The sequence below is a fragment of the Haliotis rufescens genome, unplaced genomic scaffold (assembly GCF_023055435.1).
Source record: "Haliotis rufescens isolate VD_foot unplaced genomic scaffold, xgHalRufe1.0.p SCAF_4, whole genome shotgun sequence".
Classification (NCBI taxonomy): domain Eukaryota; kingdom Metazoa; phylum Mollusca; class Gastropoda; order Lepetellida; family Haliotidae; genus Haliotis; species Haliotis rufescens.
In genome coordinates, this window is record NW_025964112.1 from 16,020,457 (window position 1) to 16,142,352 (window position 121,896).

At 41.0% G+C, this 121,896-nt stretch overlaps 6 protein-coding genes across 19 annotated transcripts; 4 read left to right on the forward strand and 2 right to left on the reverse strand.

Annotated features, from left to right (window-relative positions):
• The first annotated feature begins 25,421 nt into the window (after positions 1-25,421).
• Positions 25,422-34,616, forward strand: LOC124140520. 2 transcript variants are annotated; one of them, XM_048382326.1, is made up of 8 exons: positions 25,435-25,625; positions 26,877-28,372; positions 29,915-30,013; positions 30,434-30,499; positions 31,234-31,280; positions 31,901-32,030; positions 33,519-33,565; positions 34,185-34,616. In XM_048382326.1, the coding sequence occupies exons 2-8, from the start codon at positions 28,141-28,143 to the stop codon at positions 34,335-34,337; spliced, it is 774 nt and encodes a 257-aa protein (XP_048238283.1). In that variant the 5' UTR covers positions 25,435-25,625; positions 26,877-28,140; the 3' UTR covers positions 34,338-34,616. The 2 variants fall into 2 exon arrangements, with proteins under 2 accessions (XP_046364095.1, XP_048238283.1); XM_046508139.2 differs by lacking the exons at positions 29,915-30,013; positions 30,434-30,499; positions 31,234-31,280; ... (1 more) ...; positions 33,519-33,565; positions 34,185-34,616 and having other exon boundaries at positions 25,422-25,625; positions 26,877-28,145.
• Positions 34,617-41,186: 6,570 nt separating this feature from the next.
• LOC124140535 lies at positions 41,187-66,744 on the forward strand. 6 transcript variants are annotated; one of them, XM_048382020.1, is made up of 9 exons: positions 41,200-41,300; positions 47,115-47,179; positions 51,531-51,565; positions 52,111-53,511; positions 55,479-55,562; positions 56,264-56,769; positions 57,047-57,068; positions 59,479-59,564; positions 62,528-66,744. In XM_048382020.1, exons 4-9 carry the CDS (start codon positions 53,337-53,339, stop codon positions 62,639-62,641), a joined length of 987 nt encoding a protein of 328 aa, XP_048237977.1. In that variant the 5' UTR covers positions 41,200-41,300; positions 47,115-47,179; positions 51,531-51,565; positions 52,111-53,336; the 3' UTR covers positions 62,642-66,744. The 6 variants fall into 6 exon arrangements, with proteins under 6 accessions (XP_048237979.1, XP_048237974.1, XP_048237975.1 ...); XM_048382021.1 differs by lacking the exon at positions 62,528-66,744 and adding an exon at positions 61,757-62,068; XM_048382019.1 differs by lacking the exon at positions 62,528-66,744 and adding an exon at positions 59,838-59,972.
• Positions 66,745-69,350: 2,606 nt separating this feature from the next.
• On the forward strand, positions 69,351-79,295 carry LOC124140521. Of its 2 annotated transcripts, XM_048382656.1 has the most exons (7): positions 69,351-69,455; positions 73,056-73,196; positions 73,682-74,007; positions 74,501-74,605; positions 75,475-75,549; positions 77,954-78,027; positions 78,681-79,295. In XM_048382656.1, exons 3-7 carry the CDS (start codon positions 73,770-73,772, stop codon positions 78,795-78,797), a joined length of 609 nt encoding a protein of 202 aa, XP_048238613.1. In that variant the 5' UTR covers positions 69,351-69,455; positions 73,056-73,196; positions 73,682-73,769; the 3' UTR covers positions 78,798-79,295. The 2 variants fall into 2 exon arrangements, with proteins under 2 accessions (XP_048238613.1, XP_046364097.2); XM_046508141.2 differs by having other exon boundaries at positions 73,056-74,007.
• Positions 79,296-81,371: 2,076 nt separating this feature from the next.
• LOC124140523 lies at positions 81,372-89,768 on the reverse strand. 2 transcript variants are annotated; one of them, XR_006861930.2, is made up of 6 exons: positions 89,531-89,768; positions 85,489-86,961; positions 84,429-84,524; positions 83,444-83,518; positions 82,580-82,644; positions 81,372-82,254 (listed from the first exon to the last, which is right to left on the reverse strand). XR_006861930.2 is itself a non-coding variant. In XM_046508144.2 (6 exons), exons 2-6 carry the CDS (start codon positions 85,673-85,675, stop codon positions 82,141-82,143), a joined length of 537 nt encoding a protein of 178 aa, XP_046364100.2. In that variant the 5' UTR covers positions 85,676-86,961; positions 89,531-89,752; the 3' UTR covers positions 81,372-82,140. The 2 variants fall into 2 exon arrangements, 1 of the variants encoding a protein (XP_046364100.2); XM_046508144.2 differs by having other exon boundaries at positions 89,531-89,752.
• A 5,507-nt stretch (positions 89,769-95,275) lies between these two features.
• On the forward strand, positions 95,276-115,830 carry LOC124140522. Of its 6 annotated transcripts, none has more exons than XR_006861927.2 (6): positions 95,276-95,404; positions 99,184-100,700; positions 102,277-102,384; positions 102,729-102,803; positions 105,495-105,562; positions 115,672-115,810. XR_006861927.2 is itself a non-coding variant. In XM_046508142.2 (6 exons), exons 2-6 carry the CDS (start codon positions 100,475-100,477, stop codon positions 115,828-115,830), a joined length of 636 nt encoding a protein of 211 aa, XP_046364098.2. In that variant the 5' UTR covers positions 95,276-95,404; positions 99,184-100,474. The 6 variants fall into 6 exon arrangements, 3 of the variants coding, with proteins under 3 accessions (XP_046364098.2, XP_046364099.2, XP_048238091.1); XR_007218100.1 differs by lacking the exon at positions 115,672-115,810 and adding an exon at positions 106,647-107,603; XM_046508142.2 differs by having other exon boundaries at positions 115,672-115,830.
• On the reverse strand, positions 110,342-115,678 carry LOC124140524. Its single transcript, XM_046508145.2, has 5 exons — positions 114,433-115,678; positions 113,264-113,359; positions 111,742-111,816; positions 111,337-111,401; positions 110,342-110,801 (listed from the first exon to the last, which is right to left on the reverse strand). The coding sequence occupies exons 1-5, from the start codon at positions 114,659-114,661 to the stop codon at positions 110,688-110,690; spliced, it is 579 nt and encodes a 192-aa protein (XP_046364101.1). The 5' UTR covers positions 114,662-115,678; the 3' UTR covers positions 110,342-110,687.
• Positions 115,831-121,896: the final 6,066 nt, after the last annotated feature.

The following is a 121,896-nucleotide window of genomic DNA, read 5'->3' on the forward strand; positions in this document are numbered from 1 at the left end:
CATACATGTTTTTATGTCATAAGCTTATGTCATGGATAAATGCTTTAGTTAAATGATAAAACTAGGTATCCATTCCACAGTTGACAAGAAGAAAACGAAAAGTAGGTTGGAAAGACCTCGAATCGCCCTCTTATAAAGGTACAGTCAGTTTTCGCGAACTGTCCCATCCCAATCTCGGACGATCAAACTTTCAATGTTCATGTTTACAAGGGCGATAACTCAACATTTTTACTAGCAGTTCAGTCATTTTCTGTCACTGATACTAACTGCAAATATATTTTTTTAACAGATTCTACAACTATTCACATGTAACTGAATCGATGCAACTGCTGGTCGACTGAAGTCGAGGCCATCATAATCTCGGTGACCGCCTCCGTGGTCTAGTGGTAGAGCGTCCGCCCGGAGAGCGGAAGGTCCGGGGTTCGATCCCCGGCCACGTCATACCAAAAGACGTTAAAAGATGGTACTTGTTGTTACCCTGTCTGGCGCTCGGCATTATGAGGCTAAAACAAGAACTGGTCGGCTCGGAGTCATTATACTGTGTCTGAGTGGGATATTCATGTTAAACTGCGGCATGGTGTCTCAGTGAGCTAGCACTATAAATCGGCATCAGTCCGGACTAGTACAAGCAGCCACACACACACACACACACGTGCATGCACGTCGCTACATAAGTGCAATAATCTTGGACGCGACGTTAAACCCCATTTCACCTCACCTCACCTCACCTCATAATCTCGGTAGCATTTGTCAACAAATGCTGTGTCACCTGGAGAAATGTTTGAACCGAGACATTAAAACTGTACTATGTTGCAAAGCAAACATATTTCTTGAACATCTGCAAAATCTCTGCACTTGTGCTCATCAGACCAAGTTCCAAATTAACATATCGTTTCTAATTTTTTTTAAATCAGTAAATGGTTTTCGTGACATTGTATATTCCGGCCCATATCACTTGAATGTCAGCTTTGTTTACAGGCCCTTTGCGCATGACAGGAGTTCTGCTGTGTGGCCTTAGGTGACATGCAAACTGTTACCTTTTTATGCAAATTTTGTTGGTAGCGGGTGTATCCGGTAGGGCAGGACAAGCTCACCAACAGCTGTTGCCGTCATTGTGTTTCAGGGATCCATTCATATAATTTTTACCACCGTCGGTTGATATTTACACATAACACTATGATAATGGATATGAATAGAAATCAGCAATATTTTATTCATTAACCGGGATGCGTGATAAGCACGAAGACTAATTCGATTTGGTTCTTGTACACTGGTTTAAGTGAACATTTGATACATCTTCCTGAATAGAGTTCCGTACATGAATATATCTTTCACATAACTCAGACAAGGGTGCTCAAACGATTGTAGTTATCTCTACACTTCAGTGGAAGTTTAAAATGGCGTATTTTGAGACACTAATGTCACTGGCTTCTCGGAGTATTCTTTGCAGTTTTCTGGGATACTTTTTCACGATACCCATGCTGGGACGAGTATCAGGGATACGCCACCTCGGGATGTGGTTGCAGATGACATGATGGACACACAGTTTTTCATTGTCGTCGACATTCAATTAACTGTTGTTACCCAACTGTCCTCAAAATTACGGTAAACTACGGTTATAACGAACTCAAAGGGACCACTAATTTTAGTTCGTTATAACCGTAGTTCGTTATAAGCATATATACACTCAGTTAGCATATATACAAATGACCGGGACTAAAAATAAGTTCGTTATATCGGTCAGTTCGTTATAAGCGTGTTCGTCATAACCGCAGTTTACTGTGTATGATAATTATAAAGGAAACATATTTATAAATTGATGCCAAACTACAATCGTGATATTTCCAGGTAGGTCACGGGTTTCAGTTCAAGTGTGACCAGGCTAGATCTTAAGCTTATTTGTTCATGTGATTTATTTCATTAATAAAAACGGGGGCACGGGTGGCCCAGTCGTCTCAGGCGCCGCGTTTCGCTGTGCAGTTGCGTCCCTTGGGCACGCCAGAAACCTATGATTGTGGGTTCGAATCCCGGTTATGTTTCTAGGTTTGTCATCACTTCGGGCTTTCCTCCCACATTAAGCTGACATGCGGTGATATAACTGGAATACTGTTCAAAGCGGCGCTAAACCAAACTCACTCACTCACTCATTAATAAAAACGTGTGCCAAAAGTATAGTATACTCCTTGAATACACCTATAATATTCATCGGCACAATCAGTAAAATTTGCATAAATGTGTATGATACAATCCATCATTTTCTTCATCGCGCAGGGGCACGGGTGGCCCAGTCGTCTAAGGCGCCGCGATTCGCTGTGCAGAGTTGCGCCCCTTGGGCATGCCAGGAGCATATGATTGTGGCCTCGATTATGTTTCTAGGTTTGTCAGCACCATACCCGTGCTCGTGGGTTTCAACGAAGTGGGAAACGTCTGAGACCTGCATCACTTCGGGCCTTTCTCCAACATTAAGCTGACACGCCGCGATATAACTGGTATACTGTTAAAAGCGGCGTTAAACCATACTCACTCACTTCTTCATCGCGCTTACGGTAACATAGTCAATTAGGGATTAATACGTGAGGTTTAACGCATCAACACGATGAGCCTCATCAGCATCACATAGCAACCATTAGAATGAACCCGTTCTTCATTACCGGACCGTCTCCGTGGCCATACCAAAAGACAGTAAAGGATGGTACTTGTTGTTACCTTGCCTGGCGCTCGACACTAAGGGAATAAAACAATGACTGATGGACTCGATGTCAGTTTACTATGTCTGGGGTATCCATGTTAAACTGTGCCACGGTATCTCATAGGCTAGCACCATAAAAACGACATTAGTCCGTACGAGTATAAGTAGCCTCACACACAGATACACACACTGATCGACCCGTGAAGATTCCGGGCTAGAATAGGTCTTCAGCAACCCATGCTTGCCGTAAAAGGCGACTATGCTTGTCGTAAAAGGCGACTAACGGGATCGGGTGGTCAGGCTCGCTGATTTGGTTGATGCATGTCATCGATCCCAATTGCGTGGATCGATGCTCATGATATCAATCACTGGATTGTCTGGTCCAGACTTACAGACGCCGTCATATAGCTGGAATATTGCTGTGCGGCGTTAAACAACAAACAAACAAACAAAAGCAATAATCTTGAACGCGACGTTAACCCCATTTCACCTCAATGAAACCTTTAACGTTGGTGGAGTGCTGCTTGAAAGATCAACCAATCAACATGTCCTTTCACGAATAAGTAAGTGGGTTGGATTTAACGTCGTTTTAAACAATATTTATTTAAATCGTGTCAATCTAATATTTGGCGAAAGCTCTGGGTGATGAATAATCTCCGTTTTTATGAAAACCAAGAGTTCATAAATCACTGACAAATCACGAATCCTCATCAGCGTGAATCTGAAAATCGCGATATCAAATAATAATTCAGATCCAGTGTCATTCGCGTCTACAGGTAATAAAAAACTATGATATGATTCATAGCATTTTATTACTATACAACGTACCACGTACATAGTACGAGCTATAAGTGTAAATGTACCCACGAAAATAACTTATGATGAACGATTGCAATTCTACTGGTGAAAGTAGCCCGTTGGCCTTCACAACTGACTATAACCAAATATTTTTAGAGCGATAACAACAAACAAACGAGACACTAAGTAATATAGACGTTTCCTATGGCCCATTACATTATAATAAACAATTTTAAATCTTTAGGCTTGCGCGTTCCTCAGTAGTGTGTGAAGTGTATTAATGTGAGATGTTCACATATACGAGCGAATACCAACTGTAGATGGACTCGGCGAATATTTGTTTCACTGGTGATAATGCTTACAGTGTTTCGAAGCAGTTTAAATGTTTAAATTGGTATGTAGAGATAGAAGATTGGATGACAGTGTCTAATTCTGTCTATGTGAATATTTTAGTTAAGTGCGCTAAAATATATATAAAGTACTATTATTTCTAATAGTATAATTACCAATCTCATTAAAATCAGATCTTAGTTCTCGCTACCGCTAAACAAAGATCTGAGGACATTCCATTAGGGGTCACGTCAGAACGACCTTTCATCCGACCAATCAGAGCGTCGCTTACCAGATCCTGAAAGGGACAGTCGGAATGTGATTTCTAATCATGCAACCTCGAAAACTTTAACACGGGGTATTCCGAACGATAGTTACGGGTTTAACGACTGAATCCATACAATCTAGACCATATATTTGCCATTCCAGAATGTTCTTTTGTTCGGGTTTCAAATTTTTAATCGAGAATTTGTCAAAATATGTTTCGAAGCGTAGTCGCCAATTTGAAATTAGTGCCGTAAAGCACGAGAAAGCTGCCTTCTGATTGGCCAATGTCGACTTCTTGTCAGTTCTTTCATTGGTCGGTCATTGGTCGCGCAAGGTCGGTCTGACGTGACCCGTAATGGGATGTCCTCAGATCTTTGTTTAGCGATATCCAGAACTAAGATCTGATTTTAATGAGATTGAATAGTATACATTTATGATATTTTGGCACGAGAATTAATTTTAGTTTACACGTATGTAGATTATTGAAATATCCATGGTGATTTTATTACAACGATAATGTCGAGGTACACGTGTTGGTAGGATTAAAACAAATTTATGATTCCGTTTGATAAGTTAATATATATTAAAAGTGAACGCCGGGTCACAAAGGATAAGCATGTTCTGCCCTACCCGGGTAGGACCCGCCAGATTAATTAAGTATGTGTTTGTAGCCTGACGTATAGGACGGGTTACAGCAAAAGTGAAACCTAGGAATACACTGCGAAAATGCGGAACCGGAATTGAAATAGGCAGATGTTTTAAGGGTCGGCAGAAAACAAGATTCCTTATTATAGCGTAATAACCAATTCTGTCTGTGACGTCAGTCTGTTTCATTCGCTTTCTTACAAATCTATTCTGGCGTTATATTTAAAGATCTTAGGAATAAATAAAATATATATGATAAATACAAATAAAATATGATGTATGTAATGAACATGATTTAGATAAATAATGAGGGATGTGAAATGTGTTTTTGTGCCTGCCAGTATTTTATCGCAAATAATATGTTTGTGCTTGATTTTAACAAACTTTCTATCAATTACCACGATCTGAATCCTGCTGAAATAGCACACAAGTCGCAGAGGTAATGGAAAGGTGAAAGAAAGTATTCACTTGAAAATTCGCACTTCAATGCTCTTTACCGTACACTGTGAAATCGCGAACACCATTTTCCTTGAGACGTCATGTGCACGTGCCCTGTGGTGGGATGCTCATTGATATGATGCTGGTCATGGTTGCACACAACCAAATGTTTCCCCATAGACTTCTATAGTTACGTTATATATGGTTTTTTTTAATAACTAAGCATTCAACAGCTACTACCAGGACGTACGTGCATAATTTGGCCTTAGAGCAGAAATAAAAACAACGAAATGACTAGCTCATCCAGCTCCTTTTCCGAGTACAGGAAGCTAAACGGTATCTTCCCAAAACGTAGACCTGCCAAAACGCAGACCCGTTAAAACAACACTCGTTATGGCTGGTTGCATCAGTAATTAGTACCCTGTACCCTTGATTAAGTAAAATGGTACACCCATGTAACAAGAAAGAAAGCTGGGTAGATTTCACAATTTTTTATTCAAATGTTATTTCATTGTCATTTATGATTATCAGTCATTTGTTTATCATCAGTCGACCAACTGCATCCAGGTACTGAAGGGGTGTCTTTTCACGGCGATGAAGCTGTTCCTTGAGTCGGACAAGGCGACTGCTCATTGTCTCAATTGTCTCAACATATTGATAATCCCTCATAGCAGGGGAGTGGACCAGTCCATTCATTAATTAGGTGTGACCAGCATGGCCCAATTAATTAGTGAGCTAATTTTAACTGCTTTTTGGGAGGTCTGCATTTTGGAGGTCTACGTTATGGGAGGGAACCAGCTAAACACACCATCCCAGTTCCGCACCAATTTCACTAGCTTGAACACAGCTGTGGTCACATACAGCATAAGTCATTATTTTGAAAAGGACAGCATTAAATATAGAAAAAAACTAGTTTTATTACTGGATGGATGTACATTTCGAAAACATACAAATTTTACCCAATATCATCCCATCACAGTCGCCAGATGATTCCATCTACACTGAAGGCTTGTTGAACGACAGATTCTGAATTGGTGTAAATAGAACTAACATCGCCTATGTAAGAAATAAACAAGGGGTGTTGTTTATCTGTAATAAACTTTAGACAAGGATTGTTATATTGTACGATACACAACGAGCGCGAGTCGTGTATTTCTTATGTGAGATATCATTATTACTTACAACATCCGAAAGGATGTTAATGAAATTTACAAGCTTTAAAAATATTTTCCCGTATTGAAATAATCATGACTCTCTGAATACAATCCGATCTCGGCAATATCGGACAAGTTTGGTATTTCCTGAATATTCTCACAATTCTCATGGTGATTATCTGTACCTTTTCTCACAATACATTTTGCCATATCTCACCCAAGACATTGCCGAACCCGCATCGTATTCTGGTTGGCCATCATTTCCACAGATACGCGTAAATAGTTTCACAGCATGTACATTTTATTAACATCCTCAAAGAAGCTGTGCATAATGTTGTTCACGAGAAGTAAACGACTCATTTAATGATTTTTTTGTTTTAAGCATTATTGGTGCGGCAGTATGTGTACGCTTGTAGTCTAACCCCACGTTATGTCGACAGTTAATCGAGTCTGATTACTATTTGTTTAATATAATATAAAATAATAAAGTCCACGTTAGTCCAACATCTTCTATGATGTGAGACTAACGTGCACTTTATTATTTTATTATATTTATAATTTTATATTTTCATATATTTAATGCAGATATACGCACAATTAAAACAACTGTTTTAATTATTAAGCTGCTTATCGAAACTTTTGCGTAGTTAAGGGGGAACACATACATTTTGTTACACATTAACGTCTTTGTGAATCGACTAAATTAATATTTCACAAAGCAAACGTCGTCATTAGTGCATTCTAGGGGTCCTTTCATATAGCATATAGAATTTTCTCAAGCATGATGACGTCAGTTGCAGGAGTCAGGTTACAGAACAGGAACGGGTATTCGGTACAGAGAGTAGAGGCGACTATTGGTCTGTAAATCACTATTGCGATAACTATTGATATTGCAAGCAACTATTGCGATAAATGTCGATAGTTTTCAGTGTATCATTTTAGATGGATTTTAGAGTTGAATTAAACCTTGGAACAGAAGTTTTCTTTAAATGTGATAACCATAACAACAAATAAAAGATACCCTAATAATTTAAGAAAAAGAAACCTCCACATTAATATGTGTAAATTACAACAACTCATGATCAAAAGGACAACAATTTTGAAAAGCATTGCTTGATTTTATTGATATGGTAAATACAATCGAAACTATCGATATTCCTAACTGAAATCGATACGTTTGATCGGAAACTGATTTTAACAATCGATTTATTGACTTTACGTGCTTACCAATAGCAATATATCGATATTTCGATTTATCGGGACACCCCTAACAGAGAGTGTTTTAATGTGTTAGTTAAAATAGAGCTCTCCCGCTCACTAGTTAACATATAATTAATTAAGAAAGAAGCTCTAAAACCCTTCCATAATCATAAAAAAATCTCTACTAAATGCATACAACTGTTGACAGGAATTTCAGAAGATGGATACGTAAATATTGGCCTTCTGAAAACTTAGCTTACAGGGCTTCTTCACGTAATTTATTAAGTACGTAATTACATCATTACGACATGACGTAACTACGTCATACAGGACCCGTGAAGATCCTGGTCAGAATAGGCCTTCAGCAACCCTTGCTTGCGGTAAGAGGCGACTAACGGGATCGGGTGGCCAAGCTCTCTCACTTGATTCATGTGTGTTTTCGCATCCCAATTGCGTGGATCGACGCTCATGATATCAATCACTGGATCGACTGAGTGAGTTTGATTTAACGCCGCTTTGAACAGCTTGATGTGGGAGAAAAGCCCAAAATGACGCACGACCCCCGTTGGTGCAGACAAACCTTAAAATATAATTAGAGCGAATCTGGCATTCGAGCCAACGATCAAAGGAACGCAGCTCTGCACAGCTATATGCGTCGCCTAGGGCGACTGAAGCACCTGTACCCCCAGCAGCGCGTTATGACGTCAAACACTCGGCAGACTGAAGTAGATACTCTCAACTCCATATGAATAAAGAATTCAGACGTATCAAAGTAGTTTCCGGGTAAGATACATCACAACACAGCTGGATATTTAATGAGTCACTTATCTGTCTGGGAACGAAGATGGTATATACATATTAGTATACCTGAATAAATTATACACAGCAATCTTTTTTTTTTTTTCATATACCGGGAACGTCTTTATATCTACTTTAAAAAATAATTATTTACACAGTGATCCCAATTTGACAAATGCCCAAGACGCTAGCGATACCTCTTGGGCTGTTAGTACAAGAACACTGTATGTCTAAAGCGCCAAGTTGCGTCCCTTGGGCACGCCAGAAACCTATGATTGTGGTTTCGAATCCCGAGCGAACACGTAAGGGCGTAGGACGGTCGGGTAGCCTTGTAGTTAAAGCGTTCGCTCGTCACGCCGAAGACCCGGGTTCGATTCCCAACATGGGTACAAAGTGTGGAGCCCATTTCTGGTGTCCCCCGCGGTGATATTGCTAGCATTCATCCCGTTTTGAATAGCATTTCAGGTATAGCTCAGCGGGTCAGCGCATTTTGGACGTTAAGCCAAATGTGACGTTTTTGACACAGGCATTCAGCTACGCCGAGATACAAATGGACAGTAGCCACGGGTGGCACAGTGGTCGAAGGCGCCGCAATTCGTTGTGAAGAGTTACGTCTCTCGGGCACGCCCTAAACCTATGATTGTGGGTTCGAATCCCGGTTCGCCCCGATTATGTATCTAGGTTTGTCAGCACCATACCCGTTCTCTAGGGTTTCACCGAACTGGTAAACGTCTGAGACCTGCATCACTTCGGGCTTTCCTCTCACATTAAGCTGACACGCCGCGATATAACTGGAATACTGTTAAAAGCGTTAAACCCAACTCACTCACTCAAGAACTGGCTCATTAGAGAAGCAGAGTTAGTGAGTGAGTTTGATTTAGCAATATTTCAGCAAATCACGGTGGGGGACACCAGCAATTGGCTTTACGCATTTTACCCATGGACCCAAGCGAACAGAGAAGCAGAGGAGACGCTTGGAACAGTATTCAAGTAACAATAATAATAAAACAGTTACAAAACATGTCATTAGGTATTTGTTTTTGCTTTCTGTATTTCCACGTTTTACACGTATGCCACTTTAATGTGTTTTGTCATCAAATTATAGAAATATACGATTTAAAAAAATAACTATATTATTTTGAAATATATAGTAAGCGGTGCTTAACCTTTTTACAGGTGCATATATCACCCCGAATCGCATAAGCAAGACACAATGTGACTTGATATATACTTGATATAAACAGCTGGTAAAGTGTCGCAATTTGCTGTAGAGAGTTGCGTCCCTTTGGAATGGAAGGATTTGGTTATCGTGGGTTCGAATCCCATATTCACCCTGATCGTGATTCTTGTAAGCACCCGTAATAACGTAATACAACGGACAACGTGACATGCCGTACAAAGTGTCTTTTACACCCAATTCACGATCCCACTCACTCCCGACTCTGATTTTCATGGGTGTATGTGTACATGATTTAGCGTGTATTTGTTACTCAGAGATACAAGTGACCAAAAAATGAGGTAACACGGCTTAAAAAAACACATGTCAATCACATCTATGTTAGAATAGGTCTTCAGCGACCAATGCTTGTCGTAAGAGGCGACTATGCTTGTCGTAAGAGGCGACTAACGGGATCGGCTCGCTGACTTGGTTGATGCATGTCACCGTATCCAAATTGCGTGGATCGATGCCCATGATGTCGATCACTGGATTGTCTGGCCCAGACTCGATTATTTACGGACCGACGTCATATAGCTGGAATATTGCTGAGTGCAGCGTAAAACAACAAACAAACACAAAACACACAAACAAGAACCAACTTCTTGAATACTGTTCCTTCAAACGGTAATTAGGGCATGGACAAATATTTGGATGTGTCACCATGACGGGGGTTATTAAAATCATGCATTGTGAACGAAATATGCTACTCAAAAGAAGTTAAAGACAGATGAATTCTTATAGTGATATGAAAAATAACGTTTTTTGAGTAGTACATTACCAGGGCTTTCAAACATGTTGGTTTTGTCCGGATGTAGGATGACATGGCCATGGTTGTTGAAGAATTGTTGTGTATTTTCTGTCTACTGAACAAAAAAAACCCCCAAAAAACTGCATGATGACCAGGTTCTCTTAAAATATACACCTCTTAAGCCGCACCCATCTACAACGTCAGCTAGTGCGCATGCCCAAGCAGACACCATCTAAAGTATGTCGTCAAAGACGTTTGTTGACAGCCAGACTTCGATGTTGTTGTATATCACACTCCGGGCCATCAACACCATCACCCGCAGCTGTGAATTCAGTACAAATATTCGAAGTGTCCAATAGTCCATCTACGTCACGCGGACGTCCTTGAGCAAGGGTCATCATTGACGTCAATGACTTCCCATCAACCCCAACCTCAGGAAGGGCGTGTCCTCGTCAGTTTCTACCGTCAGAACCGCCTCTGTGGTCTAGTGGTAGAGCGTCCGCCCGGAGAGCGGAAGGTCCGGGGTTCGATCCCCGACCGCGTCATACCAAAAGACGTTAAAAGATGGTACTTGTTGTTACCCTGTCTGGCGCTCGACATTAAGGGGATCAAACAAGGACTGGTCGGCTCGGCGTCAGTATACTGTGTCTGAGTGGGGTATTCATGTTAAACTGCGGCATGGTATCTCAGTGAGCTAGCACTATAAATCGGCATCAGTCCGGACTAGTACAAGCAGCCACACAAACACACACACGCGTACATGCACGTCGCTATATAAGTGTAATAATCTTGGACGCGACGTTAAACCCCATTTCACCTCACCTTCTACCTTGAGCTAGTCTGACATAAGGGGACAATATATTGTCCCTCATAGCATCGACATGTGTATACCCCTCAGACACCCGAGCGAACACGTAAGGGTTTAGGGCGGTCGGGTAGGCTAGTAGTTAAAGCGTTCGCTCCTCACGCCGAAGACCCGGGTTCGATTCCCGACAGGGGTACAATGTGTGAAGCCCATTTCTGTACCCCGCAGTGATATTGCTTGAATATTGCAACAATCGGCTTTACATTCTACTCACTCACGTAAGGGTTTATATTGCTTAGGCCTAATACAAATCAGAATCCAATTCATCCGCTCGGTGGGTGAGTGAGTTGGGGTCGGTGTATCTTTGAACGGTACTCAAATATCAAAGTGAGTGAGTATGGTTTTACGCCGCTTTCAGCTATATTCCAGCAATAACACGGCGGGGGACACCAATCAAGGCCGGGCCTTCGGCGAGACGAGCTTTAACCACTAGGCTACCCCACCGCCCCTTAAATGTCAAAACGTGTCGGATAACATTGGAGTGTGCAACCATCCTCAAACGACGCGGGTTCGAACCCCGCTGGTGACACATGTTTTCGGAAAAAATGAAATTATTCACATATCAATGAAATTAATGTAAAAAATAGTTCCGTCTGTTCCAAGTGGAAATTAATTCAAATGTTGGTTCAAGATAATGTATAGTTGACAAACAACTCTCCATTCCTGAAAAGTAATGGAGCGTTCAAACAATAGAATGATGTGTTTTAATGCAACTGAAATATCGTTAAAGGGATGTTAAACCCAACTCACTCACCACTGAACATACATTGTATGCCCTTGAACACGGTTACGACGAAGAACGTACCAGCATCCTTATAATTACCAAATCAATATTCTGTCCAAATCATTACAGACGTGTTCTAAGCTGGGAGGACGGGTAGACTTCAAATCACGTTGCCGTTAGAGAAACGAAATCCGACTTTGCCCAAATATTTGACACAGGGGTTCGCTGATTTCTTTAAAGACATCATATCCTTGTGTCGTAACTATACACCCTGACGCATATATAAGTAAATCGAATAATATCAAGACGAATGTCAGTGAAAAACCTTTTGAGGCGTGGAGGGCAACAAATCGTCCTTTGAAAAAAATGGTTGTTTTGTATTAGTGTTGTATCATCTATGACGAGCAGCCGCCCATTGACGTCGGTCGCGAGACCCACGCGACATAAGACCCGCATTAAGCTCTCCGTGATTGACAGGTGCCTCGTCATGCAGAAATAATAACCACAGTCCACATCGAGATATGCCACACTCGGATATCGAGATCCATGATTGTTTTTATTAATTTGCAAATGATACGTACACTAAAAATATATATTTTTTATCGATGTCAATGTTTGAAATCTCAGGGAGAAGGCATTTTGATGCTTGAAATGTTTGTTTTTAACGTCAAACTACGTCAAACATATATTGGTATAGTATCAAATACAATCGCAAGTCTATTTTATCATAGTTTAAAATTTCAACGAGTAAGAAATTTAACACCAATAAAATAGCAAAAGTTGTACTGTACTGTATTAATTGTGTAAACCAGATCTTCAACGAAAGTAACACGACGCTCAAACACGATGCTCAACAACAGGTCGTAGATAGATAACTTTACTTTGCACTGCGCCTGGGTTTATAGATGGAAAAGACATTCTGTTGGTTTTTCTTTGAGAAAATATGATTTGTGTATTTGTTGCTTAACGCCACACTCAGGAATATTCCAGCTGTGCTGTCTGTAAATAATCGAGCCTGGAGCAGACAATCCAGTAAGTGATATCACGAGCATTGATCCAAGCAAGAGGATACGATGCCATACATCAACCAAGTCGGACCACCTGAGCCCGTTAGTCGGCTCTTACCACAAGCATGGGTTGCTGAAGTCCTAGTTTAACTTGAATGTTCACGGATCATGAGAACATATATATGAAGGATCATTCCAACCTGTATAACATCTGATTTTAATATGTATTTGTCTTTGCATGAGATAAACAAAATAAACGAATTGTGTGCACATTAAGGTTACAAGAATGGATCAACAATTGGTACACCCAGTGGTACAATCAATGGTTCACCCAGTGGTACAAACAATGGTACATCCAGTGGAACAAGCAATGGTACACCCAGTGGTACAATCAATGTTTCACCCAGTGGTGCACTTAATGGTATTCCACTGAGTGTACCATTGCTTGTTCCACTGGATGTACCATTGTTTGTACCACCGGGGATACCATTGAGTGTACCAACGTGTGTACCATTGAGTGTACCAATATGTGTACCATTGAGTAAACCACTGGGTGTACCATTGAGTGTACCAATATGTGTACCATTGAGTAAACCACTGGGTGTATCATTGCTTGTTCCACTGGGTGTACCATTGCTTGTTCCACTGGGTGTACCATTGCTACTTCCACTGGGTGTATCATTGCTTGTTCCACTGGGTGTACCATTGACTGTACCACTGGGTGTACCATTGCTTGTTCCACTGGGTGTATCATTGCTTGTTCCACTGGGTGTACCATTGCTTGTTTCACTGGGTGTACAATTGCTTGTTCCACTGGGTGTACCATTGACTGTACCACTGGGTGTACCATTGCTTGTTCCACTGGGTGTATCATTGCTTGTTCCACTGGGTGTACCATTGCTTGTTTCACTGGGTGTACATGTACCATTGCTTGTTCCTCTGGGTGTATCATTGCTTGTTCCTCTGGGTGTATCATTGCTTGTTCCACTGGGTGTACCATTGCTTGTTCCACTGGGTGTATCATTGCTTGTTCCTCTGGGTGTATCATTGCATGTTCCACTGGGTGAACCATTGCTTGTTCCACTGGGTGTACCATTGCCTGTTTCACTGGGTGTACCATTGAGTGTACCACTGGGTGTACCATTGACTGTACCACTGGGTGTATCATTGCTTGTTCCACTGGGTGTACCATTGCTTGTTTCACTGGGTGTACCATTGCTTGTTCCACTGGGTGTATCATTGCTTGTTACACTGGGTGTATCATTGCTTGTTCCACTGGGTGTATCATTGCTTGTTCCACTGGGTGTATCATTGCTACTTCCACTTGGTGTATCATTGCTTGTTCCACCGGGTGTACCATGTGGTGTACCACTTGGTGTACCATTGAGTGTACCCCTGGGTGTACCATTGCTTGTAACAATGTGTGTACTATTGAGTGTACCCCTGGGTGTACCATTGCTTGTAACAATGTGTGTACTATTGAGTGTACCCCTGGGTGTACCATTGCTTGTAACAATGTGTGTACTATTGAGTGTACAATCAATGGTTCTGCCGGTATTGCACTGATAAACACACTGGTACACTCAACGGTACATCTAGTCAAATACCAAACGCTACATAATGTACAACAGTTACTGGGTACACCCAGTGGTACACTCAATGGTACACCAAGTGGTACAATTAATGGTACACCCAGTGGTACAAGCAATGGAAAAACCAGTGGAACTCTGAAAGGTAGACCCAGGGGTACACTCATTGGTACACCCCGTGGTACAATCAATGGTACACTCAGTGGTATTCTCATTGGTACACCCCGTGGTACACTTAATGGTACGACAAGTGGTACACTCAATGGTACACCAAGGGGTACACGCAATGGTACACACATTGGTACACCCAGTATATATGCATCGGTACAGGCGATGGTACACTCAGTGGAATAGCAAATTGTTCACCCAGTGGATCAACGAATTTGTACACCCAATGCAATAGCGAGTAGTACGATTAATGGTACATCAAAAGGTACTTCCAATATTACCGACATTGGCACATCCAATGGTACATACATGGGTACAGACATTGCTAAATGCAAAGGTACATTTATCGGACCACCATATGTTACACTCAGTGATACAAACATCGGTACATGTAATGGTATATACATTGGTACGTCACGTGGTACACCCAATATGACATGAAATGTTACACCCAGTGGTACAGACATCGGTACATCCAATAGTACATACATTGGTACATCACGTGGTACACCCAATAGGACATCAGATGTTACACCCAATGGTACAGACATCGGTACATCCAATATGACATACATTGGTACATCACGTGGTACACCCAATATGACATCAAATGTTACACCCAGTGGTACAAACATCGGTACATCCAATAGTACATACATTGGTACATCACGTGGTACACCCAATAGGACATGAAATTTTACCCCCAGTGGTACAGACATCGGTACATCCAATGGTACATTTATCGGTCCACCCAAATGATACACCCAAAAGAATATCACGTGGTACATCCAAAAGGACATCAAATATTACCCAGTGGTATAGACATCGGTACATCCAGTGGTACACTCAATGGTACACCCAGTGGTACACTCATTGGTACACTCATTGGTACGCCCAGTGGTACAATCAACGGTACATCCAGTTGTACACTTAATGGTACACCCAGTGGTAGAGTCCATTGTTCACCCAGTGGTACAGTCAATGGTACACCCAGTGGTACAGTCAATGGTACACCCAGTGGAACACTCATTGGTACACCTAGTGGTACACTATTTGGTACATCCAGTGGTACACTCATTGGTACGCCCAGTGGTACAATCAATGGCACACCCAGTGGTACAGTCAATGGTACAACCATTGGTACAGTCAATGGTACACCCAGTGGTACAGTCAATGGTACACCCAGTGGTACAGTCAATTGCACACCCAGTGGTACAAGCAATGGTACAACCAGTGGAACAGTCCATGGTACGCCCAGTGGTACAGTCAATGGTACACCCAGTGGCACAGTCAATGGAACGCCCACGGGTACAATCAATGGTACATCCAGTGGTACAGTCAATGGCACACCCAGTGGTACAGTCAATGGTACACCCAGTGGTACAAGAATGGTACACCTAGGGATACAAGCAATGGTACACAAGCAAAGGCAACCAAATGGATGGGGTTGTCAGGCACAGTGATTTGCTTGAATGCCTGTCACTATAACCCGCTGGCGTGGATAGTTGCTCACAATATCAATCACTTGAATGTCTTGTCCAGACTCAATACAGGCCGCCGTCTTATAGCTGGAATATTGCTGATTACGGCGTTAAAAACACACAAACATACAAGGTTTCCAAACGAATAAGTGAATGAGTGAGTTGGGTTTTACGCCGCTTTTAACAGTATTCCAGTTATATCACGGCGTGTCAGCTTAATGTGGGAGGAAAGCCCGAATCGATTCAGGTCTCAGACGATTACCACTTCGGTGAAACCCACGAGCATGGGTATGGTGCTGACAAACCTAGAAACATAATCGGGGCGAACCGGGATTCGAACCCACAATCATAGGTTTCTGGCGTGCCCAAGGGACGCAACTCTGCACAGCGAATCGCGGCGCCTTAGACGACTGGGCCACCCGTGCCCCCCCCCCCCCCCCCCCCCCCCCCCCGAATAAGGAGTCATTGGAGTTGGAAGACTCTACTTAATGAGCCGCCGGGAGATTACTTAAATTCCCATTAGATATAACAATACCTATTTGAAATGTTGGTGTACCAGTAACGCATGATGCGGTTGACAAAACAAATATTGAGAAACGTACATGAAGATCCAGTCACAGCATGATCGTGTTTCCTGCGGTTTTCATTCGAAGGATAGGTTTTCAGTCAAAGGGGCGTAACTCTAGTCAGAATAATGACATCAGCTGTATTTACAGATGTGAGGCACTGCAATGACAGTCACAGCCAATACAGCTGTAAAGTGTTGCATTACATTTTGTGGTCACCCATATATAACAAACTGGACCACAGACAGGTTTAAACGGGTGATAAAACAAGACATTTATTCAGTATAGAAGCCAATCACCCAAAATGAAGACAGAAATAAGTTACATTTCTCAGCTCTTCAATACATATGCATAAGGGAGAAAGTACTTAGGGATGCAATTGGTTTGTTTGTTTGTTTGTTGTTTTACGTCACACTCAGCAACATTCCAGCTATATGACGGCGGTCTGTAAATAATCGAGTCTGGACCAGACAATCCAGTGATTGATATCATGAGCATAGATCCACGCAATTGGGATCGATGACATGCTTCAACCAAGTCAGCGAGCCTGACCACCCGATCCGTTTAGTCTCCTCCTACGACAAGAATAGTTGCCTTTTACGGCAAGCATGGGTTGCTGAAGACCTCTTCTACCCCGGATCTTCACGGGTCTGGGTGCAATTAGTAGTTTTCTTTGTATGACGTATTCAAATACATGCAGACATATACACACATATAACACAGACACACATATAATGTTTGTATTCTAGGAAAAAGAGATATAAAGTGGTATCAAACATATTTCTTATTTTTTGTACATTAAATACATGTACATGTAGGTATAAACAAAGATAATGTATTGTTTGTGTATGATGAGTGTTCATAATATTTATGAAGTTGTTTACTCATTTCTGATGTATTTACTGATATACTTTTTTTTCTAATAGAGGTACATGCATCACATGTACAAGCAAAACATGGATATCGTCTTCTATGTACATTTTATCATTTAGCCAACAGTGAGGATATAGTCGAAAATGCTATAGTATATTAGTGTATCTTCCTGTTTCTGTCATAAGTCTAAAATTGCCTCATCTAAATTGTGTGAAACAAATTCTCAAATGTAAAGGACTCGTAATGCACAGATGTTTCCACGTGTAAAAGTGTCTTGGTGGAGAATAACAGTTATATTTATTATTATTAAGAGGTCTGATATCAAATAATCTGATAAAAAAATGTTATTATTACCAGCACCCTGGATAATTTATACAAAACCAAACCAAAATTGAATATGTTTGATATGTGTAGCCCATGTGACTCTGCCAGCATCATCAAGAGACTTAAACATTAAAGAACACTGATGTGGTAGCCTATTTCTATCTAGAGTGATTATTCTACACCAATACGTAACTGCCGGTGACATGTACGTAATCTGAAGTGGAGGGCTACAACATTCACTCAGTACCATATTACCTTTACTAACTTTCAGGAAATGTTTGCACATTCTTATCTGAACATTTTAACCATTTTAACAATATGTTGCATCCTTGACCAGTACCAACATTACAATGGATGTAACTAGACAATTGATTGAAGTTCTTACACAGGGTGACAGCTGTGAATACATTGATGAAAGAATCTTGAAGGTTTTCACTTTTATACCTGAGTGGGTGAGTGAGAACTGAACATGTTTTTGTTCTTTTATAGAATACATCATATCAACTTATTAAAGGAACCAAATAGTGACTAGGGGGGAAAACCTACACTCACATATTTGGTGCCGACAGTCAGTTGTCACTGGATGCCGAATCTGGATAGGTTCGATGTGAAGAGAGTCTTATGGTAATACAGGTACAATATGAAGATGGGCAGAGAGAGTGGAAGCGTGATACAAGTACAATATGACTACGGATAGAGACTGGTAACGTGATACAGGTACAAAATGACCACGGATAAAGAGACTGGTTACGTGATACAGGTACAATATGACCACGGATAAAGAGACTGGTAACGTGATACAGGTACAATATGACCACGGATAGAGACTGGTAACGTGATACAGGTACAAAATGACCAGGGATAAAGAGACAGGTAATGTGATACGGGTACAATATGACAACGGATAAAGAGACTGGTAACGTAAAACAGGTACAATATAAAGATGGGAAGAGAGTGTGGAAGCGTTATACAGGTACAATATGACCAAGGAAAGAGAGAGAGAGAGAGAGAGAGAGAGAGAGCGAGAGAGAGAGAGAGAGAGAGAGAGAGAGAGAGAGAGAGAGAGAGAGAGAGAGAGAGAGAGAGAGTGGTAACGTGATACAGGTACAATATGAAGATGGGCAGATAGAGAGTGGAAGCGTGATACAGGTACAATATGACCAAGGATAGAGATAGAAAGAGAGTAGTAACGTGATAAGCTACAATATGCTCACGGATAGAGAGAGTGGTAACGTGGTACAGGTACAATATGACGATAAGGAGAGAGAGTGGTAACGTGATACAGGTACAATATGCCCACGTATAGAGAGAGTGGTAACGTGATACAGGTACAATATGACGATGAGGAGAGAGAGTGGTAACGTGATACAGGTACAATATGCCCACGTATAGAGAGAGTGGTAACGTGATACAGGTACAATATGACGATAAGGAGAGAGAGTGGTAACGTGATACAGGTACAATATGACGATAAGGAGAGAGAGTGGTAACGTGATACAGGTACAATATGCCCACGTATAGAGAGAGTGGTAACGTGATACAGGTACAATATGACGATAAGGAGAGAGAGTGGTAACGTGATACAGGTACAATATGCCCACGTATAGAGAGAGTGGTAACGTGATACAGGTACAATATGCCCACGTATAGAGAGAGTGGTAACGTGATACAGGTACAATATGCCCACGTATAGAGAGAGTGGTAACGTTATACAGGTACAATATGACGATAAGGAGAGAGAGTGGTAACGTGATACAGGTACAATATGCCCACGGATAGAGAGAGCGGTAACGTGATACAGGTACAATATGACTACTGATAGAGAGAGTGGCAACGTGATACAGGTACAATATGAGCACGGATAGAGAGAGTGGTAACGTGATAAGGGTACAATATGACCACGGATAGAGAGAGTGGTAACGTTATACAGGTACAATATGACGATAAGGAGAGAGAGAGTGGTAACGTGATACAGGTACAATATGACGATAAGGAGAGAGGGTGGTAACGTGATACAGGTACAATATGACGATAAGGAGAGAGAGTGGTAACGTGATACAGGTACAATATGAGCACGGATAGAGAGAGTGGTAACGTGATACGGGTACAATATGACCACGGATAGAGAGAGTGGTAACGTGATACAGGTACAATATGACGATAAGGAGAGAGGGTGGTAACGTGATACAGGTACAATATGACGATAAGGAGAGAGAGTGGTAACGTGATAAGCTACAATATGACCACGGATAGAGAGAGTGGTAACGTGATACAGGTACAATATGCCCACGGATAGAGAGAGTGGTATCGTTATAGAGGTACAATATGACGATAAGGAGAGAGAGTGGTAACGTGATACAGGTACAATATGACGATAAGGAGAGAGAGTGGTAACGTGATACAGGTACAATATGACCACGGATAGAGAGAGTGTTAACGTGATACAGGTACAATATGACGATAAGGAGAGCGAGTGGTAACGTGATATAGGTACAATATGAAGATGGGCAGAGAGAGCGGTAACGTGATACAGGTACAATATGACCACGGATAGAGAGAGTGTTAACGTGATACAGGTACAATATGACGATAAGGAGAGCGATATGAAGATGGGCAGAGAGAGCGGTAACGTGATACAGGTACAATATGCACACGGATAGAGAGAGTGGTAACGTGATACAGGTACAATATGACGATAAGGAGAGAGAGTGGTAACGTGATACAGGTACAATATGCCCACGGATAGAGAGAGTGGTAACGTGATACAGGTACAATATGACGATAAGGAGAGAGAGTGGTAACGTGATACAGGTACAATATGACGATGAGGAGAGAGAGTGGTAACGTGATACAGGTACAATATGACGATGAGGAGAGAGAGTGGTAACGTGATACAGGTACAATATGCCCACGGATAGAGAGAGTGGTAACGTGATACAGGTACAATATGACGATAAGGAGAGAGAGTGGTAACGTGATACAGGTACAATATGACCACGGATAGAGAGAGTGGTAACGTGATACAGGTACAATATGACCACGGATAGAGAGAGTGGGAGAGTCATACAGGTTCAATATTACCACGCATAGAGAGAGTTGTAGCGTGATACAGGTACAATATGACCACGGATAGAGAGAGTGGTAGAGTGATACAGGTACAATATGACCACGGATAGAGAGAGTGGTAGCGTGATACAGGTACAATTTAACGATTGGCAGAGTGAGAGTTGTAGCGTGGTATAGGAACAATATGACGATAGGTAGAGAGTGTGGTCGCCTGATACAGGTACCACGAAGAGAGATAGAGAGAGATAGATAGAGAGAGAGAGAGAGAGAGAGAGAGAGAGAGAGAGAGAGAGAGAGAGAGAGAGAGAGAGAGAGAGAGAGGAGGTAGAGAGAGTGGTACAGGTTCAATATGACCACGGCCAGAGAGAGTGGTAACGTGATACAGGTACAATATGACCACGGACAGAGAGAGTGATAGCGTGATACAGGTACAATATGACGATAAGGAGAGAGAGAGTGGTAACGTGATACAGGTACAATATGACGATAAGGAGAGAGAGTGGTAACGTGATACAGGTACAATATGACGATAAGGAGAGAGAGAGTGGTAACGTGATACAGGTACAATATGACGATAAGGAGAGAGAGAGTGGTAACGTGATACAGGTACAATATGACGATAAGGAGAGAGAGAGTGGTAACGTGATACAGGTACAAAATGACGATAAGGAGAGAGAGTGGTAACGTGATACAGGTACAATATGACGATAAGGAGAGAGAGTGGTAGCGTGATACAGGTACAATATGACGATAAGGAGAGAGAGAGTGGTAACGTGATACAGGTACAATATGACGATAAGGAGAGAGAGAGTGGTAACGTGATAAGCTACAATATTACCACGGATAGCTTGGAGGTAGAGAGAGTGGTACAGGTACATGGTCACGGGCAGTTTAGAAGTTGAGAGAGTAAGTACAATATAATTATGTTTTCATACAGCAAGTATACAAGTAAACATGAGTACAAACAAGCCAATATACCAGGAACACAAAGACTCCTGATTAAATCCCATTCAAGAACATGTCGAGAGAAGCAGCGTTGTCGATTCAAAGAAGCGGACGCACAATCATCGGATAGTTCGTGTTGAAGGCACGCTATAACTGTTGTAAAGCATTTGTTAAAGGTTTGGGGGGTACGGGTGGCTCAGACGTCTAAGGCGCCGCGATTCGCTGTGCAGAGTTGTGTCCCTTGAGCACGCCAGAAACCTATGATTGTGTCTAACATTGTATTCATATATAATAAAACATAAAGTTTGTAAAAATTAACCATTCCTTTGCCGTACTCGGAAAATGGGCTCGGCTCGATATCCATATTGCGAGTGAGTGAGTATGATTTTACGCCGCTTTTAGCAATATTCCAGCAATATCACGGCGGGGGACACCAGAAATGAGCTTCACACATTGTACCCATTTCGGGAATCGAACCCGGGTCTTCGGCGTGACGAGCGAACGCTTTAACCACTAGGCTACCCGACCGCCCCTCCATATTGTGATAAGGAATGTAGCTCTTGTATTATATATGCACAAGGTACTTCTTGTCCCTAGTTTAGAAGGATGACAGGGTTATACAAGACGATATATATGTACAAATGTACAAATGAAGTTAGATCAGATACAGATAATTAGTCTTTCTCCCAAGTGCATGGGTCATTTAAATTTAATTAATTCTACAATCAAAAGTATCATTTAACTTAACCTTTTGCTCATGTCACTACTTTGTTCTAACGCTCCTATAACAACTGTCATGCCCGTCAACTCCCTCTGAAATGTATACCAACTTTAATTCTGTCACAGCTGACTTCACATATATGAATCTACTTATAACGGGTTGTGTATGTATAATAAAGAGGTTATAATTTTCCTTGCCATTATTATATCCAACTTCTGAATGCTGTAAAGACTTTCATCCGAATCAATATTTATATTTAGCGAAACAAATAAATGGTCTCTTACAATGCTTGAAAAAATAGTTAGGCCACTAAAAATACGTTGTTGTAAGCTGTCTCTTCTTAAATAGGTAATATTCAGGCTAATAGTTTTAATTAAACAAAACCATATCTGGTCTTGCAGCTGTAGCCGAAAATCATACAAAATCCATACCCCCCCTCCACACACACACACACACACCACACACTCCCACTCCACCCTATCTCGTAAGACTGCTAAAGTATGGGAGTTCACCTTAGCGCTAAGATCGCTTTGTGGGACAGGACCCTGATTAACTGCTCTGACAATCATCACTAGTGTACATCAGGATGTGGATAAAGTGTGCTACGATGTCCAAGGCACAGCTTGGGTGCATCCACATCGAGTACGATCCAACATCAAGTACAGCCAGCATATAATTGAATGCGTTGGTTTAACGCATATCAGAGCGTCTGCTGAATGTGGTAGGGAAGCCCGAAGTGACGTAGTTTGACGAGGTTTGCAACGCTGTTGAAACCAACGAGTATGGCGCAACAATGTCCCGTTCAACATCCAATACATAGAGTATACGACAGTTGTTTATCAATACGAAGGTATCGGAAATCCATGAACCTTGTTTGACTCATTCCATAATTAACCGCTGTGTTAGAAAACGCTACAAATCCGTAATACTGAGCGATTTAAAATGTAACGCCGCATCGACATTTTTCAGCCATATAGCGTCGAGGAATACCGTAATAACCAATTAAGAATATCACCGAATGACTCCCAAATATGACCCACAAAGCAATCAGCGTTAAAATTGAAACTCCAATACTATGATATGAACTTACGACAATCGTAGCGCTAAAATCACTTTGAGGAACGAGGTCCTGACTGATAGAGTGTTATACCCCGACTTATGGCTCGTTGTACATGTTAAAAACTACTTAATGGTCTGTCCCAAAGTCCCTTGTTTATGGATTACATTGCTGTACATAATGTAGTTGACTGTGGATTAAACAACATTCAGTCATCATCATTTAACGCCGCTTTTAACAATGTTCCAGTTATATCCCAGTGCGTCAGCTTGGTGTGTCAGGAAAGCCCGAAGAGATGCAGGTTGTGGATACTTATAGTGAAACTGTTGATCACGAGTTTGGTGCTGACAAACCAAGAGTTATACTCAGGTCGAATCTGGGTTCGAACCTACAGCAGCGGATCGATGTACCATGTCTAAACAAAACACTTTTCGAAACCTTGGGGAAGCTTGTCTACCCGCGCTTCTCCGTACCGCCGAGAGGAATTGGAGGAGAGAGTGAGTTGGGGTAAACGCCGCTTTGAACAGTATGTTTTGTCCCAGCTTACCAGGTGAAGGTGGTGAAATGGGGTTTAAAGTCGCGTTGAAGATTGTTGCACGTATACTATTTATAGCGACTTCCCCATTGCGCCTGCTTGATATGACCTGAAAGCCAAGTGGCATTGTCAGGGTAAATTTGGGATTCGAACCCTCGACCAGCTCATCCATACACGGCAACAGAAGCACCAAATTTTGTGCCTTGACTTCTTGTCGTCCGATGCGACCGAGGGGTTCATGGATTTGTTATATCCTCCCTTTTCAGTGGGGGCGATCGGGTAGCCTAGTGGTTAAAGCGTTCGCTTGTCACGCCGAAGACCCGGGTTCGTCCCGACATGGGTACAATGTGTGAAGCCCATTTCTGGTGTCCCCCGCCGTGACATTGCTGGAATATTGCTAAAAGCGGCGCAAAACCATACTCACTCACTCACTTGTTATTGTTTCGTAGTAACTTAAACGTCAATGAATTGATTGTCATCGAAGACAAGTCGACAACGCATCATGTCATCAATGTCAAGGTTCATCGGTTTTTGTTCGAGCAACGCAACACCAACCCTTTTGTCCTCTACTGAATATTTGACATTTTCTCATCCTTATATACTACCCATAAGAAGTTAAAGAACATCCGTTTTCCTCATTTGAGTATGGTTAAGCTGCCGTGACCATGGCAGATTAACTATTGGCAAATTAAGTGGGTGTTTTTTTAACTTTTTTCGAGTAGTACATATCCTTTTAAAAGTCCGAAGTGAGCACACATAAAAATGAGTACTTAGCCATTTATGAAGAAAAGCATGATTACCGATATAAAACCGGATTTTATGTTTGGTAAAAATCAAGATATTGCTGATTAGCAATGCAGGTTTAAAGCAAGTTTGGTGTTTTAAGCTTGGTAGGCATTCAGTGATCGCTGATTTCCAGACAAAGATTTGAACCAGGAACTCCTTGAGGTAGTGGCTTTTGTTTCCGTGTACACCGCGTTCGGAAGTTTGACTCGTGAGATTTCTGTTCCCCCTCCTTCACACACACGCACACACTGAAAGCAAGTCGACAACGCATCATGTCATCAATGTCAAGGTTCATCGGTTTTTGTTCGAGCAACGCAACACCAACCCTTTTGTCCTCTACTGAATGTCAAGGCTGTTCATGCTATCGTCAGAAAACCACTTGAGAAACGACTCGTTCATGCACCCGGGGACGTAATGTAGGTCTGTGTCACGCTCTCATGAATAATGTAAATAGGCTAAGGGGGGTGTACAGACAGCGACAGTGGAAAGGCCGGGGCGGTTGGGAGGTTCGTTATCGTACAGGGATATGTCCTTTTTGCTAGACTCTTGTGCCTTATCTTGTGATCTGCCGCGGTGCATTATGGTGATACTGAAGGGTTCCGAAGGTACTTTGTTCTCCTGCTGTTTTACAGGTCGGTGTTTCACTTGTTGTCGATCCCTCGGGTCTATAATCTCTCTCCCCAATTCCCCTAGACTGTCTCACATTCCTGGAGCCATATTATTTTCCCTTCCACCCAGCCGTTACTGAAATAACCATAGCCCGAGTATCCCATGTCAGTGGGTTGTTTATTTCTATCAAAATTATATATTTTCAGAGACGTAGCGTTAGTCTAGAACTGTCCCTGTAGGTTTCTCAAACAGTCCTCTCTAACTTCCATTCACACACCAGCCCCACAGGGAGTGCCCTTTGCTTTCACATCAGGCAAAAGAAACCTCTGCTCGTATGACAATGGACCAGTCAAGAGGAGGGGGCACGGGTGGCCCAGTCGTCTAAGGCGCCGCGATTCGCTGTGCAGAGTTACGTTCCTTGGGCACGCCAGAAATCTATGATTGTGGGTTCGAATCCCGATTCGCCCCAATTATGTTTCTTGGTCTTGGGTTTCACCGAAGTAGTAAACGTCTGAGACCTGCATCACATCTGTCTTTCCTCCCACATTAAGCTGATACGCCGCGATATAACTGGAATACTGTTAAAAGTGGCGTTAAACCCAACTCACTCACTCACACTCACTGCGGCGGAGTTAGCTTTCCTGGGAGAGTGGGGAGCATATTTCCATAAATATTCAACCCCAATCTTTCAGGGGCACTTTCTGTACCATTTGCCTCTTCACCACGACCTGTCCGCAGTAATATATACCCATTTCACGCAGTAAGGTGGATATATCTTTTCCAGGAGGGCACAGGGATGAGGGATGCATATTTTCCCTTACCGTTGTACGTCATCTTTTCACTGACACGCATGAAAGCACAAGGAGATAACGTATGCTGAGTGCATACAATCGGTTACAATGACATACGGTCCCGGTACAGTATTACAGACATCTCCTTACTTACACTGTGTCCCAGGATTGTATATTACACAAACAGACCAATAACGAGCTCTTGTACTGAATGTAAGTAATAAATGGATAACATGAAGTCACCCTCCTCTAAATCAGCCTCTGAAACCAGGAACGTATTCATTTGGTTAAAGGCGGCCAGATGGATTGGTGGAGTGACTTCGTGCCATCGATTGCCCGACGGCGTGAATCGTTGATTATAATTTCAACCACCGGCTTGCCTTGCAAAGTAGCGATAATATATTTCTGTCATATTACGGCGTTACTTAACAAATACATAAACTAAATTTTTATTTCAATTTAATGAGTCCTTCCCTCTTTCAGATTAGTATGTCATGTGGCGCATGCAAAAAGGTTGGGAAACTGTACACAAGGACACAAGCAAGAGTACCGCATGTATTGATTCAACACCTGTGTTATTCTGACTTGAGGGGCAAACGAAAACACAACCCTAATGCGAAAACGGCACTCAGGACCATCCAAGTTTGCTTGTCAGCACTACGAAACACATCTGGTGGCAAACTGATAATTCATATCAGTGGACAAGCATGTAGTGATCGTTTCCTTGGCTATTTTGATGAGTTTCTTGAAGAAAGTCTGAACAATTTGATCTGTGATGGACAGTTATTTGTTGACGCATACGAGCGACACTGGTTATGGAAATTACCAACCTTTGAGAATTACAGAGATTTCATCGTTATATCTGTAACTGAAACCAAAGGTGTTGCCACGGTTGATTTCAAAACCAAAGTTTGTTCAGATCTTAAGGTTGAACGACCATCAGCACTAAATATTAGGTCCCTTTTGTGTGATTCGGTCTCACCACGAGTGAAAGCTGCAGAATTTAGAGGGATCGAACCAGTACCCTATGAAAGTCGACATGTACAACTAAAAACATTCAAACCAAAGGAAGACGACAGAAAGATTATAGACAACGATCCAGAGAGATTTGCAAACTATGTTTGGGATAAACTTCGTTTTCGAGAATATCTGAGTTGCATGACGAAAATCGAAGATGGTGGTTCTTATTATTTAGGCATTACCGAAAAGAAGAATACCTTCACGACACATGGTGAAGAAAAGTATGAAAGCCTTGTTCCACATATTGAAGGTTTTGAGCTACAGTTTGATGTGGAAGAGCTACAGAGACAACTCATTCGTGTTATAACATCTGGTGCTACCATATATTTTGCCAATAGTTCCTTTATGGACATTCCAAAAGAACTAGTAAAATTCAAATTCTACAATGTAGCAAGGGACAAATACGTTCTTGAAATTGCAGTTGGTAGTTTGGCGGGAGGAATTGTGTTCTTTGACAAGCAAGGCCCGGAAGCTTATCAAATAGTGTCGACAGGAAATGTTGAAAGATTGACCAAAGAGGATTGGTTACTGAGAATGAGGAGTACGTTAGATGACATTTGCATGTCAATACACATTGATTAAACAATGTCAGCACTTCAATAAGGAGAGTCAGAACTTATATATAAACGGACTGAACTCAGTTATCAAAGTGAAACATTCTACTCTGCGATCTCCATAAGGAAAGGATCAAGATTGGGACGGCACACATTGTTTTGAGTGCATTAAAATGGCTTCAAACTCAGATGGGACCGATTCTGACATACATACTGGCAACCTTCATGAGAGCATTCGCTGTGAATACACTAAGACATACTCGTCTACCTATGGCAGCAGTGATTCAGAGTCTCAAGCCCGCTGTAACTCTGATTGTGATGGGGTTTCTGGTCCTGGTGATGCAATTCTCCTTGGAGATATTAATGAACGGAGTAAGAGACGTGACGATAAAGATTCCGAATCAGGTAATTTTCATATTTTAGGATTTGAAATGTGATTTTAAGTGGAAGTCAGCAATTATCGAGCTATATCACTGCAGCATGTACATGTAAACTGCAAAAGAAAGTATACACCCATGTTTGATGGTGACTAAAAAAAACCAACAAGAAATGATTATTCGACGGGTATCATATTTGTGTTTTAGACCTTAAGTTTGTAGGTTTTCGGCGACTGTTTTCAGCGTTTTATAGCGTTTGTAATGTTTGAGTCAAAACCAATTTTCGAGCGTATACTTTCTTTTGCCCGGCAGTTTACATAAAATCGATACTGGACATCACGAGCAAGTATCCATGTCAATTAATCTTTATTTCAAGTACTGAAAAGGCCATAGGGCTATAGTACATATATACATACAGTAGCAATGGGTGCAATAGGAATTACTTATATCGTAACAAAATATCACATCTATAATGCAGAGGATCTGATGTTCATTGCATCATATATATACATTGAAAGATATTTTGTGACTGTTTCATTTTGAGATGACATGAGGATATAAAATTTGTCTATTCTAGGATTCAGATAAAAATATTTTTGTATGTATTCTTTTCTGATATTTGCATACAATGGACAGACTAGCAAAAATGGTATTCATCTTCTATATCTTGGCAAGTACAATACCCATACAGTACCCAAGTCATTGAGACACTTTAACGTTGACACGCAGTCAGTACGACCACACATTGTAACCACCTGATGCTAAGTAGTCGATTCTTACACAAGCATGGGATACTGTGACCTGATCTGTTCTGTAGATTCTGTAGGGTGGTCAGTTATATTTGACATTTTCTCATCCTTATATACTACCCATAAGAAGTTAAAGAACATCCGTTTTCCTCATTTGAGTATGGTTAAGCTGCCGTGACCATGGCAGATTAACTATTGGCAAATTAAGTGGGTGTTTTTTAACTTTTTTCGAGTAGTACATATCCTTTTAAAAGTCCGAAGTGAGCACACATAAAAATGAGTACTTAGCCATTTATGAAGAAAAGCATGATTACCGATATAAAACCGGATTTTATGTTTGGTAAAAATCAAGATATTGCTGATTAGCAATGCAGGTTTAAAGCAAGTTTGGTGTTTTAAGCTTGGTAGGCATTCAGTGATCGCTGATTTCCAGACAAAGATTTGAACCAGGAACTCCTTGAGGTAGTGGCTTTTGTTTCCGTGTACACCGCGTTCGGAAGTTTGACTCGTGAGATTTCTGTTCCCCCTCCTTCACACACACGCACACACTGAAAGCAAGTGACTTTGTTTGAGATTTGCCTCTGTGAAACCAGAGGTGAATGACTACCTAGCAGGATGAAATAGCAGGGTGACTGTTTACCTTCTACCGCCTCACAGGCAGTTTGGGTTGTATACTCCCCATGGAATTGAGACTGAAAATCCAGGTCACACTGATCCATTTACCAGGGTGGTAATAAAATAGCGACATGAGCATTCTGTTGGTAACATAAGTGTAAGTATGTAATGCAGTTTATTTCAATAAATCCACTTTCTCATACAAGATCACAAACCGATGCCTCAAATGGATTTTGATCAGAAGGACCTCCTTCCCATCCTCAAGGACTTGCAGCGCCAGATCTTGGATGTCAAGGCTTCCGTAGGTAAGAGGTTTTCTAACAAGGGTGTTCTTTAAGGAAAGGCAGCTGATGATTATGCATATGTTCAGCAACATTCCAGCTGTATAACTGTGGTCTGTAAATTATAGGGTCTGGGCCTGATAAACCAACCACTGATATTATTAACAATATCCCATGTTCCATACCGTCGGGGTTCGATGCCGCGAACCTCGTAGAGCCTGACAACCCGACCCTGTTGCCTAAGTCCGGGAATTTATCGAAAAAAGAATTGTCCCAGAAAATGCTTGAACAAAATAATAATGCTTCTGAAAGAAAGTGTCTGCCACAAAAAAATATGTTGTAGCAAGGTGTTTTAATTACAAAAAATATCTGGTTAAGCAGGTAAAACAGCATGCAAAATACACCCACGAAAAGCATTAATCTTGTCATCGTTAACATTTTCAGACTCGCTTCGAGAGGAGGGTCGAGTAAATCATGAGCAGATCATGAAGCAGTTGGTGAGGATTGAAGGTAAGCTGTGTAAATATTTTACCGTCAATGTGTAAAATGACTGAAATTTTTACTTAGTCAATTTACAGAACTTCAAAATGGTTCAGTCATTTAACAAATATTTTCCCGTCAGATTGACTAGATGTTGTTAAGAAGTTCTAAAGCAAATCGAACCCTTCATGTATTCTTTATTAGTTGTACATAGATCTACTACAGACACAATACATTCGAACTGTGTCCATCTGCCATGTCCGTGGTGAGATCGAAGTTTCTTGGTTTCACTTGCGATTTTCAATTATATACATCAACGCCAGAGCGTAATCAGTTTTGCTTATGTGCCGAAACAGATGCCAGAGGGGAAAGGCAAAGTGATGCAACTTATATGAATGGATCACTGAAAATAGATGACACATGTTCAGCGTTCAGGGTTTGTCACTGAATGAACACGAGTGCGAGATTAGATCACTCAAACTGATCATTCTAGATACAAAATTGTATGAAAGCAACTCAGAAACCTTCAGAAGCCCAAATAGCCACTATTTTGCCTTTGGAATCTCTTTCGGCAGATACATATTCGAGACTGATTATTCTCTGGTGCTGACGTTATGAATTTATTTAACTTGTGATATGTTTTAAGATTTATAATGCATGTGATTTGTTGGATGGTTGGTTGGCTGTTTAACACCGCGCATGTGATTTGTGATTATGTGACATGCGTTATAAGATATAATTATTAATTTTTTATTATTTTCCAGGCGGTAATGACGAAAGTGGCAAGAAACCTCGCAGTCGGCGACCAAGCGTAAGTAAACAATAAATGGATTCAAAATCCAAATTTGATTACCCGATATGACATTTCAGTTTAAGATCATACGAAAGTGGAAGGTGGAAGTTGCTTTTCATATCCATGTCGCATTTTGTTTGGCACATATAAGGGACTGTTGCGTTAGAAGAAGAAGTGTATTCAAAGGCCACAAGCTTTAGCTATAAATTGACATTAAGTACTGAATTATCAACAAGAAAACAAACCACGTTTAACCAGAATAATCAGAAAAGAAAAAGTAATATAAGAAAGTATTATTATTCAACTGATGTCCTTAAATTTCAGGGGGCACGGGTGTGCCAGTGGTTTAAGGTGCCGAAATTCGATGTGCACGCCCGAAACCGGTGATCGTGTCTTCGAATACCGGTATGCCCCGATTATGTTTCTGCGTTTGTCAGCGCAAACCCGTGCTCGTGGGTTTCACCAAAGTGGTCAACGTCTGAGACCTGCATCACTTCGGGCTTTCCTCCCACATTAAGCTGACACGCCGCGATATAACTGGAATACTGTTCAGGGTTGCGTTTAAACCAAACCCACGTCTTCACTCACTATTACTTATAGTGTAAAAAAGGGGTGATAACCTCAAATTACTTACTCAGTTACAGACCGCAAGGCACTCTTCATTGGACACGTCTTTGGGCAGCCAAGTACTTACACAGGTACACAGTCTACAGCTGCAGGCACCGCATTGCGGATATGCATTCGTGCACGACAAAGGAAGCTCTGGAGGTAATGGAACTGATGAAGATTAGATGGAGAGTGTTATGTCTTGCATAATATATATTCAGGTGAAGGCTGACTAAAACTAGGAAATTGTCACATTCTGACTCGCACTCTCACTCTCTCTCTCTCAACGGACAACGGACAAATGTATCAGAGAAGGTATTTTTTAATCATTCATGTCAAATAAAGGATTTTAATTAACGGTGGTAACCATAATTTGTTCCAAGCACCTACGGTATTCGGTAATAACATCAACAGTTTAAATCATAAGTCCCAAGCACAAGAATCTGATGGCACACAAGTTCAATAGCGTGTATGGCCACCATGTGCGTTGACAACTGCCACACAACGCCTCCGCATGGACCTTGTGATGCTTGTGAACATATGATTGGGAAGACGACGCCATTGTTGCTGCAAAATGGTGCCAAGATCTTGCAAATTCTGTGGTTGGTTCTGGAGAGTGCGCAGACTTCTGCCAAGAGCATCCCAGACGTGTTCGATGGGATTGAGGTCGGGAGACCTTGACGGCCAGTCCATGACGTTGACTCCCGCATTCTGAAGGAAATTCCTTGTCAGAACTGCTGTATGGGGTCTGGCATTGTCGTGTTGGAAGATCAAACCGGGTCCATGTGCTGCCATAAAAGGCAGAAGTTCTGGTGCCAGTACCTGGACGCGGTAAGCAGCAGCATTGAGGTTGCCACGGATGACAAGAAGCCTGGAACGTGCATTGCCACAGAAAGCACCCCACACCATGACACTTCCGCCTCGAAATCTGTCAACTTCCTGTACACAACACTGGGCGTAACGTTCATGACGGCGCCTCCACACCCTCGCCCTACCATCAGCAAATCGAAGATTAAATCGGGATTCATCACTGAAGACGACTTGATTCCAATTCCCCTGAGTCCATCGTTAGTGTCGCTGTGCCCACAATTGACGTTGACGTCTGTGTAATTAAGTCAGAATCGGCCCGCAGTATGGCCGTCGTGCTTGAAGGTGAGCAGTTCTCAGACGCTTTCGAACAGTTTGCGCACTCAGTCTACCCCTAAACAGTTCATTTCTGGTTGATGTAGCCGTCAAAAATTCCAGAGGGGAAAGGCAAACTAGTGATGCAACTTATATGAATGGATCACTGAAAACAGATGACACATGTTCAGCGTTCAGGGTTTTGTCACTGAATGAACACGAGTGCGAGATTAGATCACTCAAACTGAACATGCTAGATAAAAAATTATATGAAAGCAACTCAGAAACCTTCAGATACCCAAATAGCCACTATTTTGCCTTTGGAATCTGTTTCGGCAGATACATATTCGAGACTAATTATTCTCTGGTGCTGACGTTATGAATTTATTTAACTTGTGATATGTTTTAAGATTTATAATGCATGTGATTTGTTGGATGGTTGGTTGGCTGTTTAACACCGCGCATGTGATTTGTGATTATGTGACATGCGTTATAAGATATAATTATTAATTTTTTATTATTTTCCAGGCGGTAATGACGAAAGTGGCAAGAAACCTCGCAGTCGGCGACCAAGCGTAAGTGAAACAATAAATGGATCCGAAATCCAAATTTGATTACCCGATATGACATTTCAGTTTAAGATCATACGAAAGTGGAAGGTGGAAGTTACTTTTCATATCCATGTCGCATTTTGTTTGGCACATATAAGGGATTGTTGCGTTAGAAGAAGAAGTGTATTCAAAGGCCACAAGCTTTAGCTATAAATTTACAATAAGTACTGAATTATCAACAAGAAAACAAACCACGTTTAACCAGAATAATCAGAAAAGAAAAAGTAATATAAAAAAATTGATTATTCAACTGATGTCCTTAAGTTTCAGGGGGCACGGGTGTGCCAGTGGTTTAAGGTGCCGAAATTCGATGTGCACGCCCGAAACCGATGATCGTGTCTTCGAATACCGGTATGCCCCGATTATGTTTCTGCGTTTGTCAGCGCCATACCCGTGCCCGTGGGTTTCACCAAAGTGGTCAACGTCTGAGACCTGCATCACTTCGGGCTTTCCTCCCACATAAGGCCGACACGCCGCGATATAACTGGAATACTGTTCAGGGTTGCGTTTAAACCAAACCACGTCTTCACTCACTATTACTTATAGTGTTCAAAGGGGTGTTAACCTCAAATTACTTACTCAGTTACAGACCGCAAGGCACTCTTCATTGGACACGTATTTGGACAGCCAAGTACTTACACAGTTACACGGTCAACAGCTGCAGGTACCACATGACGGATATGCATTCGTGCACGACAAAGGAAGCTCTGGAGGTAATGGATCTGGTGAAGATTAGATGGAGAGTGTTATGTCTTGCATACAAAAGACAACGAGTTATATCATATATATACATATATATACATACATATACATACATACATACATACATACATACATACATATATATATATATATATATATTCAGGTGAAGGCTGACTAAAAGTAGGAAATTGTCACATTCTGACTCGCACTCTCACTCTCACTCTCTCTCTCTCTCAACGGACAACGGACAAATGTATCAGAGAATGTATTTTTTAATCATTAATGTCCAATAAAGGATTTTAATTAACGGTGGTAAACATAATTTGTTCCAAGCACCTACGGTATTCGGTAATAACATCAACAGTTTAAATCATAAGTCCCAAGCACAAGAATCTGATGGCACACAAGTTCAGTAGCGTGTATGGCCACCATGTGCGTTGACAACTGCCACACAACGCCTCCGCATGGACCTTGTGATGCTTGTGAACACATGTTTGGGAAGACGACGCCATTTTTGCTGCAAAATGGTGTCAAGATCTTGCAAATTCTGTGGTTGGTTCTGGAGAGTGCGCAGACTTCTGCCAAGAGCATCCCAGACGTGTTCGATGGGATTGAGGTCGGGAGACCTTGACGGCCAGTCCATGACGTTGACTCCCGCATTCTGGAGGAAATTCCTTGTCAAAATTGCTGTATGGGGTCTGGCATTGTCGTGTTGGAAGATCAAACCGGGTCCATGTGCTGCCATAAAAGGCAGAAGTTCTGGTGCCAGTACCTGGACGCGGTAAGCAGCAGCATTGAGGTTGCCACGGATGACAAGAAGCCTGGAACGTGCATTGCCACAGAAAGCACCCCACACCATGACACTTCCGCCTCGAAATCTGTCAACTTCCTGTACATAACACTGGGCGTAACGTTCATGACGGCGCCTCCACAACCTCGCCCTACCATCAGTAAATCGAAGATTAAATCGGGATTCATCACTGAAGACGACTTGATTCCAATTCCCCTGAGTGCATCGTTAGTGTCGCTGTGCCCACAATTGACGTTGACGTCTGTGTAATTGAGTCAGAATCGGCCCGCAGTATGGCCGTCGTGCTTGAAGGTGAGCAGTTCTCAGACGCTTTCGAACAGTTTGCGCACTCAGTCTACACCTAAACAGTTCATTTCTGGTTGATGTAGCCGTCAAAAATCGGTTACGGGGGTGACGTAAGACAATCTGACGATCCTCTGCATGTGACGTCACACGTGGTCGACCTGGCCGAGGGCGATCAGCGGTGGTACCCGTTTTCTGTAGACGCGTCTGTAAATCAAAAACAGTCCGTCGACTACAACCCATCGTCCTTGCGACTTCAGCTGCGGACGTTCCCGTCTGCAACATGCCGATAGCACGTTCACGTTGCACATTTGAAAGGCGTGGCATGACAAATGGCCGTAAAGACTTTTGTTTTCTTGTGTTTTTTCTTTTTTTTGTTAATGACTGCTAACAAGTATGGCTTAAAACACGTGCGGTATTATGGCTACGTGACCAGTTGCACGTGAAAAACAACTTTTGCCACAATAGTGCTGTGCACATGATTTTGATCGATTCACCTGCACAAAAACGGATGTTATCTGAAGACAATACGTGGCCATTACTGTTTAAATACACAATAAGGGCCAACAAAGATAACTGGTCAAAATGTTAAATTTTAGGATTGTGAAGTTTTTAATTTGGTTTAGTGTATATATATATATATATATATATATATATATATATATATATATATATATATATATATATATATATATATATATATATAATAAAATAATAAAGTCCACGTTAGTCCATCATCTTCTTTATTATCAGTTTCCATCATAGTACTTTCGCTGTCACTGAAGAGCTGTCATGAGACAGGGAGAGTACTATGATTCAAACTGATATAAAGAAGATGATGGACTAACGTGGACTTTATTATTTTATTATATATTACATGTACACCGAGTGAACATTTACCTCATTTTTGTGTGTGTATATATATATATATATATATATATATATATATATATATATATATATATATATATATATATATCTGTATGTATATATATATATATATATATACAGAGATAAGCCTTCTCTTGTCTATATTCAATGTTAAGCCTGTTCAGAGATACGCCCAGTACCACAAACCTAAATGTGTGATCGTGGCTTCGAATGACAAATTCACCCTTGTCAGCACTGTACCCGTGCTCGTGTGTTTGACCAAAGTGGAAAACGTCTGAGACCTGCATAAATTCGGGTTTTCCTCCCACATCAAGCTGACACGCCGTGAAATAACTGGAGTGAGTGAGTGAGTAAGTTGGGTTTAACGCCGCTTTTAACAGTATTCCAGTTACATCGCGGCGTGTCTGCTTAATGTGGGAGGAAAGCCTGCAGTGATGCAGGTCTGAGACGTTTACCACTTCGGTGAAATCCACGAGCACGGGTATGGTGCTGACAAACCTAGAAACATAATCGGGGCGAACCGGGATTCGAACCCACAATCATAGGTTTCTGGCGTGCCCAAGGGACGCAACTCTGCACAGCGAATCGCGGCGCCTTAGACGACTGGGCCACCCGTGCCCCCGAAATAACTGGAATATTGTTTAATGCATTACAGTACTGGTAAAATCATACCCCCTCTTCGTACCGCTATACGGAGGTGTATGATGACATGGGATTAATTGAAGCTTAGGGTAAATTTCCAAAGACATTTTTCTGCCATTAACATCTGGAAGCTCCTGTTTTTGTAAACAAAGGTATTTTGACCAGCTGTTTGGTTTTGAACGTCATGTACGACAAAAAGCTAACAACATAATTTATAATCATAGAATGAAACAAATGATTAATTTCAAAATATTTTATGGTTAGATTTGATTTAAAAATCTATCCCTCCGTGTGGAACATAGACAATTTGATTATTATGTGCGTGCACTGATGGATACTTACGAAGGGTTTTTGTACTGCAAAATCATATCTAAGACCAGAACTGTCACACACGTCACCGATTCGCTTGGGATGGACATTATAAGTGACAAGATTTTAATTAAACTTTGTTTGAGTGTTGCTTAACGCCGCACTCAGCAATATTCCAGCTCTGTGACGGCGTCCGTTTATTAATCGAGTCTGGACCAGACAATCCAGTGATTGACATCTAGAACATCGATATATGCAGATGGGATACGATGACATGTATCAACAAAGTCAGAGAGCCTGATCACCCAATCCCGTTGGTCGCCTCTTAGATTCAACATCAATGTACCATCTACATAAATGTTAAAGACATTATGTCCCGGGTAAGAGTAATGCTATTGGGTCCAATTTTTATTTGTTTTGCATACGGACAAAGTCATGACAATTTTACATGATCATGGCAGTATTATAGAAATAAATAGCGGAGGTAGTTTGGCAGATCCTTATGATATCAATATTATTGAAACTACATTTATATAATATATAATGTGGATATCACACATTGTACTACCCATGCACAAACCTGCATACTCATCACTTGGTGGATTATGATAACTTACAATATACTGCATTTTGTGTTGAATACGCATTTACCTAATCTTGTACATAGCATCTTTGTATTGCTTGCCTTTGCGAACTTTTACAAATATTATCTGTACCAGTGTGATTGTTAATCTGTTTGTTTGATGTTTTTTAATGCTGATGCTAAACGTAGATGGTGGCTTAACATTTTTAACAGAACACATTTTTCCGATGTTTTCTCGCATGTACACGTAAAAAATAAACATGTGTTCTATGAAAACGAATGTGAAGTGTTTATTGTTCTTTTAGTTGTCAACAGGACAACAGACAAAAGGATTTTCAGATTCGTGAATATATTAATATATTAAAGCTGAACTGGCTGTCATTTACTCGACCCAGAAAGAGAAATCTGTATGTTCAGTGAAGATGTGATAGTCGAAAATATTACATTTAAGCTGAGATGGGTATGTTAGTGTCCAAGAGCACACGTTGCCTTCGTTTGGTTGCTCAGTCGCGCGACAGGAGATGGTACACGTCATGGTGAGCACGTAACAGAACGCACACCAGGACCAAGTTATCAATGTTCCCGGTGCGGAGACACGCTCTGACCCTCCCACACAGACAGGGAGTCGTACAGCGATTCTTCATCGTCAGCATTTGTTGCTGGTGATTTGACATCCGTAGCCGATGACTAACCGTATAATCCGTCCGCTACTGTCGATGATCTGGGCCGGTCTCCCTGATTGACCATGATCTGGTTTTGTAGGTAGGGGTATGACAAGACGTGGTACAATGTCAGTGGCACAGTACACCAACATGTTCATACGTAAGATCCGTCCACGTAAGGAGGTGTTACTTGACATTAATAGATAGATAGCACTGAGGGATAAGGGTCCTCCACGGTGGGGGCTTATCATTAGAGGGGATACGCCCAATGTTTGCTGAATATATAGTACTGCTAACATGCATTACCCTTATAATACAGATCAAGGTTATTGATTGTGTTTTCAGGGGTTGACGGGAAAAAGAAACAATCAACGCAAAGTCAATGACATACCCGATATTCACATTTAATCCACGCCCCAAACCAAAAGGACCAGGTTTGAATTATACCCCTTTCACACATTGACGAGATCACATCATGACATTGATTATGAACTTATATGTATATAAAATAATGCGACAAAAACATTTCCATATCCATAAGAAATCTCCCCCCAAAACCATAAATCCATGGAGTCAATAGTGCGATTCCGAATATATTATAAGCATGTCACTATGACAAAGTGGTGACACCAGGTGTTCCGGAAAATGTGAACGTATCCACCGCTGTCGCCCATCACAAACACATGCAAAACCAAGTCAATTGTTCGATTGAAAACTGCATTACATATGGTTCAAGTTAAAAGAGGGAATTGCATCGGACATCATTTTGTATTGATACATCATAAACCTTTGTGACAGTTTCACTTACGCAATGATTGTTGTAACCTGGATCAAACAAATTATGAGCAAGAATCATGACTAAAAAGGTAAATGATATTCAAAAATAACAGATGACTGCAGAAATACAAAGAGGTATCGCGTGACCGTAATGGATGGATGACAAAGAGGAAGGACTAGGTGTAATATCCCAATCAACAGAACATAATGGCGGTGTAGGTTATCTCCCAAAACCCCTACATCCCATTTCCCCTACAACCCAGTTCCCCTACAATTAGTTAAAACAACACGCGGCATTTACCTGTCTGGCATTATGAACTCACCTAAAGGAGAGATTAAGGTCTGGAGTAGAGGTAGTAGAAATGAAAGGGGTAGAGCTTTAGGGGATTAGGGGACTTAAAGGAAAGTTTAAAAAAAAAGAATTAATGTAAGTGTAATGAAAGATGCCTGTATGATGAGAAGACAATTTTTAGAAATTACAAAAATAACAATAGGAAGAAACAATTATCACGGTACAACAGGTCCCAGGAGCTGTAGGGGAAATGGGATGTAGGGGTTTTGGGAGGTTACCGCGGTGTATGGTAAGGGTGCAAATAACCAAGAAAGGCGACAGGGGTGTGTAGTCAAAAACTGACAGTTTAAGATGATTTGATCAATAAAGGGTCAGGCCCCAACGATGGGTAAAATATTCGTTTATACGGCGCGGCATGGTCCGAATCAGTCTCCCAGTGTCTAATGGGGGTTATTGTCCACGTAGCGCCAATTTTGCTACCGTAGAGGGTGGTCATTGACGTCGGCGTACTTGATCATATCCCAGGCGTTTTCTATGGTGGGATTGTTAGGCTATGTGTTGCTGCTGGAGATAGTCAGCTACGAATCATGCGTGGTGGGCAAGAGAGTTATCGCCTTCCCAATCTGTACACAAATACTGCATTTTTATAGACTGAGCAAGATTGTAGATCTTACGTGTTGCTGTGAATAATGAATATCGGCAATACTAAGGTTCTAAAAGAGTTTAAGGCAGTGTCAAAATCAAGAATGACCTTCAACCAACGTGCACGGTCCACGTGCAATGTTTCGGGGGTGTGGGGGCATTAGGTTTTGGTTCCGGAACTGCTCAACTCTGGAAGTCATTTTTCAAAGCTGAAATTTCTTCTGACGACCGATCGTAACATGTTTATTTTACAATCCACTACTTTTCTTGAGTGTTTCCTGCGCATAAGGGTGAAAAGGCCGAATGTAACAACCTTCCTTCATATGCACATGTGCATGTTATACATTTGTTATGCTGATTGGTCTGCTGAAGCGATATATCGTCACATTGTTCCATTGTTGAGAACAATATGCTGCGAAGTCATCCATTGGTTAATGACGTCACAAATTTAAGACATTACGTCATCTGTAAAACAGATTGACGTCATGGCATTGTCCTCTAGGGTTTACATGCCATACGTTTTTTCTTCATTTTTTTCTTAACATGATAATGAGTGATATATAAAATAATCTACTTGAAACTTGGAATTTACGCATTATGTTTCCATCATGAAATGCCCGGGCTTTCATCATGAATTAACTCCTCTTTTCGTAGCTCGTTGGTTAGTATGAATTATCCTTTTGATTTTTTAGATCATATGTATTTACATGTCTTAATTAGTAGTATCTTAAGTACCCATCTTCAATTCTCTGTAACATATACCAAAATCAATGCACCTGACTTTAATATTAATACTGTTTTCATATCCGAATGATCGCAAAGACAAGATCACCTGGTGCTCATGAATGTTTGAATATTACAGCTATATATATTGTTGACACCGTTATCCTGCATAACACACTCCTTATAATAAATTACCAGTCACATGCTATACAAGGATGCGTTATCTTTATGTTTAGCAAGCAACCAGGAAGTAGGTTATTGCATTGGACCTTGTACACGGGGAGTAGTGAGTTACAACAGCATGTATTATTAGCTCTCGGTATATATCAACATGGAGGAGGGTAATAGAATCGACTGTTTGAAAAGAACCTACCTCTGACAAGGTAAGTTTACATTCTGTCCTCGACTGATTGGAGTTCTACTTTTAATACTAAAGACATTACGTAGAAAAAGTTACGATCCGGACGAAATTGCTAATTCGGAGCTATATTCGTCGAAACGCCAGACATCATTGTTACAATCAGCGAACAAGGCAAGCGGGACGCTATGACACAGCGCAATAAACAGAGACATAAACTGATAATCGACAACGGATTGTTTGTAATGCACACATAGGTGACGGAGTTGTAATCTAATGCTAGACATACAAGTGTAGTCTTATTATTAACTCTCGATACAACTCCCTCATCTTACATCTATACTGTATATTCATTTAGGTATGCCTTTATTTCTGTAAAAAGGCCCTTGGCCCAGTATACAATATGAAAACAACATCTTTGTACATTTCTCTTGGAGGCTTTCAACAGCTTTGTTATTTTTTTCAAAAACATTACTGCGTTTTTTAAACGCTAGACAGGTATATTTAGCCACGGCTTGAATAATATGAACATTACGAGATGTTAAAAGCTGGTCAAACTTTCTTTCTGTAGGATGTACAATGTAATAGTTGGGAAGATGGTGCTTAAAATCTTAATTGAATGGACAAATGCAACAAAAATGATATTCATTTTCTACAGTGGGAACAATGCATAATGCAACTTTCTACCTCTAGAAACCATTAAATCAAGAGATGAGCTACGAAGCCGAGATAAAGATAATTCTAAATGGTTTAACATTTACAACAGATATATAATCTTCAAACATATTTTCTGTCTTAATATTCTTGAAAAGATATAAACTGGAATATATATATAATTTCTCAAAATACAACTTATTTATCAACAACACCTTTGCTGAAACTCTTTCAAAAACTGTTGACTACAAATGTTATCTTGTTGGACCCAAACATTTCCAAAACCAAATCTAAATAGCATTTTCGTAACACTCAAAGCCCAACAGTCAATTCCCTTTTCGGTTAACCCATATTGGTAAAAATACATATGTTTAATAATAGGATTATTTTGCTGGAAAAGTTATCTTATCCAATATCTAATAGGATAAACTTGCTGATTTACCTTTTAAGAATATCGACCCAGTTCCCCCCTGGCCATAATATTTGGAATGGGTTGTCTCAAATTTAACATTAATTTACAAAATCTATCATGTACATTCTGAATATTGGTTGATGGGTGGAACCCCAATATTTCTGACCCATATGTTAAAACTGGCACAATTTTTACATAAAATATATGTAATACCGTTAAAGGTATTTCTTGAATTTATATACATGTAAGCAAGACTGTCACGTTACCTATTACTCGCATGAAAAGCACGCAGCACTCGACGAGTCAAACCAATTATCTCACTTCGGAAGATAACGACTACATTTTGGAGGCTTGCCAAAAAAAACCCGACTCATGCTTCGATAACACAGATAGAAGTACCATATGCTTTGTGTACATTACACAGTCCTTAAACAAATCTTTGGTATGTACCTGTACATATACCTGCGTTAGGCAAACAGGACGTAGGTTAATGCAGTGGACATTCAATACAGAGACCCACCTTGAGTATTGAGTTCAGAATGATACCAGTAGTCACATGCGTGATACCTCCCTGTGTCTTTCAACATGAAGGCGGATAACAGTATCGACTGTTTGAAATGAATTTCTACATGTGACAAGGAAAGTGAGTAAGATCTTTACGTTATATCCTTTGATGGATTGGAGCCATACGTTTAACATTCCTTTGCAAATTACTTTATCTGATACTGGATGACATCACGTAGAAAAGATAAATGATATGATCCGGACAAAATTGCCAATTCACTGTCATAAAATACAAGTCATTATCTTTAGCTGAACGTCGATTTGAACTGTATTTCAGTTATATCAAGACACTTTCATGTGGAGACTTAGTGCATACACAGGCTGAATCTGGGAAGCCAACCCATGGTAGTTGGTCTCTGGCACACCCAAACAATGCAACTTTGCACAGTAAACTGTAGCGCCTTATTAAACCCCGTAAACATGCACAACATTTACTCACATAAGTAATTTTAAACTTTTGTATGTATACATAAATGTGTATGTGTAAATTTACTATGCGTCCACATGAAAAATAACTATGGTGTGTAAACAGAGTATGTAAATGGTATAAGGCACACATTCATCAGTCTGTTCACGACTTTACACATGCAAATGTTGTTTTCCAATCAAAGTCGAATGAGATGAGAGATATCTTACAGAAATCTTCGCACGAAATAACATGTGTTTGATTTAATCTGTACACAAATGTCAGCACATAAAAGTTGGTATTGCTGTTTACTGAATAGCATCTACGTAAGAATACAGAACCGTTGCTAAATTGTTTGGTGTTGGCAAATCAACAGATATATTTAGACCATCCTTGGGCGATGGCATACACGTTCACGTATCAACATAATACAAATAGTGCAAAATTGCACTTGAGTCGCAACTTCACAAGACATTATCACTGTCTTGGAACGACACCAACGATAATAATATCACACACGTAGATGAAAGTATCTTCTTCGTAGATGAAGGTATCATATCCGTAGATATAAGTATCATCTACATGTATGAAAGTATCATGTACGTAGATATAAGTATCACCTACGTATATGACAGTATCATGTACGTAGATATAAGTATCATCTACGTATATGACAGTATCATGTACGTAGATATAAGTATCATCTACGTATATGACAGTATCATGTACTGAGATATAAGTATCACCTACGTATATGACAGTATCATGTACGTAGATATAAGTATCACCTACGTATATAAAAGTATCATGTCCGTAGATATAAGTATCACCTACGGATATGACAGTATCATGTACGTAGATATAAGTATCACCTACGTAGATGAAATTATCATCTACGAAGATGAAAGTATCATGTCCGTAGATGTAAGTATCATGTCCGAAGATATAAGTATCACCTACGTATATGACAATATCATGTACGTACATATAAGTATCATCTACGAGGATGAAAGTATCATGCCGTAGATGTAAGTGTCACCTACGTATATGACAGTTTCATGTACGTAGATATAAGTACCATCTACGTAGATGAAAGTATCATCAACGTAGTTGGAAGAATCTTCTACGTAGATGAAAGTATCATCTTCGTAGATGAAAGTATCATGTCCGTAGATGTAAGTATCATGTCCGCAGATATATGTATCACCTACGTATATGACAGTACCATGTACGTAGATATAAGTTTCATCTACGTAGATGAAAGTATCATGTCCGTAGATGTAAGGGTTACCTACGTATATGGCAGTATCATGTACGTTGATATAAGTACCATCTACGTAGATGAAAGTATCATCAACGTAGTTGAAAGAATCTTCTACGTAGATGAAAGTATCTTCTACGTAGATGAAAGTATCATCTACGTAGATATAAGTACCATCTACGTAGATGAAAGTATCATCAACGTAGTTGAAAGAATCTTCTACGTAGATGAAAGTATCTTCTACGTAGATGAAAGTATCATCTACGTAGATGAAAGTATCATCTACGTAGATGAAAGTATCATCTACGTAGATGACAGTATCATGTACGTAGATATAAGTACCATCTACGTAGATGAAAGTATCATCAACGTAGTTGAAAGAATCTTCTACGTAGATGAAAGTATCATCTACGTAGATAAAAGTATCTTCTACGTAGATGAAAGTATCATCTACGTAGATTAAAGTATCATCTACGTAGATGACAGTATCATGTACGTAGATATAAGTTTCACCTACGTAGATGGAAGTATGATCTACGTATATGACAGTATCATGTACGTAGATGACAGTATCATGTACGTAGATATGTTTCACCTACGTAGATGGAAGTATGATCTACGTATATGACAGTATCATGTACGTAGACATAAGTATCACCTACGTAGATGAAAGTATGATCTACGTAGATGACAGTATCATGTCCGTAGATGTAAGTTTCATCTATGTAGATAAAGTATAAAGGGCTGTGTACAGACTGTGGCACTTATAACATTCCCTATATAAATGCTCTGAACACAATCGCGAAAGTTTCTTTGGCTGCCACTTGGGTCATTTTTACCAAACGAACTTGGCCCATTTATCTCCGAAGGACAGACAAGACAAAACCTATGAAAGCAAACATTACTGTATCTTAGAGTTCGAGCTACACACGTGTTCACCATTTCAACAAGATAATCGTACGAAATCAACAATCCGCATAAAACAAAACGGATGAATAGCTGTTACACAGAGAGAAGGGAAGAGTCACACTTAGCCATTTAAGTTAATAATACATGATTGGAACATAACGATGTAAACACAAAGCCAAGCCTTGTACGAAATCACTAAAAATACCACTTAAGTATTGAAGTTGTATTTGTTGACGTTCATCAGCTGATGAAGACAGTGCTTCGCGCATCATGGAATTTGCTCAAGTGAAGCACTGTCTTCATCAACAGATGAACGTCAACAAATACCACTTCAATCCTTATATTGACAGATTCATAAATCATAACAAAACAATCCATTAGACATCAAACTTTCATTATTGAAAGCGAACTATATCAACGCGGAGAGTCGTGACGTCTTGACGTCACCCGTCCCAAACATTTCCATTTGGAGTGACATCCCATGGTTTTACAAACGGCAGAAAATGGCGGCTACCACAATGCCATTCGCTTGAAATACAAGTTGCACCTAGTAATGTTAGCATTGGAAAGAAATACAGACCCGGCTCATGCTGAAAATGGATACATAATAACGTTCTGTGAACTTCTGGTGTGTGTTTGAGTCATACTTTGGCTGCCGATGACGGGGATTACCGCTTGAGGCGGCGTGGTTGGATTTACTGAGACACGATAGTGTGGAGCTCGGTGATTTCTTTTGGTAAGTCGAGCATTCTCTGTTATAGCTTCGAATGGACGCTTCATTTCGGGGACCCGACATATACATGATAGCCTAAATCGATGTCGCTCTCAGTTTTCCCTAATTATTTTTAATGTTATTTTTTGACATTGAGGAATTCCCCGAAAGTAGTTATGTATGTCTCCGCGCGATTGACAACGTAATCACGTGACATACTGACGTTCATCGGGAAATGAACGACAGTCAGCTTGGTAGTGTTCACCTAGGCGAAGTCACCCGCTACTGTCAATACAGTAAAGTACGGTTATAACGAACTCAAGGGGACTACTAATTTTAGTTCGTTATAACCGTAGTTCGTTATAAGTATATATACAGCATTACTACAGCAAATAGTCGGGACCAAATAAGTAAGTTCGTTATATCCGTCAGTTCGTTATAAGCGTGTTCGTTATAACCGTAGTTTACTGTATATATATATATTAAACGTGATAAAAACAACATCAGGCATATAAACCACATACGACATATCATATTGAAGATTTACGTTTATATATCGAGTGACGAGTGTCGGCTTGGGTTTTGAAATTAGATAATTTATCATCAGATAGGAAAGTTCAATCGACATCAAGATCCTGTATTGATATTACATAGTAGATAAAGGCTGCTGCAAAGACTAGGCCACTGCGCCGATGACTTCAGATGACCACCCCAAATAGGTTTCTGAAGCCGATTACGAAGCGTGTGATTTCAGCACATTCAATTGGACATTTGAATACTTTCTACGACATCATATCGTGACCACCAAATAAAATGAGGTGGACTTCCCATTCCAAAACATGACCATGAGTTCATCCTTCATCCTTTGAACTATATGTATAATTGTTCGCCTGTTGTTTCATATTCCGTTTCCTTTTTCAGGATTAATATTTTTCATCTACAAACATGGCACTCCAACACTTGAACCAAAATGGCCGAGAAAAAAGGTAATAGTCTCATAAATATATACGCATGCAAAGGTGACCACCTGTATGGGCTAATAGATAGAACGCCTGCCCGGAGAGCAGAAAGTCGTTGGTTCGATCCCCGTCCGCCACATACCAAAAGAGGTTTAAAGATGGTACTTGTTGTTTTGTTATATAAGTGCAATAATCCTGAAAGTGACGTTAAACCCAATTTCACCTCACCACCACCACATGCAAAGGCAAGTCAAATGTTTACCTGTAAAAAACACACACGGCAAAATATGTCATCCACATGTCCATAAAAACTATCTGGAAGATTTACTGAGGCCGTGGTTGTTGTAATCCTGCTAAGACATCTTTAACAAATTAAAGAGATAGATCTATGGTCACCTAGGTTTTAACCTAGGTAAAAATACCCCATGGTTCAAGGAATGAGGAGGCGTTTCCTTATATACCGTGGAATAGTGGTAGACAAAGTTGGAAAATCAAATGTTTTCACACAACTGAAGTTGGTTAAATGAAAAATGTTAACGAACTTTCTTACAAACACTCTCTTTGTAAGTGTCAATATCTGGTGTAAGGACCATGTGTTCTGAAAACACCCGTTTACAACAGGCCTACCCATAGGGGTCACTAAATGCTGAATTCGTAACATGGGGATGTTGTTTCGGTCCTCAAGAAGGTCGCATTCAAGTTCCTGTAAAGTATGTAGAAGTGGGTCACACGACGTTCCCACAAGTGCCCAATTGTTTGGGCATCTGGATATCTTGCCGGCAAAGGTAAAGTGGTGAACGCATTCCAACGCAAATGGTTCAACATTGCGCGTCGTTCATCTATGAATACAGTTCATGAACGAAGAGGGGCGATTGTGAAAATGTGGGATCACACTGTTCCCAAGGATTTCGTTGAGGTAACGTTCCCATTTAGGTTTCCTCGAAAATATATCGATTCCAGTTTGCAGACATAAGACAACATATATAACCCCAAACCATGAGAACCATCACCATTTGCGGGGCAAATGTTATGTTCATCATAGAATGTGTATTGACGTCTTCATACACGTTATATCAGTCATGTGTAGAAGGTAGCGACTTTCGTCAGACAAATGGATCCGTTAATTCTCCTGGCGATGTCTTGGCGATATTCTCTGCAAAGTCTTATCACGTACACGTTGTGAGACGTATCCCTGCATTCAAGTGGCGCCTGAGAATGGTGCTGTTCCATGTCGAAGTGATATGAATTATGACCCTGTTACTCGTTGTGTTGTCTTCCTTGGCGTTCCTGACCTTGGGCTGTCCTTGACCTCCACTATTTGGCCATTTTTCTGGAACAGACGATTTATACTGCTAAAGCTGACGTTGAGATCCCTGGCGATGGCACGACATGACATTCCAATCATGTGCCAACCCAAGGCTGCCATCTTAATTTTCTGTAAGATGACGTTTCACTATGACAGTACCTTTTGTTTTAAGACTGTTAATGACTTGAGATGAAATTTCCGTTTGACCCTTTTACACAACGGTATAAATCGACCACGTGTAGATTCGCGTGCACCACGATACAGCTTACAATGTGTCATTTACACGTGCAAACGTGTATGAAGGTGCAAAACAATGCTCGGACGGTTGCTGAGGACATTTTCTAAGTATCAGTGTTTTAATCCGGTGGTGCTTAACATTGTCCTCCACATGTCTGCCATAAAACCTTTTGAAAGCTTTACTGAGGACTTGTAACCTTTATCAAACATCTTCTGAGAAAGAGTCGTTTGTCGCTCTTTGAAATCTTTGAAAGAGCTTGCTGGATTGTACCTCAAAAGTTGTGAAACGTTGACACCAAGGGCTGGAGCCCTGTCATACAGACTTGTGGAGAATGTTTTGGCACTCTGAATATTTACGCAGAGATTTGAATATGAAACAGATGAGGCCGTCTCTCTGATCTCCTTAATTTCTAGTTCAGTTGGGTAAGTCAGTGGAAGGGAATTGGATATTTGATGGTTATTGAATGATATCAGATCGTCGATATACCTGAAGCTTAAGTTGGTCTTATTTTGATTTTACCAATCCGAGCAGAAATTCTGATTTATATGCGTAAAGAAACAGAACTACAAGTGGCGCCCATGGGATGCCAACTTCTTGCCAAAATGTCTTACCCTCTAAATTGACATAGATGTTATGAGGAAATCCAGCATTTCACATAGTGTTTGCTCAGTAAACTTCAGATGGCATTTGTTTTCATTTTTGACAAATTGACCTGAACCTCTGAAGATAGATACGAGCGCCATTCAATATATAACCAGCCTAAGCTATTTATCAGATCTTAACGGTTGCATGCCTGTCACGTGCTGTGCACAAATGTATGTCACGTGCATAGACATATTTCACTGAGGAAATTGTATTTGAAGTCACACACGTGATCTATAAAGAAATTTTCGTCAAAGGTTGAATACAGGGCTGTTATAAGGTACCTCTACTTAAAAGGGAAACCGGGAAATGAGATAAATGATGAATTGTCAGATGTTTATGGTGACAGTGCACCTTCGTATGCAGAGGTCAAATTCTGGGTTGCAGAATTTAAGAGGGGTCGGGTGAACCTGGAAGATGAGCCACGCCCTGGCAGGCCTGTAGAGGTGACCAATGACCAAACCAGTGAAGCTGTGAGACAACTGGTTGTCAATGACAGGCGAACGAATGTGTCAGAAATGGCCAAGGCCTTGGACATTTCAGAGGGAAGTGTCCATACCATTTTGCATGATCGTCTGGGTATGAGGAAGCTGTCTGCCCGATGGTTCCCGAAATGTCTGAGTGATGATCAGAAGGCTGTGCGTGCGTCAATGTGTCAGGCACTTTTGACGCAATGCAGTCGGGATGCAGACAACTTTATGGAGAGAATTGTTACTGGTGATGAAACCTGGGTACACCACTATGACCAAGAAACCAAAGAACAGAGTAAGCAGTGGACTGGCTTTGCTTCACCCAGTCCCAAAAAGTTTAAGACTCAAACATCGCCTGGCAAAGTCATGGCAACCATCTTTTTGGATACCAAAGGGGTCTTGCTCATTGACTACTTGCCACGTGGCCAGACTATTACTTGAGAGAACTACTCCGATCTCCTGGACCGTTTGCGGACTGCTATTCTTGCCAAACGTCGTGGAAAGATCACAAAAGGTGTGCTGCTCAAACATGATAATGCCACAGTGCACACCTGTCGACTTGCGGTTGCCGCAATGAAGCGGAACGGGTTCAAAGTATTGCCTCATACACCTTACTCACCAGACCTGGCACCAAGCGACTACTTTCTCTTCCCAAACTTGAAGAAAGAACTGCGTGGACGTCATTTCCGGTCCGATGATGAACTCACGACAGCAGTGGAGGGGTGGTTACACGAACAACCCCATGGTTTCTATCACAACGGGCTTTTAGCTCTCACACATCGCTGGACAAAGTGCATAGACCTCAATGGTGGTTATGTGGAAAAAGAAGAAGTGAGGAGCAGTAGCAAATAGGTTAGGCTGGTTATATATTGAATGGCCCTAGTATGTAACTATATCTATGGTCACCGCGTTTTGTACAAAAAGCCCAACTGATCAAGGACTGAAGTTTTTACTCAATTTGTTTTGACAGAATTAAACCTGGTTCTTTTCTATATTGTAAAAAGTCCTTTGAGCAAATCCAAATCCAAGTTTTTGAGTTTCCACATGGTATTAATTCCACTTGTCTCAAAAGATTTCTGTGACTATAAAGAAAGCACTTCCTTGATTGCATAAAGGATTAGGGGTAATCTGTGAGAAGGAGATTTGGTGGTACATTTATGGGACCCAGCAATATGTCTCTCTTTATACGGATTACTATGGAGCTTTGAAATCCAGTACAAAAGAGGAATGGACATGTCAAGCCTAAAGTTGATAGTACTGATGCATGGTTTTGGCAGATGTCTTAATCGGTTATCATACTGACCTAATATGTGGCATTATTTGATATGTCTGACTCACTTATATCAAGTTCTTGGATCAAACAATTAATGAAGTGATGCTTCCACATAATGATTATACTATTTGAGGCCTTGTCAGTGGGAACAACTACAAACTTTTCATGTAAGGCAGCCAGACTGTGGATGACAGCTGGCTGGGATAAAATGGTTTTATTCCAATTGTGGTTCCTCTTTTCAGTTTTTGCATACTACCAATGACGACATCACGCAATGACTTAACCCACCCTGAAACACATTCAACAGGTTTTCTTTTTTGGCTTCTAAAAATGGAAAAGATTGTGGCACATTTTGGAAATCTGATATTTGTCTGACAACATTACAGAAATACCATATGTATTTTGTAGTAATTACATTACACATAATGTCCATTATTTTGTCGTTACAGATAGAAAGTCATCTGAGGAAAAAATAACTGAAAACGTGAGTTCTACTGTGAATGTAAGTGTTAATGTTGTTTTGTCAACCATTTATGAGTGAACATGTCAGTGTGTATGTGGGTTTTGGTTTAATGCCGTTATTCCATTTATTGCATGTTAATTTGTAGAAGTGTCATAGTCCACTCAGTGCCGACCCAAGTTCGAGCAAGTGAGTTAGGCTTAACGCCGTTTTAACAGTATCTCAGTCATATCGATCACTTGAACATAATCAAGGAGAATTTCGGATTCGAACCCAAGATCATAGGTTTTGAGGCACGTCAAAAGAAACGCAACCCCACACAGTTAATTGCTGAGCCTTAGACGACTGGGCAATCCAGGTTAGATAGGACATTTGTTGTCATCAATAGGGCTATATCTGACAATGTTTGTCATTAGTTGGTCACTAAGACAAATAATACATTTTTATCAACGCAAAATATAATTATCTTGCAGGCGACTATAATGGGCATGACAATTTTATATAAGTTTAGCATAAATCCTCCTTCAACGGAAATAGCCAGAACTGAACATGTTTATCCTATCTTTCAGACACAGTGCAAACGTTGCAAGAGAGCTCTGAAAATATTTCGGTCATCTTCATTAACTGAACCGAATGCCCTTCTGACTCATATAGATATATGTGATGACATAACAGGAAAGAAAAAATCAAACACCAAGAAACAGGAGAAAATAAAGGAAATTGAAATAATATTGTCAGCACTTCGGAACACCCAAGGTGGAATATTGCTGGTGCATCTCAGTGGATTAGCAGATGAAGACAGATTTCTTGGCACCTTTGACGAATTCATTGAAGATAGTTTGAAAAAGCTAATCTGTGATGGAAAACTATTTACTGACACCTACACAAGAAGCTGGTTCCATAAAATAGAAGGTGCTGAGAACTTTAAAGACTTCCTTGTGATAACTGTCGTCAAAACAACGGGTGTTGCGACTGTTGACTTCAAAACTAGAATCGGTTCGGATTTGCAAATTGAGAAACCGTCCAGCTTCAATATATTTGAACTGTTAATAAAGAGGTCGAAAGCAGTGAAACCAGTTTTGAAAGGAATAGCAGAAATACCATTTGAGAGCAGAAGCATTCAACTGAAAACATGTGATCCACAACTGGATAAAAAAGCTCCCCCAAATCTTCTTACAGATGCAGAGGTGCTCGCTAGATACATTTGGGCAAAATTGAGATTTAGAGAGTATTTAAGTTCTATTTCAAAAATTGCAACGGGCGGTTCTTACTATGTAGGGATAACTGAAGAAAAATGCCAATATTCTCTACAAACATCTGAAACACGTTCTGAATACAACAGCCGTGTTCCACATATATGCGGATTTACTCTTCAAGTGGATCGTTCCCTTGTCAAAAAGAGTTTGCACTCAATCATTCGGGAAGAGGTTGTGCTTATTGAAGACAAAGGCATCATAAACTGTCACCCTTCAGTACCAGATCTGATTGAGGTTGAGTTCTATGACATCAAGGACAACAAAGTCGTGCTGGAAATAGCCATTGGACATGTGAATGGTATTTTATTCTATGATAAACTTGGTCCAGAAACATATGAAATGACAGAAAATGGATCACCACGCAGGATGTCGCTTGTTGACTGGCTATGTAAGATGACTCAACACACAAAACAATCCATGTAGAAGTATGTCTGCTGCATCGTGAAAGGAGTGAAGCTGACATTGTACTTGGAAGCTTTAAGTTACAGACGAATACTTGAATACAGACGAAGAAAACGTTTTACATATTTTCTACAAAAATGACCGCTTTGGAGGAGAATGATTTTGAAGGGTCTTCCGACGCATCAGACATTGATGTTGATGGAATATGTGCTGGAATAAAATGTATTTATTCAATAGAGAGTTCTGACTCGGATGAATCGCTGTGTGACAGAAACACAACAATGAATTGTCAAGAGGCATTTGGTCATCAAAGTATGTTTGTTTATGTTGCATTGCATTTATTTACCTTATTCCTGTTTTGGCGTGGTTAAACCTCTGATTTCAGCTTGTTTGGGGATGACCAGTGTTGATGTTGAATATATAATACATAGTGATATTAACAACATTCATCAGACTGATCGGTTCATTCAATGTGACTAATTTTCAAAATAAGATAATGCATTGATATTGAGTTAACTGTTTGTAACCTCGATATATGGTATGTATGGCCATGAAGTATATAATTTCGGAAAATCATATTTGTGCTCGTTTTATTATATACTTTATTGTAAAAGACAGAGTTTTCTTAAGTTGAGAAAAGTGGTATTTCCATTGCAGTGAACATAACACTTGCTATTTCACTGCAGTGAACATAACACTTGATATTTCACTGCAGTGAACATAACACTTCACATTTCGCTGCAGTGAACATAACACTTGATATTTCACTGCAGTGAACATAACACTTTGACAAAACTATTGTCATACAAGAGTTGCCTCCCCTTAAATTATCTCCCTTTATCCTAAGTGTCAAGCCTGTACACAAACTGTTGACGCCCTTTTTACTTTAGTTCCACATTGACAAGGCAAAATAATGTCAGATGGTCATTTTTGGAGTTCATATAACTTCTTGTCGTCTGTTCTTCTCTCTAAAATGTTTCGTTTTAAACTGTAAATTTTTCATTTAACTCGTCAATCGAGACTGTTCATTTCGCAAAGCCCCATTTTAGTTACTTGACGAGTGTGTATTCTTTCGCTTCCAACAACGGTCTGCTAGTTTTCAAGAATATTTTTTGTTAAAGTTGATTTTGTATTTATTCATATCTAAATGTATGATCAAGAATTTTCGTGACCCTAAATATTTTTTGATACTTTTGTTTATATTGTTTAAGATTTTGCAAACACCAAACTACTTTTGAAATCGCAAATACTAGGGGTGGTGAACCGTCCCTGTCCCTGTGTAGGGAGAAATTACGTTTCAAGGTTTTACGTTTTTAATGAAATGACTTGATTTTCCGGTAGACATCTTCACAAAAAGTATATAATAAATAGGATATTTCATATGTCTCGAGAAATATCACATTTCTCTCCTCTAGTGACCGTGGGAGAAGATATTTTCACTCGTGGCCACGTCACTCGTCATAATATCTCCTTTCCCCCGTCACTCGATGAGAGAAACATGATATTTCACTCGACACATGAAATATCCTTTATATCTTAACGACAACGCAGGATGATATGACGAAATGGGTTGAGACAATACACATTCAATTGAAATTAAAAGATATGCTGCAATTTCGTAAAAAAAATCGTATCTGATCATGGTTTATTAAAATCTATGCAAATGATCATATATAGTTTTCGTCAAAGCTGAATGATACTCATTACTTTAATTGTTATAAACGAGAGTGAACGGCGTCTGACGTGATGGTCAGTCATATTAACCCACCCTGTCGTATTCATGAATCACCGCAGCTGAAGTAATATAAGTACTGAGAGCAAGACCCGTGAAGATTCCGGGGTAGAATAGGGCTTCAGCAACCCATGCTTACCGTACAAGGTGGCTATGCTTGTCGTAAAAGGCGACTAACGGGATCGGGTGGTCAGGCTCGCTGACTTGGTTGATGCATGTCATCGATCCCAAATGCGCGGATTGATGCTCATGCTATCAATCACTGGATTGTCTGGTTAGACTCGATTATTTACAGACCGCCGTCATATAGCTGGAATATTGCTGAGTGCGGCGTTAAACAACAAACCAACCAACCAACTGAGAGCAAGAACCAGACCGATCAGAGATTGATAGTCTCACCAGAAATCGACCCCATGAACAACATTGAGTTGACTTTTACACCGAACTTGTATCAAGGTTTTTTCCTGTCTGTCCGGGATAAAATATGCAAATAACGAGGAAAAGATCATAATCATGCACTTTGAATAGATTTCTCTTTACATTTCAGATGTGGCAACTGGAAGCCATAGTTCATATTGTACACATGCGGATGACCCTTATGATGCTCCAAAAACAACTGTGGATATAAGAGGTACAATTATTTAAGAATCTGGAATGTCAATAATACGTTTGTATGAAAGCAGAGCAAACTTTGTGTTTGTTTGTTTGTTTTTAACGCTGCACTCAGCAATATTCTAGCTTGTGTCCATTAGTATCTTCAACACGAGGTAAGCATGTAGGTAGGTATTATAGTTGTTGTTTGGAGACAAAGACAGTACAAGTAAATCAGGTTTAACAAGGGATTGTAACTGCAATAGTTTACAATATTCATCTTGAAAGGGACTAAAGAAATTAGAAGATGCTTTGTATGGAACACTGACTACTTGTGTTAAATGTCTATGGCTCGAAGCATCAAAATATTAATGAAAAATAATGGATACTTTCACTCTTTTCGAGGAATATTTGTTGTCAATGAATCTTTGTGCCATTTTAAGAATTTTTTGCCAAAATGAAAACTGATTATGGTTCACGGTTCAAAAGGCTGACTGAGTTCAATGTTTCAAAGATTAAGTATGGAAAATATAAATAACTACACATAACTGCAACGCCAACAAAGATGAGGATTTTCGAAATCCTTCAGTTTTGAGGTGAGTTAATGTTAAATATACATAGTCATGCCCTTTTACAAGCTACATGAAAGCATGATATGTGTACCTTCCATTCGCCCTACAGGAATCCTTAGCAATGTCAAAATCAATTTCTAGTTTTACACATACCTTTGCTTTCTTCCAGGAGGCCTGTACGTTTACCCAGCCAACTTTGAACCGCAAAAAAGTTGCCCAGGGATATGGAAGGAAGTTAAAGGAATTTTCTCACCTAAATCTTGTGAGTCGCTGATTTACTTTGGAGTGTCATTAATGGCCACAGTGGGTGCTTCACTGAAGAGTATTCGTCTCGACAATATCATTTGCGATCTCATAGTATTTTCACCAAGCCGAATTCCGTTGGTGTTGACAATCGTGCGAGATGAAATGACCAAACAAGATAAAGTTTACAATAACCTCGTTACAAGAACAGTCACGTCTATTGTCAGAGAACATTCCACTCCAAATTTCGTCGCAAGCCACGGGGTATTAGAGGAGAGACAAAGCAATCTAATGGAGCGCAGACTTGAAGAGTTTGAAGCTGATGCCAAAATGTTTGCAATACCAGATTCACTTTACATGGACACGAAAAAGTACGAAGCAGTCATTGGAAGTTTCTTAAACAGCGTGGGAACCTTCAGATTCACAGAAGAGGTCAGTTATGTACATACATACCTGATGCAACTGTGCAAAAATGATTTTATTTCTTAAATTTGATGGATGGTTCTGTGTAAATAATAACTATTAACTGCATTCTCGTGTTATTAGCTTTTATGATAAAAGACTGATTTCTTTATATATTTCTTCGTCACGATATTGCTGAAATATTGCCGATGTGATGTTAAATCTAAACTCACTCATTCACTATTATATATTGAATAAGTTTGCAACTGGAACGTTTTATTGAATAAGCAACATGTTTTTATTTCAGGTACATCATGATCAAGGAAAAGGTGAGAGAGATAGTTCATCAATAATTGTTGTATTCTAAACTGGGAAACTGATTGCCTGAAACGATTTTGCGGGTATGACATGAAACGTTTCCTTAATATATCACTATGAACAGTAACAACAATAATATGGAGGATTGCATTCTCTCCATTTTGAATTTCCTAAAGCGTTTGATGTTAATTATAGAAACTTAATGATAAAACATTCTACTTTGACTCGTGAGGAAACTTTTATTCTGGTTGTTTAATGATAAATAGTACATAAATAAATAAAAAGCGAATGGGGTTCCCCATCTTCCCGAGGCAAGAGAGTTAACTGACTTTAAAACTACAGTTTCCACCCTTGCCGAACTAGGCTGGAATTCTTGGGCTCGATCGTAGCGTCACAAGTGGCTATTACGAGTTATGCCCCTTCTATGGCTCTGCCATGGATCAATCAGATTCGAACTCTCGTATCACATGCATTTGCTTCAAACAAAATGGCGGAGCCCAGTCAAGACCATATGATCGATAATCAAGATCTATATTGTGATAAAACGAGTCTTACATCGCGAAGTGCATCAGATCACGTGAGCACCTTGATTAAAAACATTAAAGATTTAGAAAGAAATATCTGTTGACGACGAGTAAGGAGTGCACATGCTTTGCAAATCCTGCAATCGACCGAAATCTGCATGTCAGTTTACGAACCGGATTTCGTTTTTAATTGGACTATGCATGGACTCGCTAGTCCAGCGAAAATGTAAGTCCATAATACCAGCCTAGTTCGGCAAGGGTGGAAACTGGAATTTTACTGGCTTTTACACGTGGCTTGCAGCCAATTGCCTGCTTTCATTGAGTTGCTTTCCATAAGTTGGATAAACACTGTCAAAGACACGAAATTTGACTTTCTATGATTTCATGTATTGACCTTTGAGGAGTATTTGATTGTTAGCGGTCTGTGGCACCTCAGTTCCCTGTGCAGACTTGCCTCCCTTCTTGATTTACCAGAATCAGATGATCGTGGTACCGTGAAGATCCGGATTAGAATAGGTCTTCAGCAACACATGTTTGCCGTTAAAGGCAACTATGCTTGTCGTAAGAGGCGACTTATGGGATTGAGTGGTCAGGCCCACTGACTTGGTTGGTCCATGTCATTGTATTCAACTATTTACGCAGTCATATAGATGGAATATTGCGGCGTTAAACAACAAACAAACAAACAAACAAACAAACACTCGTGGTTCGCAAGTAAACGTCTTCGACTCACATCATTTTACACTTTTCTCACACATTAAGCTGAATATTTAGCTTCCCAAAAGACACTCACGTGATTACCTCTGTATGTCCTGTTGACACGAAATAACATGTCATCAGTAATTAATGTGTCATATATTGATAAATCTTGAAGACCAAAGTCCATCAGAAGCATTTATAATATTTGATAATATTATGCCTGATCGACGACCAATAGGACACGTCACATAGCCAATACCGTATCTCATGAGGGAGTTAAGAACATTCTGAGGAATGAACTGGGCATGACGAAGGTTTCATCACGCTGGGGTCTAAAACCCTCTAACGCCTGATCAGAAACGACCCAGGTTCATCATTTCTCGTGAGAATTTCTCGCGAAGCAGACAAAGCGGATTTGTTCAGCTGTTTGTTACTACGGAACAAACAGTCTTGGGTTCACCACTATCAGCAGGTGACTTAAACAGTCAAAGATGTGGAAACATCCTTCGTCTCCTCAGACGAAAGAGGTAAAGTCTGTTCCATCAGCTGGCAAGGTGGCAATCTGCGTTTGAATGGCATAAACTCATTGAACATCACACGTATTCCCCAGAAGTGGGGGCGGTCGGGTAGCCTAGTGGTAAAAGCGTTCGCTCGTCACGCAGAATACCCTGGTTCGATTCCCGACATGGGTGCAATATGTGAAGCCTATTTCTGGTGTCCCCCGCCGTGATATTGCTGGAATATTGCTAAAAGTGGCGTAAAACGACACTCACTCACTCACCAGAAGTGGCACCATAACATTTCCATCGCTTCCAAAAATTGAGTACAAAAAATGTAATTGTCAGGCAAGGATTATTACGTCATATCTGCCGTGTACATCTTCCCGAAGCAAGCGAGTTAACTGACTTTAAAAGTCCAGTTTCCACACCTGCCGAACTAGGCTGGTATTATGGAAATACATTTTGGCTGGACTCACGAGTCTATGCATAGTCCAAACAAAATCGCGCACCAAAATCGAAATCCGGTTAATAAACAGCTGTGGGATCTGGACACGCCAGCATAGTGGTAGAAGTGTGTGGACTTCGGATGGGATTTCGTTGAAAAATAACTATCAACCCAACTCCATCGACGCAGTTCATTATTGTTAGTATCAGATATGTTTGATCACTCCTCGTTAAGCATTTTTTTCTGCTTTTAGAAGTCCAATTACGACGACATTCAGCTACAAATTCCAACGCAAGGGCTCAATCCAATAGGCGTCAGGGTACTTTCATATCCATGACGGTAGGTGTATTAAATATTCCAATTTGTTTTCAAAATCGATATATACTAGCGGGAAAAAGTAAACGTGATTCATATAAAAGTGTACAAATGTTATGTGATTATATCAAAACATAAAATACTGAACACCAAAAGAAACGCGAAATCTTCAAGTTCCTATTTAATATGGAAAATGGTTGTGAAAACGGTTGGCTGCTATGGTTCCATTGTAATGGGCTTTAATTGTTTCAAAATGACCCTAACCAGAGTTAAGGGCAGTGAATTCTTAATCCACAGCGCTCAAACGCACCGACGTTGAAGTCAGTGTGGGATGGATACGCACGTAATGCACGTGCTGCTTATGCCGCAAAAACTTTCCGTGAAGATGCTGTCTTTAAAAGATATGAAAGTGTCACTGTGAATCATCTTTAACTCATCAACGTCAGTGACAATGCCACGACTGTCACAGATCGATCGAGAGAAAGCTATTGGGCAACTTCAAGCTGGTGAGAGTGTTCAGAGAGTTGCAAACACCTTTAACGTCCACGTTTCCACCATCTACCGTCTGCAGGAAAGATTCCAGACAACCATCAGCACCAGAGACAGGCATCGTACCGGCAGACCACGTGTGACAACACAACGTCAGGACCGTCACGTTCACAGGTCACATCTGCAAGAACGTTTCCTGTCGGCCAGTGAAACTGCTAGGAACGTCGTTCGAAACCACGGGAGGGCTGTAAGTTCCAACGCAGTAAGATGGCGACTTCGTGACAGAGGGCTTCAGTGTAGGCGACCATCACAAGGTCCTGTTCTCACTCAACGTCACCGTCTCCTGAGACTACAGTGGGCCCAAGCACGCTTGAATTGGCGTCATCAGCAGTGGAGAAGAGTTCTGTTCTCTGATGAAAGTCGGTATTGTATTGATCGTGCCGATGGACGTGTTAGAGTATGGCGACGTCGCGGTGAGCGCTACCATGACCAGTGTGTCCTTGAACGGAACTCGTGGGGTGGTCCTAGTGTCATGGTTTTGGGTGGAATATGGTTAAATCAGAGAACTGACCTTGTAATCCTTCAGAACGTTGGATCTGGTAGGGGCAATGGTGTCACTGCTCAGTGTTACATCGATCAGGTGTTGAGGCCCCAGGTTGTATCGTTTTTTGCAAGACATGGCAACTTCCAATTTCAACAGGATAACGCTCGTCCCCACACCGCTAGGATTACTCAAGCTTTCTTGCAACAGCACAATATCAACACCATGCCCTGGCCGGCTCTTAGTCCTGATCTCAACCCTATTGAACGCTTGTGGGATAGAGTGCAGAGACGTTTGAACATGGCGCATCCGTGGCCAAGGATAGCTGCACAGCTCAAGGTGACCATCTTGCAGGTGTGGCGTCACATCCCCATGAACACTATCAACCGTCTTATTCACTCCATGCACAGACGGTGTGTCGCGCTTGTGAATGCAAATGGGGGCCATACCAGGTATTGAGGTGTACCCATACTTCAGTTGACTTCAGCATGGTCACGTGATGTTGTGTTGATGGATACAGAAGATGTCTGATGTCCAGAGAACTGACTCTTATTGCTAATGAATTGTGTTGTATCCATTATTATTATGTTTATACCAGCTGAAACAAAATACATCCTATACCTTCTCGATTCGCGTTTCTTTTGGTGTTCAGTATATTTGGTCATTCGTCTGATCAATGTTTTATCATAACAAGTTCACGTACAATACAGTAAAGAGGAGACAGAGTGAGGGGTGAGGAGAAGAGGGGTGGCATAACAACTCTATTAACCATGTTAATATCGGGTGTGACCACCATTGTATTGAAGACACCAGATGATTGAAAATATCCTGGGGGATGATTTCCCAAATGCCAACCAAAGACACGCCCAACTGAGCCAGCATTTCCGGCTGGTTCTGGTCCTGTTGAAGGCTTCGTTTCCTCTCATTCCAGGTATGTTCTGAACGAACATGCCTCAAAACGTCTGTTACAACAGGTGCAACATGTCGGCTGGCATTATCCTGCTTCAAGAGTAGAACAAGATCTCGAACGATGTCTTCCCAGTAGCGCACGCCATTTAAATTGCAATGATGAGTTGTATTGCCTCAAGAGTTGTGATGCCACCCCACACCATTACACTTCCACCTCCAAACTGACGGCGTTGAGTAATGCAAGCGTCGCTATAAACGTTCTCCTGGATGTTTGTAGACCCTTGCACCGCCCTCAGATTTGCATCAAGCTGGGCATGCCTTGGCGTCGGGACCTGTAGCTCAAGTTGCAAAGTTGGAACCACGACCTGAAAGTTGAGGAGATGTGTTCATGATTATGCATTGGAAGAAACCTTATTTCAGTATAGATTTATTTGTATTGAGCTCTGTATGAAGCAGTTACTTTTTTCCGTTATATATTATCGCATGTGTGCATGCGTACGTGCGTGCATGCGTATATGGAACCATAGTTCTCTGTGCAGAAATGCGTCCTTTTGATCGTGGTACCGTGAAGATTCGGGTTAGAAAAGGCCGTCAGCAACCTATGCTTGCTGTAAAAGGCGACTTTGTTTGTCGTAAGAGGCGACTAATGGGATCGGGTGGTCAGGCTCGCTGACTTGGTTGATGCATGTCATCGTATCCCAATTGCGATACTCATGACATCAATCACTGGATTGTCTGGTCCAGACTCGATTTTTTACAGACCGCCGTCATAGATGGAATATTGCTGAATGCGGCGTTAAACAACAAAACAACAAGCAGAACTGTCTGAAGCTGCATCACTTCGGGCTTTCCTCCCAAGTTAACTATAAGCTGGTACGTCGTGATATAAGTTGAATACTGTTTAAAGTGGTGTTAAACCAAACCGACCCACTTACTCAGATGCAACGTGGTTAAAATACATAACAAGAAACTGACGATTATCAAATAAACATAATGCGAACTAATGATGTGCCATTCCAATGCCAAATTGAATTCTATTCTGTGACAGGAACATCCCGACGGAGGAAAAGCCGGGAAAGCAGAAAGTAGAAGGGAAGTTGAAAGTGGATACCTGACGTCAGACGATCTCAACGAGGGATGTCACGGCGATGCACGCTCATGATAAAGTCGGAAACATACAATGGATTCTGCTCTTTGCATATATTTCTTGTGATTATGGAAAGGTTCTGTTGTTTTTATTTAATACACCCGTGGTATTGTTCATCAGTAATATTGATGTCACACTGGACAACATCATCATTACAATCCATACTTTTCATATACAATGTACAGAATGCATTATGTTTGCATACGAGGTGCACAGGGTATTATCACATTTAAAACTGTTTTTCATAGGACGGGGTATTATAAGGGCCTTTTTAGCACATTTGAAATAAAAAAATGGTGTCCTCATGCAAAGCATCAGACTCCGAGGTAGTTGTGGAAGTCGTTCTGGATACAAATCGGAACCTCACCTGCCTATGTATTGTGTAATAAAAAAATGTTATGTGATGATAACTGCAGCAAAACTGCTGGCAAACGCACCGTAAACATGACTTCGCTGTCTGGTAAAATTAAACTCTTTATTTCCACGGTATTCAGAATTTTGGATAATATGCACAGTCACGGCCATTAAGAAGATAAATATTACTTAATTTTAATCACATGTGCACGCACTTACACCTAAGTTTACACTGAATTGCAGCATTGGTATACGAAACAACACAAAACAACTCATAACGTGATTTATTGCCAGGCTGAGCTGGTTATCGACTAAGTAAGGATAAGACATGTGGATAAAACAACTTATTTATTGCAATTACTTCTTGTAATAAAGAAGTTGTTAATCCATATCTTATCCTTACTTAGTACTCCAACTTCTAAATGCCTCTCAAAGTGGTTATCGACTGTTTTGATTACACTCTGTGGAATGTTGTGTGTGTGCATAATACAATACACATTTCCAAAAATAAATAAAAAATTCTAGAAACAACCAAGTGCATAGTTCAGCAATTATTTATGTGCGATATAGCAAACAACAAGGATCAACTCGACGGTGATCCCAGTTTCGAAATGTTCATGAATTCCACGAAAACTGCTGAGTGTCTATTAGTTTTCTATTCACTTTAACCAAATTTGAAGAAGACTTGTATCTCATTGGTTGCTTACACAAACATACGACGATAGACTCATGTTTTTTTTTTAAAGACAATGATACCAGTTTTGAAATGTTCATGAATTCCACGAAAATTGTTGATTGGCGTGAGTTTCTATTAGTTTTCTATTCACTTTAACCAAATTTCAAGAATACTTGAATCTGATTGGTTGCTTACACAAACACGCGTCTGTAGACACGGTTTTCGGAAGGCGTTTCTCGTTGATGCGATAATCTACTGGTCTATTTCCGAAGTGGGGCGTATCATCAGTTTTCAAAATATGAAGTTTCCGATATTTATCATAAAAATGCAACGATGTTTCAAAGGTGGACTAACTAGTTTGGGATATGTTAGGACATTATATGAGATCGGTTCGCCCCGATTATGTTTCTAGGTTTGTCAGCACCATACCCGTGCTCGTGGGTTTCACCGAAGTGGTAAACGTCTGAGACCTGCATCACTTCGGGCTTTCCTCCCACATTAAGCTGACACGCCGTGATATAACTGGACTACTGTTAAAAGCGGCGTTAAACCCAACTCACTCCAGTTTCATACATCGCTCTTTCAGCCATTGCAGCGCCACGTGTCGAAATTCCTAAATGTTCTGAGGAAATAATACTGCAGGTTTTGTCGAAATGGTTTAATAAAATATATTCAAGTGACCGTTTCACTAATATGTGGTCGAAATCTATCATTGTATCTCTCTATAGAAAGGGGGCACTAATAATCAAGATACCTATACAGGAATCCCCCTGAATAGTATACTTAGTAAAGACTTTACATGTATTTTAAATAAAAGACTTACGCTTTGGGCAAATATGAGCGACAGAATTCCTGAAACTTAAGATGGTTTTCCAAAACATTACTCCACAACTGACCACATTTTTACACTTTGTCATTGATCAGAAATATCTGTTTTATGTAGCATTCGTTGACTTTAAGAAAGCGTTTGATTCTTTTAATCGGCATAAAGTATGGCTCTGTTTACAAAATATTGGCCTGAAGGGTAAAATGCTACAAATCTACAAATGTGAAACTTGTATAGAGGATGAATTTCATATACTGCTTGTTTGTACTGTTTTTATGATTTAAGGGAAGCATATATTCCACAGAATACCTGCGTTTACCAAATTTGTATTGATGTAAATATCTAGGTATCACTAAAAAAAGAAGTTGTTATCCATTAATTATCTCTACTTTGTCATCCGTCAAGTTCAAAGTCATGCATATCAAACAATTCATTTAAATCTTTGTTGATCACTAATGATGGAAAAACCATGTTTAGGTAATCACTATTTGTTCACCGTGCACTTTGTCGGCACAAGAATTTTATAGTATCGTGACGTCACTTCGTAAAATATTTATGTACACCCACTTTGTAACATTATCTGCACAGATGGTTTGTAAGCAGCGCATTTCTGCAGCTGTGTTGTTCTCACTGTTATAATCTATTTGTTCTCTTGTTTTATATATGGGCCGGAGGCCTTGAGTACAATATTAAACATCCTGATCTTGATCACGCGCCAATACACACGGTGTACAGCATATATTAATAGATCCCTCAATTCCTTAGAATAAGGAAATTTGTTACTACATTATATTAAAGATAGACCCGTGAATATCCGGGGTAGAATATGTCTTCAGCAACCCATGCTTGCCGAAAAAAGCGAATATGCTTGTTTTAAGAGGCGACTATAGGGATCGGGTGGTCAGGCGCGCTGACATGGTTAATGCATGTCATCGATCCCAACTGCTCATGATATTAATCACTGGATTGGCTGGTCCAGACTCGATTATTTAGACCGCCGTCACATAGCTGGAATATTGCTGAATGCGGCTTTAAACAACAAACAAACAAAACAAACAAACTATATAAGTAAAGATAACCTACATGATGACGTCATTGACGGTATCACATTACAAACGTAACAGTATTCAACATATGTATGAAATTGAGAAAAAGTTTAAAAGCATATTACCCGAAAGATCGCCCAGTACACAAAGATGTACATGTTGTAAGCGTCTATAATTATAATCGAAGCTGTTTTAGAAGTAATTCTGGATTGGATAAATTGGATTGAGTGGTGACTTTTCGGCGGTATGGTTGATTGTGTGTCAACATGGGGACTTCCTGGTGTCTAAGGTAGGTAAACCATTGAAACGTGTTGATTGGTAATGAAATAGAGTAGTGTAGGGGCCATCTCACAGGCCCAAGTGAGCGAAGTTAATGATACTCCAACTTGAAAACGGTGTACGTCGTTACGTCGGTAAATGCAATAAGCAAGAATTTGTTATAAGTTGTACGTTTTCTAAATTTAAGCTAACGTTAAAGATAGTGAACTAAGTTCACCTGAGTTTTAACAGACAAGTGAACTAAATTCAATTTAATTGATGATATTCATTCAATTGTTGTATATAAGCTTGACGTGCAAGATATGCGAAATCGTTTCTTCCTGATACAGTCAAACTATGGAATTCCTTGACTACTGCATATACTGAAGTCAGAACACTGAAAGACTTTAAAAGAATGATAAAAGGGGATGAAAAGCTTTGCAACAAACAAGATTTAAACCATAGCTCTAGGTTTAACCAAATTGTGCAATGTCGCCTGAGACTTGACTATAGTGACCTCTTTGCTGACAGGTTTAAAATGTTTATATCAGCACATCCAAACTGTTCTTGTGGCTACCACCATGAAGATGCACTTGACTGTTTCTTTACCTGTACCAACTGCACCGGCATAAGAAAACACTTGTATTTTTACTCCAAAGTTTATAATCTAAACTCTACATCTAAAGATTAATTTACAAATACTAAAATTTGTTAATAATTTCATATCAGCCTCTGGCAGATTTCAAAACTGTATCTAAATGCAAACTATCGTTTAATCTCTTATGTTACCGATTTTGCTTACAGCGTCGTTATTCAAAATAATTACATTATTACTTAACCTTGACTGTACATTATAATTGACGACATTTGTATGGTAGCTGGAGCGGTATTGACATGAGTCCTTACCTGTTTACCAATCCAGTTTCACACATTCTGTGAAATAAATTTGTTAAAACAAGCTGGACGTTTAGAGTTCGTCTTGACGCTATCGGGGTTAATGTTCAGGTTAATGAACGTGTGTTATTCGAACAGTCGCGGTCGCATCAAGTATCGTATCAAGGTTAAGAGCGGCCAGACACACATGTGTGTAAATGTGCTCATTTAAAAACATGTACATTTATAATGCCATGTTTAATACACTATTTCATGAATTATATTGCTTTTGTCCGTACTAAATTGAGTATCTTGATTGGTAAAATTTGAATATATGAAACTGTAATTAATAAATGAAAAAAGATCCTGTCTACCCTTGTTAAGTTCTTACTTGAAATATCGCTTCGGGACCATCGCTTATATGTCCTTGACCTGGTCACATTGCTTGTAACAACTGTGGCATGGTTAAGCTACTGTTACTTGCGGTCAGTTAGTCAGTTCTTATGAATCGATAATTCAACAATAATAATTTCACATTATTCACGTCATTTCATGTTTATTCACCTATTTCCTTGTAGACAACTATACGAAATCAAATCTAACGGTAGAGCGTCCGCCCGGAGAGCGGAAGGTCCTGGGTTTGATCCCCGACCGCGTCATACCAAAAGACGTTAAGAGATGGTACTTGTTGTTACCCTGTCTGGCGCTCGGCATTAAGGGGCTAAAACAAGGACTGGTCGGCTCGGAGTCAGTATACTGTGTCTGAGTGGGGTATTCATGTTAAACTGCGGCATGGTATCTCAGTGAGCTAGCACTATAAATTGGCATTAGTCCGGACTAGTACAAGCAGCCACACAAACACACACACGTGCATGCACGTCGCTATATAAGTGCCATAATCTTGGACGCGACGTTAAACCCTATTTCACCTCACCTCACTATACGAAATCAATGACATCGTTCAGCGCAAATATGCAACAATCTTCGAAAGTACTCCGCTACTCGGCCGGTCAATTTGTTTAGGCTTATGGAAACTTACGCGCAAAAGATTTCTCCCTTAGCCAATCAAATACCACGGAATCACTTGAATTACAAATGTATTTATTATCAGGTAAGCTGGCACTGATAATATTCCACTTCTCTGACCTACTGACTTCAATATTGTGAGACAGAACGAGTTGTCAGGCAGAAGGTTGGAAGCCCCCACATGAAGAAAGTCGTGGTCAAATTTAAACTCGAACGAAAGAGTGAGTATGGTTTTTTAGCAATATTCCAGCAATATCACGACGGGGGACACCAGAAATGGGCTTCACACATTTTACCCATGTCGGGAATCGAACCCGGGTCTTCGCTGTGACGAGCGAACGCTTTAACCACTAGGCTACCCGACCGCAAACGAAAGATCCGTCCAACCATTTTGCAAGGGTGAACGAACAAGTGCCAATGTCAAAGAAGGCGAAGGAAGAGACAAGGAATTGTGCAAACAATAAAGATAAAGAATCGGGTTGTTGAAAAACTACATTATGGGTGGGAAACTCTTCTAAGTAACTATGACTAATTAAATGAATGGATCACCGAAAATCAGTGATGACACTAGGTGTTCGCGAAAAATGAAAGCATGTCTTGCCTTACCGGAATTACACAGAAAATAAAAGTATTCGAGTGATTGATAGTTGCATTTTAACGCCGCACTCGTCTATATGGCGGCGGTCTGTAAGTAATCAAGAGTGGACCTGACAATCCAGTGATTGACACGATGAGTACCGATCTTTAGTGAGTATGGTATTACGCCGCTTTTAGCAATATTACAGCAATATCACGGCGGGGACACCAGAAATGGGCTTCACACATTTTACCAATGTGGGGATTCGAACCCGGGTCTTAAGCGTGACGAGCGAACGCTTTAACCAAGAGGCTACCCCACAGCCCCTCTACGCAATTGAGAATTGCATTTCGCATTTTGGTCACCAAATTTTGTAAAAGACCTAAAATAGACCAAGACATATATTCAGGGTGAATATCGGATTCGAAACCTATAGGTTTCTTGTACACCTATGGGAAATAGATCTGAACTGGAAATTGCGGCACCTAAGTGTGAGTGAGTGAGTGAGTGAGTTGGGTTTAACGCCGCTTTTAACAGTATTCCAGTTATATCGCGGCGCGTCAGCTTAATGTGGGAGGAAAGCCCGAAGTGATGCAGGTCTCAAGACGTTTACCACTTCGGTGAAACCCTCGAGCACGGGTATGGTGCTGACAAACCTAGAAACATAATCGGGGCGAACCGGGATTCGAACCCACAATCATAGGTTTCTGGCGTGTCCAAGGGACGCAACTCTGCACAGCGAATCGCGGCGCCTTAGACGACTGGGCCACCCGTGCCCCCGCGGCACCTCAGACGAGTAGGTCATATGTGCCCTCTGTGAGTGTCTCAGAGAACCAAATACATGTGTGTTCTCCTTTATCATCTAGACTGGTGCAGGGCACATCAAATAAAATGTTGGCAAACGTATAGGTCACCGTTACACAAAGCGACAACAGTCGAAGGGTTAAAATCGCACATTGATGTTTAGATCACCGTCACACAGCTGGGATAATTGCCGCGTTAAACAACAAACAAGGACACACTTCCTTGTGTCGAATGCACGTTTGACAGATGTAGGCAGTCATACAAGGAAAGATTGTAATTATAAAATGTTATTTCCTTTTCACAGTTTTTCTTCACTTACATAGGGCAGTCAAATTAGTTGCCGGGACCCTAGTGTATGTATGCACGATGCTAAAAGTTCCGGTGTAGAGGTAAGTACTTATACTATGACATTTAAAGTGAGTTTCCATCTGCTGAGACACTGACGCTGACATAAATGGATCGGATGGTCAGATGATTGACTTGGTTGACAACGTGGCGTCGTACTCCGACGACGTGGAGCTGCTCATGATACTGATCATTGCATTATCCATACTTGATTGTTTACAGGCCGCAACAAACACTAATTGTTTGTGAAAATAGTGAGTGGTGGGTTCTACGGTCGAGTGGGACATTTTTATCTTTTCGCGAATACCTGTCAGTGATCCATTCATGTAATTATTACTATTTTGATTTTAGCCCTATTTGATTTATTAAGGCAGATAGCGGAATATTATCTGGCGTTAAATCACATTAACTATTAATCATTACAACTAAATATCGTGGTGTGGCAACATAATTGGACTATAATGGTGGTCAAAGTAACATAGTGCTAGGGCCACGTTCCATAAAGCCATCTTAGCGCTATGGTGATCGTATGTCCCATACTTTAAACACTGGCTTACGGTAGTCGTAGTGTTAAGATCGCTTTGTGGAACGGGGCCCTGAACTATAAGATGTCGAGCCTGATACAGAGGAAGGTAAAAATACTTCCCGCTACATCTTATACATGTTGGATCAGTATTACCCTTTCGTTGGTGGATTAAGGCTACTCTCAGCAATATTCCGGATATACGAGTCTAGACCAGACAAATATGTATCGATCCACCCCGTCGGCGTGCGATGGCACGAAATCAATCAAGTAACCGAGTCTTGACTATCGATGCATTTGGTCGCCTCTTACGACCAGTATAGGATGGTTCGGGGCCTATTCTAACCCCGAATCCCCACGTGGTATATTACACAGAAATATCACGCGTTGCACGCCGAGAACTCTAAATATCACGCGTTGCACGCCGAGAACTCTGCCCTGCATATACATTCCCAACAACATACGATGTTCCTAATAGGCGACTATAAAGATCGGGTGGTCGGGTGGCGACTTGGATGTGTGCATGTCATCGTACCTCAGTTGCATGGATTGATGCTCATGATGTCAATAACTGAATTTTCTGGACCAGCCAAGATTATTTTCAGGCCACCGTGATAAAGATGTAATATGTAAGAACAAATTAACAAACAATAAAATAAACATTGTATCCATGACAACTTGGTGTAGTATTTACACGTCATTAACGTAACTTTTTCAAAAATAGTCAGACGATTACACCTTCATGACGAAAAGAAAGTTTTTACCGGAAACTTTTATAAAAAACGTCCGTGTTTATCTTAAAAAAGGGTGTTTCAGATTAGAAGTAGCTATATTGGCGCCAGTGTCAACATCTATGAGTGAGTGAGTGAGTTGCGTTTAACGCCACTTTTAACAGTATTCCAGTTATATCACGGCGTGTCAGCTTTATGTAGGAGCAAAGCCCGAAGTGATGCAGGTCTCAGACGTTTACCACTTCGGTGAAACCCTCGAGCATGGGTATGGTGCTGACTAACCTAGAAACATAATTGGGGCGAACCGGGATTCGAACCAACAACCATAGGTTTCTGGCGTGCCCATAGGACGCAACTCTGCACAGCGAATCGCGGCGCCTGAGACGACTGGGCCACCCCGTCCCGTGCCCCCTGTTAACGTCTATGAACCATGACTTTCATTACAATATGACTATCGACAATTTGTACCCGGATCTTTGTTTACGCGTGACAATAATACATGATATGAAGTTTCATTTCCAGATTAGAATCGTGATGTTCGTTCTTCGCCCTGTTATAAGGAAGTGTTAAATAGATCAACCCCGGAATACATAATTCATTTGAACAGTTTATTTGAGATTGGGATATGTTGATAATTCCACCAGACGGTCGTTTGATAGTCACAAATATGATAATTAGTTGTCGGTTTAGTATTATATGGTTACTTGATAGGACGGTGGTATAACTTTATTAAGAATTTAATTGAACGTGTGGGGGAAGGTTGGAGATCGTGGAAATGTATTTTAACGTTTTAGAAGCAATACAAACAGATGTTTGCTATTTGATATGACATTTATATACTGTGTACCCCTCAACTTCGTCCATTCGTCACATCGTGCAATTTTTGAGCAAGGTATTAGGGATTCTTTTGAGCCTTTATAGGTAGACTGCATACATGAACACACGCCTGTAGACTCACGGTGGTTTGGTGGACGTTTCTCGTTGATGCGATAATATACTGGTCTATTTCCGAAGATTTTCTCCTTTTTAGGTAGACTGCTTCCAAAATCTTTTCCTCTGAACATAAACATTTGGACAAATTGTCTCCACACATTGCACATCCAAACGTTCATCATTTACGAATTTGGCTCATGCTTTGTCACTCACCTTTGATACACAATAGGTACTGTGTGACTACTGGACCCTTGGCCCCCTCAGTAGTAGTCTCGGCGATCCTTCATTGCTGTTCCTTAAACCTTTGTTTTACCAGACAAATTCAAGCATTCTCTCGAACGAACGATTTGGTTGGTTGGTTTGTTGTTTAACGCCGCACTCAGCAATATTACAGCTTTATGACGGCGGTCTGTAAATAATCGAGTCTGGACCAGGCAATCCAGCGAATGATATCATGAGCATCGATCCACGCAATTAGGATCGATGACATGCATCAACCAAGTCAGCGAGCCTGACCACCCGATCCCGTTAGTCGCCTTTTACGACAAGCATAGTCGCCTTTTACGGCAAGAATAGGTTGCTGAAGACCTATTCTACCCCGGAATCTTCACGGGTCCTCGAACGAACGAACGACCGAACAAAACTTTATCCTTTGTATAGTTTTGAAAAAACTGACTACTCTATTAGATGTAAACGTTGAAAAAAAACCCATTTTAAATCAAAACTTTATCCTTTGTATAGTTTTGAAAAAAACTAACTACTTTATTAGATGTAAACGTGGAAAAAGTCCATTTTAAATCGACCTTATAATTCAACTTTTATTATATCTTTACGTTCAGCTGGTCAACCGTGAACGTATGGCTTTGGGAATCTAAATAGCCAATTGTTCGCTCAGACAAGCATGTAATGTGGAGGAAGTGCAAGAAGGTTGTTGGCGTGTACTTAAAATCACAGGAAAACGTGCCGAATCTATTGTTTGATCACATTGACATGGACGATTTAAGAGGCAAAGGGAACCATAAAGATAAAAATAAAAATAAAATAAAACTGAGAGGAATCGAGGTCAATCTGGCCGCACTGCGAAATACAGCAGGTGGCAAGATTACTCTTCATGTCAGCGGGACATCATGTGATGGACAGTTTCTTGTGATGCGTTGATGAGTTTCTGGAAGTATGTTTGAACAATTTCATATGTGCGGGAGCCTTGCTTGTAGATACATACAAACGGAAGTGTGTGTGTGTGTTTGTGTGTGTGTGTGTGTGTGTGTGTGTGTGTGTGTGTGTGTGTGTGTGTGTGTGTGAGTGAAATAATCACGTTTATGACATTCACAGATTGCATCCTGATATCGGTAGAGAAAAATAAAGGCGTTGCTACTGTTGATTTCAAAAAACGTTTGTTCGGATTTAAAGGTCGAAAGACCATTAACTCTTACCATCGTGTCTCTCTTGTGTCACAGGAAAAGATCCTCCGAAAAAGAAGCTGAATTAAGAGGCTTGCAACCAACTCCATACGAAAGTTGGAACATCCAACTCAAAGCATATAGACCCAAAGAACAAGACAAAAGCAGCACTGAAAGTCACCAAGATACATTTGCCAAGTATATTTGTGGAAAACTTCGATTCCGAGAATATCTCAGTTGTATGACAAATAATGAAGAAGGAGGCTCCTATTTACTAATTGCTGAAACAAATAGATAGTACAAGACATCAAAGGACGGTTCACGCATTTACAGTAGTTTGGTTCCAGAAATAGAAGGATTTGAGTTAAAATGTGGAAAACATGAACTTGAGAACAGTCTAAAATTTGTAATTATATCTCATATAACAAAACTAAGTTTTGATAAATCTTTTGGAGATATATCTCCAGACCTTGTAAAACTACAGTTTTATCCATTGAAGACAGAAAGCAGCAAGGTGCGTCCTTGAGATTGTAGCTGACTACACGGAAGAGATAGTGACCTATAACAAACAAGGCTCTTTATCTTACAGATAGGGGGGCCGTTGAAACAATAGCTCGTGAAGATTGGTTGTGCTCAATAACAGAAAGCTTTAATGATCTGAATTGATCCCTGTTTCTATCCAGGACCCTAACACAGGTGCAGTGTCCCTTTCCCCATCTTGGGAATACATTAAGGACAACAGCTTCAGTTTTGGCCATTTTGTCTATCAAAATGACGTCCAGTTCAGAGACGAATCGTTCGAGTTATTCAGATGATGCGTTGGACAACCTTTATAAGGGTCCTGGTATGCGTTGTTCATACACAATATGCTCATCTACATGTGAAGACAGCAGCGAGTCACCAGGTGAAACGTTCGAATACACAATAAACGAGGCTGAGAGTGAAGTAACCGACATATGTGGTGAAGACACGTCACCCATAGAGACGAACAGATCTGATCCTAAAACAGGTGGGTGTTTCCTTTCATTGCATTCGTTAAATGTGGATTGCTGCATAACTATTTGATAACTTTTGAATCCTTATTTCCGCATTTGATACATACATTCCATTCCATAATGGTTTCCCCTAATGAGGTAAATGTTTCCGGTCTTCAATGCCTCACTATCGAGGTAATATCGCAACACTTTCGACATACTTTCAAGACAAAGTGTTTAGAGGATCGCCACACAACTCGCTGACTTGGTTGATGCATGTCATCGATCCCGATTGCGTTGGTCGATGCTCATGATATCAATCTCTGGAATGTCTGGTACAGACTCGATTATTTACAGACCGCCGTCATATAGCTGGAATATTGCTGCGTGCGGCGTTAAACAACCAACAAAAAAACCAAAGAAACAAACTACTGCTACTACTAATAATAATGGTTAAGGCTTATGACAATTCAAGTTCATATGTCTCGTTTGACAAAGCACTTCATGGTCTTCTTTTCTGTTGGCAAGATGAGGACATTGGTGAACAAGCGATGCTACCCCCAGATGGTAATCAGAAATATTTGTTGGAGCAAATCAGGATCCAGATGCAAACACAATTCGATGGAGTCAAGGGTGAGGCAGAAATCAGATACATTAGTGAAGTGATGATGGTCAACAGGAGATACTCCTCTTTGGAAAACAGTTATGAAATTGTAACTTTGTAGTGGTTGTAGGCTTACTACTAGTCAGTACGTAACACGTAATACGTTGGAATACAACCGAGAGAGTCGATTTGAGTGTTTCAACACAACACTGTATTCACATGGCTATTGTCGTTTATTGCCTCAATAATTATCCGTTTTTTTAGAGAAATAATTCTTTAAATACGGGAATTAGAGTTTGAGCTTTCAGAATTTGGTTTAACACTGCTTTGAGCGGTATTTCTGTTATATCGTCATGTTGTGTGAGGACAGCGCAATGTAGGTGCATATGATATTGATTAATGAAGATTTGAACACATCCTAGAAATACAATTTATTGTATCCAAGATTACACAAGTGGGACTACTACACATGAATTAACATCTTTTGTTTGTTTGTTTGTTTGTTTGTTTGTTTGTTTGTTTGTTGTTTAACGCCGCACTCAGCAATATGCCAGCTATATGACGGCGGTCTGTAAATAACCGAGTCCGGTACAGACAAACCAGTGATTGACATCATGAGCATCGATCCACGCAATTAGGAATGACATGCATCAACCAAGTGAGGACATGAAAGATGGAAGGAAGAGAGAAGATGCATTTTCCATTAATGTTTATACATGTACGGCACCTCTATGTATGTTAACATGTGGTAACTAATTGCCATTGATTTATAAACTCACGCTAATGACCTAGCTGGAATCGTACAACGGACTCTTGATTTCTTGTGATTATGGAATATATTATCGCTTTTATTTTAAAAATATGTTTTGTTACCGTGATGTTTTTTGTGTCTCGACAGACACACTGCTGAAGGAGATAAGGGGTATCAGAGACACGCAGAGGGAGATTCAACGAGATTTGGTGAGATTGAAAGGTACAGTTTTGTCCGATTAAGGCATTGTCGTCGAATGACCACCATCTCATCACTTGTAAGACTTGTAAAGTAATTTTCCTTTGCACAAACAGTATATTTGTGTCATTCTGATCGATCGGATTTCAAGGTAGGTGCGATGCGCAGATCGTGGTTTCGAATCCCAGATTCGTTCCGATTATGATCCTTACAGAAAGCACTGAACTGCGTCAGTTTTGTCTTTTCTCATTGAAGTTGACATACTGGTCAAACACTCATTCTTCTTCGTTGTCTGTTTCGTGTTGAACGTCGCAATCAGCAATGTTCCCGCAAAACGACGGCGGTCTTTCAATATTCGTGTCTGGACCAGACAATCCAGTGATTGATGTAACGAGCAACCACCCACGCCGTTGGATTGCTATCAACCATGTCTGACCACCTGTATAAATACTGACAGGGGTAAAGCTACCTGGGCCAGTATAGGCTACTGGCTACTGACATATTAAGCTGCCTGGCTCAGTATAAGATACGGGCAGAGATTAGGCCACCTGGGTTAGTATATTCTACAGACAGAGATTAGGGTACCTGGGTGAGTATATGTAACTGGCAGGGATAAGGGTGCCTGGGTCAGGTTAGGTTGCTGGCAGTGATAAGGGTGCCTGGGTCAGTTAAGGTTGCTGGCAGGGCTTAGGCTGCCTGGGTCAGTTTAGGTTACTGGCAGGGCTTAGGCTGCCTGGGTCAGGTTAGGTTACTGGCAGGGCTTAGGCTGCCTGGGTCAGTTTAGGTTACTTGTTGGGCTTAGGCTGCCTGGGTCAGGTTAGGTTACTGGCAGGGCTTAGGCTGCCTGGGTCAGGTTAGGTTACTGGCAGTGATTAGGCTGCCTGGGTCAGTTTAGGTAACTGGCAGGGCTTAGGCTGCCTGGGTCAGTTTAGGTTACTGGCAGTGATTAGGCTGCCTTGGTCAGGTTAGGTTACTGGCAGTGATTAGGCTTCCTTGGTCAGGTTAGGTTACTGGCAGGGCTTAGGCTGCCTGGGTCACTTTAGGTTACTAGCAGTGATTAGGCTGCCTGGGTCAGGTTAGGTTACTGGCAGGGCTTAGGCTGCCTTGGTCAGGTTAGGTTACTGGCAGGGCTTAGGCTGCCTGGGTCAGTTTAGGTTACTTGTTGGGCTTAGGCTTCCTTGGTCAGGTTAGGTTACTGGCAGGGCTTAGGCTGCCTGGGTCAGGTTAGGTTACTGGCAGTGATTAGGCTGCCTGGGTCAGTTTAGGTAACTGGCAGGGCTTAGGCTGCCTTGGTCAGTTTAGGTTACTGGCAGTGATTAGGCTGCCTGGGTCAGGTTAGGTTACTGGCAGTGATTAGGCTTCCTTGGTCAGGTTAGGTTACTGGCAGGGCTTAGGCTGCCTGGGTCACTTTAGGTTACTAGCAGTGATTAGGCTGCCTGGGTCAGGTTAGGTTACTGGCAGGGCTTAGGCTGCCTTGGTCAGGTTAGGTTACTGGCAGGGCTTAGACTGCCTGGGTCAGGTTAGGTTACTGGCAGTGATTAGGCTGCCTTGGTCAGTTTAGGTTACTGGCAGTGATTAGGGTTCCTAGGTCAGTTTAGGTTATTGGCAGGGATATAGGGTGCCTTGGTCAGTTTAGGTTATTGGCAGGGATATAGGGTGCCTGGGTCAGATTAGGTTACTGGCTGGGCTTAGGCTGCCTGGGTCAGTTCAGGTAACTGGCAGGGCTTAGGCTGCCTGGGTCAGTTTAGGTTACTGGCAGGGCTTAGGCTGCCTGGGTCAGTTTAGGTAACTGGCAGGGCTTAGGCTGCCTGGGTCAGTTTAGGTTACTGGCAGTGATTAGGGTGCCTGGGTCAGTTTAGGTTAATGGCAGGGCTTAGGCTGCCTGGGTCACGTTACTGGCAGGGCTTAGGCTGCCTGGGTCACGTTACTGGCAGTGCTTAGGCTGACTGGGTCAGTTATAGGCTACTAGCAGGGATTACGGTGCCTAGGTTAGTTATAGGCTACAAGCAGCGATTATGGTGGCTGGGTCAGGTTAGGTTACTGGCAGTGATATAGGGTGCCTGCGTCAGTTTAGGCTACTGGCAGTGATTACTGTGAGTGGGTCAGTTTAGGCTACTAGTGGGGGTTAGGGTGCCTGGCCCAGTTATAGGCTTCTAGCAGGGATTAGGGTGCCTAGGTCAGTTATAGGCTACTGACAGGGCTTAGGCTGCCTGGGTAAGGTTAGGTTACTGGCAGTGATATAGGGTTCCTGCGTCAGTTTGGGCTTCTGGTGGGGATTAGGGTTCCTGGGTCAGTTTAGGCTACTGGTGAGGACTAGGGTGCCTAGGCAGTATAATTATATTGGCTGTCAGAATATATCTTTGCACCCCATTAGTTTGTGTGCGCAATATATTACGTCCAGTAAAACCCTGTATTGTGATCTTTGCAGCTTCAGGTAACGATGGTGATGGTAGTGTAACGGCTTTGCACTATGAACCGCACCAGAGACGTGCCCAATATGCGGTGAGTGTGATTCCATAATTTATATGTTCACGGAAAGTAGGATATTCCCCATTATTACGAACAAGGCACTCCCTCAGGCCGTATGGACCTTTGTGTCACTTTCAGGGAGCTTTTCTGTATCCATGTTGTAAATTAGTGCGTGGATTTGGTTAATAACGTTCTAATGGGACCTGTAAATGATCGAATCTGGACCACACAAACCAATATTCAGTGGAAATTAGATAGTAACAGCAACGATGCACGGTTGGCGGTTTGTGTCACACTATCAGACAGCTCATTACTTATCATTGTCAGTTTCACATTTTATGTGGCTTGTAAAGAAATATTGGTTACAGCGAAGCTATTCTTTCATGCCAATGAGTGATATGCCCCTTCTCATAATGATTCTAGTTTGGAGCATCACTTTTAAACTTATACGGGTTATGTTTATTATATACTCCTCACCTTTTGATAGGGATATTTTCTGTTATTTTCTCATTTATTATCACCCCATTTATTATGTCATTCATAACGTCACCTAAAAACCTATTTGGAAAGAAAATGAAAAAACAACCCATCATTTTTGGTCAAATATGGACATAGGACCATCTAGGTACATGTAGTAGAATGAATTATCCTCGTCAAAGATTGAGTGGTATACTCCACTGTTGCAGGTTCGTCCTTTGAGTACAGCTGGTACACAAACCAACTTATCAGTGGAAACTCAAACGCCAAACTCGGAATCGTGGGTTGTTAAACCAGATGCAGACATTTTGATCACATGCCTTTAACTGACGTCGAGAGGACCGTTAGGGGTTTTAATACTGCATTCTACAATGCCTGAAGCAACTATCTGACTCTGATTGGTCATTCAGAGGTTTCAAATCGAAATAATGTTTCTGATTAACATTGATGACTTAAGTGAGTGAGTGAGAATGGTTTTACGCCGCTTTTTGCAATATTCCAGTAATATCATGGCGGTGGACACCAGAAATTGGCTTCACTCGTTGTACTCATGTCGGGAATCGAACCCGGGTCTTAGGCGTGACGCTTTAACCGCTAGGCTACCCGACCGCCCCTGATGATTTAAGGACCACTTCACTGTGTATGACCATGTAGTGACATTTCTTTTGTCAATCACATCTCTGATATGAACTTGAAGAGGTCAGCTACCTGGTGACACAGACCTGCAAGTTCATCATAGACGGGGGGCACGGGTGGCCCAGTCGTCTAAGGCGCCGCGATTCGCTGTGCAGAGTTGCGTCCCTTGGGCACGCCAAAAACCTATGATTGTGGGCTCGAATCCCGGCTCGCCCTGATTATGTTTCTAGGTTTGTCAGCACCATATCCGTGCTCATGGGTTTCACCGAAGTGGTAAACGTTTGAGACCTGCATCACTTCGGGCTTTCCTCCCACATTAAGTTGACACGCCGCGATATAACTGGAAAACTGTTAAAAGCGGCGTTAAACCAAACTCACTCACTCACTTATCATAGACGATTCTGTCAATCAGATACGTCAGTAAATCATGATTTTACTAGCGCTTCATGTGTATGAACGCCTTCTTTCAGCTTTAGTTGCCCCATCATCAATCCTTGACGTGTTTGTATGCACTACACTCCCCCATCATCCGTAAATAAAGGGCCGCTTTACTATGTTGTCGCTTTTTTTAATCAACGAATCAACGAAGGCCTTGTTCCAGCGAGAGGGAAACGAGGGAGGGCCAATGAGCGATCAGTTTACAGCACTCAAACCTCAATGATTCTCGCTTGACATCGTGTGCAATATGTGCAATAGCCTTGTGGTATCTGATCTACATATCCTTCAATGTCAGGCAATCGGACGGGAAGCAGAAAAGTAATGCACGGAGCAGGGCTCATTTGACATCCGTGAGTTATACACGTCCTCGTGTCATTAACTGACAAACAATACACACCCATCAACGATATACATCTGCCAGTTGTATTCACGGGTGATAGAGGAACGTCGTGTGTATAAACCCGTGAAATACTGTCGATGCTACTGAAATTGTCTTGTCAATCATAAATATCAACAAAGTGTATTAATCAGCACAGTTACACTGGGTTGATGTTATGAAATTAGTGTAAGAAAGAAAACAAATGCGTGCTCTCCACTGTAATAACGAAGGACATGACATTCACTATTACAGCAGGCGTTTTGGTGATGTCAGTGCACTTCCATCGCTCTATTATTCATACATAAATTACAGGTATGCATATTTTAGGTATGGTTTCTCGATTGAACCCGTAAGGCGCCGCAATTCTATGTGCAGAGTTGCGTCACTAAGGCGTGTCAGAAACTTATTATCCTGAGTTCGAATCCCCGATTCGCCAATGATCATATTTGCAGGTTTGTCAGCACCATATCCGTGCTCCAGGGTTTCACCGAAGTGGTAAACGTCTATGGGCGACATAATTTCATGCCATAAGACACGCCGAGATTTTATAACTGAAATACTGTTGAAAGAGTCATTCAACAAACCTCACTCGATAGGTGAGGTGAGGTGAGGTGAGGTGAGGTGAGGTGAGGTGAGGTGAGGTGATCATGACGTGCTAGTGCTTGTCCCACGCAGGCACATTGCACTTAAGAGTCGACTAGTCCATGTTCTGTCCCCGTAATGTCCAATAGTAATGTTAAACAGTGTTCGATAGATGTTGAAACATGATTCAGAACCACTTTGATATTTAATTTAAGACAACCAGAATCAAGTGTTCATACCAACCACATGAAGCATGTCAAAGAAACACTTTGGCAAAGAAAATGAATATTTTATTTCCAATTGAACTTCAAAATAGTATAACATATAGCTTCTGTGTGTGTATATTTGGAAATAATCCCAAAGCCGGGTAGCGAATAGGTGTACCATACACGCGAAAGAACGTGTAGATAATTCTCTATGGGGATGGGGATTTTTTCCCCACGAAATTATGCATGTCGTAAGAGGCGATTTTATGTATCCTGTGGTCAGGTTCGGTGATCTTTTGATAGCGTGTCAATGTTCCCCCAACCGCGTGGATCATAAATATCAATCAGTTTACAGGACGTCGTCTTATAACCTGGAATATTGCTGAGTACATTTATCTTCAAACAACAAACAAACACCAAATAAACGCAGGAATATAAATATACATGAATAGCAACATACACACTCAGATTAGAATCAGAAGGGGTACTCCTTTCTGCGGGTACATTGAGTGAAACGATTTGGATTTCTTGTACAATCTCCTTCTTGTGCTGAACTGCTGACGTTATACATCGATCGTTGTCTTTGGATCAGGTTAGTACCATATGCAACAGCAATTTACATGGAAAGGAAACAACACCGACGTGTTCAGTTTCGATCATTAAAATATACTCGCGTGGGTATGAAATATCATGTTTAAAATGAGAAATATAGAAATTGTGAAAGCATACATGTTATATAATACTGAAGGTATTAGATTAACCGTTAGTCTCCGAAATTGAAATATTTAAGATTTTGTTTTAGAATCCCTTAATTTCATTGGAGTAGAATAAATATATCTTGCAAAACTATTTAAAATCCAGACTTGCTTTGGATTGTTTGGATATTGTCTCAGGGTCTGTTTGAGAGACTGATCAGAAGGTGTAAGAAACAAATTGCTTGGTAAACTGTGCAGTGCATAGATTATGTATGAGACAAGTTGGGCATTATAAAATTCTGGAGCAATTTATATAAAGTCCAGAAAAAAAAGGTATGGGGGTGAACTGCTGTGGACAATTGACACTAAATTCATACTTAAGAAGCATATAGGGAAATAACGCATCCAGTTTAAGTTTCACAAATGATATAATTAATGATACTTAAATTTGTCTTTAGCAAATCGTTAAAAAATTGTGATGAACGTTCCGTATTTCCCTTAGTTTCTGCGCGCAGCGACTATTGTCGTAAGCAATTCACACACGTTCAAAAGCAGGAATTAATTCACTTTTCGTTAGATATTAAACGCCGTACCCTTTGATGATTTGACGTTTTGTCTTATTGTCAACTGCACAGCTTCATATCGGCGATAAACTGACTTAACATGTGTCGCTAGGACACTATAACTGTATATGACAGTTCGTGCTGCGAGTGATTACACAATCATGACATTCTTAAAGTTTGGTAATGAAAACATCTTCATTTGTTTCTTCTGACGATGATCCCGAAAATGGTGCTTCTTGAATTTCAGTTGTCGTTTGTGTACATACTGTGCTCAGAGGACGGATCTGCAACAGATGTTTGCCAATATAAGATCTACGTGGAACTTCATCTTCGAAATAGTGCTTGTTTATCCGCGGTCTTTCGCCAGATGCCTACTTGGTATTTGTATCGAACAAAATATACATGTAAGTTCATGACATGAATAACATATAAAATATGTGCACACGAATGTACTAATATGGTCTGAATGATGAATTCGATTACATCACAAATATCTAAGTGAGACAGAGTTCTTTTACTTGAGGCGTATTCGGCTTGGCTTAGTCAACGTTATTTTCTGAATCATGGTGAGAATCATACTCTATGGGAAATATATTGGATCATACTCACTGAATATCGGGCACGTCTTTCGTAGTTAAGACCCGTTACACTGCTGTCACCATAACTACTGCGGCCTGAAATGAAGACAGATAGCCAAACTTCCTATCATGTCCATCACTGAATGTTGTGCTTTATACATTTACGTAAAGAAAACCTGCTTGAAGAACATGATGAGACCATGTTGACATGGTACGGTACCTTGACCAAGGATAATAATCGGAGCGCATGTGGGATTCGAAGCCACGACAAGCAGATCGCAACTATCTGTACTTGTAATTCCAGTACCTCAGACCACCGTGTCACACTGTTTGAACAAAATACAAGCACGAAACATGATGAGACTGTATGGTCATGGTACAGCCCTTTTAGGTTTACTACGTTGGTGCAACCAATGAGAACATTATCGTAGCAAATATGGGATTTGGTTGGTTGGTTGTGTAACTCCGCACTAAGCAATTGTCCAGCTATATGATGGCGGTCTTTAAATAATCGAGTCTGGGCCAGACAATCCAGTGATTGATATCATGAGCATGGATCCACGCAACTGGGATCGATGACATGAATCAACCAAGGCAGCGAGCCTGACCACCCGATCCCGTTAGTCGTCTCTTACGACAAGCGTAGTCGCCTTTTACGGCAAGCATGGGTTGCTGAAGACCTATTCTACCCCGGATCTTCACGGGTCATGCGGGATGGGGGATTTGAAACCACGACCCGAGGATAGCAACTATTTGCACAGAGAATCCCGGTACCCCAGACCACCGTTTCATACTGTCCGCACAAAGTACAACCACTCGATATGCTATGGATGTGCTGTGTATTGGGGAGTAACATGGGCATTAGATGACAAGACTTTAACGAGACTCCCTTTACCTTTCAATCTCACCAAATCTCGTTGAATCTCCTTCTGTGTGTCTTTGATCTCCCTTATCTCCTTCAGTATTGTGTCTGTCAAACAGGCAATGACACCATGGTAACAATACTTATTTGCAAAATAAACCACATGACATATTTATCAACACATGTTAACATACATTGAATGAACAGTGCATGCTCTCTCTTTCTATGCTTTCATTCATCTCGTTGAATGTCCGTAAGAAGAATGTCATGTTAACTAAAAGGAAATCAATGAATATGACGACGATGACATGGATAAAACCATATTTTGCCTATATTAACACATATACTCTGAAACTGTCTATTTACAGGTGTATGGGTGTTCAATGATCACATTCATTCATCATGCGCAACGTATGGTCATTGATGTTGAACACAACTTTACCTGGCAGCACCAACACATATATTTAATTTTGCGTGGATCGATGCTCCATCACAAGATTGTCTGATCCAGATTCGATTTTTTTTACTGACCTCCGTCATGTTGCTGGAATATTGCTGAGTGCAACGTTAAACAAACAAACAAACAAACAAACCTTCTGCCAACTGAATAGAAATAATTCGTTTCTCTTCGCCACTTAACATAATAATAATATGACTACTTCAAACATGTGCCACAATAACACTACTAAGTCAGTCTCGCGCTATAACGCCGCCGCTCTTCTTTTCACACATGTACGTCATCTTCAATAATTATTATATTCGACAATAAACTTGGCTTTGGTTCACTTTTCAAGCAATGAAAACAATGGACTACGCGTAATTTGAGCAATCAGGGGGAAAATAATATTCTCAGCGAAATATTCAACATAATCCCAATATCCTTTATGCGCATCCTTAATGTTTTACACTCAGCAAAACTTACTATTTCAACCACTCTGATATTCATTTCCTTGTCAAACAAATTTTCTTATTATTTCAACCTTTATCATGTTTTTATTTTCTCCTCATTTTGTCTCACCTTGTTGTTTTTGAATGTTCATCATAATGTCTATTGACAATTCCTTCTGGTAATTACTGGAAGGTAGCGGCTGATGCTCATCCTCAGGTACTTCATCTGGGTAACAGAGATTAGCGTTGGAGTATTTTTGTAAATGAAAATAATCAACACATAGTCTACAGCGACCAATGCACACTTATACATGACACACCAACACAGAATCTACCCCATTTACCCTCACATTTACCCTGAATCTTGATGTTGGGAACATATACTTTATTGAAATAATATCATATTTGTGCCATAAGAATCATGTTTTATGGATGTCAACGTCTGTAGGGGCGGTCGGGTAGCCTAGTGGTTAAAGCGTTCGCTCGCCACGCCGACGACCCGGGTTCGATTCCCGACATGGGCGCAATGTGTGAAGCCCATTGCTGATGTCCCCCGCCGTGATATTGCTGGAATGTTGCTAAAAACGTCTGTAGTGTGGAAGGGCATGATGAAGGGATAAGTAACTACTCTGAAGCGTTGTGTGCACATACTGCTATAAAGTAATGAGGACCTACTCTGAAACGTTGTGTAAATATACATAAAAATATAAAGTAATGAGAAGCTATCCTGAAACCTTGTGTATATACATATTAATATAAAGTAGAATAGATCTTCAGTCACCGTAACAACCAAACAAACGAATACAAAGGAGCTGACTTCAATAGAACTCTTTGTAAACATCTATGTCCTTGTAAAGGTTTTGACTTGAAACGTCAATAATTAATGTGAAACGTTGATAACAAATGCTGACGTATGACAAGCACAGTTTCGACTCATCTGGTCCATTGGAGTCACCTTGTTTGAACTGATAATACAGGATGGTGTCTTGAGTGTTTAATCACACACAGTACTCTCGTACTGGCGTTAACATTAGACATTAACATTAAACGTCACATGGACACAATGTTATTCTACTGACCAATACAGGCTAAATGCAAAGGTGGCTGTTACATGTAAGTATCCAGTTTTGAAGTGATCGCGAAATATTTACGGCAATATTTATCACAAGCAATGAAAGGAGGCATCTCACCTGGGACTTGATCTGTTCTGCTTATGCGTACGTATACGGTGGACGATTCTGCGTTGTCAGATGCTTCAGCATGGCTATCACTGCTGGCGTCATTTTGCTTATGATAAGCACAAGACATTCCTATATGAAGGTTGTCTAAAGTGCCATCTGAAACACTCGAACGATTCGCATCGGAACTGGATGTCATTTTGATATTATTTCTGATCAAAACAGGTACGTAAGGTTAGATAATGCAGTAATGAGGCGACGTCCATAGACATTAAGCTACCTAATGTTTTCACGTAGAGGAAACGGGGCACTGATACGTGTTAATAGGATTCTTGCTTAATGTGGAGATGAATCACATTTAAGATCATCAAATGTTTTTGTTACTCTGCACAACCAATCTTTTTGGGTGATTCTTTCAACTGTCCCTCCTTTAACGTGATACGCCAGGGGACCTTCTTTGTCATAGAACACTATCCCGCCCGTATAACCAACTGCAATCTCAAGGACAAACCTGTTGCCTTCAAGAGTACTATTTTCCAAACTATAAAACTGAAATTTTACAAGATCGGGTGAAATGTCTTTAAAAGCTGCATCCACATCTACGTGTAGTATCGTGACATCAGATTGAATCAAACACATGAGACTTTTCTTTAAGTCATCTTCGCTAAAGTTCAATACAAATCCTTCAATATCTGGAACACAACTACTGTAAGTGCATAAGCTGTCCGGTGATGTGTTTGTATATTTGATTTCTTTTTCGGTAATTCCTAGATAAAAGGATCCCCCTTCTTCATTTTTTGTCATGCAACTGAGATATTCTCGGAAGCGAAGTTTTTCCCAAATATATTTGGCAAAGGTATCTGGGTGACTCTCAATGTTGCTTTTGTCTTGCTCGTTGGGTCTATATGCTTTGAGCTGGATGTTCCGACTTTCGTGTGGAGTTGATTGCAAGCCTCTCAATTCCGCACCTTTTTCGGAGGACCTTTTCCCGTGAGACAAGAGAGACACGATGTTAAGTGTTGATGGTCTTTCGACTTTTAAATCCGAGCAAACTTTAGTTTTGAAATCTACAGTAGCAACACCTTTGGTTTTCTCAACCGATATTAGGATGCAATCTGTGAATTTCTCAAACGTACTTATTTCACACAGCCATTTCCTTTGGTATGTATCTACAAACAAGGTTCCATCACATATGAAATTGTTCAAACTTTCTTCCAGAAACTCATCCACGCATCCCAAATAACGGTCACCACATGCCGTCCCGTTGACATGAAGAATGATGTTGCCACCTGCTGTATTTCGCAGTGCGGACAACTTGATCTCGATTAGTCTCAGTTTTATTTTCTTTTTATCTTTATGTTTCCTTTTCCCCTTTAAATCGTCTATGTCAATGTGTTCAACGAACAAATTTGGCACTTTTTTCTGTGATTCTATGTAAAGGTCTTTAACCTCCTTGCAGGTACTGCATTCGCATGACATTCTTTTCTGAAAGAAAAAAGTGTTTTTTTGTTCAAATTGTGAACACAGGTATCTTTGTGAATATAGTTCATGTCTTTCAGATTTGATGCTACTTGATACACAATGTAAAACTTTTGGAATTTGAGTACCATGGAAGTAGAAAAGAAATATTAAGTAAAACGTACACTGTTTTAACGTTTCATTCCATGCATGTATGTGAGCATATGTCCTCACAAAACGCATTCTATATAAACCAATGGTTGTTTACATAAGAAGTAAAGAAGTAAACCCTGATCAACGGGTTCTGATACTTTCCTTATCACATTACGACACTATAGACGACTAGGCCACCCGTTACCCATGAGTCGTCACACACTAAGGGTAATCAATAATGTTGTTAGTTTCAAGTGGGTCAACCAGTTTCTTCACAACACCTGTCTATACACTAAGATTGCCATCTACAATATTATTTACTTCCGCTTTCCCTTGACAGAGCATGCCTTACGTTGATTTCGTTTAGATGATCAAAGTACAATACATATTTCACAAGCAAAAGTCTAAAGATCACGACGTTGTTTTACAATATAAACATGTAAGTAGTTTGTAAAACAAGTATAGCCTTGATAACTACGTGTATCTACACATACATGCACACACATATATACACACATACAGACACCTATCTATGTGCCTACCCCACATACATAAACATATACACAAACACATAAACACATGCGTACACAAGCATACAGACATATATACACATACACCTACCTTCCGACCAATCTACACACATACATGTACATGTACACACACCTACAGTGTATACAAACATGCGTACACAAACATACACACATATATGCACAGACATACATATACTGAACCGCAAAAGAAACGTCACCATGGATAGATATATGAGAAACCTTATTTGTCCAAACACTGTGAACATACTTTGAGACATATCAAAAAGATGAAACTTGGCAAAACTGATCAAGGTTTAAATCAAAGTGTCAAATGTTCTTAAAGTGAAACACAACACTAGTCGCTGAGAAAATGGTATCACAAGTCAGTATCTCGTGTGTGCGCCATGTGCATTGATGACTGCCGTGCAACGTCGATATATGGAATGGATGAGGCGGTTGATGAAGGACATAGGCACTTGAGCCCACACTCTGAGGAACGCCTGACGCAGTTCAGCTGCAGTTGTCGGTCTTGGTCGGATGTCATTCAGCCGTCTTTGAATCTCGTCCCACGGGTGCTCAATGGGATTCGAATCGGGACTGAGGGCAGGCCACTGCATGGTTCTGATGCCATTCTGCTGGAGGAATTCTCTTGTTGCTCTCACAGTGGGGGCACGGGCGTTATCATGTTGAAACTCGTGGTTGCGGCGACGTGCCAAATGAGGTATGGCCTGTGGTCTTAAGACTTGATCAATGTACCGAGCTGCTGTGACACCATTGCCTCTCCCAGGACCGATGTTCTGTAAGACCACAGGACAGACCCTCTGTACAAGACCAATTCCACCCCACACCATGATGCTCGGACCACCCCACGAGTCTCCCTCAACAACGCAAGCATCCGGATAACATTTCCCACGGCGTCGCCAGACTCTCTCTCTGCCATCTGCTGTTGAGATGCAGTAACGGCTCTCGTCTGAGAAGAGGACTCTTCTACACTGCTGGTGGCGCCAATGCTTGTGCTTTGTTGCCCACTGAAGACGGTCCCGGCGATGACGTGGTGTCAGAATGGGTCCTCGGTGTGGCCTGTGCCAGTAGAGGTGTCTGCTCGTCAATCGTCGACGTACGGTGTCCGCACTAATGTGTCGCTGGTGTTTCCCAATGGTCTGTCGAACAGTTTCAGCAGCAGTAACAAAGCGATCTTGAAGATGCTGTCGCACAATCTGACGATCCTGACGTCGGGTGGTGAACCTTGGTCTTCCAACATGTGGTCGGGCTTCTGTAGTGTTGGTTGTCTGATACCGTTGCTGGAGCCTGTATATGGTCCTTACGTGGACTCGAAATGCATTGGCTACTTGCCGGGCGGTTTGTCCAGCTTGTAATCGTCAAAGGGCTTGGCATGTGGTAGCAATTCAATAACGAATGAATGTTATCCGAACTGGGTTGATTTTTATAGGGCAAGAACTGGGGGAACGCATGTGTATTTCAATTTGCACGGAACTCACGTGCATCGGGGTACCATGGCCGTTGCCATGATGCGTTTGGGCGATCGGTTTTATTCTCATCTGCTTTGTTTTTTTATCATTAAATTTAATGGTTCCGGAAAAGGTAATGTTAAATTTTAGAAACTTTTACAAAATTACGCAGATATTTAAATGACAACTTTTCATGCAATGTTACTTGGGGTGGCGTTTCTTTTTCGGTTCAGTATATATAAACAAACATACGTATACATACATACATACATACATACATACATACATACATACATACATACATACATACAGGAATATGGATGAACGTTATAACGACTTGTTTACCTTTCAAGATATAGACACTTGTATAACATATGAACAATATGCTATTTGGTTCAATATTCTTTGCTATGTAAACTATGTATCGTTGACAAGCATACTCACGTTTGCATCGTGTGTGTTGAAGTAAGTATTGGTGTCACAAAAGACACTGTTGGCCAACTTGTAAATCACTCAGATGATATCATGTTTCCCTTGTCTCACTGACCAAATAAGAGCTGTCATGTCTACCAGCCGCGGGAAGATCACTCAGCTTATCTCCCAAGTTACAGGTGTACATGCTATTTGAAACAAGGAAGTAAATTTGCACCCTTTGTATTACAGCGAGTCAGGCAGGAACTGGTTCGCAGTGTTACACAACACGACAGCGGGTATGCGTTACGGGTTGTTGTACTAGGCTGTTTTATTTATAGGTCAAAATAGCGTACGTGTGTAGCATGTTGATGTATTGAACCAGGGTGGTATTTGACGGTCTTTCTCTTCTCCGTCTCGCATACACGAGTTTAGTGCATGGCGAGTGATTGAATGTATTACAGCCTATTGAGAAACCTCCAATATTGATGCATGAATATTCAATGTATAGACTGATGCAAGCTGATTCAATGCATGGACTGATGCATTCAGATTCAGTGTATTGGCTGGTACATGAAGATTCTGTGCATGGACAGATGAATGCAGATTCAGTGCATGGACTGATGCATGCAAATTCAATGTATTGACTGATGCGTGCAGATTCAATGCATGGAATGATGCATGCAGACTCAGTGCATGGACTGATGCATGCAGATTCAATGTATTGACTGATGCGTGCAGATTCAATGCATGGACTGATGCATGTTGATTCAATGTATTGACTGATGGATGCTGATTCAGTGTATGGACTGATGCATGCAGATTTAATGTATTGACTGATGCGTGCAGATTCAATGTATTGACTGGCACATGCATATTCAATGTATGGACTGGTGGATGCTGATTCAATGTATGGACTGATGCATACAGATTCAATGTTTTGACTGGCACATGCATATTCAGTGCATGAGCTGATGCATTCAGATTAAATATATGGACTGATGCAAGCAGATTCAGTGTATAGACTGATGGATGCTGATTCGATGTATGGACTGATGCATATAGATTCAATGTATAGACTGATGCAAGCAGATTAAATGTATGGATTGATGCATGCAGATTCAGTGTATGGACTGATTCATGCAAATTCAATGTATTGACTGATGCATGCAGATTCAATGTATTGACTGGTAGATGAAGATTCAGTGCATGGACTGATGCATCCAGATTCAATGTATTGACTGATGCATACAGATTCAGTGTATTGACTGATGCATACAGATTCAATGTATTGACTGATGCATACAGATTCAATGTATTGACTGGCACATGCATGCAGATTTAATGTATTGACTGATGCGTGCAGATTCAATGTATTGACTGGCACATGCATATTCAGTGTATGGACTGGTGGATGCTGATTCAATGTATGGACTGATGCATCCAGATTCAATGTATTGACTGATGCATACAGATTCAGTGTATTGACTGATGCATACAGATTCAATGTATTGACTGATGCATACAGATTCAATGTATTGACTGGCACATGCATATTCAGTGCATGAGCTTATGCATTCAGATTAAATATATGGACTGATGCAAGCAGATTCAGTGTATAGACTGATGGATGCTGATTCGATGTATGGACTGATGCATATAGATTCAATGTATAGACTGATGCAAGCAGATTAAATGTATGGATTGATGCATGCAGATTCAGTGTATGGACTGATTCATGCAAATTCAATGTATTGACTGATGCATGCAGATTCAATGTATTGACTGGTAGATGAAGATTCAGTGCATGGACTGATGCATCCAGATTCAATGTATTGACTGATGCATACAGATTCAGTGTATTGACTGATGCATACAGATTCAATGTATTGACTGATGCATACAGATTCAATGTATTGACTGGCACATGCATATTCAGTGCATGAGCTTATGCATTCAGATTAAATATATGGACTGATGCAAGCAGATTCAGTGTATAGACTGATGGATGCTGATTCGATGTATGGACTGATGCATATAGATTCAATGTATAGACTGATGCAAGCAGATTAAATGATGTATGTAGATTCAGTGTATTGACTGGTACATACATGAACTGATGCAAAAAACAAATGGAATATAAAAGGTAAGATCTCATGGTTCAATGACGTAAACTAGCATTTGATCACTGTCGTTAGTCTGCACATTCAATGTTAAGTGCAATGTTATTATTAATAGGCTCACCTTAAACCCTTCATTATTTCACCTCACTTCTGCCCAAGACAACATGTCACCACCTTTTTCTGAGTGGGTGTGTTATGTACTCTGACCTTTTTAATAAGTTGCACATTTGTCTCAGACAGAAGTGTAGGTATTCTTGCAAACTTTCAAACTGCTTGCAGTTGTGGTTATAGTTCCGGTTATTGTTGCGGTAACTCGCGTTATTCATCGCATTCACGCTTGGGCTGTACAGTCGTGAAAGAAACTCATGTTAAACCTTTCACAGAATACCGTTCCATTCATTTCTGTGTTAGTCACAGGCTACTTCACAGCCGTCTATTAGACGTTTAGTACGAGTCCCAGCGTGCAAGATGATGATTCGCTTCCCTTTGTCAGATGGCAGAACGGGGCCGGGTACCTGTTGGCCGTCACTCACGTTTCATCACGGGACACTTACTGAAAATCTGTTTCCTAATCTTTGGACAGTACCTTTATTGATAATATAATCTGGACAGTACCTTATTTTCTAATTTAATCTGTCATACACAAGGGTCCAACTTTGTGCTTTTGCTTGTGTACATTGCAGGTGGGTTGCTCCTAAGAGTGAACATAATTGTTCGGTAATGTATGGATACTCACAAAAGTAACTGTCCTCCATAAAATATATTCCGGAATTAAATAATGCATCTTTCAATACATATTCATGAAGACGTCTCCTCAACATTAAGGTCTTGATTCACAATTTGCATGTTAATGCACAGCGCACAATTTGAGTGTTTGCGTTTGTGTTGGGAGCATACTCATACACGTAGTTTTAAAAGTGAACAGCACACAATTATTGTTTTGGAATCAGGTGCTCATATAAACACCGTTGTTTGACCGTAAATAACGCTTACTCAAAGCCACAGCTTGCTGAAAATCAACGTGTACGTGACGTGGGTATGCTGCAAACAGGAAAGGCGCAAAACGAAGTTGCCAGACATTTCCACGGGCTGCTCCTCCACTTGTGACGTCACGCTAACAAGACAACCATGTCAACGGAATCAACACCAATCTGGCACATTAACAGCCCGGACAATTCCTGGGTTGAGACCAAATAGTGGAAGACTGCATGCAGCTAGTTGAGAGAACACAACATCTGGCCTTGACATCCACCGATGCGTTCAATTTGCTTCCACGTCACCGTCAGGCACGCCTAGCTTGATGGAGACGCATCTGAGGTTCAGAAGACAAGACTGGGAGAATATACTGTTCACAGATGAGTACAGGTTTGATCTGGACAGTTCTGATGTACGTGCAAGGGACAATGCTTTAGAGACGCTTGTGTACTCCCCGTCGTCAGTTTAGGGATGGAAGTTGATGGTATGGGTGGCATCACAACTCATCATTGTTCATGGCAATTTGAATGGCGTACGGTATCGGGGCACATCGTCCGATATCATGTTCTATCCTTTGTGTAAACGCAGGGACGTAACGTCATGATGCAGCAGGAAAATGCCCGCCCACATATTGCACATGTTGTAACAGATTTAGTAGGCAGTATAACATTGCTGCATTGTTATGGACGACTGTTGCTCCAGAACTTCATGTCCGGGATGAAATAAAACGACGCCTATGACAGGACCAGAACCAGGCGCTAACGGTAGCTCCAATGGGCAAATGTTTAGTTGACATTTGAAACAACATCCATCAGGCTTTTTTCAATCATCTGGTGTCTTCAATGCACCGCCGCTACCTCGCCTATACCAACGCAATTGGTGGTTACATCCATATTGACATTGTTATTGAGTTGTTACACCACCCCTCTGTTACCAGGTATGGGTTTTGCCAATGAATTTGTTATGATAAACATTGATCAGACGAATGACCAAATATTATTATTTCACTTTGTCACCGGGTCGTTATTTTGCACGTGTCACGGTCTAGTGACCTCTCCGCTCCCGGCTTAATTCCGACACTGCTCGGCAAAGTCCGGCGGTCGTCGTTGTGCGGTGTCATTACTTTGTGTTAGGGAATTAGTGGCTCAACTATTTCATTCTCTTGTGATCTAGTGGCACTCTCATTTCATGTATTGACTTGACGTATGTTATTCCCTACGTGTTCATTACTATTCTTGTATTGAAAATGTTTTTGTTGCTATCATTTTCAAAAATATGGCGAATTTGTATGTACACTCAGATATTTCTCATGAATTTATGATCATGTTTGCCTCCTCAAGAATTGTACATAGCTTGTTGTATGCCCTTAATGATACCGCTGGATAGCTTTATTTGTTTACTTACATCGTCAGTATAGATACAGTAGTTAGAGGTGCTATTCGTGTTTTCCCAGTTTGGCGAAGCGCCTCAGACTATTGTATTCCCCGGCTATCCAGAAGAGATTAACCTCTCTGAGGTCCGCGTGCAGTATATTTGTACATCTGTCAGGTTCTTGGGTCTTTACCCCCAGGATTCATTTGGCCGGTTACGGGACACTGTTCGATCTAAGTTCTGACTTACTCCAGTTGATTGGAATAAACGTAGTAGCTAAGGTGTGTCATACGCCGTTTTTCTAGTAATCCGTGGATAACCAACCTTCCCGTGATTGTCTAACCATTTGGGAATTTTAGTATTTCCTTGTTCACTCAAAGTGATATTCAGACGTACTCGTCTATTTTGTAGTCTAAGTGACTTATATTAGGGAAAGGCCCCCTGTGTGTATTTCCTGTCATTCAACCATGCCGATGTTATTCATTCATTTGAGTGTTGAGTAAATTGACTCAGGTGATAATTGGTCGCAGTCGACTTAAATGGCTGTAAGGCATCTGGTTGGTATCTTGTCAAAGTGTTGCTACTCTCCTTTTATTACTGTAATACAGTTGCGTAGCTAAGCCGCTTGTGCATTTGCTCTGATGTAATTACTCAGTGATCTTTGTCAGCGCAGATTGGGTTTATCTGGTCCTTTATTGTCATCTATAATGCAATTAGCTGTTATTAATATACATGTGAACCTATTACCACGTTTTCGTTATTAATGTTTTCGTATACGCTGTACCTCTGATCATTGGAGCACAGCTCCGTGACATATTTTCAATGACCTAACATTTACTCTATTTAATATGAAGCAAACTTACTTTCTTCCGCTGGTATCAGGTTAATCAATGTAAGTTAACATATGTTAACAAATTGATTATAAGAGTTGTTTGAGGAAGGCTGTAATCTACGCCGCTGCAAAGGCAAATCAAGTGTTCATCTGTACAAACACGGGATTATATGGTGCAAATCAAAATTGGAAATTGCATTGATAAAACATCATTGTCGTGGAAATTTTGGAAATGACCAAGAAACAGACCTAAAAATATACTGAGAACGAATATGCATTTCCAACCCACAATCATGTCTTTCAAAGGGACGTGGATCTCAAGAGGAAATTGTGGCTTCTCAGACGACTGTGTCACCCGTGCCCTCGCAAGCCGTCGTACCGCTGGAATATTTGCCGCGTTAAACAACAAACAAGGATAAACCTATACTTCCTTGTATATCGACTATTCGTTTGACACACGTAGGCATGTCAGTCCAGGAAGGTTTGTGTCGATAAAGTTATCAATTTGATATGAACAGTTTGTCACGTTCACTAGCCGTGTGCAGCCTGATTCGTTGCCGGGACCCTAGTGTGTGCATGCACAATACTCAAGAATCCGATGACGAGGTATGTACCCATGCTAGAATCTTTTCAGGGAGTTCTCCACTGTACACAACACATTTCTCACTGGCACTTACTTTTATAGATCGGTTGTTCAGGTGTGATGACTTGACTGACAGTATAGCGTCGTACCACGATGACGTGGGTCATTGTTCATGATACTGATCACTGGATTGTCTTGTCCATACTGGAATGTTTGAGGTCATAGTCGTATGGCAACAACCTACGTTTGTATAAAAAAGAATGTATGAGTTACGGGTGCTCTCGGTACAGGACATGCATGTATACTTACCATACCCTTTTCGCGAAAATGTCTGTCATCTTTGACTTTTTAAGTGATCCATTGAACTTATTTGTATCACTATTTTGCTTTTTATTCCCCACGGAATGTTTTTCGGCAGAAGTAATCAAGACTGACGTTGACGTTTTGAATAAAACTGTGTTTCGTGGTGATGTGGCAATAATTTGCACTAGAACGTTTGACCCAATTTCACCCGTAACCACAGTGAGTGAGTGAGTGAGTGAGTGAGTTTGGTTTAACGCCGCTTTTAACAATATTCCAGTTACATCGCGGCGTGTCAGCTTAATGTGGGAGGAAAGCCCGAAGTGATGCAGGTCTCAGACGTTTACCACTTCGGTGAAACCCACGAGCACGGGTATGGTGCTGAAAAACCTAGAAACATAATCGGGGCGAACCGGGATTCGAACCCACAATCATAGGTTTCTGGCGTGCCCAAGGGACGCAATTCTGCACAGCCAATCGCGGCGCCTAAAACGACTGGGCCACCCGTGCCCCCCGTAGCCACAGTGCTAGAATACGGTTAAATTACCTCCTGAACTGTAAGGTGTTGAGCCTGTTTCAGTTTTGCCAGTTTTATAAGGCCACTCTCAGCAATATTCCGACCACATGACGGCGGATGTAAATAAAAGATTTACTAAAAGATGGTTTACTAAAGGATTTTATGAGTAAGGTGAGGTGAGGTGAGGTGAAATGGTGTTTAACGTCGCATCCATGATTATTGCACTTATATAGCGACGTGCATGTATGTATGTGTGTGTTTGTGTGGCTGCTTGTACTAGTCCGGATTGATGCCGATTTATAGTGCTAGCTCACTGAGATACCATGCCGCAGTTTAACATGTTAATATAACAGTTTAACTCAGACACAGTATACTGACTCCGAGCCGACCAGTCCTTGTTTTAGCCCCTTAATGCCGAGCGCCAGACAGGGTAACAACAAGTACCATCTTTTAACGTCTTTTGGTATGACGCGGTCGGGGATGAAACCCCGGACCTTCCGCTCTCCGGGCGGACGCTCTACCACTAGACCACGGAGGCGGTCTCCGGGCGGACGCTCTACCACTAGACCACGGAGGCGGTCTCCGGGCGGACGCTCTATCACTAGACCACGGAGGCGGTCTCCGGGCGGACGCTCTACCACTAGACCACGGAGGCGGTCTCCGGGCGGACGCTCTATCACTAGACCACGGAGGCGGTCTCCGGGCGGACGCTCTATCACTAGACCACGGAGGCGGTCTCCGGGCGGACGCTCTACCACTAGACCACGGAGGCGGTCTCCGGGCGGACGCTCTATCACTAGACCACGGAGGCGGTCTCCGGGCGGACGCTCTATCACTAGACCACGGAGGCGGTCTCCGGGCGGACGCTCTACCACTAGACCACGGAGGCGGTCTTATTATCAGTAAGGATCCACACAGTTAGGGTGAGATGGCGCGCAATCTATCAAGTCACCGAGTCTGACCACCGTCACAGTGCGTAACCTCGTACGACCAGCATAAGTTATTGGGGGCCTGTTCTAACCCGGAACCCCACGTGGTATATTATACAGCAATATCACGCGTTGGACATCGGGAATTGACCCCACACATTGTATCTTTGTAGGAGTCGATGTGCGAACGCTACAATCGTGTTTCACCGCCTCCCTGCACAAATTAGATACGTCCTCAACAACATGCGTTGTCAAAAGGCAACTATATAGATCGGGGGTCAAGCTTGTAGACATTGCTGATGATCGTATCTCATTTGCTTGGATCGATGCCAGTTATTTCAATCACTGAATTGTCTGGTCGAGACCGCCGTCATATAGCTGGAATATTGCGGCGTTAGACAACAAATTACCAAACAATTAAACAAACAAGCATACTGTGCATGTATGATAACGTATAGTATTAACACGTTATTTACGTCACCTTTCGTTGCTGAAAACTTTTATTACACGTCCGTGTTTATCTTATAAACCTTGGCCCACTTGCACAAAGCGATCTTGGAGCGAAGATGATCGTAACTCCCATACTTTAACAAAGGCTTACGATAATCTTAGCGCTAAGATGGCTTTGTGCAATTGGGTCCTGAATGGTTAGAATTAGTTACATTGGCAGCTGTGTCATCATCAATACACTGGACAAGTGAAGATCGGGGTAAGAATAGGTCTTCAGCAACCCACGCTTGCCATAAAAAGCGACTTTGCTTGTCGTAACAGGCGACTAACGGGATCGGGTGGTCAGGCTCGCTGACTTGGTTGATGCATGTCATCGTATCCCAATTGCGTGGATCGATGCTCATGATGCCAATCACTGGATTGTCTGGATTGATTCAAATATTTACAGACCGCCGTCATATAGCTGGAATAGAGTTGGAGTGCGGCGTTAAACAACAAACAACATCTATACACTAAGAGTTCCATTATATTATACCTGTCGACCCGTTGTACCTTGATCTTTGTTTACGAGGTTCTATAGAACATGTTATCAAGTTTTTGAAGATTAGATTACACAATGTGTCGCCCGCTCTTCATATTGATATGAGGTAGTGTTAAATGTGTCATGTCCTGCATATATAATTCATTTAAAACATGTTACTGAGTTGGGTATGTTGTCATAATTTCACCAGAGGGTCGTTTGAAAGTCACGCATATAATAATTAGTTGCGGATATCATTAGAAGACAGATGGCTGCTATTTGGGATGATTTATTGTTGACTCAGCAATATTCTAGCCATATGAATGCAGTTTGTAAATAAACGAGTCTGGACTTGGCGATCCAGGGATTGACATCATGAGCATCGATCTACGCAATTGGGATACGATGACAAACATCAACCAAGTAAGCAAGATTGTCTGGTCAAGACTCGATTATTTACAGACCGCCGTCATAAAGCTGGAATATTGCTGAGTGCGACGTTAAACAACAAACAAACAAACAGACCGCCGTCATATAGCTGGAATATTGCTGAGTGCGACGTTAAACAACAACAAAAAACAAACCCCATTTGATTCAACTACGTGCACATTGAAAGCAAGTGTTCGGGACATATTGTACCCTTTCCTAGGGTAGAAATGTTTTAAATTATTTTCCCATGAACATAAACATGTGGACAAATTGTCTCCGAACATTTAAAACCTTCAGCAATTTATCATTTGTCTCATTGTTTTTCCCTCACTTTGGTGACATTAAATGTACCGCGTAGCCACTGTAACCTTTGTCCCCCTCAGTCGGAGTCTTGGCAATTCTCCATCGCTCTCCTTTAAACCCGTCACTGACAATGAAACTCTCGTTCTTGACCGTCAAAACGAAAACCAACGAACAGAAACTTTATCACTTGTATAGTTTCGGGGAAACAACTTAAATAGATGTACACGTGAAAATACATTTGGAATCCGGCTTATAATTCACTTTTGTATTTTATCTTATATCTAGTATATCTATGTTTAGCTGGTAACTGTAGGACGTGTGGCTTTGGAACTCTAAATAACTTTTGTGTTTCAGACAGGAATGTCATGGCATTGTAGTACCTGCAAGAAGGTTGTTGGCCTGTACAAAAAATCACAGAAAAAGGTGCCAAATCTATTCGATGTTCACATTGACATTCGCGATTTAAAAGGCAAATTAAAGAAACATCAGGAGCAAAGGAAAACAAAATTGAGAGAAATCGAGATCAAGGTGTCTGCACTCAGAAACACAGCAGGTGGCATCATCATTCTTCATGTCAGCGGGACAGCATGTGGTGACCGTTTCTTGGGATGCGTGGATGAGTTTCTGGAAAAAAGTTTGAACAATTTCATATGTGATGGAACCTTGTTTGTAGATACATACAAACGGAAATGGCTCTGTGAAATAAGTACGTTTGAGAAATTCACAGATTGCATCCTAATATCGGTTGAGAAAACCAAAGGTGTTGCTACTGTAGATTTCAAAACTAAGGTCTGCTCGGATTTACAGGTCGAAAGACCATCAACGCTTAACATCGTGTCTCTCTTGTCTCACAGAAAAGCGTCCTCCGAAAAAGCTGCGGAATTAAGAGGCTTGCAATCAACTCCACACAAAAGTCGAAACATCCAGCTCAAAGCATATAGACCCGAAAAAAAAGACAAAAGCGCCATTGAAAGTCACCCAGATACCTTTGCCAAATATATTTGGGAAAAACTTCGATTCCGAGAATATCTCAGTTGTATGACAAATAATGACGAAGGGGGCTCCTTCTATTTAGGAATTGCTGTAACAAAAAGAGAGTACAAGACATCAACGGACGGCCCACGCACTTCCAATAGTTGGGTTCCAAATATTGAAGGATTTGAGTTGAAATGTGGAAAACGTGAACTTGAGAACAGTCTCAAATGTCTAATTAAATCTCATGTAACCAAACTAGATTCCGATAAATCTTTTGGAGATATTTCTTCAGACCTTGTAAAATTCCACTTTTATCCAGTGAAGACAGAGAGCAGCAGATGCGTCCTTGAGATTGCAGTTGGCTACACGGAAGGGATAGTGTTCTATCACAAACAAGGCCCATTAGCTTATCATATTACAGAAAATGGGGACGTTGAAAGAATAACCCGTGAAGATTGGTTGTGCAAAGTGACAGAAATTTATTGATCTCATTTGAGATTCATCTCCGTCGCTATCAAGGATCTTGAAACAGGTGTCACTGTCCCTTTCCTCATCCTGGGAATACACTAAGGGGGCATTTTAGCCTCATCAATACACGCCCTTCATACTGGAACATATTAACGCATTCTTGTATTGGTAAGGTGTTTGTGCACTAACCTTGTCTATCAAAATGACGTCCAGTTCAGAGGGAAATCTTTCGAGTTATTCAGATGATGCGTTGGACAACCTTCATCGGGGTCCCGGTATGCGTTGTGCATACAGTAGAAGATACTCATCTACATGTGAAGAGAGCAGCGACTCGCGCACTGAATCATTCGACAACAGAATATACGAGGCTGAAAATGCCGTAGACGACGAATGTGTTGAAGTAACGAACAGATCGGACCCTAAAGCAGGTGGGGTTGGTTCCTTTCATTACATTCGGTATACCGGTATGTTGATTGATACATGACTATTTGGTTTCAAAGGCAATACTATCATTTGAAACTTTCATTACAGAACTTCCCTAATGTCGCACAAGTTTCTCGCCTTTAATGCGTCACTATCGCGGTATTTATCGCGACACTTTCGAGAAACTATCCCCGACATTTCCGGAACAAAATATTTAAAGGATCGCCATACTTTCGAACCACTATCGCACCACCATTGCGCCACTTTCGCATCAGAATTGCGTTTGGGGAATTAACTTATGACATCTAGTGAAGATGCAATATTCATGATTTTGTTCACGTTCACCCTTATCCATGTCAAAATGATCAGAGAATTGAAAGTTTAGCCCAGCCAGGTTTTGCTACCAATTCTTTGATGTCAGCTGTTCACAGAAACTGCTTGACGAATTATTGTTACAATTATGCATGAAGATATTAAATCATTTTGAGGACAAAATATTATTATTATTATTAATAATAATCATTATAATAGCTTGTGGCTTTTCAAGGAGAGGCTATCTAAACGACCACTGCATCGAGTGTATGTGTTGAGATGGTCAGCAACCATACAGAGTCCTTCGCTTGGATGAGGTCGACTGGCCTGAAAAGTCAAACAGAAGGCCAGTCACTTCCCACTCGAAACTGTCAATGTGTGATTTTGCTTCAAAATGTAAACATGAAATGTAGATTATGTAATGAATTTAATGAGACTGTCCAAAACATTGTCAGTGGATGTCCAGCTTTGGCACAAACACAGTATCTTAAGCGACATGATGGAGTGACTCGATCCTTTTATGACCGTCTTCGCCATGCTTGTGGTTTTGACACAGAGGTCCATCAATGGTACGACACAGAATATGTAGAGGGCGTCATGGAAAAGGATAAATACAAATTTCTTTGGAATAGGCCCATATACAGCCTCAGACATATCCAGGCCAACAAACCTGATCTTGTCCTTTTTGATAAATCAAATGAAATCATTTATATTTTTGAATTTTCTGTCCCTTTCGACATCAATGTGATTGACAAGATTCATGAAAAACATGGCAAATATGCGGACCTCACGCTTGCATCCCAAGTACCAAGTTGTCCGACTCCCAGTTGTTCTCAGTGCCTTAGGTTTGGTACCTCCCAATCTGTTGACTGACATTTGAAGAGTACCCGGGTTTGCTACCAGGAGTACAGCCAATCTGGGTAATGCAGAAGGCTGCACTGTTGGTGAGTCGTCACATTCTCCGCAAAGTTCTGGGTGGGTCTGACTAGGCAGCGCTTCCTGGGAGAAGTCCCATTCACTGTCTGGGTTGCGTGTAGAGGAGGCAAGGACCCTGAGCTGATGATGAGCCTAACCAGTCTGACTGTGCCAGGATCACCCAAATCCTCTTTGTTGCATTTCTTATTTTAATCTGCACATAATAATAATAGTAAGAAGAAGAAAGAAGAAGAAATACAGGCTACTACTGTAAGAATTGATAATGTATAACGCTTATGACAATTCAAGTTCCCATTTCTCGTTTTACACTTGGTTTTATTTTCTGTTGGCAAGATGAGGACATTATTTGTGAGCGACCGATGCTACCCCAGGATGGTAATCAGAAATATTTGTTGGAGCAAATCAAGATCCAAATGCAAACACAATTCGATGGACTTAAAGGTTAGGCGGAAATCAGTGACATTAGTAAATGTTAACAAGACACACTGCATTTTGGAAATAATTTATGAAATGGTGATCTTATAATGGTTGTAGGCCAACTACAAGGCAATTATTTTTCAGACAGCCGTCATGTAGCTTGAATATTGCTGAGTGCGGCGTTAAACAACAAACTAATGCATAAAGGTGCTCCTCTATGTATGTTAACTTATGTTAACTAACAGATATTGATTTATGAACACACGCTTATGATATAGTTGGAATCTTACAACGGACTGATAACCATGTCATAAGGTTTACTTTGAAATGAGTGTTATTACTATGGTGTTATTTCTTTCTTTCAACAGACACACTCTTGAAGGAGTTAGGGGAGATCAAAGACACACAGAGGACGCTTCAACAAGATTTGATGAGATTGAAAGGTACCTACAGTCTCGTGAAAATCTTATCACTTGAGCTTCCTAATTCACATGATAGCCATCCCTTATTAGATCAGGGCCAACTTGCACAAAGCAATCTTAGCACAAAGATGATCTTAACTCCCATACTTTAACATAGGCTTACGATAGTCTTAGCACTAAGATCGCTTTGTGCAAGTTGGCAGAGGTGATTTTCATTTGTGCGGACACGATGTGCCACGGTGGTCCGAGGTACCGCAATTCGCTGTTCAAACAGTTGCGATCCGCAGTTCGTGGTTTCGAATCCCACTGTCGCTCCGACTATGACCCTTAGTCCCTTGGTCACTAAAATGGTTTCCCCGTGAACATTCCGGGGTAGAGTAGGTCTTCAGCAACCCATGCTTGCCATAAAAGGTGACTATGCTTGTCGTAAAAGGCGACCAACGGCATCGGGTGGTCAGGCTCGCTGACTTGGTTGATGCATGTCATCGATCCCAAATGCGTGGATCGATTCTCATGATATCAATCACACTGGATTGTCTGGTCCAGGCTCGATTATTTACAGACCGCCGTCATATAGCTGGAATATTGCTGAGTGCAGCGTTAAACAACAAACCAACCAACCAACCAACCAACTAAAGTGGTAAACTGTGTCACTTTGGGGGTTCGCCATTCAGTTCACACTGGTCGAAGTCTCTCTTTTTTGTAGTGTGTTTGTTGTTTAACGCCGCAGTGAACAATGTGCCGTTAGTATGTAAATATTGGTCCAGACAAGCCAGACAAGCCACCAACGCCATGTAAGTGTGATGACATGCAGTCACCGAGTAACTAGTCCACCTGATCGAGGATGTGCTACTGGCAGACGGTATTAAGCTGCCTGGGTCAGTATAGGCTACTGACAGGGATTAAGCTGGCTGGGTCAGTATAGGTAACTGACAGGGATTAAACTGCCTGGGTCTGTATAGGCTACTGACAGGGATTAAACTGCCTGGGTCAGTATAGGCAACTGACAGGGATTAAACTGCCTGGGTCAGTATAGGCTACTGACAGGGATTAAACTGCCTGGGTCAGTATAGGCTACTGACAGGGATTAAACTGCCTGGGTCAGTATAGGCTACTGACAGGGATTAAACTGCCTGGGTCAGTATAGGCTACTGACAGGGATTAAGCTGCCTGGGTCAGTATAGGCTACTGACAGGGATTAAACTGCCTGGGTCAGTATAGGCTACTGACAGGGATTAAACTGCCTGGGTCAGTATAGGCTACTGACAGGGATTAAACTGCCTGGGTAAGTATAGGCTACTGACAGGGATTAAGCTGCCTGGGTCAGTATAGGCTACTGACAGGGATTAAACTGCCTGGGTCAGTATAGGCTACTGACAGGGATTAAGTTGGCTGGGTCAGTATAGGCTACTGACAGGGATTAAGCTGGCTGGGTCAGTATAGGTAACTGACAGGGATTAAACTGCCTGGGTCATTATAGGCTACTGACAGGGATTAAACTGCCTGGGTCAGTATTGGCTACTGACAGGGATTAAGTTGACTGGGTTAGTATAGGCAACTGACAGGGATTAAACTGACTGGGTAAGTATAGGCTACTGACAGGGATTAAGCTGCCTGGGTCAGTATAGGCTACTGACAGGGATTAAACTGCCTTGGTCAGTATTGGCTACTGACAGGGATTAAACTGCCTGGGTCAGTATAGGCTACTGACAGGGATTAAGCTGCCTGCGTCAGTATAGGCTACTGACAGGGATTAAACTGCCTGGGTCAGTATAGGCTACTGACAGGGATTAAGTTGGCTGGATTAGTATAGGCAACTGACAGGGATTAAACTGACTGGGTCAATATAGGCTTCTGACGGAATTAAACCTGGGCGAGTATATGCTACGGTGAGGGATTAGGCTATCTACGTCATTAGAAGCTACTGGTGGGGATTAAACCTGGGCGAGTACATGCTACGGACAGGGATTAGGCTATTAACGTCAGTATAGGCCACAAACGGGGTTAAGGCGGCATGAGACTGTATGAATAGCAATAGAATACGTAATCAAATTTGATTTGGCTTTCAGACAATATCATTAAATTCAGAATTTAGTTCTCGCTACCGCTAAACAAAGATCTGAGGACATCCCATTGCGGGTCATGTCAGAACGACCTTTCATCTGACCAATCACAGCATCGCCTATCAGATCATGAAAGTGACATTTGGAACATGATTTTTTATCGCGCAACCTCGAAAAATACCACACAGTGTATTCCGGTCGACAGTTATGGGCTTTATGTCTGTATTCAGACAATCTAGACCATCTATTAGCCATTCCTTAATGTTCTTTTTTCTTCTTATTTTCATTTTGTAATCGAGTATATGTCAAAATATGTTTCGAAGCGTAGTCGCCAGTTTGAAATTAGTCCCTTAAAGCTCGATTAAGCTGCCTTCTGATTGACTATTGTTAGTCATTCCATTGGTCGGTCAAAGTTCGTGCAAGGTCGGTCTGACGTGACCCGTAATGGGGTGTCCTCAGATCTTTGTTTGGCGGTAACGAGAACTAAGATCTGATTTAAATGAGATTCGCTTTCAGAAAAGATCTTTGCATCCTATTGGACTCGCAGTACAATTTTCTTTGGTGTGTGTATGTGTGTATACACATTGCGGCTGGTAAACTCCAGTATTGTGGACCTAGTCTTAACACCCCTTGGGGATATTCTGTGTAGGTAGCGGTGGTGATGGTGACGTAATGGCGCTGAACTACGAACCGTTCCAGAGACGTGCCCAGTATGCAGTGAGTATGATTCCATGGTTGTAGTTGTCAGTGAGTGAGGGAGTGTTTTTTCCACGCTGCCGTTAACTACAGATCTATGCTTACAATGGGACCTGTAAATGTTTTATTTTTGTTGTCGTGGTTTAACGCCGCACTCAGCAATATTCCAGCTATGTGACGGCGTTCTGTAAATATTCGAGTCTGGACCAGACAATCAAGTGATTGACAACATAAGCATCGATCCACGCAATTGGGATCGATGACATGCATCAACCAAGTCGGCGAGCATGACCACCCGATCCCGTTAGTCGCCTCTTACGACAAGCATAGTCGCCTTTTAGGGCAAGCATGGGATGCTGAAGACCTTTCACCCGGCCAATCAAAGCGTCGCTTACTAGATCATGAAAGTGACAGTCTGAATGTGTTTTCTAATCATGCAACCTCGAAAACGTTAACACGGGGTATTCCGAACGACAGTTTCGGCCCGTACGACTGATTCCGTCAAAATTATCTCCCGCTTCCGTGGCATAAACATTTGAACGGAGGAGGCGATGCACAGTATGTGGGAAGCATTGTCATTCAATCAACCATATATTAGATATTCTGGAATGTTCGTTTGTTCAATTTTCAAAATTTTAATCGAGAACTGTGTCAACATATTTTTCAAGCGTAGTCTGAAATGGAAGTCGCCAGGTTGAAACGAGTGCCGTAAAGCTCGAGAAAGCTGCTTTCTAATTGGCTGATGTCGACTTCTTGTTAGTCGTTTCAGTGGGCGGTCAAAGTTCGCGAAAGGTCGTTCTGACGTGACCCGTAATTGGATGTCCGAAATGGGATGTCCTCAGATCTTTGTTTAGCGGCATCGAGACCTTAGATTTGATTTTAATGAGATTGTGTTTGAAGCATCTAATTGTAAAGAAAACACAGTCAGGATAGAGCTAGCCAGGTTTTGTTTATATTATACTACTCACCTTTTGATAGGGATATTTTCTATTATTTTCTTGATTTACCCCACTTATTATTTCATTACTCATTATATGTACTACAGTAGAATAAAGTATCCCAGTATCCTTATCAAAAGTTGAGTAGTTTACTTCCACTGTTGCAGGTTCGTCCTCTGAGTACAGCTGGTACACAAACCAACTTTTCAGTGGAAACTCAAACACCCAATTCGGAATCATGGGTAGTTAAACCAGATGCAGACATTGTGATCACAAGCCTTTAACTGGCGCCGAGCGGATCGTTAGAGGAGATGCTACTGCATTTTACAAGGACTGCAGAGCATACATGATTCGGATGGGTTATTCAGAGGTTTCAAATCGAAATAATGTCTCTGATTAATATTGATGATTTAAAAACCACTTCACTGTGTAGTGACATGTCTTTTGGCAATCATCACTCTGATAAAGGACTTGAAGAGATTAACTATCTTGTCACAAAGACCGACAAACATCATACACGATTCTTTCAATCAATCAGTAACGTTTGTTAAAGCATGATTTTACTAGCGCTTCATATTGTGTGTCGGCAAGCCTTTTTTCAGCTTTTGCTGCCGCATCGTGAACACTTTACGGGTTTGTATAAGTTAAGCTCTTCCATCGCCTGTGAATACACAGGGCCGCTTTGCGGTGTTGTCGCAAACGAATCAAGCAAGGCCTTGATCCAGCGAGAAGGAAACGAGGGAGGGCCAATGAGCGATCAGTTTACATCACTCAAACGGCAATGATTCTCGCTTGACATCGTGTGCAATATGTGCAATAGCCTTGTGGTATCTGATCTACAAATCCTTCAATGTCAGGCAATCGGACGGGAAGCAGAAAGTTCATGCACGGAGCAGGGCTCATTTGACAGTTATACACGGTCTTTAGTTGACAAACAAAAGCCACACACAACCGATATAATGCGTGTCTGATTGAGGAAGCTAGGGTATACAAACCCGTGAACTATTGCAATACTGAATACTGAAATGTTGCTTTTTCTATTGCATCAGTTCCATAAACTTTAAGGTGACAATGCTTGTCGTAAAAGGCGACTAACGGGATCGGATGGTCAGGCTCGCTGACTTGGTTGATGCATATCATCGATCCCAATTGCGTGGATCGATGCTCATGATATTAATCACTTGATTGTCTGGTCCAGACTCGAGTATTTACAGACCGCCGTCATATAGCTGGAATATTGCTGAGTGCGGCGTTAAACAACCAACCAACCAACCAACCATCAACTTTAACCTGAAGAAATGTCCATTTCTCTTTGAACTGGATTCCTCAACTCCATAAAAATCTGTACAAAGACTTTTGGTTTGGTTTGGTTTGTTGTTTAACGCAGCACTCAGCAATATTCCAGCTATATGACGGCGGTTTGTAAATAATCGTGTCTGGACCAGACATTCCAGTGATTGACACCATGAGCATTGATCCACGCAATTGGGATCGATGACATGCATCAGCGAGCATAACCACCCGATCCCGTTAGGCGTTTCTTACGACAAGCATAGTCGCCTTTTACGGCAAGCGTGGGTGCTGAAGACCTATAATAATTCTATCCCGGAATCTTCACAGGTCCTGTATAAAGACAAAGAGAGAGATAAGGAAGAGAATATATGGGTGTCGAATTCTTTATTATGAGAGAGATGTTGCTTGGTCTTGCAACCATAATCGATTAACCATAATCCTCAATACAATAAATGAAGGACTTTCTTTATAGTCACAGAAAGTATTTGAGAAAAGTGGAATTAATACATGATTCTCAAAATCGCAATGGACTCTTTACAATCTTAAAAAAGAACCAGGTTTTGTCAATACATTTGATATGTGGCTTTTCTTACAAAACATGGTGACCATAGATATAGTTACATATATATCTTCAGAGGTACAGGTCAATTTGTCAAAACTCAAAGCAAATGCTATCTTAAGTTTAGTGCTAAAACTTTAATGAAATGCTTGACTACCTCATTGATAAGATAACGCTTACATTTGCACTGCCACAATGTATGATTTCATTTTGGAGGATTAATCAACACGGTTACACCTGGTGAACACCTGGAGTCATCACGCCTTATGGAATCTGTTTCGGCGGATACTCCAGAATGGTTATTCTATTGCATTGACAATTTATTTTAATTTTATGTACATATAGTCATTAAGAAAACACGCCGCTTTTATCAATATTCCAGCCATATCATGGCGGGGTACACCAGAAATGGGCTTCACACATGGTACCCATGTCGGGAATCGAACCCGGGTGTTCGGCGTGACGTACGAACGCTTTAACCACTAGGCTACCCGACCGCCCCACTCTATAATTACGAAGACGGACATGGCGCCCACTGTTTCAGCGTATTGGTGATGTCAATTTCAACTGCAAATTTATTCATACAGAAATTACAGTGATGCATATTTTAAGCATGGTTTCTCGATTTTACCCTGGTTACCAGTCTTAGGCGTAGCAATTCCCTGTGGCCGAAACTGATGATAGTGGGTTCGAATCTCCGATTCGCCATGATCATGTTTCCAGGTTTGTGCGCACCATATCCATGCTCCGCGATTATGTCAATGTGGTTAAATGCTATGGCCGACAAGCGTCACGCCGAAGACCCGGGTTCGATTCCCGACATGGGTACAATGTGTGAAGCCCATTTCTGGTGTCCCCCGCCGTGATATTGCTGGAATATTGCTAAAAGCGGCGTAAAACCATACTCACTCACTCACTATGGCCGACAAAATCTTATAAACTTAATCACGCGGTGATGTCATTACTGAAATGAGGTTAGGTACAAAGAGGCGTTCAAGCAAGCTAACTTACCAAAAAATTGTTAGTATAATCTAGAATGTTCACACTTCCATGAATGTACGATATGAAAATGAAAAAAATACAGAATTTTAATCATTTTAAGGCTATTTGTTTGTGCTTTAATAAAATATAATAAAATTTGTTGTATTGATATCAAGTTATTTGTATAATTGCAAGATAAATTGTTGCATCGTGGACATTGATGTGAGATGAGGTGATCACTATCACGTGCTAGTGCAGGTTCACAGACAATAGCAATAACATAAATGCCCGACTCGGGCACAATGCATTTGTTTGATTGTTTGTTTGTTGTTCAACGGCGCACTCAGCGATATAGAGGCTTATAAGGAAATAACTCATCCTGTTAAAGTTTCACAAAACGATATAATTAATGGTACGTAAATTTGTCTATATGTTAGTGTGCTTATACGTAGCAAAACGTTAAACACTTGTGATGAACATTCCATTGATGGTATCTGTAATGGAGAAACCATGACACCGAAGGAATGGTATGATTGTATAACCGGGTAGGCACAGAAAAGCCGAGGACGCGTATCCGTTATACAATCATACCATTCCTTCGTTGGAATGGTTTGTCAAACTTATAAACCGCTATCCATTAATCTATGTCATTTTTGGAGCTTATATTTACGCGGTATACGGGTCGCAAATAAGCGCGGTATAACGAGACACGCTTTATAACAGTTGTTATCGCGGGCCGCTGCGCGGACTGCACGTCCAGAAGAGGGCTGTACGTGCAGAAAGAACCGCGTGCGTCGTACCACATGGCATTGTGTCGTTGACTGTTCACAAGAGAGGATGTCTGACGATGACGATATTTTCCTAACTCAAAGTAAGTTAATTGATGAAAATTCTGCAGAAAAGGATGAGGATGACTTTTGTTTCCGTTTTGGTGACCCTTTGTCAGATGATAAAGTTGCTAAAAATTGCTCCCCAGGTTTTACAATTGCTCCCCAGGTTTTGCAATTGTAAAACCTGGGGAGCAATTGTAAAACCTGAGGAGCAATTGTAAAACTTGCTGAGTGGTCTTACTACAAAAGAAAGGTCGTCTGGGAGATGGTTACAACACCATGATAGGTTTATAAGTGCTGTTAACTTCACTGCATTGCAACTTCGTTGTCGTAAAGACCGTTGCCGTGCTACGCTCATTGACTATTGTCGTAAGCACTTCACAAACTTCCGAAAGCAATAATGATTTGACTTTCCGTCTAATTGTCAACTGCACAGCTTCATATCGGCGATGAACTTACTTAACATGTGTCGCTTGGACACTAATACATGACTGTATATATATAGACAGTTCGTGCTACGCAGTGCTCACACAATCATGACATTCTTAAAGTTTGGTATTGAAAACATCTTCGTTTGTTTCTTCTGACGATGATCCCGAAAAAGGTGTTTCTTGAATTTCAGTGAACGTTTGTGTACATATTGTGCTCAGAGGACGGATCTGCAACATATTTTAGCTCATATGAGACCTACTTAATCGTTGAAATATTTCTTGTACATAAAAGGTCTTTTGCTTCTTGGTATATATATCGCTCTGCAATATTCCAGCTATATGACGGCGGTTTGTAAATAATCAAGTCTGGACCAGACAATCCAGTGATTAACATCATGAGCATCGATCCAGGCAATTGGGATCGATGACATGCATTAACCAAGTCAGCGAGCCTGACCATCCGATCCCGTTAGTCGCCTTTTACGACAAGCATAGTGGCCTTTTACGGGGAGTATGGGTTGCTGAAGACCTATTCTAACCCGGATCTTCACGGGCAAAATATACACGAATAACATATATAATATGCGCATACAAATGTCCTTAAATGGTCTGAATGATGAAAAATTCCCTATTTGATTACAAATATCTAAGTGACACTGTTCTTTTAAATGAGCCATATTCGGCTTGACTTACAAACATCCATTGTTTTTCTTTGTATTGGGCAGAATCATACTCTATGGGAAATATATTGGATCATACTCACTGAATATCGGGCACGTCTTTCATAGTTAAGACCCGTCACACTGTTGTCACCATGACTACTGCCGCCTAAAATGGAAACAGATAACCAAACTTCGTATCATGTCATCATTGAATGTTGCGCTTTATACATTTACGTAAAGAAAACCTGCTTAAAGAACATGATGAGACTATGTTGACATGGTACGGTACTTTGACCAAGGATAATAATCGGAGCGCATGTGGGATTCGAAGCCACGACCGACAAGCAGATCGCAACTATCTGTACTTATTATTCCAGTACCTCAGACCACCGTGTCACACTGTTTGCACAAAATACAAGCACTTGGTATAACGAGTGATTGCTGTGATGTGAATTAGGAAGTAGCATGGGCATTAGATGATAAAATTTTAATGAGGCAACATTTACCTTTCAATCTCACTAAATCTCGTTGAATCTCCTTCTGTGTGTCTTTGATCTCCCTTATCTCCTTCAGTAGTGTGTCTGTCGAAAGAGAAAAATGACATTATGGTAACAATACTTTTTTTCAGAATAAACTACATGACATATTTATTACCACATGTTAACGTACATAGGTGGGTGAAATTGGGTTTAACGTCGCGTCCAAGATTATTGCACTTATATAGCGACGTGCATGTACGTGTGTGTGTGTTTGTATGGCTGCTTGTACTAGTCCGGAATGATGCCGATTTATAGTGCTAGCTCACTGAGATACCATGCCGCAGTTTAACATGAAAACCCAACTCAGACACAGTATACTGACTCCGAGCCGACCAGTCCTTGTTTTAGCCCCTAAATGCCGAGCGCAAGACAGGGAAACAACAAGTACCATCTTTTAACGTCTTTTGGTATGACGCGGCCGGGGATTGAACCCCGGACCTTCCGCTCTCCGGGCGGACGCTCTACCACTAGACCACGGAGGCGGTCTTAACGTACATTCATCTCGTTAAATGTCCGTAAAAAGAATGTCGACGAAATAAAATGAAAATGACGATGATGACACGGATAAAACAACGTGGCGTATTTTGCCTACATTAACACATAAACTCGCGATCTGTATATGTACAGGTGTATGAATGCACAATGATCTTATTCATTCATCATGCGCAAGGTACGAGCGTATGGTCAAACATGTTGAATAGAATGTTACCTGGCAGCACCAACACATATATTTAATACTTTCTGCCAACTGAGTGAGTGAGTTGGGTTTAACGCCGCTTTTAACAGTATTACAGTTATATCGTGGCGTGTCAGCTTAATGTGGGAAGAAAGCCCGAAGTGATGCAGGTCTCAGACGTTTACCACTTCGGTGAAACCTACGAGCACGGGTATGGTGCTGACAAACATAGAAACATAATCGTGGCGAAGCGGGATTCGAACCCACAATCATAGGTCTCTGGCGTGCCGAAGGGACGCAACTCGGCACAGCGAATCGCGGCGTCTTAGACGACTGGGCCAACCGTGCCCCCTTTACCAACTGAATAGAAATAGAAATGATTCGTGTTCTCTTCGACATGCAACATAATATTATTACTTAATCAAAGACATGCCAGACTGTGACGTAACTAATAACTATGGAGTTGGCTTAATTTGACCAATCAGAGTGAAACAAAAATCATATTTCTCGGCGAAATAGCAAACAAAATTCCCAACAGTAGTGCCCCTATGTCCATTCTTTATGTTTTAAGGGGCGGTCGGGTAGCCTAGTGGTTAAAGCGTTCGCTCGTCATACCGAAAACGCGGGTTCGATTCCCGACATGGGTACAATGTGTGAAGCCCATTTCTGGTGTCCCCCGCCGTGATATTGCTAAAAGCGGTGTAAAACCATACTCACTCACTCTTTACACCAAGCAAAGGATACTCTTTCAATCACTCTCTCGTATTACTTCATTATCAAGCATCTTCCCTTCTTATTTTCATTTTGTCTTACCTTGTTGTTTTTGAATGTTCATCATAATGTCTATTGACAAATCCTTCTGGTAATTACTGGAAGGTAGCGGCTGATGCTCATCAACAGTTACTTCATCTGGGGAACAGAGATTAGCGATGAAGTATTTTTTGTAAAGGAAAACACATAGTCTACAGTGACCAGGGCACACTTTTACATGATACACCTACACTGAATCTCCCCCATTTACCCCCTCATTTCGTATCCCGGAATCTTGATTTTGGGAAAATATACTTTATTGAAACAATATCTTATTTGTACCATCAGAATGTTTTATGGCTGTCGACTTATTGTGTATAGGCATCACGAAAGGATAAGACGTTACGCTGAAACGTTGTGCACATTTACATAATAATAAAAGTAATGAAATCTTCGCTGAAACCTTGTGTTCATATACATATTCATACAATTTCGTTTGTTTGTTTGTTGCTTAACACCGCACTCAGCAATATTGTAGCTTTTTTACGGTGATTTGTAAATAATCGAGTCTGGACCAGACAATCCAGTGATTGAAATCATGAGCATCTACGCAATGGGGATACGATGACATTCGTCAACCAATTCAGCAAACTTGATCACCCGAAGCCTTTAGTCGCCTCTAACGACAAGCAGAGCCGCCATTTACGGGTTTATGGGTTGCTGAAGGCCTGTTCTAACCCGGATCTTCAAAGGTTCATATTAATATAAAGTAATGAGAAGATACTCTTAAACATTCTGTGCATATACATATTATTGATTCGTTCTCATGCAAACTTCTTCTCAGTGTCTGAAAACTGTTTTGACTTCATCAATCAATATTCATCAATAATTAATGTGAAACCTTGTTCAAAGAATGTTGACACCTGACTTGAACAGTTTCGACTTATCCGGTTTATAAGTGACAACTACATGTAATTTGAACTGATAATACATAATAATGTCTTGATAGTATAATCTACGATAGTGCCTGCTCATGATTTAAAACTAATGTTAACATTAGAAGTTAACACTGGAGATTAAACAAACCAATATAGGTTAAATATAGGTGAAATACTCGTGAATGTGACATGTATGTAATCAGTGTTGAAATGATAATGAAAGCTATTTCAGGCACTATTTACTATAAACTACGTACTATTTCTTATAACAAGAAATGGAAGGAGACATCTAACCTGGGATTTGATCTGTTCTGCGTCTGCGTCTCCGTATAGTGGACGATTCATTACTATAATCACCGGACACAGCATTTAGAGCCTCATTATTTGCATTGTCAGATGTTTCAGCATGGCTGTCACTGCTGGCGTCACTTTGTTTATGATAAGCACAAGACATTCCTTTATAAAGGTTGTCTAAGGTGCCATCTGAAACACTCGAACGATTGGCATCGGAACTGGATGTCATTTTGATATTATTTCTGATCAAAATATAAAATTAATGTATGAAGAATGTGTGCGGTAATGAGGCAATGTCCAAAGAAATTAGGATACCGTACAAAAAAGGGCACTGACCACTGACCAAAAGGTTCTTGCTTACTATGGAGAGGAATTACATTTCAGATCATCAAATGTTTTTGTTACTCTGCACAACCAATCATCTGGGGTGATTCTTTCAACCTCCCCTCCTTTAACGTGATACGCCAGGGGACCTTCTTTGTCATAGAACACTATCCCGCCCGTATAACCAACTGCAATCTCAAGGACAAACCTGTTGCCTTCAGGAGTACTATTTCCCAAACTATAAAACTGAAATTTTACAAGATCGGGTGAAATGTCTTTAAAAGCTGCATCCACATCTACGTGTAGTATCGTGACATGAGATTGAATCAAACACATAAGACTATTCTTCAAATCATCTTCACTAAAGTTCAACACAAATCCTTCAATATCTGGAACCCAGCTACTGTAAGTGAATGAGATGTCCGGTGATGTGTTTGTATATTTTGTTTCTTTTTCGGTAATTCCTAGATAAAAGGATCCCCCTTCTTCATTTTTTGTCATACAACTGAGATATTCTCGGAATCGAAGTTTTTCCCAAATATATTTGGCAAATGTATCTGGGTGACTCTCAATGGCGCTTTTGTCTTGTTCTTTGGGTCTATATGCTTTGAGCTGGATGTTCCGACTTTCGTGTGGAGTTGATTGCAAGCCTCTTAATTCCGCAGCTTTCTCGGAGGACCTTTTCCTGTGAGACAAGAGAGACACGATGTTAAGCGTTGATGGTCTTTCGACCTGTAAATCCGAGCAGACCTTAGTTTTGAAATCTACAGTAGCAACACCTTTGGTTTTCTCAACCGATATAAGGATGCAGTCTGTGAATTTCTCAAACGTACGTATTTCACAGAGCCATTTCCGTTTGTATGTATCTACAAACAAAGTTCCATCACATATGAAATTGTTCAAACTTTCTTCCAGAAACTCATCCACGCTTCCCAAGAAACGGTCACCACATGCTGTCCCGCTGACATGAAGAATGATGATGCCACCTGCTGTGTTTCTGAGTGCAGACAACTTGATCTCGATTTGTCTCAGTTTTATTTTCTTTTTATCTTTATGTTTCCTTTTCCCCTTTAAATCGTCTATGTCAATGTGTTCAACGAACAAATTTGGCACCTTTTTCTGTGATTTTTTGTAAAGGCCTTTAACCTCCTTGCAGGTACTGCATTCGCATGACATTCTTTTCTGAAAGAAAAAAGTGTTTATTTGTTCAAATTGTGAATACAGGTATTTTGTTTTCTTTTGCTCTTTATATTTCCTTTTACCTTTTAAATCGCGAATGTCAATGTGATCACAGAACAGATTTGGCACCTTTTTCTGTGATTTTTTGTACAGGTCAACAACCTTCTTGCAGGTACTACACTTGCATGACATATTTTTCTGAAAGAAAAATGTGTAATTTTTCAAATTGTGAATATAGCTATTCTGAAGGTAAATTCTTTTTTAAATATGTTTGTCTCTTCGAACTGATGTCATTTGATATACAGTGTGTTTGTTGTTTAACGCCGCACTCAGCAATATTCCAGGCGGGTAATAGGGTCGAGTGGTCAGGCTCGCTGACTTGGTTGATGCATGTTGGTTGATGCTCATGATGTCAATCACTGTATTGCGTGTCCAGACTCGGATATTGGAATACTGCTGAGGGCGGAGTTATATAACAAACAAACAATCATTTCTACTAGGGCCACAGTACATAGACTTATCTGGGGCAGCGTTTTGTTGTAACAGGGAACATACATGTATAGTTAATGCTGATGTGACGTAATTTTCGCAGAAAGTGAAATAGTCCCGTGTATACAAACTTCCGGTTTGTTACATATGCGAATCACAAGCTACTTGGGGCATACGAAACAGTATGTCATTAACTGGATACGACTGTTCCCTCCATTGTTAAAATTACATCAGCATGCAAATTTACCATTTCCCATTTAAATAAGTGATCCAACTTACAGGACTGTGGATGGAGGTAATAACGAATTATCTCCGTATACGTTATAGACATCTGTATAACACCGATTTAAGTATAACATGTTTTGTTTATTTGTTTGTTGTTTAACGCCGCACTCAGCAATATTCCAGCTATATGACGGCGGACTGTAAATAATCCAGTCTGGACCAGACAATCCAGTGATTGACAACAGTAATATCGATCCACGCAATTGGGATCGATGACATGCATCAACCTTGTCAGCGAGCCTGACCACCCGATCCCGTTAGTCGCCTCTTACGACAAGCAAAGTCGCCTTTTGCGGCAAGCATGGGTTGCTGAAGACCTATTCTACCCCGGATCTTCACGGCCAAGTGTAACATGAGTAATGTGGACAGAATGTGTCGATTTGAGCATCCGCCGGACACAACAATGAATTTCTGTGCTATTTTAGAGTAATATTCTTTCCTATGTTAGAAACAATGTATTGTTGACAAGCATACTCACGTTTACATCATGTGTGTTGAAGATAACATTGGTATCACTGTTTGTAGACGTAGTCTTGTAAATCACTCGATCGATACCAAGCGTCCCTTCCCTAACCGACCCGGAGAGAGCAGCCACTGGTAGGTTACTACTTGACAAGTGATATTTATATATCATGTGTTAACAAGGAAGTTGAAAAATGTGTACAGTTTAATCCTTTGTGTTTCACCGAGTTACACAGGAAATCATACACTACACAGGAAATCATTGAATAAAGATTCAACGTTTAACGCCGCACTCAGCAATCCAGCTATATGACGGCGGTCTGTAATTAATCGAGTCTGGACCTGACAATCCAGTGATTGACAACAGTAATATCGATCTACGCAATTGGGATCGATGACATGCATCAACCAAGTCAGCGAGCCTGACCACCCGATCCCGTTAGTCGCCTAGTACCACAAGCATAGTCGCCTTTTACGGCAAGAATGGGTTGTTGAAGACCTATTCTACCCCGAATCTTCACAGTATTCAACGTATGTACTGATACATGCTGATCAATGTTCTTTGAATAATGAAATAAATGCCTACATTTGCATTGTCAATAACTTGTTACATCATGTAATGGCAATGGTGTTTCGTTAAGGTTGTTTGCTGATTTGACGCTAGATCTTTCCTCACAATGACCGATATGACACCATAATGGTTGGTTAGTTTTTTAACGCCGCACTCAGAAATCTAGCTTTATGACGGCGGTCTGTAAATAATCGAGTCTGGGCCAGACTATCCAAAAAACATTATTGATATCATGAGCATCGATCCACGCAATTGGGATCGATGACATGCTTTAACCAAGTCAGCGAGCCTGACCACCCGATCCCGTTAATCGCCTCGTACCACAAGCATAGTCGCCTTTTACGGCAAGTATGGGTTGCCGAAGACCTATTCTACCCCGGAATCTTCATGGGTATAAAGATTCAATGTATGTATTGATGAATGCTGATGTTCTTTGAATAATTAAATAAATGCCTACATTTGCATTGTCAATAACTTGTTACATCATGTAATTGGGCGGTCGGGTAGCCTAGTGGTTAAAGCGTACGCGTTCGCTCGTCACGCCGAAGACCCGGGGTCGATTCCCGACATGGGTACAATGTGTGAAGCCCATTTCTGGAGTTCCCCGCCGTGATATTGCTGGAATATTGCTAAAAGCGGCGTAACACCATACTCACTCACTATATCATGTTATGGCAATGGTGTTTCGGGAAAAGTATGTATTCAAACGTTAGGGTTGTGTGTTTCTTCTACATGTGTCATATGGTAATTGATTGTGTTATCAGCAAGAATAGATTATATCATTTAACTAAAACATTTATCCATGACATAAGCTTATGACATAAGAACATGTATGTCATACCCCAATGACATAAGTATGCAAATTAGATATGCAAATTAGATAACCGGAAGTGGGACTTTTTTCGCCGGTGCACGTGAGTAGGTGTTTACAAACAACATGGATACCTTTGATGTTTGGAGACATTATTTCAATTATTCTGCAAAAGTCTGTTCAAGTATTTTGTTTAAAATAATCCTAGGAACTTTTTTCTCAGCGAAGGAATTTGCCATAAAGGAGTTAAGAGGTTGTTTATTTTGGTTTACACGGCTATGGAAAACATGTATCACTACGCACGATCTATACGGAAGATTTCGACAAGTTGCTGATGTTAATGTTTAATGCAATTATTCCTTAATTGGGAAGCAAAAATGTGAAAATGATAAATAGAATTTATCACTCGTGTTTTTTAATATGGGAAATATCAACCTCGTCCCGTTAATCGGTATTTGCCGAGCCTTTGGCGAGGCAAATACCGATTAACTAAGACTCGGTTGATATTTCCCATATTAAAAAACACTCGTGATGAATCCTCTATTTATTATACCGTTTGTACTGAGAAAATAATTATATAACATCAACGCCAGAGAATAACCAGTCTCGATTATCTGCTGAAACAGATTCAATTAATCGTAAAAGGCAACACAGTGATAATTATATGAATGGATTACTGAAAATCAGAAACTCATTTATCCATTATAAAAGGGTTTATATGATTTAACCATGAATTGGAAATGACTCCATTGTGATTGGTCAATCAGAGGTTGTCAAATCACAATAAATCACCTCTGATTGAAACAGGTGATTTGACGGCCTTATCGCGGAAGCTAATATTCATATTTTATCAGTCATTGTCGCTAGAGTATTTAAATAATATGTCTACAATTATAAGTAACAAAATGCAATGTTCCAGTTACTGCAATATTCAAAGAATGTGTGGCAATACATTTCGTGGAGAAACACGATAGAAATCTATAAAAAGAATGTATTTTAGGTTTTTGGGACAGCAGAGAACTGGGAATTTGGCGCTATTCTATATTCGTTTGTGAAGTCATCTCTTCAGTCACATTAAAAGGCGACTATGCTTGTCGTAAAAGGAGACTAACGGGATCGGGTGGTCACTGACTTGGTTGAAACAAATCTGCCGTCACAATGAGCGATGTGACGCCATAATGGTGAAGTGTAGTAGAACGAAACTTTGCAAGGCTTGCTTAGTTTTCTTCAGGGATGCCCACCTCATGTAGGTTACGAAGTTTTGTTTCTTTGTTTGTTTGTTGTTTAACGCACCTCTCAGCAATATTGCAGCTATATGACGGCGGTCTTCAAATAATCGAGCTTGGACCAGACAATCCAGTGAATGACACCATGTGCATCGATTTACGCAATTGGGATCGATGACATGTATCAACCAAGTCAGCGAGTCAGACCAACCGATCCCGTTAGTTGCCTTTTACGGCAAGCATGGATTGCTGAAGACCTATTCTATCCCGGATCTTCACGGGTCTAGAGCATATGGAGCGTCATATTTTGTTGGTGTTGCTGTTGTCGGTGATTCCGTTATACTTTAACTGCTTGGACTCCTCGCCTCTCCGCTTTGAAATTTAACTCAATTATCAATTATGAGTTGTCAGTTAAATATAGCAGGCAAGTCCAAAGTGACTCAGATCCACTTTTGTGAAACCCATGAGAGGGTATGGTGCTATCAAAAGCACCAGAATCACAATACGGCAGTGTCTAGGCCTAGGATTCTGACCGAGATCTGCCAATCCTCACATTACTGATAAACTTTCCATACCGACTAACAACGCCTTAGACTACCTTGACACCCGTGAAGATCCGGCAAGCATGGGTCTTCAGCAACCCGTGCTTGCCGTACAAGGCGACTATGCTTGTTGTAAGAGGCGACTAACGGGATCGGGTGGTCAGGCTCGCTGACTTAGTTGAAGCATGTCATCGATCCCAATTGCGTGGGTCGATGCTCATGATATCAATCACTGGATTGTCTGGTCCAGACTGGATTATTTACAGACCGCCGTCATATATATATGTAGCTGAATTATTGCTAAATGCAATGTAAAACAGCAATCCAAACCAAACCTTGCCACCTGTGCATGGATGTCATTCACCAGTTTACTGAATTCATCAAAATTATCTTGCACATGTGATAAGCACCATTTGTAACTCACTCACTCACTCATGTCGTACGTGCCCATCATTTCGGTTTCAAGATATTTGAAAAATGCTTGATTGTTTGTTTGATTATGACGTTCTGTAGATAATCGAGCCTGGACCAGACAATCCAGTGATTGATATCATGACCAATGATTCACGCTGTCGGTGTACGATAACATGCATTCAACCAAATCACCACAGCTGATATCACTTTAATGTCATCTTACGAAAAACATTGGTTGCTGGGGTCCTAATTATAACCTGGAATTCCACGAGCGTATTTAAAAAAATCTAGTTGAGTAAACGTTTCATTGTATATGCCATGGTACTTTTTAAGATGGTAAATATATTTGTATTTGGTTTAACTTTTTATGGAAGACTTCCACTTGAAACTGAGGCGTCAGCAACAAACAGGGTAAGTATCTGTTGCAAGGGAGACAACTCTACACGGTATGGATCCCTTGGAAAGCTGACGCACCTCAGACTGTGCAGTGTTGTGTAAAATAACCAACCCTAACCTGTTGCCTTTGTCTTATGAGGTGAGGTGAAATTGGGTTTAACGTCGCGTCCAAGATTATTGCACTTATATAGCGACGTGCATGTACGTGTGTGTGTTTGTGTGGCTGCTTGTCCTATAGTGCTAGCTCACTGAGATACCATGCCGCAGTTTAACATGAATACCCCACTCAGACACAGCATACTGACTCCGAGCCGACCAGTCCTTGTTTTAGCCCCTTAATGCCGAGCGCCAGACAGGATAACAACAAGTACCATCTTGTAACGTCTTTTGGTATGACGCGGCCGGGGATCGAACCCCGGACCTTCCGCTCTCCGGGCGGACGCTCTACCACAAGAGCACGGAGGCGGTCCTTTGTCTTATGAACGAGTTAGTGTAGTTTAACGTGGTTTTGGGCAGTAATTTGTTTTTTATCACCGCATGTTTGAAGTTGGTTGGTTTGTTGTTTAACGCCGCACTCAGCAATATTCCAGCTATATTACGGAGGACTGTAAATAATCGAGTCTGGACCAGACAATTCAGTGATTGATATCATGAGCATCGATTCACACAATTGGGATACGATGACATGCATCAACCAAGTCAGCGAAGAAAATCCAACGTGATACAGGCCTGATACGTGTACGTATTTGTTGTTTAACGCCGCAC

Coding starts and splice junctions, on each gene's coding strand:
- LOC124140535 (XM_048382017.1), top strand. Junction 51,584..52,110: donor ACGTGAGTTCTACTGTGAAT/GTAAGTGTTAAT, acceptor CCTATCTTTCAG/ACACAGTGCAAACGTTGCAA.
- LOC124140524 (XM_046508145.2), bottom strand. CDS start 114,661: ATGACATCCAGTTCCGATGCCAATCGTTCGAGTGTTTCAGATGGCACC. Junction 113,360..114,432: donor CAGAACAGATCAAATCCCAG/GTTAGATGTCTC, acceptor TCTGTTCCCCAG/ATGAAGTAACTGTTGATGAG. Junction 111,817..113,263: donor GAACATTCAAAAACAACAAG/GTAAGACAAAAT, acceptor CTCTTTCGACAG/ACACACTACTGAAGGAGATA.
- LOC124140522 (XM_048382134.1), top strand. CDS start 95,309: ATGAACAGTTTGTCACGTTCACTAGCCGTGTGCAGCCTGATTCGTTGC. Junction 95,405..99,183: donor CTCAAGAATCCGATGACGAG/GTATGTACCCAT, acceptor TTTGTGTTTCAG/ACAGGAATGTCATGGCATTG.
- LOC124140521 (XM_046508141.2), top strand. CDS start 73,770: ATGACGTCCAGTTCAGAGACGAATCGTTCGAGTTATTCAGATGATGCG. Junction 74,008..74,500: donor CAGATCTGATCCTAAAACAG/GTGGGTGTTTCC, acceptor TCTGTTGGCAAG/ATGAGGACATTGGTGAACAA. Junction 75,550..77,953: donor AGATTTGGTGAGATTGAAAG/GTACAGTTTTGT, acceptor TGATCTTTGCAG/CTTCAGGTAACGATGGTGAT.
- LOC124140520 (XM_046508139.2), top strand. CDS start 26,883: ATGTCATGTGGCGCATGCAAAAAGGTTGGGAAACTGTACACAAGGACA.
- LOC124140523 (XM_046508144.2), bottom strand. CDS start 85,675: ATGACATCCAGTTCCGATGCGAATCGTTCGAGTGTTTCAGATGGCACT. Junction 82,645..83,443: donor AGATTTGGTGAGATTGAAAG/GTAAAGGGAGTC, acceptor TCTTCATTTCAG/GCCGCAGTAGTTATGGTGAC. Junction 82,255..82,579: donor AAAGACGTGCCCGATATTCA/GTGAGTATGATC, acceptor CATCTGTTGCAG/ATCCGTCCTCTGAGCACAGT.